General features: G+C 36.6%; 6 protein-coding genes and 1 pseudogene across 14 annotated transcripts; 4 read left to right on the plus strand and 3 right to left on the minus strand.

Annotated features, from left to right (window-relative positions):
• Window positions 1-3,323: 3,323 nt before the first annotated feature.
• LOC148863504 (uncharacterized) lies at window positions 3,324-6,096 on the minus strand. Its single transcript, XM_088980387.1, has 2 exons — window positions 5,420-6,096; window positions 3,324-4,721 (listed from the first exon to the last, which is right to left on the minus strand). Exons 1-2 carry the CDS (start codon window positions 5,630-5,632, stop codon window positions 3,489-3,491), a joined length of 1,446 nt encoding a protein of 481 aa, XP_088836513.1. The 5' UTR covers window positions 5,633-6,096; the 3' UTR covers window positions 3,324-3,488.
• Window positions 6,097-16,913: 10,817 nt separating this feature from the next.
• Window positions 16,914-27,575, minus strand: LOC148863505 (nuclear matrix constituent protein 1-like). 3 transcript variants are annotated; one of them, XM_088978650.1, is made up of 8 exons: window positions 26,906-27,575; window positions 23,119-23,328; window positions 20,837-21,090; window positions 20,468-20,738; window positions 20,294-20,377; window positions 18,062-20,187; window positions 17,609-17,825; window positions 16,914-17,505 (listed from the first exon to the last, which is right to left on the minus strand). In XM_088978650.1, exons 1-8 carry the CDS (start codon window positions 27,236-27,238, stop codon window positions 17,317-17,319), a joined length of 3,684 nt encoding a protein of 1,227 aa, XP_088834776.1. In that variant the 5' UTR covers window positions 27,239-27,575; the 3' UTR covers window positions 16,914-17,316. The 3 variants fall into 3 exon arrangements, with proteins under 3 accessions (XP_088834776.1, XP_088834774.1, XP_088834775.1); XM_088978648.1 differs by having other exon boundaries at window positions 16,914-17,508; XM_088978649.1 differs by having other exon boundaries at window positions 16,914-17,508; window positions 20,294-20,373; window positions 20,464-20,738.
• Window positions 27,576-29,705: 2,130 nt separating this feature from the next.
• On the plus strand, window positions 29,706-44,638 carry LOC148863506 (C3HC zinc finger-like protein). 2 transcript variants are annotated; one of them, XM_088979005.1, is made up of 8 exons: window positions 29,706-30,182; window positions 35,421-35,825; window positions 35,943-36,165; window positions 37,833-37,956; window positions 38,067-38,407; window positions 39,724-41,023; window positions 44,086-44,285; window positions 44,383-44,638. In XM_088979005.1, the coding sequence occupies exons 2-8, from the start codon at window positions 35,746-35,748 to the stop codon at window positions 44,464-44,466; spliced, it is 2,352 nt and encodes a 783-aa protein (XP_088835131.1). In that variant the 5' UTR covers window positions 29,706-30,182; window positions 35,421-35,745; the 3' UTR covers window positions 44,467-44,638. The 2 variants fall into 2 exon arrangements, with proteins under 2 accessions (XP_088835131.1, XP_088835130.1); XM_088979004.1 differs by lacking the exon at window positions 29,706-30,182 and having other exon boundaries at window positions 35,337-35,825.
• A 4,622-nt stretch (window positions 44,639-49,260) lies between these two features.
• On the minus strand, window positions 49,261-63,771 carry LOC148863507 (uncharacterized). Its single transcript, XM_088980316.1, has 4 exons — window positions 63,293-63,771; window positions 62,974-63,200; window positions 61,778-61,878; window positions 49,261-49,753 (listed from the first exon to the last, which is right to left on the minus strand). The coding sequence occupies exons 1-4, from the start codon at window positions 63,572-63,574 to the stop codon at window positions 49,665-49,667; spliced, it is 699 nt and encodes a 232-aa protein (XP_088836442.1). The 5' UTR covers window positions 63,575-63,771; the 3' UTR covers window positions 49,261-49,664.
• A 5,371-nt stretch (window positions 63,772-69,142) lies between these two features.
• LOC148863508 (protein decapping 5-like) lies at window positions 69,143-79,624 on the plus strand (annotated as a pseudogene). Its single transcript, XR_016110104.1, has 6 exons — window positions 69,143-69,459; window positions 73,088-73,188; window positions 75,595-75,663; window positions 75,764-76,747; window positions 78,853-79,030; window positions 79,117-79,624. The product of XR_016110104.1 is annotated as a protein decapping 5-like (transcript).
• Window positions 79,625-87,644: 8,020 nt separating this feature from the next.
• On the plus strand, window positions 87,645-97,407 carry LOC148863509 (alpha/beta-Hydrolases superfamily protein). 2 transcript variants are annotated; one of them, XM_088979007.1, is made up of 7 exons: window positions 87,645-87,935; window positions 90,906-90,927; window positions 94,848-94,974; window positions 95,643-95,733; window positions 95,893-95,982; window positions 96,183-96,283; window positions 97,140-97,407. In XM_088979007.1, the coding sequence occupies exons 1-7, from the start codon at window positions 87,788-87,790 to the stop codon at window positions 97,275-97,277; spliced, it is 717 nt and encodes a 238-aa protein (XP_088835133.1). In that variant the 5' UTR covers window positions 87,645-87,787; the 3' UTR covers window positions 97,278-97,407. The 2 variants fall into 2 exon arrangements, with proteins under 2 accessions (XP_088835133.1, XP_088835134.1); XM_088979008.1 differs by having other exon boundaries at window positions 94,848-94,950.
• Window positions 97,408-105,504: 8,097 nt separating this feature from the next.
• On the plus strand, window positions 105,505-109,172 carry LOC148863510 (uncharacterized). 4 transcript variants are annotated; one of them, XM_088979226.1, is made up of 6 exons: window positions 105,508-105,822; window positions 105,912-106,033; window positions 106,818-106,931; window positions 107,356-107,434; window positions 107,971-108,307; window positions 108,402-109,172. In XM_088979226.1, exons 1-4 carry the CDS (start codon window positions 105,607-105,609, stop codon window positions 107,405-107,407), a joined length of 504 nt encoding a protein of 167 aa, XP_088835352.1. In that variant the 5' UTR covers window positions 105,508-105,606; the 3' UTR covers window positions 107,408-107,434; window positions 107,971-108,307; window positions 108,402-109,172. The 4 variants fall into 4 exon arrangements, with proteins under 4 accessions (XP_088835349.1, XP_088835351.1, XP_088835352.1 ...); XM_088979223.1 differs by lacking the exon at window positions 107,356-107,434 and having other exon boundaries at window positions 105,505-105,822; window positions 106,773-106,931; XM_088979225.1 differs by lacking the exon at window positions 108,402-109,172 and having other exon boundaries at window positions 105,506-105,822; window positions 106,773-106,931; window positions 107,971-108,374.
• Window positions 109,173-117,068: the final 7,896 nt, after the last annotated feature.

The raw sequence follows: 117,068 nt of genomic DNA on the forward strand, positions 1-117,068 counted from the left end.
CTAGACCTTCATGTGCAACAATAGTATTTGCATGATTTAGAAACCCCGTACAAGAGCACTCTACCAAGGAAATATGGTCTTGTCCAATACCATCCATAATCTATATTCTAATAGCTCCGAAAAAACCTTATAAAGCACATTGCTTAGCCTAATAGGTTGGTATTGATGAACATACAAGGCTGGAAATCTTTAGAAATTAAGACAATATTGATTTAGAATTAACGGTTAGTGTGGGGCATTACTATTGGTTCCACATCCTGATACACAGGCATCACTTTCAATTAATCCCAAATTTGAATTGGTGAAAGGTGAAAAAAATGTGTGTTATGGTCACTTTGACGCAACCACACCTCCTGACTTTTTGCAACCAAAAAATAAGGGTCTATTTGGCTTGTAGATGGAATTAGAATCAGAATTGGAATCGGAATCAGAGTGGTGTATTCCCATAATCTGTTTGTTTCAGTTAAGAATAAAAATAGGAATTTGAATAAACTGGAATGAGATTTGATTCCCAAAAAAAAGGTAGGAAATGATCATTCTTACAAATGGGAAATGCCATCCCAACAAGAATAGAAATGGAATTTCGATTCCGTCCAACTAAACAATTGGAATAGGAATAACCCATTCCGATTCCAATTCCAAACCCCTATTCACGCAAATCAAATGGGGCCTAAATACATCATCGCTGTCCCTATCATTGTTTGCTTTGCAAATAACAGTTCTACTTCTACCCCCATGTCTCCATGCCAACCAGAAGACACCCTTTCTACCTAATGAGTTGACCATCTCAAAACAAGTGAAACCACCTTATTCAGTTATTTTAAAAGAAATTTCATAGTAAAAAAGAATAGTTTTTTGTATGTTGATTGGATTGGATTCTGGTAAAAAACGGATTATATTTTGTATGTTGATTTGAATTTAAATCAAATTAAATCTGATCATTTGAAGTCCTAATATTCTTGTAATAGAAATGCCAAGACACATTTAGCACTGGTCAGTTGCTATAGTGTTTGTTTGGACTTGAAAGAAGGGGAAATAAATACTTTTCCTACAAAATGGTATTCAATATGAAAATAAATCATTTTTTTATGTTAGATTTGATGTGTAAAAGAAGAGCTCTACCATCTTTGTCGGGTAGATGATTTACAAAAAATCAGAGACAACAAAATGTATAATAACAATTTTCAGGAAACCCCATTTCTTTTCTTTCATTTTACTCGACCAAATGCATCCATGATATAATAAATCTGAATTGGAAATTTGGTTTCCGTATCCATCTCAGCTCCACATTAACCCATTTTATTCGCATTTTTCCTTGTGAAGATGATCCCTTGCGGTCTTGGGTTCCATAAATTCTTTGTCCAAAAAAATAAGGTTTTTGAAATGTTATGTTTTGCTAGTGGCAGAGGGGTGCTTGTCTAAAACTTGCACTAGAAGAACGAATTTACTTTGGTTACATCCCCCCATAATGAGAGATCATCTCCCCTTTTCACATTATCTCCCATGTTAATGAAACCATGAATCTTAGTTAACTTATAGGTGTTCGCCATTTTGTTTGAGAGAGTTAGAGAGAGAAGGATTACATATGAGATTAATAGATATTAATTATAAAATTAAAGAATTATCAACCATGGTATATCATAAATTGTATAGATTAAAATAATAACCAATCGTGTTAAAAGCATCATTTAATCATTGGTTCATTTTTTTTTTTATAAATTTCTTGTAGTCTTTGCACCGTAGACTTGGCCCAAGAAGAAAAGCACAAAATAAAGCTGATGTTTGGAATGGATGCTATTTTCTTTAAAAAGTAGCACCAAATCTGAAATCCATTTTTTTCTCCCTGATATTTGGTCAAGTGTGGTTTTTTTCAGACCATGCATTGAAAATCGAGAAAGATATGGTCTAAAAAAAACACTTTTGATGTTTTCTCGTTTTTTTTTTTACTATCGATAGCAAAAGTATGCTAACATGGCATCGAAAAATACCTATATACAAGCAAAATCAATGGTATCAAATAGAAAAAGCATGCCAATGACAACCCAGTTTTTCTATTGCAGCCACACATCTCACAATTCAAAATGGCCACGTGTGATTGCAATTCAGGACGGATAAAAAATTATGAGTAGAGAATAGCGGGCAGGAAATCCGGTTTGTGCCAATGCAGTACCATTTTCTCATAAAACACCTCTCGAGGCCCAAATGACATTGGTTCCAAACAGCGCCAAAAATCACGAAATAAATTGAGAGACCTGGCCGACCACCAACTTTCCCTGGTTAAACCCCTTGAGTTGATGTAGGATGTAATGTGGGCAGGATCAAAGCAAGCAAAGATGCTCAGTAGGAAACAAAACAAATAAAGAAGGAAACATCATAAAGGCCAAAGAACATTCAATTCTATCTCCGTACCTCTTAAATGCCAGCCCTTAGCAGCAGCCAACCAAGCATGATGCATGGTTATCCCTTTTTTTTATTTATTTTCTTTTCCCTCTTTGACAGTTCCAAGAGCAAATAACCCAGATATAAGCTGACAGATCTGCCAATTCGTTTATCGGTTGCTACCTCATCATCACCTTGAAGCATTAACCAAGAGGGTTCATAAAAGTGCTGGAGTCTACGGATTTAAGGAAAAGCCAGAGTCTAGCCTGCCATTAGGTGTACTGTCACCCTTGAATACGAGTACAGCCTTGCCAGCTGCTTACTGATGAGTAATGACTCTACTCTACTCTCTCCACACCCTTCACTTTCTTCCTTTAATAAGATGCTTCCTCTGTTACTAATCAAAGATGGATAACATTTGGGAAAACATCAAAGACCCAGATCCCAATAACCCAAATTTAATTCATTCCTTCCCTTCGCAAAAGTTCCCATTAGTGTTGTCGGTTGACAGAGATTAGAATCAAAACAGGAACACGAAAAAAGACGAGACCGTTGTTTGAAGCATTATCTGGTTGGTTTGGGGCTTTGGGGGAACTGGAAGCAATGGGTTGTTGGGTCGGGCCTAGAGTTCCGACATGCTTGGCCTGTATGATCGTTTCAAACCCCAACAGAGTTTGCTTGGGTGGGCCCTGATCTTTCCTGATTTTTACATTCAGCCCAACCCCATTATATGATATAAAACTATGAATTTGATTTATATGATATACTGGGGTCTGGGAATGCTTCCCACTTATATTGGGTTGGGCTTTTGTTCCACCCGGCCCAATGTCTTAACTTGCTTGCTGGTTTGAATTTTGAAATAACAGAAAAAACTTGATTGCTTCCAGCATTCATTTATAAACGATGGACTATTGCAGAAGAGAACATAACAAAATGGAAGCTGAAGAGGAAATTGGTATAAGCTAATCCATTTCATGTTAGTAGGTAGACGAAAAACAATATTAAAAAAAAAAAAAACAAATAGTTTTTAAGGGAAAACAGAAGAGTTCAAGAGAACTATAGCTGTTTACCGAAAAAGAAAGAAAACTATAGCTGTACATTCATCTCTTCTATATGAATGTACTCAAGAGAAGAAACACAGGCACCATCTCTTTAACCAAAAAAACCCACCAACACCCACGAATAACACCACTTGAGAATCCCAAAGAAGCCACTAAATAGTAACTCTGGTTCATGTTCTCAATTCCCAACCCCAACTTGGTTCTCGGTCTTGCATCAGAAATGATGGCCTCCTGCTGACATGGTTTTACCCCAAAAGGAATACGACCTGTTGCCATCAACTCAACTGGATAGCAGAGATTTGGGTTGCTCCAAGCACCAAAACGTCTTCCCATCTTACCATAGAACCACTCAGAGAATTTAAGTTCTCCTGTCAGATTGTTTCTGTACAGATAGAGAGCACTAACACAAGGCATGGCTGAAAGCTTCGCAGGGATACTGCCTGAGAGATTGTTGTCGTTCAGACCAAGAAATCTTAGTCTCTTCAGTTCTGCCATTGTTTCTGGGATCTCTCCTGTCAAACCCGTGTTAGAGAGATCTAGAATGATCAAGCTTTGCATATTCTTCCACTCAAAACCCATTAGATCTCCACCTATCGGGTTGTTAGATAAGACCATCTCCTCTAACGAAATCATCTCTTTAAGTGACCGAGTCAACCCACCTGAAAATAAGTTGTTCCTAAGATCCAACAAAGTAAGATTCTTCAGGTTCCCCAGCTCACCTGGAAGCTTTTCCTCCAGGAGATTGTTGCTCAAGTCAAGCTTCAGGAGTGAAGTCAAACCTCCAAAAGTCAGTGGCAAAGGCCCAGATAGAGAATTCCTGCTTGAGTCAAAGATCAGCAGCTGAGTTAGCCCTCCCAAACTTGGCGGTATTTGACCAGAAAACCGGTTCCCGGAAACAACAAGTCTCCTCAAGCTATGCAGATTGCCAAGATTCATCGGTAATTTTCCAGTTAATCCATTTTCTAGGAGCACTAGAGATTGGAGCTTTGAAAGACTGCCGAGAATGGCTGGAATTTGTCCGATCAGACCTCGGTTTGATCGGAACTCCAAGGATTCTAGGCTTCCTGCTAGTCTCTCCCAGTTTTTAGTAGGGATGGACTTTGGGTGCTGGAGAGGAAAGACAAAGCAATTGAAGAAGGAAAGGGTCTTTAGATGCTTGAACTCAAATAGCTCCGGCCTGAATTCTGCATTATGGGTGCACTGTAATGAATTGTCGTGGACTGGCCCGATGTTTATGTCCGTGACATACCAGAACCCATCGATGAAATCACAAGAGACTCCCTGTAAACAAGTATATATAGTTATATACTGATTAAACTTGGTAAACCTTCCAAGGAAATCGATCTAGAGCCAAAACATTTTCTTTATTTTGAGATCCAATGTAGGAAACTCCAGAGTCCAGAGTATATAAAAGGTAATAACGAGACAGTAAAGGATGAACAGTGAGATATCATGCATATTAGTGCTTGAAAACTAGAGCCTTCTGCGACTGAAAGTGAAAAAAAAAAAAAGATATTACTCGACTAGTGAGAACATTACTTAAATAATAAAGGAAATATCAAATCAGTTTCCAACCAAATAACGGGTAAGAAATGCCGAACTAACGTCCTTTTTTTTTGGTAAGCAGACCAACTAATGTACTTGAAACTGCATTAACAAGTAAAAAAATAACTGAACTTTTGTATCATAAATGGATTTGTTGAGTATGAATTATCAAACAAATACGCTTAACAAATACTATAATCGACCTCTTTCTTTTACAATATTATAATATCTTACGTGTAGACAAGTTTCAGACTTTCAGAGCTAGAGGAAAGCTTTCAGAAAAAAAAAAATATATAGAAAACAAAGTTTATGAACAGTTGTATGACTTGATTATTACTTTTTAATTTCCATTTCCATTTGTTTTTCTTTTATTTTTGCTCGTATCTTTTCTTAGTTTTTCTTGGTCTTTTTGGTAGGGTGGGGTTCTGCAGCACCTGTATCGGGGTCCAGCCGCAAGGATCGGGATAGAGCTCCGAGCCATTCCACCACCTCCCCACGAAACCTTGAATAGCAGAATACAAAGCTTCTCGCTCTCTTTGCTCCATTGGAGCTATCGACATGTCCGCTTCGTCTGAACCTGAAACATCCAATAGTAGGAGAAGGAGAAGAAGAAAAACGGGTTCTATGTTGACGACGAACCTCTTCATGATTCAAGGCACAAAAAGAGAGCCCAAGAAGAGAAATGGACTAAGCTTGAATGCAGGTTAACTATCTCATCATGATTATTCCACAAGGGTCTGCTACAGTCTCTCATGAACAAAAAGAGAAGATCTTGGAGTCATGTTATATCCCCTTAAAGGTAAGGAAAGGAGATAACAACAAGAAACTGAAGATTTCATCATGACTGGTAAAAAGAATTCAACAGGATTTTCGCAACATACAACATAGGCGAGTGTCAATAAGCAAGAGAGAAACAGAACCCACCAAAGCAAATATAGAGATGTTGACAAGAAGGAAAATGGCTCCTGCTTAGATCCATGTTTCGACTAGTGAATAAATAAACAGAGAGAGTGTTAGATTAAAGAGCCAGAGAGATTGAAACGAAGAGGAGAATAATGAAGAGATGGGTTGTCTTTATCCATCCAAAAGAGATTGAAAATAAAGAAGAGACGGGATGCAGACGGGTATCCTTGCATTTATATGAAAAGCAGAAGTGGGATCAGAATTCAGACTAGGGAGAGAGTAGGGAAAGAGGACTCAATATCTATGAGGTCCTTTGCACTACGATCCCCTTTGCACTTAGAGCAAGCATGACACGCCTTTCAAGATGTAAAGAAATAATAGCAATAACAACAATAAGAGCAGAAATCAGAACAGTAGTAGAGATAAGCAAGGGAGAAAGCAATTGTGGGTTTTGTCCTTGTTAATTTATTGAAGGCTTTATTAATTCTTAGAGATGGTTAAGGCTTCGAGGGCTTAAGCTTTGTAGGGAGATCAGGAGTCAGTAATGGCGGTTAAAGGGGTGGGATTAGTTAGGGTTACGATCAGGAAATCAGGTTCTAGACTTGGAGGGGACCATTTCCATGCACGCATATGCATGCAAGACAAAGTTAGATTTTCTCTCTTCTTTCCTACTCTCTTTATTTCTGAGCTGGTAGATGCTTTTAATGGTTTGAACTTTGATGAATGAAGGACAAGAGTAACAAAGAAGCCAATGACGTTGGAGGATTTGAAACAGCTAGACAGGGTGAAATGGGTTTGGATTAAAATCCATTAGCATTAGGTCCAGCTCATTTATGTATTGGCCATAGAAGCTCATAACTTTTGTAGATTCAGAATCAGTTCTCGGGCTTCTCAACCGAATCAAATTTTGAATTCTAACATTATACACGTGTAGAAAGGTTTAGAAATTTGTAAAACAGGATTCATGTAGCTGACCCATATGGTTGGAATAAAGTTTTGATGATGATGATGACATATCATCACTTGCAAAAGGAGAAAAAAGAAAGAAAATTTTCAATAGAACCCATAGTGTAAACATCCAATAATGCATGTCTGAAATGGAGATTTCAACCATTTAGATTGGATTGAAGAACCAAGGCTGATAGCATCATGATGGACCAACCCTTTTTACCAATTATGTCTATAAATCTTACCAGTTCACCCTGCAACAACATATCTTGTAAGTTGTAACCCTGAACAATGAAATTTTGTCGTGACTGCTGGCTCATTTTGAAGGGTGAGCTCAGACAAAAGTCCAAAATGGGTTCCATAGGCATATTTATAAACAAAATACTAGGGTTTGGAGGAGTCCAAGACTTGTTTCACCTCTTCTATGTTCAATTTAGGTCCATATCAGAAGAAAGCACATGGGTCCAAACAATTCTCACTTTCTCAGTACCAAATGTGCCTCAACAGTGAATAAACCCAACACCCATGGACAAGGATGGGTTCAACGGCCTAGAAATTAGATTTAGGGAACATGTCATCTGTTACCACTGGGCACCACCGCCCAATCAACCACTCCTGTGTACTCTGATTACTGAATACAACAAAGACCCATTATCAAATCATGGCTAATCTGCAGACTTATTGTAGGATCCGATCCTTTATACCAGTACCCATTAGATCGATATCAACCCTACATAATTGAGAGAGAAAGGGGGATGAATGATGATGTAGAGGAGCAGAGCAAGGACCACCATTCACTAACAAGGTCAGTAGGAAGTGTAGGGTAATTAAGAAGGATTTTGGAGTCTTTGGAGTTTGGACCACTCTATCAATAAACTTGTATCTCCCATGAGCGAAGAACGCTAAAAGAGAGAGAGAAGCCGCCCTACTGTTTCTTCTTAGCAGACCTAATCAGCTGATAAGTCACTTTCTTTCATACTTTATTGCTTTTGCTTTGTGGGTAGTCTTTCGATCATGTGAAAATTACAATCTCATATAGGATCTGATGATCAGGGGTTATAGGATTTGAGTAGAACCTGTCAGATGGAAAGGCAGAAAGCCTCTGTGACCTTCCTTTAAACTAAAGATACCTGAAGGGGAGTATTAAAAACAGGGTCTATTCTTTCATGAAAGTTTGAAATTTACTAGAACAGACAAGTGATTTGGGTTTGGGGAAACCTTAAATAAGGTATATTCTTGAACTCTTGCTTTTGGTCCGTCATCATGCACCAATAAATATCAGGGCCCATTTCGATTCCAACTGTTTGATTGGGTGGAATTGGAATTCCATTCTCATTCATGGTGGAATAGCATTATCCAATTTGAATGAATAATCATTCCCTCCTCCCCTTAGAGAATGAGATCTCAGTCCAGCTTATTCCAATTTTGATTCCGACTCCTATCCAAACCAAACAGGATATGCAAATAGACCATTCTGATTCCGATTCCAAAGGATGTTGGTTCCAATTCCAAAAATGAATCAAACAGACACTTGGTAAAACTAGATTAGCAACTTCACTCATTCTAAATTATAGGGTCCTGTTTGTGTACCTTAGGCAAGACATGGCAACTAGACCTATTCATGGGCTGGGCTTGGACTTGACTTTTGTCAAAATTCTAATGGACCTGATCCGAAGCCCAAGCCCAAGATAGTGTAAAGTTGGGCCCAAAACCTGGCCCGTGAACAGGTCTAATGGCAACCGAATTTGGATTGTCTTTTGTTTATGGGGGTGTAGGAGTACCGTCAAACCAATGAATGAAGTGTTCCCTATGGGCTTGCTATGTGCCTTCTTTTGCATCATTCCATCTATTATCAACCCTAGGATGGATTTGGCGTGGAACTGTATTTCTCAATTTGGACGGCAATGCCCACGTACCAGCTAGTCTAACATGTTTAAGAATATAAATACTGAGCTAGGCTTGAAGTACTGGGCCCAGGCCCGGTATTAAAATATCTGGACCTGATGCAGGCCCGGGCTGGAAATGATCCCACTATCATGTACGCTATTCCTTTCAAACCTTATATTTTATATTATTTTATATATATTTATACTGTATATATTTACATTTATACTCTTTTCAAACTGAGCCAAGTAAAAGATCTACTGACAGATCATTTCAGATGGGCTTCCCACAGAGTGCTCCCCACAGCACTCACCCTCGTGAAGCGTACTCTGCTGTGGAGAGCCCATCCAAATTCCTAACAGGCTCGTCCCGACGATAATATTCACAATTCGACTCACAATCCAACTCACCACAATAAAGGTGCCAGTTGTCAGTGCCAAATCAATCATCCTCCACCAACTCACATCATTATTTAGTTATCCACCAGCTCAAATCTAGCTGCTCATTATCATTATTTTTTAGGGAAAGTCATTTAAGTTTTGGTTGGTCAAAGTTGTTCCGGTTTCACATCCTTCCGCTTCCACTCTTCCAGCAACTTAAGATTTTGTGTATTTTTAAACATATTGAAAATTTTCCTTTAAATTCAAAATATGCAATGTCTGTTGTACAATTATAATATATAATTATATATTATAATATATCAATCTTTTGAACCTTATAACACACTATTTAATGTAGGGGTGAGAAAAAAAAAAAAAAAAAACTGAAAATCGAATCAACCGAAACCGAACTGAAAAATCAGTTAATCGAATCAGTCGGTTCGGTGTTTTAAAAAACCAAAGGTATCGATTTGGTTTCGGTTAACTAATATAGAAAATCGGCGATTAACTAAACCAACCGGTATCATATATTTCTACATATTTTATATATTTATGTATATATATTATATATATTTAATATTTTTTATATATTATAAACTAATAAATATGTATTATATATATTTATAATATATGATATAGTATTTATTATTTAAAACATAATATTTTATATATATATAATTTTCTATTATATATTTATATATTTTTTTATAATATATATTGTAAAAATAAAATAAAAAAACTAAAAATTTGATGAACCAAACTGATCAACTAGTTAACCAATTGGTTTCGGTTACTGGTTTTCTAAAAACTGACTGTACCGATTCGATTAAAAAAAAGGCCCATGGTTCGATTAACCGAACCTGAGCACCCCTAATTTAAAGGGATTCAGAAGAATCCCTATCTTTAATCATTAAACCCCTCCTAAAATACTTTTCAATCTATGAGATGGATTCTATGATAAAAAACCTGAATTCACTGCTACCACATGACGCCACCCACACCTAGACACATGACACTTAAGGTTGAAATTTTCATTACGTATCGGATGATACATATTATATTTTTGAGGTTTCGGTATACCGTTCATTTTCATCATGCCGGAAGTATATCATGTCCATATCAATAATGTTTCGGTGCTGTATTGGTTGATACATAATGTATCAGTCGATACAATGCGATTTATTGTTGCGGAAAACGAAAATAAAAATAAAATTTCATTAGAAAGAGGGCTTTTGATTCCCCAAACTCTCTAGAAACCTTCATACCATTCCTAGATATTAAATCAAACCAAAATCCACCAAAACATCCATATATTTGCAAGATCCAACAAGTTTTTCAAGATTGTTAAAAAATGAGCGAAAATATGTATGTTTTTTCAATTTTTTTAGTCTCAGCCAATATTTTTGCGTTTTTTTTTTTTTAATTTGGATGCTTAGAAGCATATTTGTGTATGTTGATATGTTATTCTTGTGCAAAAAAAAATTCCTATTTATTTTGTTCTTATATGTAGATCTTTATGAATATTTGAAAAAATTTCATAATATTAAAAAGTCTGAAAAAAATGAAAATTTTAGATTTTTCTTGTAATCTACCTCTAAAAATTGATTATGTTGTAGATTTATGGATGATCTACCATGCTCATAGACATAGATCAATTAAAATTTCTTCTAAATAATTGATTTTTTTTTATTTTTTTTAATATTTGAAATTTTTTAATAATTAAAATTTCTTTAGACTAGAAGAAGTCGACTCGGGACTGGTCTTCGGAGAGGATCTCGATGGCTGTGAGTGAAAGTGATTTTGTCTTCCCTCCGCCCAGGTGGGAGCATGGTGTGTTTCAGTGAATTATCTTTAATCTATTCTTATTGTTGTTTGGATTTGAAATTAAGTTGCAAAAACTGAGAAACTTCATTAATCAGATCTACAGGGCAGTTTATAGTTCAAACTAAAGACGAGAGAGTGAGTGAGAGTTCGGTGATGTTGCTCTCTTTGGTGCTTGGCCCATCGAAGACTACCATAAGCTGTTACGCTTCATATCATACGAGTGTCAACCTTACCTATTACCTTCCATTAAATATTAGCTCAGTGTGGTAGTGAGAATTCATGAGAAAATAAACTCCACATCCACACCCGCCCGAGCGGCCCAGCTTTATTAATATTTAATTCGACCCACTTATTAAAAAACCAACCCAACTGTATTATATTCAATTCAAATTTACTATTTTTAAACACATGTTAATTAAGAAAATTAACGTTCCAACATGATATGATGCTGCACATATTCCTCTCTCAATCTCTCATATTCAATAAGAAATCCCTAGTTTTTCATATTTTCTCATGAATATATTTTAGATTCAAATTTTACCACCATAGCGACAAAGTTTAAAATAATAAAATCATTAAAAAATGATTGATCAAGTAAACAATAATTAAAATAAAAATTATTAATAAAATAACAACATTATTAAATATTTAATACATGGAATAACTTGATAAAAGGACTAAAATTGCTTAAATTTAATATGGCTATTTAAATTATAAGAAAATGATTGAATAATTAATGAAACAGTTAAATAATAAAGCATGAATAAATATTATATAAATGATTAAACAATTAGAAAATAATTAATTAAATGATTAATGAATGGATAAAAGCAATATATGAGACCATCTTAAAGAAAGAGTCATTATAAATACTTTATATGGTGTTGGTCTTTTATAAATAGGATGTTGATTACAAATTAAAACTAATTTAATTTTTTTTAAATTAAACAAGAAACTTAAATCGAATTTATCATATAAGCATAAGTTGTGAATCTCAAATGAAATAATAAATAGTGTAAGCCCATTACTCTAAACTATGGTAGGTCTTTTAAATCAAATAAAAACCTAACCTAAATTTCTAATATAGATGGTTTTTTTTTAATTTAAATAGTTCAAATCAATGGCCATATACTTAGTACGGGGGTCTCAGCATTTATTTAGCTAATAAAAGTAAATAAATTATTTACTTATCAATAAAATAAAGGCGAGTTAACATTGAGAGAAATATTTTAACAGACATTTATTCATTTATTTATTAAATTATTTATTTATTTAGAAATAATTTACTAACAAATTATTCTCTCCCTTTGAGCCCAATATTTAAGCAGGATTGTCAATGGGTCGAGTTCGACTCAACGGACCCGATGGACCCAAACTGATTGGGCCAGTTCTAGTTCCGAGAACTAGAACCAACATATTGATTTCGGGTCCTAATATAGTGTCCCAATTACTATCGATTTAGAATATATGTATATAATGTATAATATATTAAATAAATAAATAAATCATATATATATATAATATTTAATATATATTATACATAAATATTTATTTTTTTATTTATTATATATGGCTTTGTCTAGTCAAACCCGATTGTCTCGAGAACCAGTCGGTTCGGTTGGATCCAGATCCAGGTCCTCAACATATCATGTTGGGTCGGTTTTCCAACTAATTCTAACCCAGACCCGACTCGTTGACAGTCCTATATTTAGGGCTATCAATAGGTAGGTTTGAGCCCAATATATATGAGGGGGGAATGTAAGTTTATATCAATAGAACGTAAAGCTAAGTTTGAGCATGACGGACCATCGGGCCTAGATTTTGAGCCTAAGCCCGACCCCCATATAAAGCTTGTAATTGAGAAAAAAATTTGTATTCTTTATTTGACAACAAAAATGATTTATTTATATTAAATTGAATTAAAAAGTGAAAATTTTAAGTAGTTATTTATTATTTTATTTTATTAAATTAAATATATTATTATTCATATTTTTTATTTATTTAATTCAACATACACCCAATATTTAGGGTTGTCAATGGGTCGGGTTTGGTTCTACATAACTTGGACCAGTCATGTCCCAATAATAAATGAATAGTTATTTATTTTATTATAATAAATAATTGATTTATTTATTTTACAAAATTAAGTAAATTATTATCTATATATTTCTATTTATTTAATTTACTAAATTATTCAATTAGTTAATTTATTTTACTAACAAATTATTTCTCTTTCTCACCAAGCCTAATAATTTAGGGCTATCATTAGGTTAGGTCTTCTTTGGGTAGGGATGGAGCTAAGAATTTTTTGAGGGGGCTAAAATCTAAGTGGATTGGGGGGTAATTTAGGACTATCAAATATGTTAGGTTTGGGTTGGACAGGAGGAGAGCTAGAAATTTTTTATGAGAGGTGCCAATGGATTTGGGGGTAAGGAGAATAAATATGGATGGCCATTAGGGGGGGCAACCAAAAGTGGGGAGTGGGGGGAGTGGAAAAATATACATGATGATGGGGATTTGTTGGGCCATAGGGGGACCATGGCTCCTGGGATCCCCTTGTCTTCGCCCAAGGGTTGGGATTAAACATATTCATAAGTCACACTAAGCTTTGCCTTTATATCAACGGAACATATTCATTCCCAAGCCTGAGCATAACCGGACCATCAGGCCTAGATCTTGAGCCCATTCTCAACCCCCCATATAAAGCCCAAAGCCCAGCGAAGAAATTGAGAAAAAAAAGATTTGTATTCTTTATTTAACAACAAAAATGATTTATTTATTTATATTAAATTGACTTCAAAATTGAAAATTTTATTTATTTATTTATTATTTTATTAAATTAAATTAAATTAAATATATTATTATCCACAAATTTCTATTTATTTTAAGTAAATCATTTTTCCTAAAAACTATTAATTAAAAAATTTACTTGTTGCAAATTCATTTTTTCTTATACAATAATTTAGCTTTTGCAAGCCCTTGCAACACAAGGGCCCCTCCGCTAGTATATTCTTATAGCAAAACATGAGAACGGAAAAAACCAACGTGTGGTAGCCTATGGGTTTGGTATTTGGAATTACATAGTAAACAGCAGAGTATCGTGTTGAAGCTGGTGTAAATTACATTTATTGCCATTTAATCTCGGTTAGTCTTGTGTTTGTTTGGCATCGATGTCGTTGCTCCAAAAAACGGTGATACATCATTGCCACGTTGGAAAAAACGATGCTCCAAGAAATGTCAATATGTTTGGAACCGTTTTTTCATAAAAAACAGTGCTCCAAGTTATGCCTTAGAAATCGAAAAAGCGTGGTTTAGAACAATACCGAATCAACATTTTCTCATATTGAAGCTCGTTGCTACCAACGAGAACATGATGTAACAGTGATATGGACTTCTTATAATATGTAACCAATGCTGAAAACAAATATAAAGCATTGATTCCAAATAGAAAGTATTATTATTACTTCAAAAAATAATCTACCTGACAGTAACGTTTTCAAACAAAAAAATCTGAAAACGGTATTTCCAACCCACACATCACGATGTATCATCCATGCCAAACATATACCTTATTTCTCTCTCTACAAAAGGGTGCTGATAGCATCGATGCGACAATGCCAAACATATACCCTATCTCTCTCTCTCTCAAGGGAGAGACTGACACATGGCGCTCTCCATTCTCTCTCTTCTCTAAATCGGATAGTCTTTTTCCTTTCTCTCTCTCTCAATGTTTTCGGTCATCTCATAGCAAGAGGCTAGGGGAGAACGGAGAGACCGACGCGTGGCATTCTCCATTCACTCTTTCTTTCCCTTCCATTTATGCCCTCTCTATCCTCAAAGTTTTGTTATTTACAATTGTTCCATCCAATCTTTCTCCTGGTAATACAACACTAGCAAAGTAACCCGTGCTGAGCACCGGAGTGGCACTGCCTGCTGAAATTTTCTCGTTGCCTATCTCAAGGACTACAAGGAATAAGCGTCCCTGGACCCAACTCTAACATAAAACTGTTCCTACTTATCTATCTTAGCCGAAATGTTATTGGAGAACCAATTCCCATCCAAGAGGAGATTCTGAATGACAGAAAAAATTGTCAATGGACTGTAGAAGAGAACCCGTAAGCTGAGCTGGTTGTTTGAAATCCTTATCTGTCTAAGATTCTCAGAAATTGAATCAGTCTATGGACCCATGCAACCAGCTAAGACTTCTGGAGAGGTTGATTGACCCAAAAATCTAGGGGGCAATGGTGGAAGTAATTCCTACTCCTTACTCCTTGTGTGGTAGGAGATTCTTGTTTAATATCAGAAGAGGTGGTAATTTTGTTGGTGTTCCTGGTGGCGCTGGTAGTAGTAGTGTTCAATAACCTTTTTCCATGACCAGCAACACGAAGGAGCTTTAACTGCATCTCTAACATCAAACAATTCCACGAACTGTTTGGATGGCATCTCTCTTTCAATTCCTTCCACTTCCAGCCCCTAAATTATTACAAAATCATCAATAAGAAAGCTGTGAATTAAAAATAAATAAATAGATAAGCCATCCTATCACCATCAACCAATAACGAAAAAGATTCACTTTTGCTTTGCTTTTCCACTGAAAAAGATATATTAAAACATTCAGAGAAAGAGAACATTAAATCAATCAAAACCCAGAAAATTATATCATCAATATGTCAATTTCAAGTAAATACTAAGGGTAGATATTTGGTTATTCATTGGCAATTCATACCAAAAGCTTTGGAAATTTCTTTAAACTTGCTGAAATTTCTGAATCCAAGTTGAAGACCAACAGGATCCCTTGATTTTGTCCATCCGAACCAACAGTTGGTGTCGGCACAAACAACTCGGCCAGCAATGAGTCCATCGCAAGTGGAGGCATCGGAGCCACTGAATTCTCCGCATCAATCCATAAATTCTGATTCAACAACATATTGTAGTATTGTCATCCGTTGGCATAGAGCTCAGAAGCAATGCTCTCGTAACTGTGGCTGAAGGCAGTACAAGCAATGGTGGCAGTTGAAGTGGATTTACACACTGCTGGGTCTACTGTACACGAAGCTATCCTCCCATCATCATAGAAGGGCATCGCTTGGGTGGTAAATTTGTGGGTGAAGGCCGGCAACACGTTCTGATACTCCTTAACTGACACTAATTTGATAAAGTGGTAGAACTTTGAATGGGCAATAAGTACTAATAGATGAAAGATTAGGCAACACGTAATTAGATTGTTTAAGGCAAAAGTGAAAGATGAAATGGAGAAGATTCAATAAACATCTCCTCACACATGCCTCAAACGGTGTTCACAATACGAATATACAACGTGTGACCATCCACTACGTGCCTTCATTTGAGCAAAACTGGCACGGTTTAATCAAATTTATGTCGGACATGTAAAAATGACCACGTCGCCCAGACCCCAATCCTTCCCGTTTTAATATACATAATAGATCAAAAGAACATTAAACAAATCAAATAACAGCTCCGGCTTGATTTAGGCCCTGTTTGGTGCATTTTTTTGCAGACTATCAACTGTTTAAAAACCTAATAACCCATATTTTCATCTTTTTCTGTTTGATTGGAGAAATATCTATCTACCGAAAATCTACATTCCAATAAAAAAGACTAAGGTGCTATATTACTGTTTGGCAAGTCTTTTTACCACAAGACTAGTGAATTTTTATGTAATGATCTTGGTAGCTCAGATTGTTTGGTTGGAGGTGCATCTTTCTGAAGATGAAACGGGAAAAGACAAGAAGATTAATAGGAGGTGCATCTTTCGGCATGAAGATGAAACAGAGGAGATTAATACAGTACAGTAGAAATTAAGACAACAATACCTACGCTCAGATGAGTCAGATCAGGTAATTTATTAATATCATAAACTGAACCAACTTTAAGACAAATAAATGCTTCAAATGAAATTAAAGATTCGTTTTCCCAAAAAAAAAAAAAAAAAAAAAAAACTAAAAGAATCGACTCATCGAGAGATCACTGAACCCTGGAAAATAAATATGCTTCAAATAAAAAGAAAAAAAAAAGGTAAAATACAGTAGTTGTGACAAACAATTTAGGCAATGGACAAGGCAGGTTCCCAGTGTCAATGTTGTGGACTGGACCATGGTTACCATATCCAATCAACCAGGCGTGTCGTAAATAATAGAACAGCCCAATATCCTAAAGGAAACCAAAACAAGACAAAGAAAAATGAAAAAAAAAAAGAGACAATGAGAGTCCTATCATCCTACCCCAACTTGAAATGAAGATCTCTAGTTACAGTATATTCCAAATGTTAATACACATTACACCAGAGAGCGCTCTTAACAGCAAGCTCTAAAAACTTGATGCAGTCAAGACTCATCATCTCCGGTATTGCTAAAAATGCAAGTGGAATTTAATCATGTCGTGAAAAATTTCCATAGCTTCTTCCCGATTGACACTTCACCAGGATGCTCGGACTCGTCGCCATCCTCATCTTCCACCTCACCCTCATCTTCGCCGACTTCACTCGCATACTCTTCCTCATAACCATACTCAGTAGCCCCTTCTGTTATTCCGTTCACTTCACCATCAGTTGCTGCCTCAAACTGCTATTGAGAAAAAAAATAACAAAATAGGTACGAGTCAGCCAAGTCACAAGAGTGCAGATGTAAACACACACATATATAGAGAGAGAGAGAGAGAGATTACTCTGACAACCCTATCTGCTGAGAACTCATGAACTTCCACTATACTTTCTATTGTTGTCACCGGCACCACATGTGCATTTTGTCCATTCTCGCTAACTTGTGGAGGTGTAATAGCAGCTTCCGGTTTAGAAGCTTCTTCGCTAGTTGCATCAGTCACCTTCTTCGTTCCTTTCGTCAGATTGGATGTTTCTTGGGCTGCTGATACAGCTCTACCCGCACTAATCACCAAATTAGATGATGCAATGTTGAGAACAACCAACTATATACTGACTAAGGAAATACAGAGAATATTGGCAATGGCCAACTAGATGTGGAGTAACCAAAGTGATAATGACTAGGAAACATCAAAAAAAGAAAAAAAAAACGAATACTTCCAAAACAAATTCAAAAATATGGCAGAAGATTGACCATCATCAGCATAACTTGTATATGTAATACCAAAATAGATACTTACGCTCTATGCCGCCTTAGGTTGTACCGCTTTTCACCTGGTGTTTGCATGGCTGGTGCAACTATTTGCCGCCTCTTCCTCCGTCCACCTGTTGTAACACTATCAGAGTGCACTTCACTAACATTTGCATCCTGCTCACTCACAGTGGTTACAGAAACATGATCATGGTTACGCTTCCGCCCCATGCTTGCAACACCATAATCTCCTTGGCTTTCCTCATTAAGGTTGGAAATATCTTCGGTATTACCATTTGGCTGTGCATTACCATTTGGTTGTGCATTCTTATCCTCCTCTCGGTTTTCCCCAAGAATGGTCTTTGCATCCTCAACTGCCTTTACAGAATGTCTTCTTTGAGCAGGCTTGTGTTTCTTCACATATTTGCGCTTTCCACTCTTCAGCTCTGATTGTTGGGAATCTTCTGGAAATTCTTGTGCCATGTTATCCATGTTACTCTGTTCACCTACAGACAAAGTAGGTTCAGCTTGCAAGTCTCTGATGCCATTATCTGTCTGGATCTTCTGGGCATCAAAAGAATCACTAGGTACCACAAATGATGGTTCTGGTTCTGGTTCATCTTCAGTGACAACTAATCTTTTTGATGTCTCTTTTTCTACATTAACTTCTGGAACAAGAAATGGGGATTCCATATGCAGTCCTTGACCAGCAACTTGCTCATTCCTCTTGATCGGGGACAGGTTAAATATCCTCGATGTGCATTTCCGCAGCCAAGACATGCGTCCACCAGGAGGAGAAGCCAAAACTGACCCTCCAGGAGACACTTCAATTTTTGTCCTCTCAGCACTAGCACCACTACCTTGAATAGACTCCTTTAGATAATCTGTGGCCAGTCTTGGCAGAGGAAGTGCCTCTGCATCATCAATTTCATCAAGGGTCCAGAGATCAGAGAGAACAAATTCACTTGTTAATTCTCCACAGCTGTTGCAATTCTTGTGCTTCTCTACAAATGCAAGGAAGCGTTCCCTCTCCTTCATAAATTGTTCCCTCTGGTCCTTAAGCTTCCTGCTACAGATACCAAGTTCATCAATGTCTTTCTGCATTTCAATCTGGTATTCTTCAAGATGCTTTTTGTTTGCAGCAACTTCTTCTTTTTCTTTTTCGATTCTAAGCCTTTCCAACTTCAGTTCTTCCATTTCTCTTCGTGCCACTTCCTTTAGGAAATCAATATTATTCTGTTCTCTTTCCCTTTTCTCTTCAAATTCCCTTTCTCTTTCCTGCAGGTGTTTTTCCATTTCGTCCTGCCTTTTATGAAAATCAGCCTCAAGCTCCCTTTTCTGCAGCTCAAAGTCACGAAGCATTTTATCATGCTCACTCCGTGCTCTTTCAGAAATCACTAATCGCTCATGCTCCATGCTGGCAGCAAATGATTCTTTCTCCAGTTTGAGAGCTTCCTCCTTCCTCTGGATTGAATCCTGAATTGCCAGCCTTTCATTTTTCAATTTTTCCTCTTCAGAGGTTTTCAGCTTCTCCAGCCGTTCTCTCTCTTCATTCACCTCTTTTAGCTCTTCCATAACTTTAGTTCTCTTCTCATCCAACACTTCCCACTCTCTCTCAAAATGCTCCCTTTCCTGCTTCAGATCCTCAACTTCCTTCAAAAACAATTCCTTCTCAAACCTGTATTTATCCATCTCTTGCTTCAACTGTGATTGCTGCTGAACATGATCAGCCCTCTCATCTTCAGTTACTTTGAGCTTTTCCCTCTCTTCACATATCTTCAACTGCTGCTCCTCAATGTCAGCTCTTATCTTCTCAACTTCGGCCTTACTTATCTGCAAGTTTTCTCTATCAGAAAGCATTTGTTTCTTCTCCATCTCCAAGTCCTTCTCCCCTGCTTTTAGAGATTTCTCCCTTTCTTTCAAGGCTTTCAATTTTGACTCAAGGTCCTTCTCTTTCTCCTTGGATTTCTCCAACCTTTTTTCCAATGCCTGCTCCCACTTGCCAAGTTTTTCCTCTTTGTGGTTAATTTCGACTTCTTTCTGCTCCAATGCAACTACCTTGTTTTTCAACTCTTCATCCAGAGATCTCCTCTTTTGCTCCAATTCCAACTCAAACTCATGCTTTTTCTTCTCCAGAATGGAGTTGTGCTCATCAAGGAGCTTCTGGATCTCCATCTGCAGGGAAACAAATAGTGTGAAGTGTCAACCACAGCTAAAGAAGAAATTCGGAAATCTAATAACTCAAAACTGGTATAACAGTGTTATAGGGATAAGAACCCACTTTTTCTCTAGCAATTAGCTTCTCTTCAAGCATAAGCAATTCCTTCTCTTTCATCTCCAGGTTCTTTTTGACAGTATCAGCTTCCTGCACCAAAAGAAACAAAAGAAAAGTGTCAGATCCATGGGTATGGATTAACAAGAATTTTGGAGTATCTCAACAAGGACAGAAACATGCCTCCTCCTTCACAGCTAGATTTGCTAGTATGACATTTATGTCATCTTCTTTCTTTTTTAGAGTTACATTAGTAATCTCAATCTTCTTTTCAGCATCTTCGAGGTCTTTCTCTCTCTGCTTAAGAATCCTATCTTTTTCATTTGCCTTCTCCTCTCTCTGGTTCAGAATCCTCCGACCCTCACACAGCCTCTCTTCTCCCTCCTGCAGTTTCTGTTCCCACTCTCTCAAGTCCTCTCTTTGCTTAGACAAAGCTGTCTCCTGCACTTCTCGCCTAAGAAAAAAATGGACAGATTTTACAAGATAAAGATGGAAAATGATATTATCCAATGGATATGAAAAATAAATTGGTCTGGACATAATAGTGCATACTCTGCATTTAGGGACAGGCGCTCTCTTCGAAGGACACACTCACGAGCCTCCACCTCTTGCAACTTCCTTTCTATCTCTGAAATCTTTCTATTTGCCTCAGCACCCTTGGCCTCTGCAGCACGCAATTTTGCTTCTACCTCCAATGACTTATCCTCAATGTTCGCAACCAATGCATTTGCTTCAGACAACTTTGTATCAGATGTGAATTTAATTTCTGCATACTCTGCACGCATCTCGCGTAAAGCCTTCTCAAGCTGCAGGACCCCACATGTTCAGGAAACAAGGAGAGTGAATGACAACATAATAGTCTGGCAGAATGTCCATTTATATTTGTTATAAATGAACCAGATATCTTTTACCAGAACAGTGCACATAAGTGGTGGGTGTAGAGAAAGAGATAAGGAAACTAATAGAGAAACCTACAAATAGGAAGTTAAAAAATGCCTCAAGAGCATTATTATTATTCAAACTAAAGAAGAGTTATATATATATATATATATATATATATATATATATATATATCAAGTGTGGCTGCGAAATTGATTTGGAAAAGATGAGTGTTGCTGAGATGAAGATGATAAAATGCACAGGTGGAAATACTGGAAATGATAGAATGAGGAATTAACACATCAGCAACAACTTAAGAGTTGCCCAATGGGTGACAAGATGAGAGAATGTCAACTGAGATGGGTTGTCCATGTGCATAGCTGGTCAATGACTGGTGCAATCACTCAACCCTTTATAGAGTGCACAGCAAGACAGGATCATGTAACTCCAAATAGGAAAGCTTCTTTGAGTCGAGTTGAGTTTACACTAAGCACAACTAAATACTTAAAATAAACCCAGGGACCTCTCAAAATCCTGGCCAAAAGAAGTAGGGGTGTACAATCAGTCAGTTCAGTTTGGTTAGAACCGAGGACCCAACCGACTATTCGGTTTGACCATTTTCTCCAATTGAACCGAACTGACCCTAACTGAATTCAGTTCGGTTTTCAGTTCAGTTAGGCTCCAACTCCACATAAATGATAAACATTGATCAACAACTAATAAATAATTTATAATTAATAAGTGCTATTAATTAAAAGTTAAAATGGCCCCAAAACCTAATGGTTTTAATTAATTGACTATTATTATTAACTAAAAGTTAGAATGCCCCAAAGCCCAATGGTTTTAATAAATTAGCTATTATTAATTAAAAGCTATGCCCAAAGCCCTATGCCAATGGGGAATTGGCGAATTGGGTAATTTTCAAAAACAATTAATAATTAATGAGCAATTAATGATTAATCTAGGTTTTAATTAACAATTATTAATTTAAAAGTTATTCACAAACAATTAAAGCCCAATGGGAAATTGCCAAATTGGTCATTGGGAAATATAATAATTAATTAGCATAAAGTATTAAATAGATCACATTAAATATTTAATATACTTCATTAAATAAACACTAATTTGTTTTTGGTTCGGTTCAGTTGAAAATCTCAACCAAACCGAACCGAAACCAAAAACCGATTTTTTTAAAAACAAAAACTGAACAGAACCGATATCCGAATTACCCGAACCGTTCTTTATTCGGTTTGGTTCAGTTTGGATTTCAGTTTATCAACCGAATTTGAACACCCCTAAAAATAAGCCATAATCAATTCAACCATGTCATAAGTCGAGAAATAGAACTAATAAAGGCAACAGGATTGAAGGAAGAACCTCCAACCTTTATGCTTTTCTACCTTTTTAAATTTAGCAAATGTCATAGATAAGATATGATTGCTAAACTCCAAAATAATTACTCTAGAACCTCTACCATTCCTCTCATATATTATCGGTTCAAAAAATAGCTTTTTTACTTTTTGTCATTCACTCGGCTTTCATAAAATAGCAAAAAATGAAATAAATTTTCTCCCTTGTCACTGTTTTTCATCATTTCTTTCCCCTCCCAAAGTCTTCATCTTTGAAGAGAAGCTCCATTATTAATCCCAACCATGAGGCAACTCACCATATCTCCATGTCACCGCCTCCCCTAATCCCACCAAGTAAGGAAAAACAAATAACTAAATAAGCAAACAGCAATGCTCTACAAGATGGGAATTAGAGAAAATGTCAACCACAAGAAAACAAGATTAAATCCATGAACTCTCTTTGCCAAGGGGTTTTTTTTTATAGATTCTTTGCCAAGGGATATTTGAAAGTTATAAGTAACTATCCCAAAATCATTTAAAGCTGTAACATTCTTTAGACAAAGTAAAGTAACGAAAAAAGAAAACAATAGCAGGCAGATATCATACATCAGCCACACACTGCTTCTCAACACCCAAAGCCTTCTTCAAATTTTCTTCTCGCTTCTCTACTTCAGATAGTGCAATTAAGTGTGCTACTTGTTCACGCTTAATGATCTCCTGTGCTTCCAATAATGCTTGCCTGGTTTCTTCATATTTAGAAGTCCACTCCTTCTTCTCAATCAGAAGAAGTCCCATATTGTATTGGTATTCAAAAAGCTGCTCACAAAATGAGTTGGTCAGGCAAGAAGAGCATGCCAAATTTGAACTGAAAGAAAATACGAGGAAAATATGTTGAAAGCAGAAGGTAAATCAGCTCATGTATAAAGAAAAACATACACAATATGAATTCTATTGATGGAAAAGAACACCTTTAGATGAATACCAAATCAAGCCAAAAAAGCAAGTGCTACTATTAAATAATGACAATGGGAAATAGAGACTATTTTGATACACTATTTGGAAGTTTATAAAATTAACTTACTTCAAGAACAGATATAGCAATATAAATACATAAATAGCAACTATCCAGATGAGAAAATCATAATGGCTTGAAGGAGATATAGTCATTCAGCTTGATAAAACCATAATTATTATCATCAAATAAAAAGAGGGGCAATGTTATGCATATGTAATATTGAGTCAGTGTTTCAATCAATACTCGTCCACTTTGCAGTTAAATAACCTAGTTGTTGTTGTCATGACATTATTTAAAAATTAAGGATAAACCTGAACAAACACAAAACCTATCAGCTTCAGTGTTATCAATAAAACTTATAATTAATGGGTCTAGTAGACATGCCAAAACTTGGCAATCAGCAAGACATTTCTTGTAATATCCTGATGATACCCCAAGCTGAAGTCAACGACAAAATCCTGGCACTTGGCATTCTAAGACAAAGAGTAAACATTCCAGTCTCTTAATTCCTATGTTCTATATTTGTGAAGTATTTTTGTAAATAACATTTATTTATGATTCCCATGCTTTTTCAAGGTTGATAGCCAGTGTTGTATAGACACAGACACAAATCAGAATTCAATGCTTGTCCTGGAGCCTGACTCAGAAAGAAAAAAAGGGAGTTGCAGAGACATCTATAGACAAGTATAGTTGCATAAACTATTAAAATACTCTATATTTTAATGAACTTAACATTATAAACCAACAGAAAAAGCTTTTAAAAGATTATCTTTGCTACTTAATAACATTTTATGGGGAAACAACATTCAATGTGTACATTAACTATTCATTTATGTCAAATAAGCAATGAGAAAAAGGAAAAATGGCATATAGAAGTATCCCTCAAGAATCCATGGAGTTCTGGAGTCTGATGTGTTTCTAACGTATCCATTTAGGAGAGTCCACTCAACAATGTCAGTAGTTGGAAACCCTCAAGAATCATGTCAAATCCAATGCATGCATACAACCAGTAAGGTAGGAAGATGCTTGGTTGTGGCAATATGGTAGGTTATTAATATATTATTCCCCTGAAACAGCTGTTAGACAAATCCCTTGGTTGAAAGGAGAGTTATGCAAAAACCAAATTTTGATATTCAAATGTGTGATCCTTCACTAAAGATGCATTTGCTAATAATGACCATTAAATTTATTTTATCACATAAGAATTGAATAACTCCTTTCCTTGCCAGGCAGGCTAGGCAGCCTCTCTTTTGCCAATGTTGTGAAACCTGAGTACAGGTCAAACAGGAAAGGCAAACATATAGTTTTCCCTATTTTAACCAGTGTTTCACCTAGCCCAAACTATCAAAATAACCCAACATACGGATTTTTAATGCTGTCACATTTCCAATTTTTCGGGTTCAAATATCCAATTGAATCCAGTTCTCAAGACATTGTTTTCTTCAAATACCCGGTTAGACACAATAGGCAGCAGTTCAAACCAAATGAAGTAGCTGCTAACACTGACAGTCTGACACTTTGACTCAACTCAACTAAGCCTTGTCCCAACTATATGTATAGTTGGCTCAACAATATGGATCCTGTTCTGCAGTTCTACTCTTTTAATGTCAATAGATACCATTAGAAAACCAAGAAAAAAAAAGAGGCTGTACAGAAGACACCAATAGTCAAAAATTGGCCTCAAATTGTGCAACCATTACATGAAATAGAGCCTGTTTTATTGATCCATTTCTACTGTCAAAGAAAGAAACAGTCAACACCCTGGTACAAGTAATTCAACAATGGCCTGGGCATGCCCTTTCAAATGCAAATAATTCGATTACTTCAGTACTAGAAATGCATTAATATTGGTGCTGACCTCATCATATATCAGATGCAAGATACTAAACATTGTAATATACCTGACAACAACATAATTTGTAACTATGCCCACTGAGGTACTAACTTTTGATGCCGCTAATTAGTAACACTTCTTTTATAATCTTCACTCATTCTATTGCCAAACCCAAAACCCAAAAAAAAGGCAATCAATAGTAGAGAATCTATCAGGCTCCAAGATTTAAGTCAATATACCCTAGCTTTGGTCCTGCCGCCCAACCATATTTGTCACTTTTAAAACATATTTCGTTATAATACAGTGAACAATGCTCTGAAAATTGGAATTGTATCATAAATCATAGAGAAAATTGAATCGTGAATCGTATTGTAAATCGTAAGATTATTTCTATTTTTTACAAACTTGTCAAAATTTTAAATATAGATATGCTAAAAGGATAAATATATATGAAGAAGTGTTTTACCCTATTTTTAAGTCATATCTATCATATATGTACCTAAAATGATAAAATTTACCACTTAAACAATAGAAGTCTAAGATGATATAATCATGTTTGACTTGAAAAATAATCCACATACAATGGCTCTTTATCCAACATATGATAGAAAATAAACTCAACGTAAGGACTTCAATAAAATAAATCAATCAATTTTCAGTAAGGTCTTTAAAACAAGACACCCTTGACAAAACTAAATATAATCAAAAGAAAAAGACAAAGTAGAGAACTAATTCTTAATTGAATTGATTTGAATGATAATGAATCATAGGAATCATATAAATAGTAAGATTATGAATCAAACCATAGGATTTTTGCAGAAAAGAATTAAGACAAAAGATATTAAGATTTGAATTGAAACCCTTGGGATTCATGATTCAAATCATGAATTGTATCATAAATTGTAAGATTTTAACAACATTGACAATGAATCAAGAGACATGGAATGAGAAAAAAATATGGTTGTGGTCATATAGAAAAAAATTCATCCAAAAAAACTCACTGATGGTATCCACTTACTGATTGTCAAACCTATTTTATTTAAACATATCATGCCAGAAAGATTAAGGACTAAGGAAAAAACAAATAGTCCTACAAATTGAAATAGTTGGACAACTCCATCGAGTAACAGAACAGAAGAACCACATAGTAACCCTCTTCAAGAGACCAAAAGTCCAAATATTTTATTTACAACACTAAGATTGGTTTCTGTATTATTTTGACAATAGTGTAACACTGTCCATGAGAAACATATTGATTGTTGACTTGTGTATATTGAACTCGTTCATTTTCCATTAACAATTTGTTTGCATCACACTAATTCGGTTTTAATCGCTATAAACAGTTATGGAGTATAAGAAACACTTCAATAAAAAAAAACCACACCTTTCTAAAGTGCAAAACAAACTTTTCCACTTAAACATAAATAAAAGAAGAAAAATCAAATGCACTAAAAAACCCATCAGAGTTGAAGGAAAAAGGTGAAGAACATAAGACAACAGGAAGAACAAATGGCGGAGAAGAATGGAATATAAGAACACGGCACCTCATTTTCAAGCTTGGAGACCTTCTCGACAAACGCTAACCGGTCCTTCTTCTCGAGTAACGCCTCGTCCAACAACCCAGCCTCTTTAAACCGTTGCCAGTCCTCCTTGTCAGTACCACTTTCCAACCTTACCACCGCACTTCTCCCATTCTCACCTAGAGAACCCAGCGGAGGCGAGGGCCCTTCAAGAAAAGCAACACCTTTTCCCTTCGCAACACTTCCATCACCACCTCCACCGTTCCTAGGGTTTGAAACAGACGCACCACCATTTTTCTGTGCGTCACTCGGAGTAGGTGACCAGCCCGACCACACCTTCCTCTGCGGCGAGAACATCAGAGATTGCACTGCAATAAATCTTCCAGGAAACCCGTAGCCCCGGATCTCGGGTTCCACTTCATAAGCAAGAAATTGAAGACCAATTAGACCCTAACGGGCAAGAATTCGCTCGGTTATTTTAGCTCAAAAGTCCGAAACCCTAATTTCACGAATTAGAGAAAAATAGAACGAGCAAGAAACGGAGACCCCGATCGGACGTGAACGGAATTCCCAAATTCCGTCAAGTCGGAGTGCAGAAATCCGAAACTCACACAACCGAACTAACTCTCACGCTTTTTTCTGCGACCGCAGCCTTTTTGCTCCATGCTCTGCGCCGATCCTCTTTCTTTTTTATCTGTTGGAACTGGAATTCGATTTTTCCTTTTACGATGTTATCCTTCGTTTGGAACATTGGCTTCAGTATCATGGAGGGCATTTCAGTCACTTCACAGGAAGAACTTTCGGTACAGCACGTGCGCTTCGAATGTGGACTTTTGTTGACAAAAGTGCCCTTAGTCAAAGCGGATAGTGTTTTGTCCGTTGTTTTTCTTGCGTCATGATTGGATTTGGGTTTTGGGGGGCCTGGGGGAGGAGGAGAGAGAGGCGGCGGAGTACTGGTGGTGACAGTAAATAAGGGGGATTGTTAGGGATATTTTGGTAAAAGAAATGGCATACAGATCGAACTGGAATCTACAGTACTGAAATGCCACGGTGTAAGTGTTTATAGTGGGTGATTATTATTGCTTGCCATTAACGCCAGCGGAGTTTTGAGTTTTATTATTATTGAAGATAAGCCTTTAAATGACAACGCACAAGTTTTTGTTTCTATGGACTGTGGGCCCACACTTTCCATTTCCATACCATTCCTGGTCTCCCCCCGACGACTGACGATTGACGTGTCAAAGCTTCCTTGCTCTTTGCTACGAATTTACTACTTTACCCTTTTACGGGTGATCATGGGCCGGACCTAACACTTAGCCCCATTCGTGGTCTGAGCTGGGCCGGACTAGAAATGATCACCCTCAAATCCCAATGATGACGCAAGTTGAGCCAACAACTTTGTTTTGATGTTTTAAGTTTCAACATGAGATGAGATGAGGAGAGAGAGGCTCATTGAACCTACCGCCAATAGAATCTCTTGACCACATACAAAAAACGTAATTTTGGTTGTAAAGGCTCAATTACTTGTAGCTGGATCCAACTATTTTCCTGCTTCATTCATTTCATCCATTTGGGTAGCACAAACGTCGAGGTATAATATTATATTTGGCACTTTAGGAATCTTCAGGTTTTGCTTTTATATCTGATTATGGAAAGGCTTAATTCTGCTTATTTCTCATTCACTGCAAGTTTGCCATGAATGCAATAATAGTCTCCCCTGACCATTCTTGTGGTTTCATGGTTCGAAAGTTGAATGTGAATTTTGATTTATTTTTGTTTTATATTTAATCTAATTTAATTTAATTGTGAAAATTGAGACATAAAATAAGATGCTAAATGATGTGGCGCCCACTTTAGATGAGGGAGAATTGAGATTGGAGGAAGGTGGTGTAATTTTTTGCATTATTTTTTAATATAAATTTGGTATCACATTAGAGTACAAATTATATGCATAGTTGAACCGGACTCAAAATTTGTATTCCATTCAGATTTAATTTGCACCGCAAGAGCCCTTTGAGGATGTTTTTCACTAGTAATGCTTGGGTTAGGAGAGGTGTAAAATCAAATGAAACATGAAATCTTTAATGTGGACAAAGAAATTATCATGTGTGCTCTAGTCACGTGCAATTTGGTTAGAAGTATCTGGTTTGGCAGCAATTTAAGCTGTAGAGTGGAAAATGCGTCCTTTCAATAATTGGAGGGCCATAATAATTGTTAACTTGAAAATTAATTCGGTTGAAAAGAAAAGGACATTTTAATCCTTGCAAGTTGCAATTGCAACAACTCTTTCATCATCTGGAAAACAAGATTAAGGGTTTGATTACACTGGATAAACTTTTAACCAAATAACTGGTGTCATAAAGTGGTAACCGCTATTTATTAAAATTCATGGGGAATTTGATTGCTCAAAACGCTTCCGGTATCATGTTTTTCCAGTGCATAGTTTTTTTTCCTTATTTTAATGAATTTAACCCAATATTTATCCAAAAAAAATGATACTAATCCAAACAAAAGATTTGTCCTGCCTTCCATTCCATTGACAAATCAATTTGAAATTTGAAAATCGTAGTAAAGCAAATTTTAAAAGGGTAAAATTCTTAAACTATCCTTATGATTTAGTTAATTGACTAATTCTATCTTTATTGTTTACATATTGTCTTAAAGTATCCTTAAGTTTTATAATAATTGATTAATTACTCTTTTACCGTTAGAATTTCGTTACAATTCGCTCACATGCCACACCATGTGACTATTATACTTTCAAAAAAATGGCAGTAATACCCTTTCTCCAAAATAAGAGGAAAAAAAAAAACTAATGATTGTCAACGCTCTTTGTCTGCTTCTCTCAACCTGCAAACACAATCTCTGGTCTGGCCTAGGTCGAAGCTCAAAGCCATGGCAGAGGAAAAGAAGAGAAGGTCGATGAGGATGACCATATGAAAAAAGGAAAACGCTGGTGTCAATGGTTGTGGAGCTAGGCTGAGAGATCCATACGTCTAATACCAGGGGTGATTTTCTCTAGTTTTTGCTTAATTTTAATTTTTACCCGAATTGGTGGATCAAATTTGACAGAGATCGGAATTTGGACTGTTCTCCTCCGAGTTGACAGAGATCAAATTCTATCTAACCTGCAAATCTAATATCTATCAAAAAGACTGAACCTATAGGAGAAGAAGAAATACCTATATGAAGGAGAGTGATCAAATACAGTGTCTCGATACAAAAGAAATCATCATGGAGTGTATGGATTAAAGCCTCTTATGACTGATGAATCAAACCAGAGACGCAATGGAAAACCCAGGTAATGTTTTTTATTTATTTTTTCACGAAACAGAAAATTTACTGAAAAATCTCATTAGCTGTTGCATAACGACTACAGAGAACTTGGGATAGAATCGTCTGTCTTTCCACTCTGTCCGCCATTAGTGTCAAGTCTGATCCAAATTTGGATTGATCAGATTTGATAGAGATCATATTTGCAGAGTTGCAGACAAAGATCGCCATTTGAGGCGTTAACTTGTGGTGTTTCCTCAGCTTCCTCAAAATTTTCATCAGATATGTTTTATTTTGAAATTTTGAAAATAGTAGAGGGTAAATTTGGTATTTCATTATTTTTTTAGTGTTTATCGATGTACCAATTGTTACAAATAATAAGAATACTTTAAAACAATATATAAACAGTAAGAATAGAATTAGTTAATTAGTTAAACCATAGAGATAGTTGAAGAAATTTGTGTAGCTTAAAATGATCATAGATAGGAATTTTAATGAATGAGAAGGCCAAGAGTAACTTTGGCTCATCAAGCATAGATCATTAATGTTAAAGAATGTTTGAGCCCTTATTTTAAAGGAGTGTAACCGAGTTTGCTTGGAATTTGATTGCCTCTCATTGGTCAACATTGTTAAAGAGTGGTTCTCCAATGTGAATTGTTTTTTTTCTGCTGATAAGTTTCAAAAATAAAATAATGCCAACTAATTTGAAAACAAATTGATTCTTAAAACAATAAAAACATAAAACATGTTGTTGGTCATAAATGCAGCCTTTTGTTTTCAAAACTGAAACCAAAATTGTGTTCTTAAATTCCCAGTTTAAAGAATGTTTTTCATCTTATTTTAATTGAATATCATGTTCCAGAACTATATAACTTTATTATTGTTTTTTAATCAAAAAACATAAAACAAAATTGTTTTTCCTTTTCAAAATAAAAAAAAAAAAAGTATAGTTTAAGATTTTATTTTATTTTTTGCCTTTTTGATTGATGTACACTTCTAAAAACAAATGAAAACAAGAACATCTATATGGTAGAACATTCCCTAAAAGAATTCATTTTATTGCTTTAAGGTATTCTTCATATATGTCAAAATTTGGAAGGCTGGTTCAACTTTACCTAACACAAGGGAAATGGTGCTGCTCATGCAGTTCAAGCAAGTATTAACCTATTCATGGGCCAGGCTTGGGCTTGGATTTTGTCAAAATTCTAATGGGCCCAACCCAAAACCCGAACCCAATACAGTATAAAGTTGAGCCCAAAGCCCAGCCCATTAATAATTTCTAACAGCAAGAGGCTACGTAGAATCAGGGAAGGTCTTTTGGTGCCCCTAAGTTGGTTGGTGGAGCTCGTAGTGTCGAAATCTACCACAACTGATGACCATGCTGTCTACATTGAATAAACAAGCTAACTGTATTTTTATGGCCTTTGCATTGTGTTGGTGGAGGTCTTTGTTTCTTGTTTTTCCTTGTTTGTTTGTTTCTCTTTGTTTAGTTGACCCATTTAGTTCCCCACTTTGGTGTTTGTTTTGAATCTGTTGCTTGTGGTATCTTTTGTTGGTCCTAAGCTATTTGTTTTTTTTTTTTTCCTTTTTTTTCGTTTAATATATTTTTTACCAAAAACAATAAAAGAAATTTGATAACAGGATACATACAAAGATAGAGAGTGTATATTAACCAATGATATGTGTAGAAAGGCCGGAAATATGATTTTAAGGCTTTGTTTGTTATACAAATATGAACTACATAAAAATTTTGCACCCGATTCAGTTTTGTATGCATTCGTTTGTGACTTTGATTTGCATCCCTACCTGATACAAACTTGCACTTTTTGTTTCATTTAATGCACCAATTGGCAATAAGTTTTGTTGCAGAACTTTTTTCCACCATCTCCCTACCTCAATTCTATCGCATATAAAGGGGGGACTACATCATTTTGATTTGTATAAACAGGCACATATTTAATTATATATTTATGTATGTATGTTTTTATGTGTATATATCTATGGGCAAATCCAAATATTATGCATGCTATGCAGTATGCACATACCCAAATTCTTCCTAAAGCCACTTTATAAAACGAGCTTTCCTGAAATAGAACTTTTTATTGGTTGGTCACCAATTATGCAAAAAGACTGTTTGGAGCTTTTCACCAAACCATTTTTATTGACTTTTGACTTCTCCGACATGAAAAGAACAAAAAGCCCCACTGGACACTCCTAAATATAGCCTAAAATAGGCATCATGCATGTATTTTCTAGCATCTTTATATATTTTAGGGTAAAAGACTTAAACATACCCTAAGATTTCAAAAAATTATTAAAATATACCATAAGTTTTTAAGGTGGACTTAAGTATACCTTATAGGTTGACCCAACTAAACTTAAAAATACCCTGTGCTAAGGAAAGGTTAGCATGCATGTGACTTAAATGATCTCTTTAATATTTCAAAGACCCTATTTATGCCAATTGAAATGCTTCTAAGTTCAACATGGACATCTCTCTGTCTGCTTGGTTCTATTGGGCTTTTACATACAAGAACGTACCACTACTTGATACCTATTTGCTTTGCACTATAAAATCAGAGCTTCATTCAGCTATAGAATATAAAATAATACTAACAAATAACAATAGCTTTTCTACCACTAGGTTTTAACCCTTGAATGGTAAATCCTCTATGGATCTGTGACCATGCCAGCAATATCAAGGTGGGGACTTTGGGTAATTGGAATTATGACGTGTAGAAGTTGAAGAAGTCAGGTAGGCACAATGTTGTGAGCACATAGAAAAATTTTTTACACCTGCTTCTTAAAATACCCCAGTCTATCTTTGAAAAAGATTAAAAATCACTTTCAACAGTTGTCAGAATATTTATTACGTATATGCTTACTATATTGTGCCAATAAGACTAAGAGTACTAAAAACAAAGCAACTGCATAACACAAGACAAGGATGTGGGTTGGGGTACTCTCAATTAATTATTAATTCTTCCTACAAGGCATCAGGATCATACATCCACCATTCTGACTTCTTCCTTTATTCTTTCCGCATAAAACTTGAGATTTATGATGAAAATTGGAACCTGAACTCTTTTAACCGTCTCCCCGCTGATTGATAAGGGTCGTTGTTCGTTATACTTTTCTCGCCAACCAGCATGGGTTGTTATTTTAGAGAACACTTGATGTCTTTTGTTTTGGTTTTCTATTGCAATTAATTTTCCTGAAATATGTGAAAAAAATTCCCATACTAAATGTGTACTTGGTTGATGGTGGGTTTCATCTAATGTAACGACTTTTGAAAGAAAAATTCCCTTCTTTTTTTGACTCCAAATGTAGATGATTTGGAGTGGATGACTATATGTCTTTTTCAGTCTCAAAGAGTCATTCAACATAAAAGCTTAAGACGTTAAGTGAGGTCCTTGAATAAGTTTTATTCTCTAACACTTGGTGTGCCAATTCATAAGTTAAACCTGAACAATAGGTTTTGATTTTTCTCTTTGGTTTTTGTTTTATGGTTCTCTTTTGAAAATTTGAAAAACAATGAAAGGTAAAAGAGTTTATAATTGAAATTTAAAAACTTAAGGTGTGTTTTAAGTCAATTTATGAAACATGAGGGTATGTTTAAGTCTTTTACCCAATATATTATTATTTTTACTGTATTTCTAATATAGGATTATAAAGCCCACATAAAAAATGGAATGTAAAACACGTGCAGTAATACTTTCAACCTTAATTTCTAGCTTTTTTTTTGGTAACTAGCCTTGATTTGTACCTAGATTTCATCAAAAAGACCTTGAAACCCATGAATGTAAAATATGTAGGAGTATCATGACTTTATGGATTTGGATCATCCAAAACTAGAGGTGCTCATGGGATTCTTTTGAAACCAAACCAGTACCATCGGTTTTTTAAAAACTGCAAATCAAAACCAATCGCTTAACTGGTTGATCAGTTTGGTTTTTGACCGATTTGGTTCTGTGATTTCTTGATTTATTATATTGCAATATATATTATAAATAAATTTATAAATATATAATATAATGTATTATAAATATGTATATTATATTATACATGCTTTATTATAAATAGATAATTATATATATAATGCATATAGATCTCTATATATAATATATTAAAAATACATATAATATATAAATATATATACCAGTAAATTTGGTTAACTGTTTATTTTTTTCTTTTAGGTTGTGTTTGGTTTGAAGGAAAAAGTAGGGAAATGTAGGGAAACCTTTACAAGCATTGTATAGGTTTCCTTACCTTTTCCTTCCTTTCCCTACCTTTTCCTTTAAACCATAACCAAAAACTGAATTGGTACTACTAGCTTTTGAAAAATATTGAACTAAAACCGAATTGATCGACTTCAGCTTGGTTAACCAATTTTTTTTGTTTGATTTGGTTCTTCATTTCGATTTTTATTGGGCACCCTAGGCAAAATCCAAACCCAACCTTGGTCAAGGAATAAAAACCCTAACTCAACCTTGTACTTGAATAGACCTCACCCTAACCCGACCCTATATGGTTAGGTCAAGCTGGGTTTATCATTTTAACCAACTCATTGAGATCCATACTTAAAATGAATTTTGTCGCTTTTTTTTTTTAAGCTAGAAAATGTGCACATTCTTTGCACATAACAAATTTAGATGAGGATGGAATAATATGTGTCCATTTTTTTTCTATTTATTTGCATATAAAAATCATTATTGTTTGTCAAACTTACTTCAATTTGTTATGATGAATTATAGATGTAACCCAATGTTTATTTACAAAGTTTATATATTTTATCATATTTTTGTGTTTTTATCTTATTATTATTTAAATATGACATCATGAGTTCAACCCATTTGACTTGGATGGTTGAATTTCTTACCTGCTATGTGGATAGAAGAAGGTTTCATGTTTGGGTCAGTTTAAAAACATGGCTTTTATTTTGTTAAAAGTATTGGGCCAATTATCAAAATCTATTTGTGAAAAAATAATGATTAAATATATGTAGGGTATAATAATAGAGAACGACAGTTAAATGAGGTGAAAAATAGTAATTCAAAATGAGGGAATAAATTCTAAAATAAGAGTATTTTGGTTAAAAGAAGTTTCACTCCCTTTTTACCATAATAGTACATGTATGTATATATATATATATTAATTTTTAAATAAAAAAGGAAATGTAGATGGGAAGGCCCATAAGGTTTTGTGATGGGCCTCTGAACAAGGGAAAGATGTATGGTGGCTCATAAGGCCCGAATGGTGTATGTAGCCCAACTACTCATCTACTCATCAGCTTCATAGCTTGTCTAGCTCACGGTTAGAAGAAGCCCGAAACTGGGGCTAGCGGTGTTGGGCGGCACCTGCACGCCAGCTTTGTGTTCAAGGAACTCTTTGAGTCTCGACGGCTTGAGGACTAGGCTCACGCTCCCAAGTCCGAACCCTTCCGAGTATCAGCAAAAGGGAGTTCGTTCGTTATCGATATCCAGGGAGACAGAGACAGAGACAGAGACCGAGGTAGATAGACATGGTTTCAGTGGCAGGGTGAAGATTCCAGAATAAAAAGCTCAACTGCCGCGTTGGATCGTCCAGAAGCCATGGCTGAAGATTCAGAGAAGAGGTTCAATTCTATCATGGACAAGCTCTTCCGTGCTCCCAGACCCAGAAGTGCCCCCAGGTTCTTTTTTCTCACCTGGATGCGTACCCCTTTGGATCGTATAGATGATTCTAATCGTTTTTAGCAGCTGAAGATGCAACGTTTTTAATTAATCTTGTTTTGTTTCGATTTTGCTAGTTCACCTGAAATACAGTCTTCAAGGGGTAAAAAGGGCGGGAACTTTACATTAAGTACGTCGATGGCTGAACCAAGCTCGGGAAGGGACACCGTCGGAGGGCTGAATCGTTCCGCCGTCCAGGTTGGGTCGGCGCAGGCTCTGCTTTGCAGACCGTGGGATCGAGGGGATCTTATGAGGAGGTTAGCCACATTCAAGTCAATGACATGGTTCGGCAAGCCCAAGGTTCGGTTTTGGCATCACTCTCGCCCCTCTTCCCCTCTTTATCAACAATCTAAAAACATCATTATTTGTTTTAATTATTGTCAATGCTTTTATTTATCAGTCAGCTAGAAACGAGCTAAATAAACTACGCTATGATGCGTAAGCAATAGTTTGAGTTGTTTTTCCTACCCGACATTTGATCCAACTCCTGATTTGGTATTTTGGATTCCCTTCCTGTTTTTAGATCCACATGGGAAGAAAACTACAAACTTCAGCAATGATGAACAGCATATTTCAAATAAAAAACTATGGTTGAAGCTTTCTACCAGCATTGTAAATAGTGCTGGAAGTGTACACCTTGAGGCATGCTCCAGGCATGTAAAAAGGTGTAAACAAGCAGGCATCTGCCAAATGGGAAAAATTAGGGTACCATTTAATCATGTTCCCCTTTACATATTAACATAACATAAATGAGAAAAATCTGCCAAATGACAAATCCATCTCATTTAAGATAGAGAAAACAAGCAGACATCTTATGTTTTCTGGTTGCCTTAAAGCAAAAGAAGCTTCGAGTTGTAGCTGTAAAGGACAAGGCATAAGCTTTAGCTGTAAAGATGCTTCTTGCATTTATGTTTTTACATCTTAGTTCTCTCTACCCACCAGTATTTACCAAAAAAGGTTAGTAACCAGTAATACACGCTTCACCTGAAATTGTAAAAAATGCTTGCTGTTAATTGCTTTCAATGATTTACATTCATCTAAATATGAATTTGCACACTAGTTTATGTTAATCTTATGCAATTTATGTGAATTGTTAATTCTGAAATTGTGATTTGCAACTTTGCAAGTGATGTGCTGATAGCTCAGTATACATGATTATGATTGATGATACTTCAGTTTTATATTTATATGTAATGATCTTATTATTATAAACTGAAAACGTGAAAAATTTTAAATTCTCATATTTGTTTTTCCTTTTTTGGATATTTACCATATTTTTTATTTATCAATTAACAAATCTATGCCCAGGAGGCTTGAGCCTCTTGTATTCTGGTTTACACCTCACACATTAGGATAGTGGAATGCCTGCCTCCATCTTTTTAAAACATTGCTTTCTGCTATTATTCCATTCAACCTGCTTGAAATAAAGGCCTTATAATATAACTCAAAAGAAACTCAGATTGACCAAAAAATAGAATCATTAGAAATTTTGATATTGCCACTTCCAAGCAGTTTTATGAGGACTGATGCTTCCTTTCCTATTCTCTGTAGGTGTTGCTGTCTTTGTTCATGCAATGTGTTCGTTGATATTTATCATAGGGAACATTTTAGTATAGTGCTTGTAGTGACAGATTTAGCTGAAAATTATTCTGATTACGTTCATGGTCTCAGTGATTTAGATAATACATTAGCTGAAGATTTATATTATTTATTATTTATGGTGCCTGCTTTGGTTTATTGGTTGTGTGCTTTAGTTTGTAGTTCATTATGTAGGTATTTATAAGTCACCTGATCTGCTTTCTATACTTTTTAATATTAGTGGTGAAGAAGCCAAAATTTGGTATGGTGTATATAAATAACATTGTTAATGAACAATTTCATATTTCTTTTTTTCTCCATGGTTAAGTTGTGGTGCATTACTTTTATGTTATGAAACTGGAAATGATAGTGTCTTTCATCTTATTCAGGTAGTGAGTGCTGTAAACTGTTCCAGGAGAGGATGGATCAATGTAGAAACGGACATCATTGCTTGTGAGGCATGTGGAGCACGCCTCCTCTTCTCCACTCCTTCTTCTTGGACACAGCAGCAAGGTATGGTAATGCTACTTGCTATTGCAACCAATATGACTTGGTTTGGCAAACTGTCAGCAATATTCTAGTCCATTGACTTGATATGACAATTCCATAATGTGTTCTTTCAGTTGAAAAGGCAGCAACAGTATTCAGCTTAAAACTGGATAATGGGCACAAACTACTTTGTCCATGGATCAACAATGCTTGTGATGAAGCAGTAGCACAATTTCCACCAACAGCTGCTCCCGCTTTGGTTGATGGATACAGAAAGCGCTCTCGTGCACTTTTGGGACTTTCAGCTCTTCCTGTAATTTCATCTTCAGCTATTGATTCTATGAGGAGCCCTCAGTTGGAACACTTTCTGAAACAATCTCCACTGCTAGACTATGGCTTTGAATCTGCTGATGCTTCTACAACTGAGTACCTAGGCAATCAATTGGATACAGGGTCTTCCAACTTGTATTATCAGGTTTAATTCTACTAGCAGAAGCTGTATATGTCTCCCCAATCTATGTTTGCAATGTGGATAAATTCTATGGTCTATCAGATAGAGGACCCTCTGGATTGGCAATGTGTTCATTCCCCCTGTTCACATCAGCTTAATATGGAACCTTGTATAGGATTTTTCCCTACATTCTAAGTTTAAATTTTTAATTTTTTTATTTTAAAGTTAGCTATGAAAATGAGTTGAAAATGTAGCATGGTTTCTTGGGCCAGATTTTTTCTATAGGTATAGGATGTAGGAAGGAATATGGAGACTCCTCTTAAGCTCCAAACTAACTTGACCTGCCACATGAAAAGATTCCTGGGTTGTTTCGGGAATGAGTTTGCTAGTCAGGCCATTTAGTTAAGGAATCTAAACTATACAGGAAACTACACGGAAAATTAGTTTGGCACCGGACAGGAGTCTCTGAATTCCTCTCCTAATCATGGAAAAAATTTTAGCCCTACAGACCTTCCCACATGTTCTAGATAAGCTCTCTTTTTTGGGAATATATCATGTCAATGTTTTGCTGTTACTGATATTTCATGAGGTAAATTTTATAAGTGATTTTTATTAATGGACAAGAAAATTAATGTCCTCTCAGTGTCTGTTTGCAGTCATTAACATCCATTTAACCTGTTTGGCATGTAATGCAGTCAGGTCTGGAAGTTGCTAGATCTATTATTCCTGCAACTCCAAGCCCTGTAGTTGACAAAGTTAAGTTGATGATCAACTTTAACTAGTTACCTGTTTTGTGGAGAGGGCTTTTCATGATAGGTCATACAAGACCAAAAGAGATCCCTCAGATGATTTTCACTAGTTATCTAGTTACCCTTTTTTGTTTTCTTGGGGTTAAATAGCTTTCCTTTCTGGCTAGGATTAAGTAATCCTTCCTTCCATACTTCCTTGTCATTTTCTTCCATTTAAATCAATTTATAAATTAAGAAGTTTTAGATTCCTATATTTATAGAAAAAGACGTATCAAATTCCTATCCATCAAAGGAAAAAGCATAAATCCCTAATAAGTCAAAAAATGTTCCAAATCCTTGTTTCAGTTATACAGTTTCTTGTGCATGCTGTTGATAATTCTGTGTTGTATATCCCTTGTAAACATCAATAGTAACATTGCTGCATTTCTAGATTGCTTCATTTTGTATTTTTGTCTCAGTTTAAAGTGTTAATAATGTCTGCTGCTGATAATTTTTGCACACAATTCATTATTATTTTCCTCAATTAAACAGTTCCCAATTGTTTGTAACTGCACCTTCTAATTGCTAGCTGAAAGCTGAAGCATTTTGCAGGCTCAAAAGCTCATCAGTTTATGTGGATGGGAACCTCGTTTATTACCTTATGTGGTTGAATGCAAAGATCTAGCAAGTCAATCTGCAAAAGATGCTCAGCTTTCACAGTATTCTCCACAGATTGTTAATGGACATGGTTCTGGTATTGTTATCTATCCGCATTCCAGTGACGATGAGGTTACTCAGGTGGATAATGACCCCCCAACTCTTGGGCATCAATCTGATCCAGGTTCTGTTGTTCTAGATTGTGGGCTTTGTGGAGCCAGTGTTGGATTATGGGCCTTTGCTACTGTTCCACAGCCTTTGGAACTATTCAGATTTGTTGGATTTTCTGAGGTCAATGGTAAAAGTGTTTCAAATAATCCTGGTGAAAATGCAGTTAGCTATGCCTTGGGGAATCCAGTAGCTCACAATGCAGACAAGGAAAATCATGTTGATAATAGGGGGTGCACCAATGATACTGGCTGCAATGGTGCAACATCATCAAAAGAAAAATCACTGAAATTAAATTTGACAATTGCAAGGGGGCCTCCACCAACAAAACAGGACTACAGAGCAAGAGTTTCTTTGCCCATTATCAGCCGACATTTGAGAGCTGGATTATCTTCTAACTATGATGCTAGATGTCATATCTTGTCTACTACATCGTGCATGAATGAAGAAAATGTACAATTCCAGTCGCAGAAAAACAATTTTCCGCAGCAAGAAAAAGATGACGCTGACACTCGTAATGAACAAGGTATTCAGCCAGAAGGTATGGAGAGTTCAAAAAACAAAACAAATGATGGACATTCTCTTTCTAGAAATGATGGCCAGGTATCTTGTTTGAACCATAACTTGAGTGGAATGATAAACACAGTTGCATATGATCATGACATCTCTCCAGAAGATACCAGTATAGTAGGACTTCCTTCCGACAAGGCAATTGGTGCATGCAAAGACTCGGAAGATCAAAATGATACATTGCATGAAGATGCAGAAGATGCTAGAAATATGAATGCAGAAAAACAAGTTAGCCTTACCATTGAAGTTAAAGATTCAATTCCTGAAACAACTGAAGATGCTAATGGCCCAGATTGGAACAAGCAAATTAGTAAGAACAACTCATCTTTGATGATTGAAGCTGATTGTTGCAATCATCAAGAGGATAACACTCATGAATCTTTACATGCTGCATCTCATCTGGAAGCCAATGCAAATGAGGATTTGTCCAGTAAGATAAATCTGGGAAGGGGTTGTCCTGATTTCCATATCTCCATGGACCTAGCAGTTGACAAAGAGAAAGTAGAGGAAGCGAAAGGTAGGCTGCACTCTTCTGTCATTAACGAGTTGTTGTGGAATATGGGTTTGGTAAACCTATGTTTTTTTTTTTTTTTTTTTTAGTTTTGTTTTCATATTATCACATTTAATGACTTCGAGTGTGCTTTTATTGCCTTCGTTTAGTATTCTTGCTTTTTGTAAATCCTCAACTTGATTATATGCATGCCATAAGCCATCATTTCCCAAGATTATAACATATTCATACTTCTCTATTTTATTTTCTTTAGTGAAAACCGCAATTTCTAGACATTCTTGGAACAATGAATATATTCTTTTAGTTTAAACTCTCAAAATTTCTTATATTCCTTTGTTTCTTTTCTCAGTGGTGAGCATTTTCTTCTGGGTTTAATCCATAGATCTTCATGTGTATTTTTCCTTGCAAATATATCTTAATAAATTTATTCTGTTAAATAGCATGGTCTTGCATTTGATCTAGCAAGTGGTAATGCATATACACAGTGATGCAGCATTTGGTTAGAGAGTGACTACTCAGTAAAGTGAGTAATCATTAGAAGGACTAACCACATTAGCAATTATTCAATATGAAGGGAGATCTTGTGATTGAAGTATTGCTAAGGTTTTATAGTCTCCCTGGCTAGGGGTGTCATGGACAAGTTTTGCAAACCGAACCGGTCCTATCGGTTTTTCAATTTCTCCAAACCGAAACCGAACCAGTACCACCAGTTAACCGGTTTGTCGGTTTCGGTTGTTCGGTTTTTTATATTTATAATATATATTATATAAATATATGTATAATATTATACTATAAATAATAATGATATATAATATATGTATATATTTATATATATAATGCATATATATTTATATATAATATATAGAAAATATGTGACATATATTTAAGATATATATAAAATATACATATAAATATATATACCGGTCGGTTCGGTTAGCCGTCAGTTTTTTCTAGGGTAACCAAAAACTGAACCGGTCCTTCAGTTTTTCAAAAATACAAAACCGAACCGATTGGTTCAGTTAACCGCATTTTCCTGTTTGGTTTTCTTGGTTCGGTTCATTTTTTCGGTTTTTCGGTTTTTCATGGAGACCCCTATCCCCGGCAATGAAGGGTTTTGCTCAGTTAGAACTTCAATTACTCAACAATAGATCTTGCGCATTCTTGGTGTAGTCTCATTCAATTTAACATATCCCAGCATTTTAATGTATCTATCAAAAGTATGCTTCCAGGTTTAGTCTCATTCTTGGTGTAGTCCCAATTCAATTTAACACACACGCACTCAACAATTCAACAAAGCCTTATCCCCTTAGTCTAACTATAGCTTCCAGGTTTAGTAAATACATACATATATAGATATGTTTGGTTGAAGGTCCAAAATGTCCAGATTGGCACAGTTTCAAAGCATGTGGTTGGGATCCAGTAGACTGCTTGCAGTTATAGGTGCAGAGTTGGCTGTCTGCCTTCATGTCCCTCACTCGCACCTTTCTAGTACCATACTTTTTCCGTTGAAATTGGAATGCAGATTTCAGAGGTGGTTAAAGAATTTCCAGGGCATTAGAACAAATTCCCTTTTTCCTATGTAATTGGGATTTTGTTTACAAGCTTAAGGCCTATTCGAATGGCTTTGGTGTGATAAACACGTGTATGCAGAAATATACTCAGTGTTGCCTAGGCACTAGGCAGTTGACTTGCCTAGCATGGTTGCCATTAAGGCAATCATGGCACTTGGATATATTGCAGAAAAGATCTCAATATGTAGCTTTTTTATATTAAAAATATAATAAATTAAGATTGTAGTATGTAACATTATTAACATTTTAATAGGTAAATTTGCAGTAGTTTAGGTCTGGTGAGTTCTTTTTTTCCTTGGAGGGATAGGGAGAAGATAGAAATTAGAGAGATTGAAGTTAACATTATTTCCTTTAAAGGAGTTTTGGAGTTGTTTCTACCAGTTATATATGCAATTACTTGGTAATTAGATATATTTATTATGTAACAGATATTTCTAATTAGGGATGCAAACAGATCGGATTGGATTCGAATCAGGGTATATTCGAATCCGATCTGACACTGTTCATGTCGGATCCGATCAGATCTGATAGGACTCAATTTGAATTTGAATCCTATCGGTAAGTCGTATCTTCAGATTGGATCTGATCCGATCCAACTTGTTTTCTTTAAAAATTAATAAATTTCTAAAAGAAAAATAAAATATATTAATTTAAATAAAGTAAAAACAAATAATAAAAGTATTTTTTTTAATTATTCTCATCATATATATACATGGTTTTTTATAAAAAATAAATAATATAAAATATTTATAAATATATAATATATCGGATCGGATTGGGGGGGGGGGATCCGAATTCGACCAAATGGGGTCGGATTGGATCATGATCCGATTCATTTGCACCCCTATTTCTAATTTTGACAGCCATTCTTAGGTGCAATACACCTTGACATTGCCACAGAGACAAGGTGTGTTGCCTAATGCCTTGGGCCCTTTGATACACTGATTTATTGATGCGCAACTTTAGTAAATGCATTTTATGCAACTCTCACATTCACATTGGAACGTGCTTCTAGGATTAATGGTACATAGAAAATTAGAGAGAACTCTGCAGTTTTCTATTTTTCATTTTGATCTTTGACATGACTGAAGGTAAGTTTATTTATGTGAATAAAATTCTCATGTACAGTTTTCTAGTTTCATGCATGATATGAAGCACATATATAGTAATTTCTTCATTCGTTCCACTTAATTCTATTGATGAAGCCCTTGATTTTTCTTCCTCTATTAAAATCTGTTTGTTAGCCAACTTCAGACAAGGCTTAGATGGTGATGATGTACTTTAATCTGTCTTTTCTTCCTGATTTGTTTTTAAACTTCAATTGCTTTCATGATCACGAAATCCTGTATACTCTGGTTGTTATTTACATACTCTCATGTTAGTGCTCATCTTATAAACATTTGTGTATGCTCAAACTTTGGTCAGTCTTTTCGTTTTGCCAATTGCCATGACACGTTAGTTTTGCAAGTTTTTATAAGAGCATTCCTGTAATTGCAGGGAAGGATCAAAAGAAGGATGAACTTGACCAAACTATGAAGTTCGATCCAATCAAACAACACAGACATTTCTGCCCTTGGATATCCTCAACAGCCAATTCATTGCCTGGATGGAAGCAAGCACTTTATGCCTTAGATCGCAGGAAGGAGTGCTCTCATCCTTTACTAGCGGACTCTGCTTCATCTTCATCCATGTCTGAGGCATGTTAATTTATTACTGTCTTCATTCTATCTTTATATTCAAGAACAATTATTTCAAGTAGGGTTTCTCAGCTCTGCACTTTGACCTTTTCCACAGTTGGATGATCCCATTGCTTCAGTTCGAAAGCTTTTCATGTCTCCCTCCACGAAAAGGATGAAGCATACTCTTGAACCAAGCTAAAAGATCATCAAGCACTAGTAATGGAGTTTCTGTGGGATTTGAAGATTAAAATGAACATGTTTAACCAATGGAATCTTCATATAAAAAATGGCTCATGCATTCTGAGAGATGAAGCACCTCTACTGGTATGTAATAGAGAAATAACAAAATTAAGTACTTCTCTTTTGTTGCATTCTCATCTAGAAAAAGAGGGTTTGCAATATCCAACCTGAACATCTCTTAGACTTATTTGTCTTTGAGAATTGAAGGTTGGAGAACCAAATTTTGGGATATAGAATGATTGATGGAGTATTCACGGTTGTTGTACCAGAGCACTCAACCGCGTTGAACTGGACCCAAGTCAAGTTACTTGAAATGCCCTGAACAGTGTACGGTGTTTGCACGAGAGATCAGTGGATTTACATGAAACAATAAATCCGATCCCATTTGATCTCTCTCTCTCTCTCTCTCTCTCTCTCTCTCTCTCGCGCGCGCGCGCAACAAAAATGAATGTGAGAGTGTGGCATACTGGCACGCTAAAGAGGGGGTGAAGGAACAAATTTGTGACTTCCTACAACCGTAAAGAGGGAGAGCTTGTATTCTCTTGTGCTGTTTTTACCTATATCTTCTCAACCACGTCTATCCCGAACATGACTCTTCCTACAACCATTGATGAGCTCAAGGTTCTCATAGTTGCAATGAGATGGAACCCAGTTGTGATAAAACAGTTTACCTGTAATCCTTTCATAATTGAATTCAATGAATTTTTGTTATTGATTAAAAAAAAATGCCCAAGGGCGATGAGCAAAGGAATACCTAGCCCTGACTTCTCACCTAGATTACTGTGACGATCAAACCACGTAACGAAGAACCGACCAACTAAGCAGATATCTCGCTGAACAATCGCCTTACAGCTTCTAAGTTCCAACCACCTTTTTTGTTTAGCCATTTTAGTAAAATGTTTTGTCCATCAAACGTTCGTAATCTTTTCTCTCTGCATTATATAAAGCCAACCTAGTTATGTAACCTAAATATCGATTATTGAATATAATTTGGTATTTTGCGTCAAGGAATTTTTGGTCTCGCTCTAGAGCCATGGAGACGCCCCAAAATCCTTACCATCGTCTACATACACAGGCTAAGATCGCTGGTCTTGATCAGCTGCAAAGCCAAGAGGCTAAGCGTTATATGGCTGCTTCCGTGGTTCCATCTTCAACTGTTGCGATACAGCTTCTTGATGTTGCTAGTTATTCTCTGATCTGATGTTGAGAACCTCCTCCTCCGTTGGGGAATACCGGCCGCACCACATCCAGATCCAAAGAATCTCTGGAGTGATGGCAATCAAAAACTCTGTTCCATTTGGGTTATACCCACTTCTTCCTCGTCAATCTCCAGCTTCCCTTTGCGTGCGAGAAGCTTCAACTTTGGAGGCTGTCTCATGCCTAATCTTGGTCCCTGAACATTTCACACCCACCTTTTTCCATTCTCCGACGAGATTGTCAACGTCCAATCCATATCATCTAACTCCTCCATGTTGTAACTCCTTTTTCTGTAGCCAATACGAATCCCTGCTGCTCCACTTACTCGAAACCTAGCAGAGCCATTTGGAACATCTTCGTAGAAGCCAACGATAATTCGGCCAACTGGTGATTCCCCACTAATGGAGATACCAAGAAAGGCATTTCTTTGTCGGGTTTTGTCTTCGCAGCGGTTTGCTTTAGAACTCTCCTTTTGCTGGTCAGCTTTTTCAGGTTGAAGGATGAGCCAACGGCGACTGCTACTGCAAGTTTTGCGGGTTATGCCACATTTCTTCACAATTACGTGATATTTGGGAGTGTTTAAGTAAAAAATAAGTGTTTATTCAAATAATCATTTATTCAACTTTTTCAAGTGTTTATTTTTTTTTAAATTGGGCGCTTGTAGTTTTTTTCTCTAATAAGTACTTAAGTAAATAGGCCTTTTCAAAATATACCATTTGAAAGCACTTTTCAGAAAGCATTTTTACGAAATCGCTTTTATAAAAATATTTTTAAAAAAGTGCTTTTATAAAGTGATCTTATAAAAGTGTTTTCATAAAAGTTCTTCCGTAAAAATACTTTGATAAGAGTACTTTTATAGTCCTTTTGTAAAAGTACTTTCCTAACATAAAAGTGCTTTTGTAAAAGTACTTTTATAAAAATACTTTCATAAAAATGCTTTTATAAAAGTACTTTTATAAATGTGCTTTCATAAAAGTACTTATATAAAAATACCTTTATAGAAGTGATTTCGTAAAAGTGCTTTCATAAAAGTACTTTTATAAAATTCAACTGGGGATAATTTTATATGTGGTATTTTAAAGTTCAACTAGGGAATGATTTTAGAAAAAAAAAAATTGAATAAGCCTTTTAAAAAAAAAACCCTTATTTTTAAGCAATTAAAAAAACTAGAAATTTAGACTTAAAAATAAGCACTTATTTCAAGCTTATTTTCTAAATACCAATAAGTGCTTAATGACTCAAATAAGCATTTATTTTTAGCCTTAGAATAGCTTTGTGTGCAGCGGAGAGAGAGAGAGAGAGAGAGAGAGAGAGAGAGAGAGAGGAATGCTAGTAGACAACGAGTTGTTGGATGATATCGATACAGTTTTGATATGGGTGGTCCAAGCCCATAACTAGCCACATGGCTAATGGTGAGTGTCGGATTCGGGACTAAACTGACAATTGGATTGGCCCCTTCTGTGGAGATTAAGTTTGGCCAAAAATCAGCCTTAAATAAGATCTTTACTAGTGGTAGCAATTGGGCGGGTTGGGTTGGGTTGGGTTAGGTTTGGTTTTGGTTGAGCTTCAACTCAATCCATCTAACTCGCCAACCTATTAATGACCCAGTTATATAAAATTAAATGGGTTGGGTTCAACCCAAACCCACTTTAACCCAATCCAACCTACCAAAATCCATTAATCTTTATATTTATGGACTTAAAAAATTCTCTCTCTCTTAACAAATAAGTTGGTCATAGTTTGGTGGTAACTATAGTTACTATTTACATAAGTGGTGAATGTTCAAATCACATTACATGCATGTTATTTTTACAAGCGGCAAAGCCATTTGACTATGTTCGGATTTTGGGTTTAACCGAACCACTTAGGTTCAAACCGGTCAGACCATCTTGAACTATTTAATTGGATTATCTTCAAGCTAATCACATCAATGGTGGTTGAACCATTTAGATCTGGATCGGTCTAGTCGAATTGGACTGGACTGGTTCAGTCAATGGTGGATTGGCTTGGACCATACCATATTAGGTTTGTGCATGGGTTTGGGACCGAACCGACTGACTCGAAGTGGGTCAATATAAGTAAATTGGGTCGAACCGGATTTGGGTCGAGATGTGTAGATATTGGTCGTTCGGACTGTCCAAATTGGGCAAAGCATGCGGACACCAAACTATCCCGCTCAAAACCGTTTTGGATTCGAGGGTCGACCCAAATCGGCTTGTAATGGGTCGGATTGGGATATGTGGATACTAGCAGAACCGGATGACCCAGGTAGGTAGAGCAAGCAGTACTGAACCATCCCGCCCGAGTCTAATTCGGATTCAAGTCGACCTGGATCAGTATATGCTGGATCGGGTCACACCGCGTTGGACTGATCCGAACTCAGGTCAAATTGATTGGATTATGTTGGGTGAAGTGTGTTGATTTAAGACAAAACTAAATTTAGTTAATAATTAATAGAAAATTAATGTATTAATTATAAATTATTTAATTCAAATGAAAAAAATTAAAAAAAAAAAAAAGCTAAGGAATTAATATTTATGTTTGTAATGATTATCGACAACCCAATTCATTTAAAGCGGATTGAATGATAGATTGATCACAACCCGCTAAATAAGTGGAAAGGTTGGATGAGTTAGATGAAAATTTTGCCACCCCTAATCTTCACGACATTTTTTCAGCCTTGTGTCACCACTCACCACACCGACATTGAAAGGGTGCATTCTGTTTGCAATCAGAACATCTCCACCACAGAGGCTCGGGCCCTCTGCCCTCAGCCTGACTGAGTGCATAGTTTTCAAATTTGGTAACGTGAAATACCAGCAAGCAGCTGAGACATGGCTTGTAGAATCGATGCTTTTACTGGCAGCAGCAGATCCCTTCATCATCAGCAAGTCAATTGTGCAGGAGCTCTCAACAGTCACCCCCCCCCCCCGCCCCAACCCAGAGTATCACGGCCCGACCTAAGACAAAAGGGTTGCTGCCTGTCCAACGTAAAAAAAAAAGAGATTCAGTTATAGATGTTCCATGAACACGCAGAGTAAAACAATAAAACTGCTTCGTTGTAAGTCGGCCATCTTAATTGGTGGAACGTTAATATTGAATCAGAGATAAGAACAGATTCTAGGACTAGGATCACTTTGGCAGAGAAATCACTTCCATCTTGGGTTTCAATAGCGCTTGAATCATTGGAAACATCATCCAACTAGACCAATGCCATCATTACCGAAACGTGTTAAGATTGATTCATTTACATCTGAAATCTTTGTATCTAAATATACCACGCCACTTTTTCCATTTTATTCTTATAATGACTTATTAGATGATAACATTAGGGTTTATATAAAATGAAAGGTTAAAAACGAAATCATTTGGTTTCAGGTTATTCAATGGGCTAACTTCCAGTTGTGCATTAGGTAAAACAAGTAAAAGAAGTCGAATGGCCACAGGCCAACAAACCAAATCAATCCGAAGATGAGATGGATTGCTGAATATGTAAAAATTAGAGAAAATTCTCTACCGGCCAGCATCCTGTTCTTTGGGGCATTGGTTCCCAAACTTTAAAATTCGAAAATTCAGTATCAGCACTTTCAAAACCCAATTTAGTACACTCAAGTACAGGATACTAATCCAAAATTTTCCCTAGAGATTATTTCAGCAAACTTTCTATCTAAAACATGTTTCTCTCGGATGTTCCCGACAAGGATTTCATTTTATAGACTTGAACCAAATCTAAAATACATCTCTTTTCTTTCAAAGAAATGAAATAACAAAAAAAGAAAGATCATGGAAAGGCCTCAGAAAGAATTAATCAATGAATGTGTAGCAGGCAGCCAGGCACTACTTCATGCCTCCATTTTCACAATCATGTTTCCATATGTGAGTTTTATGATGTTCATTTATGGGCTTCCACAATTTCCGTCTTTATCTCTTTACCAGTGACTCATTTTCCACCGCATGCTCTCAGTAATAGCCAACACCTTTCAATTCCATTTGTGTCGGCGGTGTCACTTGTGTGGCATCACCATCATTACTGAGAAACACAATACGCCCTGCAACATATTAATGCCAATGAGTAACACTCGAACAAATTATTTCTACCATACAATCTGCCCTCTCAATCAATTTCAAAGCCCACTTTTATTAAAAAAAATGCTATAGAAAAATAACACTTTTCTTAAATTATAGCAATATGTTTACATTGTTCGCAGATATAAACATAATATGCATGAACTATCAATGCAAGGGCATTTACTCCGACATCTATGATCTTTTTTCTATCAAAAAGATGAGCATGAAAACGATACTGAAACATGCAACTCAGACCCAATTTTCCCTACAATGTAAGGAAGGTACATCCAAATTTCATTGACACTAACCACACCCAGATCAAGTATTGATCAAAACCATGTCAAACTGCAAAATAATTGGTTATCTATATTTAAGGCAACTACATTAAGGAAAGCAATTATTCTAGATTACCAAATCACCCAGGCATTCACCCCCTGGGTGAATTGGTTTAACCTTTTACTTATAGCATGTCCAGGTTTTTTTAGAGGCCACAAGAAAGTGTTATGATTATGTGAGCTCACCGTTCCACATGTTAGGCTATCTTTGTATTTCTTGATATCCCTAGTAAGGTAGTGGATCCTAGAGGTAGTCTTCATTTTATCATATGATAGTGGGTGGTTCATGTACTATACTTGGGGTAGCAACAAAAAGCATGCACTCACTAGGTAATTTTGTCTTTCATTTGATTGACAGAATATCTATGTTTTATTAGATGGTAGAGAGAGAGAGAGAGAGAGAGAGGAAGAAGAAGAAGAAGAAGTTGTAATCACCTAGCCATGCATTCGCAGGGTGATTTGGTTAAATTTGATTATTGGCATGTTCATGACTTATTGGAAGGTCACAAGAAAGTGTTGTAACCATGTGAACTCATCGAAATCAAATCACCCAGGCATGCTCTCACTGGGTGATTTGGTATTTCTTTTGATTGATAGCATGTTAATGTTGTATTGGAAGGCTACAAGAAAGTATTGTGACCATGTGAACACATCACAACACATATTGAGCTACCTTGGCATTTCTTGTTTGTCATAGCAAGGTAGTAGACCTTAAAGGTGGTCTCTATTTTTTTCATATGTTAAATGGGCTATTTTTGTATTATTTGAGGTAGGAAAAGAGCATGCACTCATGAGGCCACTTGATTTTTCTTTCAATTGTTAGCATGTCTGTTTTATTGTAGAGTTGCAACTTGCAACAAAGTGTTATGACCAATGTGAACTCGTAGAAAAGAAATCACCTAAGCATGTGTTTTTTTTTTATCAATAACACTTTCATTAAATCATCAGTAAATCATCAATAAAGAATTTACAAGAGGAAGACAAACACACTTACTTATCTTCCAAGAGCCACATGAAAGGAAAAAAGAAAAGAGGACACTAAAGTTACAGCTTAGCCCAAAACAGTGAATCCCTTTCTGCCCCTTGTTTAGCTAAACCGTCAGCTAGGGAATTAGCCGATCTTTTAACCCAACATGTCTTAACTTCCATCTCCCGCACCAGCCACTTGAATTTCCTCCTCTCATTACCGTACTTCCATAAACCATTTTGATCTTTAGTCAGCCACCCTATCACCACCTCTGAATCCCCTTCAATTATGAGTTTCTTGATGTTCAACTCCTCAGCTTTCCAGACTCCTTCCAAACTGCAAAGATCTCAGCTCTAAGGGAGTCACCCACTCCAATTGGGCCTGAGAACATGGCAGAGATGACCCAATTTTCGTCCCTAAAAACATCCTCAATCCCCGATTGTCCCAGATTTCCCCTACTACACCCATCAAAGTTTAATTTCAATAATCCACCAGGTGGGGGAGTCCAAACCACATTCATTTCTGACTTGGTCTCAGATCTGCTGCAACTCTCTAGGTTTCTGAGAATATCCTGGAGTTTCTTTCTTCCCACTTCCTCAACATGTCATCCACAATGTAATCTATGAATAGTTCCAAAGATTTCAGCCACTGTACCACCCTAATATATATGATAGCCCTCAGATCTGCTGCTCCTCTCTGGGTTTCTGAGAATACCCTGGAGTTTCTTTCTTCCCACTATGTCCAACATACTGCAGCCCTTAGTCCTCTCCACATTATCCTTCCCCTTTTTATCCGCCACCTGAAGAAGGAAGGGGAGAAAAGGCCTTGTAAATCTGATGGGGGATTCCAGCTGCATCCAAATAAGGAGTAAGCCCAATCCCAAATTGACCTTGCAAAGTGGCAAGACACCAGTAGGTGAAAACCAGTCTCCCCATCCGCTTTGCACAGAACACACCATTGAGGTGACAAGCAAGTATTGGGTCTCTTCTTTTGGAGTAGATCACCAGTGTTGATTCTTTCCAGATAGGCTTCCCAACAAAAACTACCAACCCTAGGAGGTATTGCTCTGCACCAAACATCACCAACAGGGAAAGGGGGGAAGGTAGGACTGGTGGACTGACTTAAGACTTTGAAGAACGAAGCACAAGAGATGTCACTGGGGGTAGGTGTCCAAATTCTAGAATCCGCCCTAGTGGGGTCTAAGACAACGTTATCAAGAAGAGCAATAAGGCTTGAAATACTGTCGAGGTCTGAGTCCCTCAAATCCCTTCTTAGACCCAAGTTCCACCCAATCCCAGAAGTGGAAGAGGACAGGGTGGTGAATGACGAGATCGGCTCATTTTTCAAATCAGAAAGAGCAAACAAAGAAGGAAATTGATCCTTTAAAGGGGCACTCCCCACCCAGGTTTGTTCCCAAAATTTTATGGAGTTACCGCAATTCAAGTCATACTTGATATTAGGGGAGAAAACTGGTAGCAAGTCATGAATGGCTTTCCAAGGAGAATTGCTTGTAGTCCTAGCTCTGATTCCAGCGTCCCATCCATTGTGCTCCAGCCCATGTATACTTGCCACTATTCTAGCCCATAGCTTCTCCTTCTCCATAGGGAACCTCCACAACCACTTCCCCAACAGAGTCATATTCCTTCTCCTAATACTCCCAAGCCCCAAGCCACCACAAGACTTACTCCTACATACTATCCCCCAGCTAACTCTATGATCCATCTTCTCCTCTCCCGGCTCCCACAGGAAATCTCTCATTAGCTTCTCTAATCTGTTAGCAACCTTCACTGGGATTTTAAACACTAACAGGAAAAAGATGGGTAAATTAGCAAGCGTGGCCTTAATTAATGTAATTCTCCCACCGAGAGAGAGGTAGTTCTTTTTTCCAAGATACCAGTCTTTTTTCAAACCTTTCCACCACCGGGTTCCAAAAGCTCTCTCTCATGGGATTATCACCTAATGGCAACCCTAAGTAATTCAAAGGCCACCCCGAAACTTCACACCCTAGCACTTCAGCACTCTCCCTGATCTCTCCCTCCTCCAAATTCACCCCCACTACACAGCTTTTCCCAAGGTTAATCTTCAAGTTAGACATTTGCTCAAACAGTTGTATCACCAACTTCAAGTTTCTGATAAAGCTCACATTACCGCCTTCACAAAACAGAATCGTGTCATCAACAAACTGTAGGTGAGCGAGGGGGGTTTCCACCCTCCCAACTCTCCAGCCTCTAATGAGCCCCCTAGAATCTGCTCTGTGAATCAGTTTCCCCAAAACCTCCGCAATTAGAATGAACAAGAAATGAGATAGGGGGTCTCCTTGTCTTATACCCCTACTGGCTGGAAGAAGTCTACCACTGCCCCATTCACTAGCACTGAATAATGACAACTCCGGACACAGCCCATGATCCAATTACACCATCTAACCCCAAACCCAAATTTAGTCAGAACTTTCCTCAAGAAGTCCCAGTCCACCAAGTCATAAGCCTTTTCCAAGTCCAACTTACAGACTACTCCCTTCTTATCCCTCTTAAGGTTCTCCACACTCTCATTAACAATTAAGATCTTATCAGTAATTTGTCTTCCACTCACAAAGGCTCCTTGGTAGTGTGCAATGATATCTGGCAGTACCTTCTTTAGCCTCAAAGACAACACTTTTGCAATGAACTTGTACAAGCTATTAACCAAGCTAATTGGCCTAAAATCCTTCGGGTGGGTGCATCTTTCTTTTTTGGAAAGATTGACAATTCCTCTCCTGAAAAACTCCTCAAACACCCACAAGAGATCATCTTTCAAGATATCCCAACAGTCCTGATAAAAAGCCATTGTGAACCCGTCCGGCCCTAGAGCTTTTGTTCTATCCATAGAAAACACAACCTCCTTGATCTCTTCTAGATTAAAGCTTCTTTCCAACCTTCTCCTATTCTCCACCCCTACATCTGGCCAGTCCAAACCTTCTACCCACACCCTTCTACTCACAGGCCTTCTTAGAATAGATTTGAAGTGCTCCACACAGGCCCTGGCAATCTCCTCTTGTTGTACTAACTCAACTCCATCTACTACCAATTTGGAGATAAAGTTCTTCCTTCTCCTGCCATCTGCTAGAGAATGGAAATACCTAGTGTTCCTGTCTCCCTCTTGCAACCACTTACACCGAGATTTTTGCCTCCAACTAGTTTCCTCCTTGTGCAGGCATTCCTCTAGTTGTCTTCTCAAAGCTCTTCTGAGATCATTGTCTTCCTTTCCAAATTATCCCCTTTCTTCTATATAGTCAAGGCTTTCAATCTTATCCATCAGATCTCCCTTTCTTTCTTCTATCCTCCCGAACTCTATCAAATTCCACTCCTTGATTCTTGCTTTCAAGAATTGTAGTTTCTTATGGAATCTCATCCCTCCCATTCCACCAGTGGGTTACAGTCATGCCACCACTCCCTCACTTTGTTAGTAAACCCTGGGTGAAGTAACCACATATTTTCAAATCTAAAGGGGGTAGGACCTCCACACCTTCTTTCCTCCTTACATAACACTATGGGCCAGTGATCTGAGGTCACCCTTGGGAGAGCTGTAGAAGCCAAGGTTCCCCAATGTTCTTCCCAATCCAAAGAGAACAGGAATCTATCAAGCTTAGAGCAAATGGGTCTAGATTGGAGATTTGACCACGTAAATGTCTTATGGGCTATGGAAATCTCTTTGAGCTCAAAGGCATCCACAAAACTGTTAAACTTCCTCATGCTTTTTGTCACCCTCTGATTAACCTTATTGGACTCCTCCGAGAATTTAATCGCATTGAAATCCCCACCCATGCACCAAGGTCCGTCCCACAACCCTCTAACATCAGCCAATTCCTCCCACAACTCCTCTCTCTCTCTAGTCACTTGGTCCGTAAACATTTATGAGCACCCACAAATAGTTATCCTCTTGCTGCTTAAACTTCATAGACATTGAGTACTTTCCGATCAACTCCCTACGGAAGCACCCCACGAGGGAGCAGCCACCCAGCTAATTCCCCTGGCTTTCCATACACTCCTTGCCCAATTATCATTAAACTCCATTCTCTTGAATTCTTGCAGCAGCACAATGTGTGGGTCACACCGTCTTATTACCTTTTTTATTGTCGCTCTCTTTCTTGCACTCCCAATTCCCCTCACATTCCAACTAAGAATCTTCATTCCGCTTCATTTTACACCCCTTGCCACCTACCACTACTATCCCCTTTCCTTCTATCTCCTTTTACCTCGAGCCTCTTGTCTCCTTCTACATCTCTCTTCAATCTCTCTACTTCACTCAATCTCCTCTTCTTTATTCTAATCTTCTCCTTCCTCTTCTATAAGCCTTCTTTCAATACATTCAAATCTTCCAGCCTGCAGCCCAACTTCCCTACAAATTCTGCTATCATGTCTTCTCTCACCGAGTCCACCAACCCTACCCTTCCTACAGAATCTCCTCCAACTCTGTCCACATGCCCTTCTTCCTCTCCTCTGGTCCCACCTCTTTTTTTCCTCTCCATCCTCCCTCCCTTTCCTATTACCTCCCTCCTTCCTTGCTCTCCCCCCGTAGTCCTCTCCATCTCTACCCTCATTCCTTTCCCTCCTCTCCACTATCCCCTCCCCTCTTCCTTCCTCCCCTTCCCTCCTCCAGATCAGCTTTCCTTCCACTTCCTTGAACACTCTTTCAATGATTTCCCATACTTTTTCACTCCTATACCTTCCTTCTGACACCTTCCCACAATCCTTCCTTCCCCTCTCCCCCTCCTTGGAGAGCCCGTCTGCTGGCTCAGCTACATATTCATGGGCTACAGAACATGGAACAGGAATGGAATCTGGAACCAAAGACACAGGAGACACATTAGTAACACAAACCGAAATCACTTGGTTACCTGGGACTGATGGACAAGCTAGAAGAGGACTACTCCCCGCCTCCCTCTCTTGTTCCAGAGGTTGGTAAACGTCTCTCCTTGAGTTGGTTGGGAAGTACTTCCATCCTTTGGTCACCCTGGTGATCTTTCCATTCTACCGCTGGTTCACCCCTAGATGGTGTGTTCCTGCTCTACTTCCGGTTCTCCCGATCTACCCCTTCTGATAATCCTTGCACACTCTGTGGTCTTGGGACTAAGTTGAGCCGCTTACAATCTTCACCCTGGAATAAACTTGCAATATTCCACCCATCCATGTCACCTCCAGCACAACTGCCTTCGTCATTTACATTGGCCACGCTAGTACCATCAACAGAAAAGTCCTCTAATTCTTCATCACCTTCACTGCACTGCACCCAGCCTTCATTCTTCTCTTCGTTCTCTTCAGTTCTTCCCCTAGCGTATCTTGGCTTCGGCCTCTCTGAGGGGCGTCGTAGGGGGCTAAGCTCCTTCAGCCTTCGTCGCGAAACCCACTGCAGATCAGGCTTCTTCTCCACTTCCCGGCGCTTCGCGTGTTCCTACCCCTATCTCACGACTGGGGACGATGATAGACCGTTGACCTCGTCTATCAAAGTCATGTCCCCAGTCACGTGGTTCACTAAAGGCTCACGTGCCTTTTAAAAAACTGGGTCGGGCCCGCTGACCCATTTGGGCCTTTTATCGCACCCAAAACATTCCGCATGGGCTTTGGCCCGTTCCTAAACCACCGCGACCTCACGTGATTTTTAAAAGGGTCACACGCGTACAACCCCTGGCTCGGTTTGGTTTTAACCGGTCTAGTTTCAATTCTTCCCTGGACCAGCCCCTTTTCCTTGTTCAAAAAAGGCGGATTGGCACCAATTACGACCTGTGCAAAAGACCTGCCACCCTCCAGACTTTTCGCTGCTCCCACACGCCTAAATCCCATCCCCTGAATGCTACCCTTTTGTTTCTCCAGTCTTTGTTTTTCCATTTTAGTGAAAGTTATATTCTTGTTTGAATCATCCAATACTTTCTTGCCACACAGTTCTTCTTCTTCAACCTTCTCATCTCCCTCCCTACGAGCCTCTTTCTAGAACACTGATTCAATGGATGAAGCCAGCCATACTGAGTAACAGAACCCTTCAACTAGCACCTCTATCTTCCAAGGAATCTCCTCAGGTTTTACAGCATTCAATAAAATGGAAGCTGAACAAAGGTCTCCCAAAAGGCACCTCCTAATGATCCTCCACACATCAAAGCAATGGCTTCAGCAACTTCTTGCTTCCACAAGTTAAAGGGAAGTCCTAAGATGCACACCAGTACTCCATCTTCAACAAAGAAATCTTTGGAGTTTGATCCCGGACACCATCTTGATACTGTGAGATTTCCAAGATCAGCTTGGATATTTAATGCCTCAACTTCTACTCTATTCTCAAGCAGATCCAACACAGCCTTGTCCCTCTCAAAGGGTGTTAAAATAAATGTGCTCTTCAACTTTAAACTTGTTGTTAACTGATCTGTAACTTTCCTCCAGTCTAGTATATGAGCTGAGGCTTTAACTATCAGCTTACTTTCCCAATCTCCTCTCTGTAAGTTTACTCCCATTCTGTATTTGCCTGCCCCAGCTGTCACTAAAAAAGTCTCTTGCTTATTATTGCTCACCAGACTAGTAGAACTGTTTATCTTCCTTTTTACTATTACTTCTCTTTTAGCACCCAAGCGTTGCAGCAGTTCACATAAGACCCCATGAACTGCCTTCCAGCCCCGACTTTTCCTTCCTTCTGGGAGGTAGACCATCTGCTTTCTATCCTTGCCAAAAAAATTCTGTCAAAGAAATAAAATAACCTTTAAGGTTTCTCTTACACTCTACAACAGACCTTCTTCCAGTTTCTGAGAGAAACTCTTTCCAACTATTTTGTTTGCCTTTGTTACTTGCACCTTCTACAAACTCCTTGAACCCTTCAATCACCCCCAAACCTTCTAACAGCACCATCCCTCTCTTTGCTTCCCTGATTTTCAAGCTCAGCTGACCATTTAATCTCAGCTCCTCAAATAGAAGCTCCTTAGTTTCAATTTTCAAAGCTTTTCTCCAACGGCCTACCTCCACAAACTCCCCCATCTCTCCTCTCATCACATCCTTCTCTCTCTCTTCTTCTTCTTTTCCTCCTCCTCCTTTTTTCTATCTCTCTCTTCTTCTTCTTTTCCTCCTCCTTTTTTCTGTCTCTCTCTTCTTCACTCCAGCATCACATCCTTAGTTGAAAGAACTTTTAACTCAGCACTCATCATATGTCTTCTTTATTTAAAGAGGACAAGGAGGAGATCGTAGCAACAGTAATGGAGAGACAAGGTAGAGGTCAAACTTATAATTCTCAAGGAAGGGGTTTCATACCAACATCCCCTAAGCATGTGTTCAATGATTTGGTTTTTCATTTGATTGATAGCATGCTTGTGTTTTATTGGAGGGTTGCATAAAAGTGTTGTAATTGTGTAAACTCACCGTTCAGCATGTCAGGCTACCTTGGCCTTTCTAAGTTATCATAATAAGGTACCACCCTCAAGGCAATCTTTATTTTTTCATATGTTAGTGGGTTATTAATATGTCATTTAGGGTGGTAAGAGCAGGATGTACTCACCGAATAATATGGTTTTTTATTTGATTAATAGCATGTTTGTGTTTTATTAGAGAGTGGCAAGCAAGTTTGAAACAAAATCACCTAAGCAAACACTCACTAGGTGATTTGGTTATTCATCTGGTTGATAGCATTTCATGTTTTATTGGAGGCTCAAAAGAAAGTGTTGTGATCATGTGAATACATTTCTCCACAAATTAATCTATCTTTCTATTTCCCGATTGTCAAAGTAAAGGAGTGGTCCCTAGAGGTATACTTTTCAAGGCATCAAGGTGAGGTTAGGCGACAGGAGCTAGGCAATGGCCTTTTTTATTTATAGCATGCTTGTGTTGAACTAACCATTCAACGTGATAGGCTACCTTGATATTTCTAAATTGTCATAGTAAGATAGTAGACCCTAGAGGCAATCTCATTTTTTTCATATGTTAGCAAGTTGTTGGTGTGACCAAATTAAGTAAAATTCTCCTGGTTTTTTTTTAAGATAAATAAAGAAGAAAATTTTATTAACTTTAAAAAAAGATTACAAGAGAATCTAGTGACCAGGAGCCACCACAACAAAACAAAAAACAAAACATATCATCTCAGCTTTTCAAATAAATTACATCAAGTAATATTCGTTGAGTGCCAAAAATTCAAGCTGAAATCTTCACTTTTTAAGCCTTCAAATTTTGGAAGAATCAGCACCCAAATCCATCAGCTTTGCCCTATTGACTGCACCTAACCTTTCCTTACTCTTCATCTTTCCTTGAAAAATTCTTATGTTTCTTTCTTTCCACACTTCTCAACAAACCACAAATGGGACACAGCTCCATAAGATCATTGCCTTAATTTAATGTCTCCGTTGAACACCGACCAATGCTCAAAAATCCCCTTTGATACACTAGAAGACCCACCTTCCAATTTAAAGAGATGAAAAAAATAGCCCTATACGCCTTTTAAGAAACTACAGCTCACCAACAAATGTAATATGTTTTCTTCCACAGAAAGAGACATCATGCATCTGTTTGTCATGTGAAAACCTCTTTTCTTCAGCTTATCTTTTTGAGAAACTACAGCTCACCTCTTTACTTTGGCTTATCTTGAGTAAGAATGATGTTCATTGCCACCAAACACAAGAAAGTTTCCACTCTCGGAGGGATTGAATTCCCTCAAACAACTTTGCTTGAATTACATCCCACCTGATTTCTTGCCAATGCTTTGTAAAGACCTAACTGAGTATTTTCTATTCATGCACTCCTTCCACCACTTGGCATCTGCACCAATCCCCACCTCTTGTAACTTAGCTAATAGCACCATGCATTCCTCCATTTCCCAATCCAACAAAGGTCTTCTTTAAGTAGGGGTGCAACTTTTCTGGGTTAGGGTTGGGATTTTGTCAAAATTTCAATAGGCCCAACCTGAAGCCCGAGCCCGAAACAGTGTAAACTGTTAACTCGGGCCAACCCGACTTGCACCCCTATCTATAAGTAGGACACCAGACCACCATCCCCTGCCTTGCCTCATTAAATTGAGAGATCGTCAACCCCTTCCTGCTCAAACTATACAACCTTGCGCAGAAACCATAAAGCTTACCCACCTCTAACCATTCATCCTCCCAAAATCTGAAACATGACTCATTCCTCACCCTCCATAACATGAAAAGCTGCGACAAGGAGTGGTATCTCATAATTCACTTCCCTTGAGTCCCACCCAAAATTCACCATACCATATTTGCATGCCACCACCTTCCTCCACATAGCCTCCCTCTCCCTCTCCCTCCCAAACTTCCAAACCCATTTGCCCAATAAAGCTTTGTCAAAAGTTCCAACCCCCCTTATTCCCAAACCCGCTTCTTTCCTTTCCCTACAAACCCAATTACACTTATCAAATGAAATCTCTTTTTGTTCCACCTTTTCCACAAGAATTTCTTTGAAGCCTCTCAATTTCTTCTACCATAGATGTCAAAGCCTTGAGGATATGCAAATAATATATCAGTAAATTTGGATATTACACTTTTTATGACTGTGATCCTTCCCGCAAAAGACATACTTCCTATCCCAGCCCGCCAACCTTTGTTCTATTCTATCCAATACTGGTTGCCAAGCAGATGAAGCTACCGCCCTTACCCCAATTGAAAGTCACAAATATGTGAAAGGGAACTCATCAATCAAGCATCCCAACATAACAGCACACTTCTTTTCATTTTATGGTTATCTCTTCTATATTAGACTTCAATTTCTCACCCCAGCAGAATAAAGAAAACTAGAGATTCATATGTCCCACAAATATGAGTGTGACTGAGGGCTTTGTTCGGGAAGGTTGATTTAACTAGCCAGTGAATTCAGATGGGACTTCTTTTTGATTGGTAGATATGAAAAGAATAGAAGATATATACAGAATAGTTTATACAAACAGTGCCCAATACTCCTACAATCTTTGATCTTCCCTATAATGAGTGCCCAATACAAATATGAGTGTGACTGAGGGCTTTGTTCGGGAAGGTTGATTTAACCAGCCAGTGAATTCAGATGGGACTTCTTTTTGATTGGTAGATATGAAAAGAATAGAAGATATATACAGAATAGTTTATACAAACAGTGCCCGATACTCCTACAATCTTCGCTCTTCCCTATAATCAGCCCATTTTTTCAAATTTCTCTGCATCACTTTACCCTTCTGAACAGAATGGTGAAAGAGGACTCATGTAGCCGACCCCATATAGTTGGGATAAGGCTTGGATGATGATCACTTTACCCTCCTGTTCCCTATCAATAGTTCCCCCAAAACAATTTGGTTCTACTGCTGCCCTGTCTTGCTAGGGTATCAGCCGCACTGCTGATCTTCATGTCCAATCTACCATGGTATTCAGCTCCCTTGCTGAATTTCGATGGGACTTCATTTGTAATAGAGATCATGACCTTTCAATCAGTCCTTCATTATAGGAAGCTCGGAAATTTACTGATTAGGGCCATAGTGGGCTGAGAAAGGACAGATATTGATCCAAGACTACAACTATAACAGCTTGAAATAAACAACATTAACAAAATGCTCAGGAGCTTTGAAATTCCAGAAGAGAAATATGTAGAGTTCAAAAAAGCAATAGCAAAAACAACTGACTATGAAGATTACATCAATCCATATGTTGGACAGGTATCTTAGAGCATTAAATTTATACAAGTTTGATAAAAGAATAAGCAAAAGCAGGAATATGGTGGCATAGTTACCATCTCGACGAACTGCAATTTCTCTTATGCGCCTAACAAGACCAGTCATTGAATCACTAAAGATTTTTGTCTCCAAGTTCCCCTCGACATATAGCATTGACCTACAGCCCATACATAATAAAAGAGCAACAAAAGAATCAACTGAAGTCCTTAAAGATGATAACCAGCATTAGGAACAAATCTAACATAGCATAAATGTCAATTATGGTTTGAAAGCCTATTTCAAGGGAAAGGTTAATAATTGGAGCAAAATCATATATACAGAGAACAAATCTATATAAGTAGGATGCATATGTTATGCATTGTCAAGGTCTTGCACTTCCAAAACTCTAGTTAGACTTAGACAACTGACTCACAACACATGAACTTTGTGTACTCTTTTCAAAAACATTTAAAACATCGTGTAGAATTAGAAGTATGGTTCAATAAGACAGTTAAAAGACCAGTTAAGATGAGGGTGTTGAGGTGGATGTGTGGTAAGTAAGACTAGAAAGGAGGGAATTATAAATAAGTGCATTAGAGAGGACTAAGGGGTAGGCCTAATTTGTGACAAGGTGAGGGGAAATCAATTACAGTGGTTTGGAGTGGCAAAGAATGATTTAAGGATTAACAAACTGACAGAAAACATGACTCGTGATAGGGATAATGGCAATGCAGGGGTTGTGTAGCCAACCTCAAATAGCTGGAACTAAGGCTGACTTGAGTTGGAATTCCGTAGAAATTAAGGCCTATTGAGTTGAGTTGGGATTTGAAACACAATAGAATTGACCGGATCGGAGAGAAGCATAGGTGGTCAATTACCTTCTCTGCAAAATTATGCACTACTCATTATTTTTTACTAGGACTTCCAGTGAAGTTCATAACCCATGAGCATGAGATACAAGATAATGAACTGTTCTTCATATAATAATAACTTTTCTACTAGGACCTTATGCATTGCCAATCTAACGTTTTAGCTGAAAATGGAAGAAAACAGCCTAGACAACCAAATTATTTTGTGCACACGGTTGAGCAAGTAAATTGACAACGTAGACCACCACTATGCATTATTTAAGTGAAGCAACAGCACCTCGAACATCAATTGAAGAAATGATTACAATAAACCTCAATCAACTAAAAGCGATTGTCAAACTTAACTCAACCATAACCGCAACTAAGATATAGTTGGAAGTGAAACTAAAAGAACCAAATCTCACCCGGGTTTGACGTTCTTCAAGGCGAGTCCACCCAATCTCTCCGGGTAGACAGCAACTCTGTGCCATTGAACAGCACATCGATCAGCGTATTCCCTCGGCTGTTCGTTCTCGAACGGCTTCCGGTTGTTCCGGATTCCTCCCGTCCCCAAAGAAAACAGGGTAACGAGCCGACCGCTCTTCAACTGCTTCTGAACCGGACTCTGCCCAACCTGTCCAATCAAAATCGCCTGGAAAGAAAACACCGTCAGTAAATTTATAACAGAGAAAGAGAGCCTAAATTAACGAGAGCAAAACCCTAAACGCATCCACGTGAATGTACCTTGTAAACCCCGACATCGATACCGTTTTCAAGGGGCCTCTGGTAGATGGGCCTTCGTTGGTTCGAGTTCGTAGACGACGACGGTGACGAGGAGGAGGAGGAGGTGGTGGTGGTGGTGGAAGAGGAGGAGTTTCTATCAAATCCGAGCCTGGAATCATCTGAATCAGATTCATCGTTGGATGTAATATTTGTGCAGAAACTCAACGAAACATGAGCGGGTCTTGCGGTGGATAATAAAGAACGAGACAGCCTTCTCGATAGGGAAGTCATGGCGGACGCCATTGAAGGCTGAAGCTGGATTAGAGCTAGTTGCTCTCTCGCTCACGCTCGCTCGCTCGTTCTCACTTCTGTCTTAAACCCTTAATCAGCAAAACCCTTGTGCGGAACGAAGGAGAGAGCACACTCCCGCCGGACCAAAAAAAGAGTGGAAAACCAATACTGATTTGGGTCAAGAATGAGTTACAGGCTTACAGCTAGTCGGGGTCGGGTCTCCGATTTGAACAATTTACACTGCATCGGCCCGGTGTTTCAGGCCGGGCCCATTCAAAATTTAACAAATCCTTAGCCCAAGTTGCAACCTATTTTTCCAATTCCAGGCTTCCAGCTGAGAATGGGTCGACTTCAAATCAACGTATACGATCCGGTCCGACCAGTAACTGTGGGACCGGAACTATTTCGGTTGAACTGTCAATGGGTCAGGCCTGGTTCGAAACGGCGAACCATTTAAAAATCGATTATTTATCACTTTTTTATTGGTAGACTATTTATCGATTCGATAACTCCCAAAAAACCTATGATATAGCAACTTAAAAATTCTACCTTAATCAAAATAATGATAGCAAAATGGTGAAATATTTATATGTTGATAAAACAAGTATTTGTAACCAAAAGTTATCTTATATGGTGGCTATGAAATTTACTCTTTTTATTCTATATATGCTTTAAACTTAAGTGTTTATATCAGTTTATTCTCTCTCCTCCTCTTATTACTTCTAAGGAGATTGAATAGGGTTGGGGGTTATGGGTTCGGCCGGGGGTGGGTTATCCCCGTTGTGTAATTCCACGAAAAAAAAAAGAAATTGTGGCCTTTTTTCGAATTTTTAAAAATACAAAAATAAATATCATCTAATTAAATTCATCCGCAATCAATTCAGTTTAATCACAAAAACATAAATATCTTTTTGACACCACACATCAGTCCATGCATCACATGAATGATAACAAAAACTAGAAGAAAACCAAGCGATCCTTACGCACTATCAATTACACAAAAAACATGAATATCATGAATGATAACATAAATCAATCCGAGTCTGGATCATTAAAATTAGTCCTAATCCAATTATAATTGGGATATAAAACTCTGAACTAGAACTAATATAATTAGTTCGGTCAATTTATAGCCAATGGCAATCTTTGGCAATGGCTTTTCCTCTTGCACCTATGCATGTGTGTGTGAAGTTCGCTCTAGCACATCTATGCTAGTATGGGGACCGGATCTAATAGGTACATCAAATTAAGCATGTTAAATGAGCATTTAATAAATATTTTGACAACTTTCAAAAGTTAGTATTAATCTTTTTCAAGGGTGGGGTGAGGGTATTCTAAGGGACAGGTGTCAAAAAAAATTCAAATGCTCATTGAATGTGCTTACAACTTCGTGCCTATTTCAACTGAGCTCATTAGTATGAATTTCCCTCTTGCATATGTGAACCTAAACCTCCCTCACCCCTCTCAATTTGGGAGGCTTTTTCTTTTTTTTTTTTTTTTTTTTTTTGCATTTGTTGATGATGGGTTTGTGAAAGAGTTTGGTGTTAGTCCCTATTTCTTGATTGGCAAAACTTTTACATTTGGATTTATGCATTGTTGAGCACACATTGTTTGGGTGGCATTGGGAATTTAAAAAAATGATGACTCCTTAAAAAGAGGTAGAAGATCTCCTCTTGTACCTACGTCTGTTATGAAGTGGATTTTGGATTTGTCAAGGACAAGGGTTTTCCTTGGCAATTTTTTTTCTCTAAGACCATTGGTTTGGTTAGGGTAGTTAGGTTTTTTCAATGTTTTTATTGGCTTTGTGTTGGTTCCGGGGTCTTCGTTGGTTATATGGTATTTGTTGGAGGCTTGTTGACCTTTGTTCTCTAGGCTTAGTTTGGAAAGACTATAAATACAAATTTGTATAGTGCAAAATCTCATATTTTGTATTATTTTGTATGTATTTGCACTGTACATATTTGTATTTGTATTCTTTCCAAATTGAGCCCTAGTGTTTGTTCAACTTTTTGACGATGGTTGCAAAGACCTTGCTCGATTATACTTGTTTGGTTGTTGCATCATTGGGTTCTTGTTTGTTTGTTTGTTTTGGTTTAAGTCTTGAGTTTGTTGGTGTGTCTTTGAGTTTGTTGGTGTGTTGTTAATCTGCTCCTTGTATCATGTATCATGTGCATTTTCAATGAAGATTAAACTTTGGCTTAAAATAAATGATGGCAATGTTTTTAAAACTGGACCAGACAGCAACCGTTATGGGGTCCGATTCTTAGGTCAAATGGTTCAACCATTTGGTCCAAACAGATGGCCCGCTCTAACATAAAAAATAAAAGATTTTTAAAAGGTCAAAAAATCGTTGTTTGAATCGATGGTTTGATAGCCTGGGTCAATGGTTCACTAACCAAATCAACGGTTTTTGGCCAAAAACAATTTTAGGGTAAAACAGTGACCAATTCCCGGTTTTCTAGTCCAACCATCCGATCCGATCCGATTTTGAAAACCATGAATGATAGTATCATGTAGCAGGTCATTTACAGTGAAATTACATAGGTTATAAACTCACAATGGCACATCAATATATTTGGTTGGTTGCCCGGAGGCCGAACCATTTTTTCCTTTGGAGCGCAGGTTACCAATTTGACTAGCTAGGTCGAACGGTTCAGATCGTGCCATCAATATATACTGGCTATATATATATATATATATATATATATATATGTGTGTGTGTGTGTGTGTGTGTGTCTGTGTGTACATATGTGTATAAATATATATTTTAGCAATAAATAATGTATAAATATATTTTAGATATGTTATATGTATTATTGTATATTTAATTTATGCTTTTTAATTTAGTTCTTAATTTTTTTATTTATAAAAATTATTAAAAAATACAATTTGAGGCCAAAAAAGGATTTTATTTTTTCACAAAAATAGTGGGGCAATGCACCTATGATGCCTTGGGACGCATAGATCTCGAAAAGTTACAAAAAAATCACCCCAATTGAATATTGGAGTGCAGGGCATGAAGTATGGTTGCATTCCAGTCATCATTGTGAAATGACCCTCCCAGTTTTTCATCCACAGCTCGATACTGTGGATGTACTGCATTGCTCGTAAAATTGGTGGCTGTTAATCCCAATAGGGACCACCAAGGGCTCAACTGTCAAAACAGGCATAGTCAAAGTGGGCAGGGGAGGAAGGTTGAGTCATGGGGCAGCTATAATGCATAATAACTTTAGGGGGACGGTGATCTGCCCGATTATGATAGATGAGTTCTATACTTGTTGCACAGGTTGGTTCTGCCCCTAGTTGTAATGCTATCAACCTGCATGTTGTCAGTGTTGTTAACGTTGGCGTTGCTCGAATATGCCATTGCAAATTATTCTGTGGATTGGTGATAGCTTAGATTTGGTGTAGCGGTTCCCACATACGACGCCAATTGATGTTGCACGATCTGGTAGCTCCCTGTTGGATGACAACTTGATTGTCGAGCTGGTGAGATCCTTTGGTCAAACTGCAAGGAAACAATATTAGAGTACCCGGATTGCTTTACTCGAGATGGGCACTCCGATGCTTAAGTCAACGAAGAGTATCTGGATGCTTAGAAAGCGATAATGCAAGAGAGCTGTGAAATGCTAAATCGCAAGTACCTTCTCTGACCAAAGGAATGCCTTTGGTGGTTTCATTCTCGTTCTCGTGGTCGTGGGCTTCACATAGCGTGTTTGAGATCACTGGTCCATCTCGTTCAGATGTGGTTTCATGCTTGGAGACGGCCTCCATGTAAAGCGATAGAGTTATTCGATTACCTTTGAAGCAGGTGTGATGGAAGTTAGTTCTTTCAACGTTGCACCATTACCCTGGAGAAGTCAGCGATGATAACCCACTCGTGAAGGAGGTCGCGTATCACGTCGTGTAGGTTGCCAGTTGGGTATCAGTCAGGTCGGCGGAAGCATGTCACTTCTTATGCCAATCTAACCCTTTTTGGGGTGTTCGCAAGTCGACTTGCTGAGGTGGGGTTGAGGCAGTTAAAGCATGTGTAGTGTGTCTGAAGTGCTTCCGAAGTCATTGCCTATATGGCACTGAGGTATCGTATGACAGTTCTAGGGTGTCCCGTGTCACGATGTCACTAAAGAGCCAAATCACCCCTCATTCGAATGAAATGTGAACAAGGAAATAAATAGACATACTCTTATAGGCCTTGAAAAATGGAGATATGAGTTGAAGAGGAAGAGAGATCTTGCAAGTTTGGAACTTTGAGATTTAGGTAGTGCTTGGTAAAATTGACTTGTGATGTCTAAGAGAGCAAAACATATCTAATGTGTTTTCATGGTTTGAATAGTCAAAGTTTGTTATTTTACTCTAAATGCAAAATTGCCTAAATATTTGGCTATAATAGTAGTAGTAGTAATATTTGGATATGCAATTTGAATTATTACTTTTCATCTTATTCAATTCATTTTCATTAAGTCTTATATTTAAGGTATTAAGTATGTTAATAAATTCAATCAATTAGATATATATCCTATATTTGTAAAGAATAGAACTTGTTTTTTTTAATCGACAATACTGTTATTTTCATCACGTAAGCAATCACATAGGTCAAATAGGTAAATCCATGGTGTTATAGTCAAATAATAAAATAAAATATTTTTAAAATATAAATAAATAAAATTTCATAAAAGAATGTAGAAAAACTGGAAACATCTCAAATATTTGACCTAATTGTTTATATTAATGAAAAATAAAAAGTGTAAAAAAAAGTGGGCACATCTCTCTAATTGTTTATATTAATCACGTTAAAGGAAATAAACATAATAATGAAAAATCATTTTTATTGATGAAGGAAATAAAATACAAAATTTAAAACTGACAAAAAAATATGGAATTATTTTCTTGTTCAGTGGCAAATAAACAATTCATCATTTTTGGGTCATATGTGGAAAACCTTAATGTCATAATTAAAAATAAAAATAAAAAAATAAACATACAAAAAATTATAACAAATGCTTTCTTGTAAAAAAACACATAGGCACATTTGTAATATCATATTCATTATTTCAAATAAAATAATTATAATAAATAAAAAATATTTTTATACACAAAAATATAAAAAAACTGAAAACATATTATTATTATCATCATCATCTTAATTTAAGATTAACATATACAAAGCACATTTAAATTTGCTAATAAAGATAAAAGCGTTAAAACATGAGTATTAACCCTGCATGAACATGACATAATAAAACACCAAGAGATAGATATTAAATACTAAAAATATAGTAAATCAATAAACCGACTAAATATTACGATTGATTAGTGATTATCCCCCCCCTCCCCCCCCCCCCCCCCCCCAACAAAAAAAAAAAAAAAAACAAAAAACAAAATATTACGATGAAATCCGAATTTTCTCTGATATTTCCCCCCCCCCCCCCCCCCCCCCCCCCCCCACAAAAAAAAAAAAAAAACAAAAAACAAAATATTACGATGAAATCCGAATCCCCCGAAATTTCGTCCCCCATAAATCCACCCCAAAATTTCGGGATTTCGTATTTAAAAGCCAAAATCATGTTTGTGTACAAACAAGAGTTCGCATGTAGTTTTCTTGACATACTGTATAACAACAAATACGAAATACACTGAGCAAAACAAAGGGGAAAAGAAAAAAAAAGGGAAGGAAAACGCCAGGGTTCTCTCTATTCTCTACAAAGAATTGCTCTCTGTACTCTGCCTTGTATCTGCTTCTACTGCTAAAATCATGGCAGCAGAGGCATCAAGATCTGGTGGGTCAGCCGATTCCTACATCGGCAGCCTGATTAGCTTGACATCGAAGAGCGAAATCCGTTACGAAGGTGTTCTCTACAACATTAACACTGAAGAATCCAGCATCGGATTGAGAAACGGTACCCTTCTGATTTATGGGGTGTTTGCTTGTCTCTTTTTTTCTGTAGCCACTATTGTGCAGTTTTGCGTTCCGGGGCTTTAATTTTATTGGTTCTGGGGTCGTCTTTCTTTCGTAATCTGAAGCGGGACCTTTTTTTTTTTCCCGGGTTTGTTTACCACAAGATAGATTGAAGTTGCTTTTAGGGGATTTTGTTTATTTTTATCTTCTGTGTTGTTTTGGTTTTATTTCTGGAAATTCTTTATGGATTTAGTGTGCTTTGAATAATTATCTCCTCTCTTGAATAAACATATGTAGATGAAGAGTAAAAAAGAAAATATTTTGAACCATTGTTTACTACTACTGCTGCTTTTTTGGTACTTGGTGGAGATTGCAGTCACTTTCTGAGCGTTTTTCAATGTGTGCTTCGCTAAGATGGAACGAAGACTTTTAGTAGCGCCTACATGTTTCTATCTATGTTCTACACACCCATACATGCTGAGGCTTTATACTAAAACCGATTCTATTTTGGGTATAATATTGAAGTTTGGTTTTTTAGTCCTTTTTGATTACCTGTTTTTTTGATAGATTCCTTTTTGATTACCATTATCCTATGTAGTGGAAGCTACTGCTCTATGGTCGGATCATATCACAATAGAGTTGCTTAGGTCTGCTTTGCATATGTGCAATGTGCAATGCAAGTTGGCATATTTGTTTTGTATATTTTTTTTATATATGTTTGGTTCATCATGCCTCTGTCATGTCTAGAACTCTCAACTTGATATTTGTTCTTGACATTCTGATCAAGGAAATTTTATTTGGCAATTTTACATCTCATTGGAATGCACATTGGTGCTTCAAAGAGCATGATGCTAGTGGTAGGTGGAATAGAAAGTTGGGAATTAAATTGGTTTATGGTAGTTGGCAAAGAATCATGGCACAGTTTCAGTCTTCTTGAAAACATGAAAAAAATTCTAAACTTGTTTCTAGAAGTTTTTATCATTGTTTGGTGAAAAATAAAAAATAAAAAAAGCGTTCCTTTTTCACATACTTTCTTTTCTAAATCTTCAAAAATTTTATGAATTCAAATGCAACTTTTTCAAGAATGACATGTCATTGGATCAGGTTTGGACATGGAATATATTGATCTGAGTTGAAATTTTTGAATTCAGTTAAACCGTGATCCAATTAAAATTTGTTATTTTTGTAGAACAAGGGCATCCTGGGTTATCTTTTGTAATTCACAGGAGGCTAAATCCAATGCAAAGACTCTTACTTTGACCTGCTGAATTGGTTTGTACTTTTGAAGTAGCATGGTTATCCATTTAATCAGACCAATGTGTCTTAATTGTGACTTCCGAGCTGGACAATAATCTGAGATACAGTAATAAGAGCCACTGGGAAAGTTGTCAAACTAGAAGCTAAGAATGCTAGTAAGGAATTTTTTTAAAAGCCTTTTCTGTGGACTTCTGTATGAGGACCTTGCTAATGGTTCCACATCAGTTTAAGAGAAGCACATTTTATTGAATAGGCATTTTAGGTAAGCTTGTTGAAAGATCCTTCTTATTTGTTATTTTTGGTAAGTAAAATATTGTTGTATTCATTAAACATAAAAATCCTGTATATCTATCCAGTTCCAGTATATGAGATCATTTGTGTAAAATTATGCCATACATAAAAAAAGATGGTCTGTGATTATATGCTACCATTAAATCCCATAACCTGGGAGCTGGAGCCCTCTAAAATCTGAAATAAAAAGGGACAAGAATAAAATATTTTTTGATGGTAATATTCTAGAAGATATTTTCTGTTGATAACTATACTGGTTTTGCTCCCTGAATGTTAGCCAACTTGTTGGAAAAGGGAAGCAGTTCCTAAGAATGTGGGCAACTTATTAATCTCCTGAAAGACCATTCAGGGATCAAGCTGGAAAATTGCCCCTGCTGGCACAACAGATGCTAAATGCACCTAAGTAATGTGGACAGACTATTGAAAGTGCAGGAGCAAATGTGAGACTGTCTTTCTACTCCGTTCACACAAAGCACAGTCATTTTGGAGGTAAAGATTTTAGAAGATAAGGTGATACCCACACTCCCCACCACACACACATGTACAAAAGAGATATATGGAAGGAAAAAGGTAAGCTGTCATATGAAGAAGATGGGCTCGCATTACCTGTGAGGCTGTGACTATGGCTGCAGATTTGCAGAACAATTCAGCGACCCCGTGAAATGCGAACACACCAGTGTTTGCAATAAATTCAACGCATCACATCTGCGACCTTGGTCGTAGGTAATTTTTTCTCAAAGAAGATTGTCTTACGTTTGGGTGCAAATTCTCCCATTAAACCTATGCTCCCATGAGCTTTCCTTGCCTCTTTAAGAGCAAGGGCAAAAGATTCTGCAGAGACAGTACATCTTGGGTCTGCGTACCATACCCATTTTTCTTGATATTGATGGAATAATCTAGCTAAAGCTTGTAAGAAAGATCAATGAAGAATCAACCCCCAAGGCATCAACATTCCTTTTTAATCTTGGAACTCTAACCACATTGCTAAATGGTTGTTTATTGCAACTAGCCAACTAATAATCACTAATTAGTAAATAGTAATATCCATTACAGTTGGAAAAGATTGGAATGGGAGAGCTGTATACCATGCCACACATCATGTAAAAATTATGCTTTAATCCAATCTCTTTTCTTACCTTGAAAATTAAGAGATTTTTTGTTGTCTTCTTACAGTTTCTTATTCCTTTCCACACATTATCCATTAGACCAAACAATTTCTTGAGAACTGAATAAAAAAATGTTAGACCTGTGTTTCATTGCCATAGGTTTTACCAGGAAACAATGAACTTTATGTGTCTAGTTGTGTGGGACAGTTGAAGACCATGCCAAAACTTGGTGCCCAGATTGATACTTCTTTTAGCATATTGGTGATTCATCAAGCTGAAGTCAACATAAAACTTTGGCAAATAGCTGTCATTAACACGATATCATGAAAAAGGATGCACCCAATAAGGAATCCACATTTTAATAATGAGAAAGGACATATCTACTCAAGGTTGGTTATGCAATTGTTATTTCCAAATACCATAGGGTCAAGGTTGGTTCTGGATCTGTCTATTTTCTCATTTGATAGGTTCTGGCTTCTGGGTATACTCAGTCCAGTCCGGACTTGACTCATTGACAGCTGCTCTAAGTATTAGCTCATACTTTTTGATTTAACAAACTAGATATCTTCTTAATTATTATGGGGTTTGTGTTAAGCCATTCTTGAAATTAGTAGTTATGCCATTTTTGTGCCTAATTGGAAAGCCGTTAGGTTTAGGGGTTTTAATGGAACATGCAATTTTTGATAATGATAAGGCTAACTCCTAACAATCATAAGGCTACTACAATTATGGAATCTAACATTAATAGGGAAAGTAAGCATATTAATATATGCCATTTTTAAGATGATTATATGTTTCTTGTATTTTTTGTTACTTGCTATGCCCATATGTTTTAAGAGGATAAAGTTCACATTGTTGCAGTGTTGCTCTTCTGTCAGTAGTTTTCTTCTTGTTTTTACTTTATTTTCACATGATGTTAAATATCTTACTACTAATATGAAATTTGGTTCTGATTGGTCCCTTCTGTCTTGACAGTAAGGTCATTTGGAACTGAAGGACGAAAAAAGGATGGCCCACAAGTCCCTCCAAGTGATAAAGTTTATGAGTACATTTTATTCCGTGGAAGTGACATCAAGGTACAAGACACATACATGCATGTTATGTTCCACATATGGAATTATGGATTGACTCATTGACTGGTATTGCATTTTTTTTTTGCGATTATAGAACCAATGTAATCTGTTTCAGAAGTGTCCAGTTATTTTTTTATTTTTATTTATTGAAATTTAATGACTGCAAAGAACTGAAGCTCTCAGCAAGTATGCATCTGAAATCCACCGAACTCAATCAATATAGTAGATAGCCCCTAGCAACTACTATTGTTCCTAAATGGCTTGAAAAAGGGATATTTTGGAAGTAAAACATGACTATATCTGGATTAAATTTGTTGTTTGTGTATTTCAGCATATAGTTCTTTCTGTTACCGGCTAACAATTTCATCGAAAGAGAAAACTGGTCAAGAGAAACATTTAATAGTCAAATGTGATTATGTCTAGGTTTATTGTCTTTGTTATTTTTTTAATCAATAACTGAATTTATTAAAGATTAGAAACAGATACAAGAAAGCATGGGGAGAGGTAAGCTCTCTTAACCCTCCCAAAGTAAGGGTTCAATTACAACATAGCCCAAAATAAACTTTCCCTTCCCACTCCTTTATTGTCCGTGTTCTTTGAAACATATCTTTTTCTATAATTACAAATGATACTTCAGTAAGAAACGTTTGTTGGTATGTTCCATTTCCCATCACTGTTAATTTATGCATCTGCATCTTTTATTTTTAAATGGAAATATGGAGGAAACTGCAAATGAATTTTTTGTCCTTCCTTTGATCTCTATTAAGCTAAGAAACGTTTTGCATTAGTGTCCTAAAGTGGCTCCTTTGGGGATCTAGTCCCAGTTTGGTTTGAGATATTCTAAATTTCTAATATGCTAAGATAGAATGGAAGTCATGGCATTATGAATAGCCTGAATAATTAAGTTGGGGAATCCCATGAAAATTTCCATGGCTTGCTGTTATTATGATATTCTATGAATACTAGTATTCAAACCAAAGTCTCTTTAAATGGCAAACTTTTGATGGTTCACTTCTCATCTTCAGAGGCAGTGGTGTCGAATTGTTCCCCTATATGTCCTTAATCTAATTAATTTGTTCCACGGGTGAATGGCTATGGAGATGCATTACAACCTTATCCTTTTTATCAACTTGAACCTGTATCTCCTGATGCCAGCTTATTTAGATATTTGATTTATCCCTTTTTATTCTTTTGTCAAGGTATGCATTGAGGAAAATCATATCTTGATCTAAACGCTGTTTCACTATCCCTGATGCTCAAACAAGTTGCACTTTCTTCTTACTGTCAGAATGTCTAAAATTTGAAACTCTTTTTTTTTTTTTGTTTGATTGGAAACAGTAACTTTCATTAATTCTTTAAGAAACATAGTACAAACTGTCACCTTCAAAAACAAGGTGACCCCTCATCAAATTACAAACAGGCCTAAAAAAGGTTCTGCCTACTAACACCTTGCTTTGCTAAAGTATCGGCCATTGCATCGACTGATCTCCTAGTCCATTTAAATCTGACTTCAAGCTCCCTTATTAGTTGCATAATCTCCCTTACATGTTGTCTAAGGGGCTATGCACCTAAGCTGTTTGTTTGCATCCAACCTATTACCAGTTTCAAATCTCCCTCCACTTCTAACTGCTGAAAATCCAGCTGTTTAGCCAGCTTGAGCCCCTGTAGGAGTGCCAGAACTTCTGCTCTAAGAGAGTCCCCCAATCCTATCGGTGCAGAATAAAGGGCCAGGACTTTTCCTTCCCCATCTCTAAAGACACCCCCATTCCAGAGGGGCCTGGGTTACCCAGAGAACTGCCATCAAAGTTTAGCTTAACAGCCTCAGATAACGGGGGCGACCAGTCCTCTTGGATAGCTAAAGAGGGGCAGGAAGAAACTGCTACTGTGTTCCACCCTCTAATTAAGTCGTCTACAGAGAAGTCCTTGAACAGGTCCAGTGATTTTAGCCAATGTATAACCTTGATGGTGATCCCTTCTATGACTTCATGTGCTGATTTTTCTTTTCCTTGAAAGATTCTGTTATTTCTCTCTTCCCACACTGCCCAAATAACTGCTGCCCTCATTGCTCTCCACATTACCCTTCCTCTTTTCTTTGACTGACAGAAAAAGCTAGAATTAAAAATGTGAAACTCTTGGACACTGCTATTCTTTTTCTGGCAGTCAGTTTCATCTCAAACCCTTGTTGGTAGTGCATGCATTCCATTAAAGGATTCTTAAAAAGAAACTGCGGTAGCAAGCAGGGTGCAATTATCTTCTTGACTATCCTTTGCTTAAACGAATTTCCTTGACTTCTTCAATTAGGAATGCTAGCTTAACTTGCATAGCAAATAAATGCTGTTTTTTTCCTGTTTAACTACCATTTTTACTGATGGCATGTGATAGGGACTGAAAATTTCCATATGGTTGCAGGATTTACAAGTTAAATCTTCTCCACCTGTTCAGAGTACACAACCTATAAATGATCCTGCTATTATACAGGTTCAATAGAAGTAGATGATTTTTTTCCTCATGTGATGTTTCAGATGACTCAAATCATGTCGATATATTCATTAATATTTTTTTGGAATTTATTCTGCAGTCTCATTTTCCTTATCCAGCATCTATTTCAACAAGCATGCCTTCTGCTGGTAGTGGGTCTGTGACGGATCTTAGTTCCCACACAACACAGGTCGGTCTTCCCAGGTCAACATTCCAAGGTGGTCTGCCTTTATATCAACCTGGAGGGAGTTTGGCATCATGGGGGTCTTCACCTGCTCCTCCAAGTGCAAATGGTAGTGGGTTAGCTATGCCTATGTATTGGCAAGGATTTTATGGACCTTCAAGTGGGCTTCCCCATATGCAACAGCAACCTTTGCTAAGACCTCCACCTGGCTTGTCAATGCCTCCTTCCCTGCAGCAACCAATGCCATATCCTGGATTAAACACTCCATTACCAACAGGAGCTTCAAATTTGCCTGAACTCCCTCCTCCTTTGCTTCCACCGGTTGGTTCTGGCTCTGTGAATTTAAACTCCACTACTTTGCCATCATCTCTGCCTCCTGCCCAGTCTGCTGCCATAGCTTCTGAAGCAGCATCAAGTCTGACGTCAAATAAAGCTCCTTCACCTGCTCTTCCTACATTAAATCTGAATGCTAGCTTGCCGTTGGTTTCTCCTTTGACTACTTCTAGTTTGGATATAAATGCCATTGTACCACCGAACTCCAACAAGCCTAAGGCCGCTCCCGGCCCAACCTTGCCATATCAAACTATTTCTCAGTCTGTTTCCTCTGTTGTTGGGATATCCAGTTCAAGTCACTCTGAAACATCAACACCTTCTCTGGTAACCCCAGGTCAACTGCTGCATCCTGGCCCAACTGCAATTTCTTCATCTCAGTCTTCACAAGTGACACAAAAAGATGTAGAGGTGGTTCAAGTATCATTATCAGAACCACCACCACCAACTCTGGCTGCAGCTTCAGCTCCAGTTCCAGCATCAGCATCAACACCAGTGCCAGCCCCAGTCCAGGCCCCAGCAGAAATTCAGGAACCAATATTGCCGCTACCTTCACCATCTGATCAAAAGGTGTTACTCTCACATCTGTCTTTTTTTTGGGGGAAACTCCATTTGTTATCTAATGTGGAATCTTTTTTGGATCAGAAAATCTGTTTCAGATAATTATTCTTTAATATTTCTTGCAAGGTTCAAAATTTCACAACGTATCGGGCCGTATCAGCTGATACGTATCATTCCAACAAGAGCCTGATATGTGGAACGTGTAGAAATCATCTGTTCCGTTTCTTTTTGTATGAATCACACCAATACAGGCCCGTATTGGGCTGTTTCAGCTCTGTATCGGCTGATACGGGCCTGAAACAGTCTGATACAGCTTGGTACACTTGATTTTTTTCCGGGTGTGCCCTTCATTCATTAATCTCTTTAATTACTTCTATATTTAATTCTAACTTTCTTTCATTAATTAATCAATTACTCATACTTATAAATTTAAATTTGAATTTTAGCGCCTAATTTGAATTATCTTATTAACTCTGCTAATTAATGGTCCTGTCTCATTAATTTCGTTTTGTTAGTATAAAAACTATAGACCTTAAACAATGGCAAGATTCATACCTTAGTCACTAGGTTTTAACAATAGTAAGTCACCACTAGGCCATGCCCATTTGTTTGTTATGGTCGTATGCATTATTATTTTTAAGTAAATTTTCTCTTTTCTTAATGGATATTTATTAATAAATGCTAGAATTAATTATTAAAATTTATATACTAATAAATATTAAGATAAATTGATGTACACACATAACATTTATATTGGTTATTTGAAAATTGATTTATGCACATTCATATTTTATTATTTTTTTGTTTTCTCACATTTTATTTATTCCATCATTTTTCAGTGGTTATTAATTGTAATTGTGTACAATCGTTTAATTGAATTAAATGATTGTAAATATGGTTTTTTTACATCTTAAATGACTTATTTACAATCATTTAAAACTTGTAATTATTGTTAGTAATATATTTTTTAGGATATATTTGAATTTCCTAACATATTTATGCGTATCTTAATTTTTTGTCTGTATCTATGCGTATCCAAAGCGTATCCCTATACGCTTCTTAAAATTGTTTTTCCGATACTTTGAACCTTGATTTCTTGTGCTTGCCAGGGTTAACTGAGGGATCTTTTAGTTTTCTTAAGAATGAATCTTTCATGCTCGTTTGACCATATTTGAACAAATTAAGTTATCTCTCTCTCTAAGAAGCATTGGCAAATTAACTGATCATTGGAATTTTATGCCTAATAGTTGAAAAGGTAAGGAAGGAAATAGTTGAAAAGATAAGGAAGGAGCAAGTCATAAAGACTTGCGACAGGCTTCAAGGTAAAAGGAAAACCTGGTGTCTCTATCCTCATGTGTCTTCTTTTCTTGAGGAGTGGGGAAAATGCAACTCATCTTCTATTAAATTGCCTCTATGCAACTCAGGTGTGGAATTATTTTACTTCCTGCCTTGGTAGTGTGCGGGCAGCTCCAGCTAAAGTTATGGAGTGTTTGACAACAGATTGTATTGTCACATAAACAGGGAGGAAGATTCTATAAGAGTTGCAGTGAGTCTTAGTGCCTATGGGGGGAAAGAAATGCAAGGTTTTCTGAGGAAAAAAGGTATGCAGGTGGACACTTTCATTAAACTCAAAGTGATGAGGGGTAATGGTTTGCGATGAGTTCAAAGGAGTATCAGTGAATGGGTTATAAAGAGATTGGAATGGTATTGCTTCTTATCAAAGGAATAAATCACAATGAAGGGAGCAATGGGAAGCATTTCATGTATTTCTGTTTGGCAGAAGATGTGTCTTATCACTCCTTCAAGCCCATAAAATGAATTGGATATATGTGCTAACATATTTTTAATACATTTTAGATTTTAGATTCTTGTGCATTCTTTATCTTGCTATTAACCTTTTTTATTTTGTAATGAGAAATAATTTCATGTATGAACTACTTCTGTATTTGAATCACTTGCATCATTCACATCCATGTTGTTGGAGGAAACTGTAATTGCTTCTGCAATAACCAAAAAAAAAATTGTTTCTGCAATTTCCATATTTCATCATATCTTAAAAAAATCTTTCGTGCTTATGAGAAATCTGAAATATGCCTTTATTTCTCTCATTGTAGCATAATGGTAACCCAAGAACTTGGCTCGCAAGTAGGGGGCGTGAAAGAGGAAGAGGAAATGGGGTAACCTGTTTATTGTAAGGATGACTTTTTTGATTCTCTTTCTTGCAATGCACTTGATCGAGGGGCACGAAATGGAAGGACCAAGTTCTCAGAGCAGATGAAAATAGATACCGAGGTAATGTGCAGTTTTGTTTTATCGTCAGTCTTTAACCATTCAAAGTTTGGGTTTTTTGTTCATTGGGTTCCTTGTTTGGTCTGCAGACTTTTGGTGCTTTTACAAGGCATCGTGGTGGCCGTGGTGGTCGTGGTGGTCGAGGCCGGGGTTCTTACCATGGAAGAGGTTATGGTTATGTTGGAAGGGGCCGGGGCCATGTTATCTCAAGTCATGCCACCTAATTGTGGATTGTCATGCAACGCTGTATGTCACTGCAAAACTTTAGAATTTGATTTGTTTTGTCATCGCCCACGGGGGATCCTAGGTAGTGACCATTGAAGTAGATGACCAATGGAGGGCTATGTTTGTAATGTTGTTTCCCTGCTTATTTTCTAAGGAGTGATTTCCATAGGAAGGCGAGATAAGCATATACCTTAGGATACCGTTTATATGAACATGCTCTTAAAATTATGTTCTGCATTTTTTTTTTTTTGCTTTTTATGTTTGTCTTGAATCTTGTCTTCAATTAGGAACAATCCCTCTGGGGCTGATCGAATAAAGTTTGACTTACAAATTAACATAATAAATTAGCACGACATCAAATCATTTGATCAAGTTTATTGTATCATTATTCTCTAAAGTGTTGTACTTTTACTTCAGTACGTATAATACTCTGATGCTTTTACTTCTGTACAAAGTAAAATTCTATCCAAACATAACCTTAATTGTATTATTATTCTCCAAAGTGCTGTGCTTAAATCTTATTACAGGGTTGTCATGCTTCAGTTGTTTCTCTTTGTGCTTTTCCAAGTTTGAAAAGAATGAAATTATTCACCAGCAGAAGCGGACCAGTAGGACGTGCTCTACTACTTCCACCTTTAAATCAAGGTAGGGGTTTTATGGGAACAAGAGGGAAATTCTTGTGGGTTCCTATTCCACAGCCTTCTGTCATGTCTAGGGCTTCTTTTTTTCCACCATCAGCCAGGTCCCAATCGAACCTATGTAAAAGGTTGGCTAGAGCAATCTCTACCATAACCATGCCAAATTTGATCCCCGGGCATATCCTTCTTCCTGCTTCAAAAGGAATTAAACTGAAAATGGCGCCCCATGAAATTGATGGAACTATCGGTAAATCTCTCTGGCCAGAACAACTCTGGACTTGTCCACGATTTTGGGTCTCTTCCAATTGCCCATGAATTGATCAAGATCCTTGTTCCTTTAGGAATGTGATAACCATGCAGTTCAATGGCTGCTGTTGATTCATGAGGAAGCAGCAAATGGAAGAAGAGGATGGAGTCTCATGGTTTCTTTCTTTACAGAATGCAAGTACTCCATCTGTCGAAGGTCTTCCTCCACTCTCGGTTTCTCTCCCACTACTCTTTCTTCTTACCTCAAACTGTGCTCTCTTCATCACTGTTGGGTTCTTGATGAGCTCTGCCATTGCCCATTCCAAAGTTGTCCCCGTAGTGTCTGTTCCAGCATTAAACATGTTCTGCAATTAAAAAAAAGGGATTCTAGCACAAAGAGGTAATTTTGACCTCCATTAGCAACAAAAGGTAGCTCTTTTGTAAAATATCATAGACAAGGCATCTTTTGCAAGGTAATATCACAAAAGGGCAGTAAAACATCAGGTGCATCCGCTGTATGGGAAATGCCTTTGATGCATTTTTTATGACAAAACTGCCCCTCTTCCTCTTTTTTCGCAAAATGTATCGAAAACCTCATTGTTCTTCCTAAAGAAATGAAAAACTATAAAAAATGTTAGTCCTCTCTCCAAAATTGAAGATAAACCCTATTATAGCCTTCATTCTTCGTATGAAACCTGTTCATCTTTTTGTTGCTAATAAACTCTGGCAGCTTCTATCCAAGAGCTTCTTCCCAAGAAGCTCCTGACGGTGAATTTTTGGGCGTTAGCCTTGCTCATGACGTAAAAACTTGCCCGGTTTTTGTTGCTCGTGGCATCAGCCTTGGCCACGCGAAGGCCGGTTATGCTGCCGTAACAGCCAAGAAAGTATAGCATTACGCGACCGACGTCACTGCGCAGGGCTCGCTCGCTCGCCAGGTAGAGGTCTCCTCCTGGTAATCTGATTTCGCTGGAGGAGACATAGACGATGAGGGTGATGTATCCTACTGGTCTCCTCCATTCCTTGATGCAGGCAAGGCTTGCTTCCAGCGCCATCTCCAGTACTGGTCTCCTCTATTTCGAGCCTTTGCTTGATCGTTGGTGAGCCCTCTATTATCAGTTCTGGGTACTTGTCTAAGATCTCCTTGGAGCAGAAGCCACCGCCTGAGAGATGGTCTTGTTATTACTAGACCGATCTGCGGCCACCACAACACCAGCTCGTAAAGCTGCATTGGGTGATTGAAAAATGTTCCGATTTGCAACAGAGACCCATGTCGGGAAGCCATGAAAGCAACAGGCGATTACCACCTTGATCAATGAACAGAGCAAAATATATTTCCTAATTTCTAACAGTCCAGAAGGTTTTTAACGGAGAGGGTAATTTTGTCTTGTATGATATAAATTCAAGGTATATGTCATACGGTGAATACACGTCATATATCAGTGCCCCTATTTGAAATTTTTATCAAAAAGATGCCTTAAAATTAGATCATACCTTTGAATGACATTAAGAGTGAAAAGTTACTTCTATCGATTATAACCCCTTAAAAAAAAAAGAAGATTCCCGATTGGTACCGGTACTTTGGGCCTTGTGTTAATTTGGTCTTAAATTTTAAAATATAACGAAACGGTTCAGTATCTGAATTTTCAAAACGTCTCAATCTAGTACCTACTGTTAGTTAGTTGTCAATTAGCTATTAAATGTCTTTAAAAAAGATATAAATGCTCTTTGAGTGTTATCTAATTTTCTTTATCAACCATCCAAATATTGACAAAAAATTAAGGTAAAATTTCCGATTTATACCCTGTACTTTGGGCCTAGTGCCACTTTGGTCCCTGAATTTTAAAATGCGACAAACGCCTGTTTCCAGGAGTTTCTGACCCCCAATTTTTTTAAATAATAAAAAACATCTTATAAGCTTTCCAAAAAACCAAACTTCAAAAAAAAAATAACTAAAAATAAGTATGTATTGGTTGTTTCTAAGTACTGATACGATACGATCGAAATGCGTATCGTATTGATACTTTTAACCTTGGTTTCCTTGCCTCTTGCTTTGGAAAAAAAAATTTACTAGGGATCCATTTATGAGGATTTGAAATGAAACTAAAGTTTCACACTTCATGATCTTATCCAATCCACTTCTACCAGAACTCTATCATCCATAATCTCTATTCTATCATATGCATTTTCCATATCCAATTTAACATCCATGATCTCTTTATTTGCTTTTGATTTTTTTTTTCATATGGAAAAATATCTTATGACCAATTAAGATAAATATCACCTATGCATCTTCGTTATGTTGTGTTTGGTTTGAAGGAAACTTTCCCTACTTTTTCCTTCAAACCAAACAGCCTATAAAGGAGGGCACTGTGGTTTGGTGAGGTGGTTTTGACCAATTTAAATTTCAGTCTATTTGTTAGAATTTTGGTAATAATCTTGGACATTGTGTTGCATAAATTAATAGGCTTGAATTTATTAGGTTTATTAGGGTGGTTAACTTGGGAATAAGGGATATGAATATGAGATTCATGTTCCTTAGGATCTTCTCTTCCACCAAAAAAGAGTTTCATCATACTTTATCATTTTCTCCACTATATTCTAAAATTTTTGGAAGAACATATTTGAGAAACCATTCAGACCTAGGGCCTTCCTTGGCTCCATTTGAAATAGACTAATAGAGCTATAATTATCTCATCCTTTAGCACCTCTGTTTCTAGGTCCCTAATATTAGGGTTTGCAATATTTGACACGATATATGAACATGACTTAAATGACACAAAGTTAGTGGGCTTGGTTTAATAATCGCGTTTGTGTCAAAATCGTGACTACCCATTTAACGTGATTAATAAACGTGTCAATTTCATGTTTCTAGGTCCCCATTATGATAGGTGATGATGACTTTGAAATTTTTTTAATGAATTTGTTTAGGTAATGGATAATTAATGTTTATTTTACTATTTAAATCTATTTATTTTTTAATTTAAACATGTTAATCATATTGATTTTGTTTTATTTCAGGCGATACGTACGTATTATTCAATATAAAATAAAACAAATTAATCATGTCAATTCAGATTTACAAAGGTCATGTAATGTTCACTTATAATATACAGCTCATGTTCATGTTAAAAATTTGACACAATTAAATACTTGACTTAGAATTCCATAAAAACAAAATATATAATTTCATTAATCCGATTTTTTCCATATCCAAATATTAGAGGCTTCTGTTTACCAAAGAAAATGTGCGAGGCTTCCAAGTTCCATTTGAGAGCTACATGCTCAATATGTACTCATTTTTTGTACATACATCACTTGGTGGGACCCACTAAATGGTGGATATTGATCATTTGTCTCATTTTAATGTAGGGTTGATAATAAACTTTGCAATTTTCATTTATACGTTTCAAATGTTGGGTGCACACCCAATTGCTTGTTTTGAGCTTTGAACAGTCATATGATTCATATCTTCGTTTCTCCGATATTGAGACGAGTTGTCCAGATCTCCTGAGTTCAAATCTCCGTCCTACAAGGCGTCCCACAGTACATCCTGGCTGTGTATTGGAAACATCTTCTAATGATAATATTATTTTTGGGAATGTAATTTATGTCATCATCGGAAAATATTTCCAATGCACCGCGGGATGTGAGGTGGGATATTATGGGGCGACCCCTTGTGGGGTGGAGATGTGAAAACATAGGTTTCATATAAATATGCTGACATGGCATGTTTATCTATCATCCCGCTCCTTTCCATGGAGGATTGAGGATTTGGCCGTTTAGGTAGCTATAAATTTTTTTTATTTATTACAAAAAGGTTAATTATTTATATATACCATTTACATTTGAGAAACTATTTGTATATACTCTCAATTTTTAAAAACAAACTAAATGTGACTTGTTGACTGACCCCACACAATACAAATAGAACTTAGGCTATGTTTGGAACTACGTATATCTCGTCTGGGATTTGGTCATGCTTGGTTGGGTGTGGACAGGACTAGTCTTTTCCACACACCAATATAGCGTGGGCAGGTCCCGTCCATACCCAAATTTCTCATCCACGATAAAATCTTGTGGTTGGGGACCGTCCATACTTGATTTTTGATCCCCTACTTCACACTTTCCTTGAAAGGCTACTCTATTGTTTGTTTTATATTTTAATATTTTTGTTAATAAATACTAATTATTTTACTTATTTTTTTTATTTTAATGTTTTATCAATAAAATTATATTTTAAATATTTTAAATATATTTTTAAAAAATTTAATTATTTTACTATTATTTTTATAAAAAATTAATATTTCTTGGTTAATATTAATTCATTGATGCATTTTTCAATATGTTTATCATATAAAATGCAAAAATTAGATATTTATGATTAACTGTATAGATCAAGGTTTTCGAACCACCATTGACTCGGACAGCCAGACCGTTCAGCTCGGGAACCATCCAAGCAAGTGGTTCCATTCTACCCCAAACCCGGTTTTTGGCAAAAAACTATTGAAAAAGTCAACAACCCGTTGACACAGGCAATCAAACCATCGACCCGTTCAATGGTGTTTTACCATTTTTTATTTTTAATTATTTTTTTTAATTTGTTTGTTAGAATGTGTCGTCTGTTCGAATCAGACGGTCAGACTATCGACCCGAAAATCGGTGGCCAGAACGGTTCCATTTTTGGGTCGTTTTTTAAAATGTTGGTGTAGATCATTCAAAAATGTATATGAGATTCATGGAATCAAAAACACCACTGTGGATGTGGATTTGTCTAATCCACACAATTTATCCACAGTTCAAAACAGTTGTAGACTGTGGTGTGGTGTAGATTGGTCCCTGCCATAGGGTGTGGTGTGGACTAGTCTACACCCACCAATTTCTCACCCACACTATAAAACACACCCTTAGTAAATGAATCATTTAGGCTACACTTGGATGTGATGTAAATTTTACATCGGTTCGGTTTTGTATGCGTTTGGAAAGAGGGTGTAATTATTATCGACGTAAAACTACACTCCACTTTAGTTTTGCGTGCGTTTGGATGGATTGTAGTTTTATGTCGATAAATCTATGTAAAACCTCATTGGCTCTAAAGTTTGGAAAGGGGGTGTAATTATTATCAATGTACACCAACAATCTGGTTCAGTCTTATGTGCATTTGGATGGAGTGTAGTTTTACATCGATACTCTTCCACCTATCACTATTTTAAAAAAAGCAACGATTATTTTCTAGTTCAGTATAAAATGTCATGAGTGTATTTTTACACTGATGATATTTTACACTAATTTCAAACGCAACCTTAGGACCATTAACAACTCACTTCAAATGCTTTTATAATATCAATTTTGCCCATATCCAAAATCTTGAAATTTCCAACTGAAATCCTTATTTAATTAAACAAGAAGATAAACCTAGTTTTAAGTACGAGAACATGAGAAGCAATGGGTGGATAACCATATGTTTTGTCATTGAAACCTTCTTAATCTTTTCTCATTTTCATATCTTCCAATTTTTTTGTCTACCAGAGCCCAACCTGGCTTCCTTGATTCTCGTTCCCAAGTTAAACCCCTTATCTCAGTGGAGGTGCCAAAAATATCACGACTTTTTGAAAGTTTAGGGTTTTTGGAGGAGACACTTTGAATACTGAAATTTTAGGCTTTTCAAAGGGGAATGGGATCTGCTCCTCACATGGGGGTGCCTTACATGCACATCCACTGTGCATTGGGAACATCTTATGTGAATACTAATTTATAAGTACAAGAGATGTTTCCAATGCATGGTATGATATGCGTGTGAGGCGCCCTGTGTGAGGAGCAGATCCGGTTTCTTTTCGAGGAGATATTAATTTGGGGGGTTTGAGTTATGAGATTTCTTTTTGGGGATTTTTCGCACACATGTGTCTTTGTCCAATGCACATGTCACCGGAATACAAATTGGGTATAAAATATTGTGCTTCAAACATTTGGGGATTCTTTAAGACACGTGTTTCTCTCTAATCAAATTCAGGTCGAGTACATTTGGGGGGTGTTCTTTTTTGGATTTTGGGAGGGGAAAGTTGGTCAATGGGATTTTAGTTCTCATTGACCAAGAATCCCATGTTTATTTTTCATATTTATGTGGGGATCAGGGAAAATTTATTTTCCTGGGTATCGCTTATCTACCCATCTCCTAGGTGGGTACATAATTTATTTTCCTGGGTATCGCTTAAATGGGACAAAAATGTCACTTTTAATAATGGATTTTTATGGCTAAAATGGTAATTATCTTATTTACCTAAGAAATAAAAGAACATGGGTAAATGCATTTACACGAATAAGTATTTCCCAAGAAAAAACTTACCCAAATAATTGCATTTACCCAGGTAAATAACTTACTGAAAAGTAAACGGGCCTTTAGGTTTTACATAAGACAATTTTAATCTTGTGAATTCCGGTCTATGCATTTGGGGATTTTTCAAAAACACATATCACAAACGGCCAAACTATGTATATATTATAGTGGTGTGGTGCTTGCAACATGGAAGAAAGAACGGAAAGAGAAAAATAAAGAAAATTGCATGTTTTGGAGATTTATTGAATAGCTAAAGTCATTTTTGTCTTTTATATTTTATTTAGATATACATTTTATATATCTATATATATTATATAAATAATTTCCCAAATATACAAGGTATACAAACCGTCAAGCATGAAAATTGAGGTAATTTGCATAAGATTGTCTAGGTCGGGTCCATGTAGAACTGAAACCGACCTGACAAGAAATATTAAGGATTCAAAGCAAAACCAAAGCTGATTACGTCTATAATTTTTAGGCCCAGAACGGAATTGATTGATTCTCAAGACAACCAGGCTGACCCTATATATATATATATATATATATATATATATATATATATATATATATATATGCCGGGTCTGATCCAGTTCAATAAATTGGGACAAAATATCATGATCGGAATCAAAACAATCGTTCGGTCCATCGGGTCTGACTTGATCCATTGATAGCCCTCAATTTGCATTATTCGTGGCGTCAGCCGACCCATTGACAGCACTAGTGTTGACTTTTTCTAGGGAAAGCAGGTGAGGTGATATTAGATTTCGCATCAGCGCCCCCACAATGCCCTACGGAACATCCCGACCTTATATTGGAAATATCTCTATGATAGTACGAAAAATGATGAAATATCATCGGAAGATGTTACCAGTACAAGGTCGAGATGTGCTAAAGGCACTGTGGACTGCTGATGTGAATTCGCGATGTCTAGCATCATTCGTGGCGTCAACCTGACTCGTCGGACCATTTATAAAGCGTTTGCTAGCCTGTGCTGTCCACACGATTTTTCTGGTTGCTTTTTAGCCACGTGTCACACGGATAGGGTGAGCTGTGGGCTGCGGACGTTAGATCCCCTTGTGGGACCAACGTATATTGAGATGACGTGGCGCCTACAGACGACTTGGAGCACGAGATGATTGGGCGGATGGGTCGCTTTCTTTCTTCCTTTCTTATTGGATGGCTTATGAATAATGCAGTATGCAGGTGAGGTAGTAGATATACAACTATACAGGTCCAAAAAGACGCGGATACGATTCCCGCAACACCAAGCTTTGGTTCTCTCTCTTGTTGTGTTGATTGGATTCTTGGTGAAGAAAGATGTCAGGTCCTCAGTGCTGTGATAATCCACCCACCCTTTGCTCAAGCTGCGGGGAAGGGTCCGTTCTGGAACTAGGAGGCCTCAAGGCTTACGTTGCTGGCTCCCAAGATTCTAAACGTGGAGTCCTTCTCGTATCTGATATATTTGGTGACTACCCTCTTATCTTTAATTTGTATTTACTCTTACAGTGCTGTTACATTCCAATTGATCATGGATTCACGCTTGAGGTGTTTTTCCAATAAGTGGGGCTCCTGCTTGCTTTTCGTCTTTTTTCCTTTTTTTTTTCTTCTATTTTTGTTTGCTTTAGTGTTTGGTAGAGAGTTTAATTTGGCTGAGTTTTGAAGATATTATGCATTGCACTCTTCACATCGTTGATGAAGTTAGGAAATGAAATTCCCAAGGTTGTATTTGTTTCAACCTAAAATGGATGAAAATTATATATGCTGTAACTTTTGAGTATTTTCGCCTCTTTTATGGTTAAAGCCTTATGTTCTTGTCGTTTACATCAAAACAAGTTAAAAGGGGTGGAAGGCAAAGTTTTCCCTGCAAAAGAGGTGAAACCAATAGCTGAAAATATTTCAGTCTGAAAATTTTTCATCCCAGGGATAAACGAATGCAGCTCGAATAAATTCTTCTTCTTTTTCTTCTTTATTTTATTGGTAATGTGATGACAGAATGGGCAGGGAGAGGTTTTAAACAAATTGGCATTCATTGATCAACCTTGTCTTTATTAGTTATCATCACCACCATTATGCTCGCCTTTAGTTATCATATTCCTTTCCATCAATCTTTTGTTTTTTTCGGGAAAAAAAGTAAAATATTCATTGTAAAAGATTGTAAATGAGAGGATGCATCAGGGTTCCATCCTTAAAAGGTAGAGCTCAAGCTATGGCTGTACAGAATGATCCTTTCCGGACCCTTCCCCTCCTAGCTAAGCTATCAACCACTAAATGTAAGTGGGAGATAAAGGAGTTCATATTATCTCAGATCTCATTAAGTGCCAATTCTCTATGGACTTGAACTAGCTTTTCATTTTTATCTGATTACATTCAGCGAGTCTATATGAACTAAGGTTATGTTTGGCTTGACAGGAAATAAGAGAGAATCAGAAAGTTGAGGGAAAGGTCTTAAGGAAGTCTCGTGGTCTTAGATTCTCAGTGATTCTTGACCAGATTAGCAGAGCCACGACCTTGGACCCAGTTAAGGACTGTAGGCTGAGTATACAATTAGGTCACTGAAATACCAGAAGGATCCTTCTGGGTCGGACCGGACTGCTTGAAGAGCTTCTGTTGAGGAGAGGAACCAGGCCATTGACTAGGGATGAGGGAACGATTGAAGGAGGGCTGTGAGGGGAAGATTGGAGAATTTCCACTAGATTCCCTTGGATGGAGCAGAGTGAGATACCTTTAAATTACTTGGTTGCTAACATCCAAGAACTGAACATGAAAGGAGTCTAACTTGGAAGCACTTAGAAAGATGCTACTTTACCTTTAAAAAGTCCCAATTGTTTCTTTCCCTCCAAACGAAACTCATCAGGAGATAGAATGCATTAAAGCCTTTGGTTAGAGCTTTCCTCAGATCTAAGGTCTACTCATCTCCATTAAACAAGTATATCCATTTTTCATGCTGCCAAGGGCCACCCATTCAAAACAAATCAGGCCAAACAAAAAAGACCAAAGACTCATTATTATTTTACCATGCAGCAACATGACTCCTTGTCTTTCAAACATGATAATGCATGCTTGGAAGAAATGAGAAAAGCTGCAGGTTGGTTTATTCTTTTTTAGCAATAGGCCATATGTGTTGTTCTTGCCATTTGCTGCTTCACCACATGAACAAGAATAATTTAAGGGGATATAAGGAAGCAAAATCCTTAAAGCCCAAAACACTTCAGTAGTTGGTTTTGAAATAAGGACTTTTAGAACAGGTCCACAGCACTTCTTTTTCACATTCCAACCCTAACAATTAAACGTGAGAAGCTGATATTCAATTTAAACTTGTTGTGAAGAGAACAAAAAATAGCAAAGAAAATACAAGAAGAACCAGAGAATACACAGATTTACGTGGTTCAGTGTATTGATCTTATGTCCACAGGATCCTTGCAGAATTTTTACTATTTCTTTGTCAACAGTTACAACCTAGCAAGAATGCTAGTGTTATATCATTGAACAAAGGTTTCTTTTCAGTACCCTAATCTGGTTACAGTTGAAATCGAAGTGTTCCCAAAGTCCCCTGTAGGACATTACATGGACAAATTTTGCAGTGTCTAGGGCAGGGGCTCCAAGAGACACCCCCTGCTGGTGTTGTTTCCTCTTCCTTCCTAATACACAGAAAGTTTCATCAGAATTTTAAAGTGATTAGATAGAATTCCATATTTTATTGTAGATACACTTAGAATCCAAAAAATGATTTACTCGTAAAATTATCAGCAGTATCATGGTACTGGATTGTAGAGTAGGGGGAGAGAGGAAAATGTAGAGGAGAAGAGGTTTTCTTGATCTCAGCGTTCCAAGGTAGGCATTGGAGGTGTAGGTTCCAAGATTGGCCACTGTCATCCATAGACCAATAACCAGAAATAATGGCATCCTTCCAGAAATGAACCTGGAAAATATGAGGAAAAGAACTCATAAATTGCTTGCCCCACCAAACTTCAGTTCAGAATTTTCTTCTAAAGGCCTTTACCAACCTTAATCAAAATAATGGGTAAGCTCTGGTTGTTGTCATGCTTATTCTTTAGCAGAACCTCATGTTTTTAGATGTTTCCATGAACTGGTTGCAGTTATATTCTATTCCCATGCTTAGTTTATAAGCCTCTATTTGGGGATTATGCCATCAATGATAGGATATATATATATATATATATTGGTAAGTGACAATGATAGGATATTAGCTATGGTATTTTGGTTTTATATGTCCTAATGATCATTATTGATTTTTTTTTTTTTTGGTTTAAGATTGTATTTCTTTTCCATAGTAAAAAGCGATTTTAGATTGAATTGGAAATTAGCTATAAAAGGGTGATTTTGGTGTCATAAAAATGAGTACTTGTACTGTTTGTGACTTGTCTTTCTCTTGGTTATTATCGTTAGTCTTACACGGATGTTACCACCTTTTCAGGATATGAAGCACCAAACTTGAGGTACGTGAAATTTTTTTTCTGCTATTAGAACTTAGTGATGTTTTTCCTATTAATTCCAAGGCATTAAAAGCTGAATTTTACCTTGCATCCATCTTCTTGTGCAGCATTAAAATATTAAATTGTTGTTAGTCTATTTGCTCCATGGTAAGAATGGTAGCTTCCTGGGTTATGCTATTGAAACATATTGGTACAGTTAAGACTTAAGAGGAAAAGTAAAAGGGGTTTGCTTCAGTATTTTATTATCAGAACCTTTTGGTACAAATTTATATACCAAGTTTTCAAAGTGTTGGATATAAGGAGACAATCATTGAGAATATATATATATATTTGGTAGCTTGCTTCGACTGTCATAATTGTTCTTTTCATGTGCAATTCAACAGGGCCCCTTTTAACCACCATTATATATATATATTTGGTAGCTTGCTTTGATTGTCATAATTGTTCTTTTCACGTGCAATTCAACAAGGCCCCTTTTAACCACCATTATATTGGTTTCAGTTGTGAACTGTGCTGTTACAAGTTCTACAAGCGATGGTGATTAAGTTCCAATCTGACATCAGAGAAGCATCTGTCTTCTGAGGGCTCATGATTGAGTCAAATCATTTCCATTTTATCATTAAGCATGTCCTTGCCCAACCCAGTTTATGACTGACTATTAGGTTCCATTCTGACAGTAGAGAAGCATCTCCTCTTCGGACTTCTGAGGGTTCATAGTTGAGTCAAAGTCTTTCCATTTTATTGTTAGCTATTTTCTTGCCTAAGTTGTTTCTTTAGCACCAGTAGATGGCAGTGGTTGTTCTGTTTCAAATTTCTATCTATAATTACTGAACAGGATAGAATAGCAGAACAGGATTCATGTAGTTGACCCCATATAGTTGGGACAAGGCTTAGATGATAGTGATGAATATAAGTTTTTATATGACAAAATATACTAAAATAGAAGAAGAAGAAGAAAAAAAGAAAGAATATAAAATGGATTAAAGATTTATTAGCAGCAAAGGATGTATAGAAATCCATATTTACACAATGAATTGATTTAGCCAACAACAAAAGGATAAGAATTCATCCATTCAATGTTTTGACATGACAAAGCAAGCAAAAGAAGAGCCAGAGATTAGAAAAAGGGGTTTGATGGTTGTCCTGTTTATAAAATATGTCAAGTTAAATATACTGATAGAGAGGTTATTCAGCAACGTTCCTTCCCCCACACCAGACATAAAGGTACCATAAAGTATTTTTTTTTTATTGTAAAAAAAATTAATGGTACCTTTGGTAATAAAGAAAATACTTTCAATGGATGCTCTTTAGGATATTGTTCTATATTCAATTGGCATCTGGAATTTTGTAAGGGTTAGATCTTATCGCTTTTACAGGGCTTAAGGTTGTCTGTCACATATTATTGCTACTCTCTGTAGGTGTAAGGTATTTTTCAAATGGTTAAAAGATAGATAACTAAGGATAGAAAGGGCCTATGGTTGCTTCAAGAGTTTATTAGGAAAGACAGATTGGTAGCATCATGGATGAACATCTTGTTCAAATAGGTCTACAGATCACTCAAATCAATTTCTGAGATTTATTAGGGGTTTGACCTTTGTGCGGCTAATTGTAGGGTTTTTTCTTTTTCTTTTTTTTGTTTGTAGAAGTGAAAATGGATGGCTGTACATGGGGTGAAACTTCCCTAAGAGAACTTTTAAGAAATGTAATTACAATAAGAGGGAATTGGTTGAGATATTGTGTGCCTTTGCCCAAGAGAATTTTTGCTAAGATTCTCTGTAGTCTGTAGAATTTTTGCTAGGATGTAAAAGCACTGCTGTTCTTCTCCATCCAAATTGTCCAAAATGCTGCTTCAGGTATCATATTCCAAATAATTCTTCCATTAGCCGAGAGGCCCTTCAACTCTCCAGCTGTGTAGGAAGTTCAAGACTGTATTAGGAAAGACCCAACATAGGTGCAGGTTAGCCAAAAGATGGTTCCAAATGATTTTTCTGAGTGGGAAGTGCAGAGAAAGGTGGTCTACAGTCTCCTGAGAAGCATTTCAAAGAGGACAGTTGGGGGAGTTCATGGGAATACCTTGCTTAGCTTATCTTTGGTGAGGCATTTGCCCTGGGATACAGTCCAAACGCCAAACTAGGAATGCAACTTTTGAAGGCACTTTCTGTGCCCAAACAACCTTATGAGGGAAAGTGTGTCTATTCAAACTGAGGTGCTGCATCATGAATTTAGCTCAGTAGGTTCCCTTCTTATCCCCTTTCCAAATTCTGCTGTCCTCTTCTGTGTCGATAGGCTGAAATTGCTGCAGATGGAGGAGCACATCTTATAGATTTTCAATCTCCCAGTCAAACAGGTTTCTTCTGAAAACTGTTGCCTCTTTGTTTGTGGCTGCATTAAAGAGGCTAGGGTAGATTTCATCAAGGGCCTATCTCCACAGCACAAGTACAACCAAAATCTTAGATGTCAGCCATTGCCCAGCTTTGTGACAATGCCTTCTAGGAATTCAATCTCCAATGCCCCTTATTAAGAAGCACTGTGTTCAAGTTCATTACCCAATAGATGCCAAGCCACCCATTTTCTTGGTGAAGCAGATTTTTGCCCAATCAACAAGGTGGATTTTCTTATCATATTTCCACCCTTTCCAGAGGAAATCTGTTTGGATCTTTTCCAGACTACTTCCACATTTAATCTACAAATATGCCGGTTCAACTCTTTGTATTCTTCATTAATTTTTTTTTATGGGCAACAAAACAATTTTATTAATCAGGAAATAAAAGCTTTATAAAGCTGGCATCCCAGAGTAGTGGTGCTTTTTGCACTCTTCATTACCAATTTCAATAATATCTCACCAATAAAAAATTGGATTTAAGGGGTTGAGTTTTACGTTGCTTTCAGATTGTTGGTGGTTTTAACCTATCTTTTATTTTATTTTCATCTCTTCCATTGTTTTCCATAGTTCGCCTTCAAATCACGTAAATGATGTTAATTTTGAACTTGTAAAAATTATGAATACAGATTTATAATTTACTGAACATTGTATAAAAGCTTGACTTTATGAACTTATGGTGTATTTAGTCAAGGTTCATGGTGAAGGCTTATTCCATTATTCAAAGTTTCGTAAACAACACATACAGCGTTATGTATATGAAAGCTAGTATTCTAAGTAGAGATATGTTCTAAACCATGGGGGAAATCAACAGCAGTAAAGCGATATGGTTGTCTACTTACACTTCTGTTTTCAGAGTGCTTCTGAATTCCTGATCCTGTTCTTCTAAGTAAATAAGGTTTGTGACAGAAAAAGTGAAAGGATAGATATGAGAACAAGTTCCCAAAGTACCTAAGATGATGCTCTCCCCAAACATATTTCTATGACAACTCAACTAGTAACCTTGAGATCTTTGGTATTTTCGGTGGTGCCACAAATTTAGACATAACATGATAATAGAAATGTTTTCCTAGTAGATAGCGTATACTGATTCTTGTCTTCCTGCTCATGTTTTGAGAAAGATGGAACTCATGCTTTTTCATTGATAAATTTATAATGCTGGAGGAGTCAAATGTATTGGTGTTACTTTATCATTGCACTTGATTTTTATCTTTTTAATTCTATTATCATCCAATATGTTCTTCCTCTAGTAAACTTTGTTAATTGTTATGGGAAAAAAAGAATGGAGATTGAGTTGCTGGTACCATCATTAGATTTAATGTTCTGTTAGAAAGATCTTGTAGTTGGGAAGCTTGTATTGGATTATTGGTTCTAAACTGAAGGCACTGGGGACACCATTTATATAGACCTCAAAGCTTAATGTTGATGTGAATTTGTTACTTATTTAACCAATCTTCATTCCGTGAGCATGAAGCATTTTTATTGCCTGGCATGTGAAAAAAATGTGTTGGGAAACTAATGTGAACAACATTCAACTGTGAAGGAAGCTTGCAGATAAAATCGCAGCTGCTGGGTTCTATGTGGTAGTTCCTGACTTCCTTTATGGAGATCCCTATGTACCTGATAATGCTGAAAGGCCTTTACAAGTCTGGATAAAATCTCATGGACCAGTTAGCTTCTTGACCATCTTGGATATTGATATAAACTTGAATTTTGTTGCTTAATTTAATTTTTGGAAAGCAGAAATCATTTTCTTATAATTAATATCATTTCCTTTGGATTGCATACGTGTATTCTGATAATAAATGTAATATTATTGTAAGAGAAGCTATAATGATGCATCTGGCTAAATAAAATCCATTCGAAAGAAATCATGTAATATTCTTGTCCAACTTGTGCTTTACCTCTTGGTGAGCCACGTTGTGTAATCCATTGCACTTGGGCCAATTTATTTTTCTGTTGTATTTAATAATACTATATGCTCAATTTTTTTTTGTAACCATCTAAGTTGTATTTCTAGAGTTGATGGAAATTTCTAATTTATGGTATGCTGATCTTTTCATGACTATGGACTTTTTCGTAGTCATTGTCCCTAGACCTAACAGATCTATTTCTTTTGGTTGTATGTGAATGGTGGTGCTACCTTGCATAATGTACAACAAACTATATCATAATTGTCTCTTTTATTTGCTTCCAAGTACCATTTTTCATGTCATTTCATGTTTTAGTTTACTAGTTTTGCATGGCTGTTGTATTACCATTTAAATGGTGTTTGTCAAGATCTTTAACTACAGAAGCATGCTAATAAGTTACCAACACTATTGTATGTTTCCTTTAGGACAAAGCATTTGAAGATGCAAAACCTGTTATTGATGCTCTAAAAGTTAAAGGCATAACTGCAATTGGAGCTGCAGGATTTTGCTGGGGTGGTAAGATATCTTTTCGGCTTTTCAGCTTTTGGTTAGTGATATTTGGAACGTTTTTTGTTGCACATGCATATGCATGTATATTGGTAGGTGGGGGAGATTGGCCTACTAATTTACTCATACTGTCTCTCATTAGTTGTCCACTTTTTAAATTCTTCTCAGCGAAAGTGGTTGTGCAACTAGCAAGGTTTGATCAGATTCAAGCTGCAGTGCTTTTACATCCTTCATTTGTCACGGTTGATGATATCAAGGGTATGAATTTTCGTAGCCAAAGACTTTCAGATTATATGTTGCTTATTACATATTATTTCATCTAATTTCTGCCTTCTGGTTGCATCCCATGGTTTTAGAATGATCCACTAACTAATCTTTATTGGTTTACTGATGAAGAAAATAAATTATTATTCATTTAGATCTAATTAATAGTATGATTTTCTTGTTTTCCTTTTCAGAGGTTAAGGTTCCCATTGCTGTGCTTGGAGCTGAGATTGATAAGATGTCTCCACCGGAACTCTTGAAACAGTTTGAGGAGGTTTTATCTTCTAAATCTGAGGTGAGGGATTTCCAGAGCTGTACAATTAAGAAGTTATCAATGTCTATTCTTCTACATTAATTCCTGGAATTTGTGTAACCCAATGGAAACATGACCCAGAAATTAAAAGAAATTTATCCAAGAAAGGTGAAAAAAAGAAATGCAGTTATATCAGTTGTTCCTTAGGTTTAGTTTGGGAAGAGTGCAAATACAAATATATGCAGTGCAAATACAAGGATTCAAAATACCATATATAAGGTTTTGCACTGTACATATTAGTATTTGTATTCTTCCCAAACTAAGCCTTAAGTAGATTCTATTCTTTGATCGTTTCTCATAGATGTGGTGGAAAAGTATCTGGATGCACAATTCTTCTTGGGTACTTGACAAGGCTTTGCTGATGAACTTGCAAATGTTGGTCCATGATTCTTTGTACAACCCCACTTGTGACAGAGGATCCTTTTCTCATGCTACTTTCTTACCTCTTTAGAGGTAAATATTGGTTGGCATTCTCTTTGTGCCCTCCATTCAACATATTAGTTTAATAAATCTGAAAGACCATCACATCACAAAATTCCACATTCAAACTAGTATCCAAAGTGGGGCTCGAAATAGGTTTTGAAGAGTAATGAAATCTAGACAAAAAAAAAAAAAGTGGTCCATGTGCACAGACAATCTAGAATTCGCATGGATGTGTACATGGACATTGACATAAATGCTTTTGTTTTCTGAAGGCCATAAGTAAATTAGGGTTTAATTATCCTATCTACTATATGTTCTTCAAGGACCCCAGTTTCATGTTTTTGAATTTCTGCCCCAGAAAAGAACTGAGGCATGCTGTTTTCAATTACTAACAAAGGTTGGTGGTTTTCCTCAGGTTGATGGTTTTGTGAAGATTTTTCCTGGGGTTGCACATGGATGGACAGTTAGGTACAGTGCTGAAGACAAGGCAGTCGTGAAGTCTGCTGAGAAGGCTCATCGGGACATGCTGGAGTGGTTTACCAAATATTGTTGAGAAAGAAGATGCTGGACCATATTGTGGAAACACATTAGACCATTTAAAATTGCTTTACGGTATTGTTAAGAAGGGGAAAACAAAAGATACTCACTGTGTTTGGTGTCCAATGTTATAGTTGATTAGCTTATTTGTTTTTTTTTTTTTTCAATCATTGAAAGCCAAATTGATAGATGGGATAGGACCACCCCTCTGACGGCTCCATATTACTGGGACCAACATTGGGTAGCCAAACTGCTCTTAGTTGAAGGTTTTCCTACCTTTTCCTTCCTTTCCTTATATTTTCCTTCAAACCAAGCATAGCCTTAAGGTTTGACTTTCCGGCATCATAGTTTTACCCTAAATCTTGTTCTTTTTTTTCCCTGTAAATGTGAGAAAAAGGTAATTAACATCAATATCCTTTAATGATTTGTAAGAAGAAAGCCAGACAAGGAATCACCAATTAATACCTAGGTAAAAAAATGGGTAAATTGTTGAAACTTTCTCCCCTGAAGATTTGAACAGTTGCTGAAACTTCTCATAAAGTTTGTTAATTGCAATTACCTCTCTTGAACTTTCTCACACAATTGCAATTAAATGCCCTTTATTAAATTTTTTTGTTAAGAGGCATGAAAATGTCCAAAATACCCATACAATTATTATTGATGTTAGTTTCTATAAAAAAACAATACAAACTTTATGGAAAACAAACAAAGTTTAAAGTTGCAATTTTATCTCAGTGATTGATATGAAGGGAAATTTTGGGAAATAAAGTCAACACTGGAAAAGAGAATGGATGGATTGAGGGGGGTAGCAAACTAGCAATTGATATGAAGAAAAAAATTAAAAAATAAATATGTTCAAACTTCAAAGGTAACTGCATGGTATTTTGGTCATTTTCATGCCTCTTTTTAGAGAATTCTAAGAGAAGGGGGTTTACTTGCAACTGTGCCAGAAAGTTCATGGGAGGTGATTATAATTAACAAATTTTAGGGGAGGTTTCAGCAATTTACCCCCAAAAAGTGATAATTTGCTTAACCAATCCCAAATAATAAATATAATACTATCTTAATTTGAAGTCAGACATTGTACTTGTGTTTGTTTCAACAGAATTATTTTAAATTTTAAATATACTTCTACAATTTTTATGATGCAAATTTTGTTTTGCTTGCCATTTGCATCAAAAGAAATGAGAAAGGGTGCAAATATTCAGTCCAAAAAAGTTTTAAACCCATTTTAACAAATGCAGCCAATATTAGTCTACTCCGATATGTAAATATTTCTGGTTTTTCTGGATTCTCAACCAGATATTTATTGGATTAGGGTAACTTAAATTTAGGCTATGTTTGTGTGAAGGAAAAAGTAGGGAAAGGAAGAGAAATGTAGGGGAATCTTCACAAATCTTGTATAAGTTTCCTTACCCTTTCCTTCCTTTCCCTACCTTTTCCTTCAAACCAAACATAGCCTTAAGGTTAATTAGTGTGCTTTGGGATTGGCAACTTTAAAATTTGACCTTAACCCAATAATACAGTTTTTTTTTTTTCTCATCTCTACAATCTACTTGTTAAAACATCTAAACAATTTGGGGTATCTTCACTAATGGTCCAATATGGTTGATTCGCTAGTCATGGTTTTTAACTTTTTAATGTTGAAGTCACAAAAAAGGGTCCAAAAATATCTAATTTTCATTTTTTTTTTAAATATACTGTTTTGGGTTGCATTGGAAAAAGGAAAAGAAATCTAAGAAAGTGACTTTTCTTAGTTAAACCAAAAGAGAAGACATAGTTAACACAAGATAGAAAAGTAAGTTTTCTTTTTGACCAGTTTTGTTTTCTTTTAGAAAAATAAGAGAAACTAGAGGTAAAGAATGCAGATTGGAATGTGATAGAAAGCCAAAGTAGCCCTACTTTCTTATAAAAAAAGGGGTTCCACAAATATAAGGAATGTTTTTGGGAAAACAGTTGACACTATGGTTGTAATTTGTAATGAAAATGAGAGAATAAATAAAGTAAAAATATAAAGATAAAATAAAAACTTTGACTAATCAAACCCCATGAATTGTGATGAAAATCCACCTCATTTGTTACAATTTTTATGATGTTGGTTGATTGGATATAAATTTTGACGGTATAATGTCTTTCAGGCATCATAGTCGAACGACTCGAACCCTTTCTAAAGTATTCATTGAACTTGTTACTGTTGGATGTGATACAGCAATGATCAACACAACTCATTAAGCACCGTGTCATTGGCCTCACTTGTAGATAAGGTGGGCCTGCTCCATCTTAGAAGTTAACGTCTTTGTCTGCTACTGGGTAGCTGGAGTAAGGCCCATTTACGCCCCTCCATGTTGTATTGTTTTCATGGTTTCTACCTCAATGTCAACGTACAATTAGCCCAGTAATTTGTAGTATCGTATCTTCTGAAAGTTGTGTGTGATTTTCTGATGGTTACATGCAAAAGAAAGGTGAATGAATGATTTTCTCGATAAATGACATTCAATAGGAAAAGAAAAGGAAAATCAGATTCCCAATTTTGAGGGCGTTTCACTTGAATTGGAAAACAAGCCTCAATAATTGAGAAATGCGAGGATTGCAAGATGTAAACTGAGAGGACCAATCTCTCTGTTTGGAAAATGACTTGAGGAAACTTGGAAGGAATGTCGTTTTCTCATAATTAGTGCTTCTTTCTTTTTGGAAAATATATGTTTTTAAAATTCATTTTGTGTGTGTAGTTTAGGGGGTTAAAAAATTAAAATGATCCTCACCCAACACAAGTAGGGATGGCAATTTTCCTCATTTCCCCGATCCCCATAGGGATCCACCCCGAATGAGGCGGGGATGGGGATGGGGAAATTTTCATCCCCGTTATCAGGGACGGGGAGAGCACTCCCCGCCCCGCGGGGACCCCAATCTCCGCTTGTAGAATTCCCACTAATATATATGCATATATGTATGTATACATTATGTATGTACACATACGCCTATATATTAATGTTTTAAAAATATGGTTGAATATGTTTGAATCTTTTTTAATAGATTGCAAATTTTAATTATTTTATTTTTATTTTTTAAATAAAATAAAAAACAAAAACAAAATTATTAACATTAAAAAAAATTACGGGGAATGGGGATTTTCGCAAGGACGGGGATGGGGAGAGACTCCCCGTCCCCGCCCCGCTCCGCCCCACCCGCAAACACAAGTGTGAATGGCAACATAAATCCTGTTCATTCATTATGCTCTCTATAAGGCTATAATTATTAGTAAAAAGAGAAAATCTATGATACTGGAAAGACATGGTATTAAAATAATTTTGACCAATCAAAACACCCTGATGAATTGTGATGAATACCATGCAATTAATCATCTCTTTTATGATACCAGTTGATTGGATGTAAGTTTTTCTGGTATCATGTCTTTTTAGTATCATAGTTGATTAAAATTAAAGGTCCATTTGGTTCATAGTCGGAATCGAAATAGGAGTTGATCCATTCCCACAGTCTGTTTGATTCAGACAGGAATGAGAATGGGAATTAAAATCGACAGGAATGACCATTCCCTCAAATAGGAGAATACCATTCCGGCAGAAATGACCATTCCCTCAAATAGGAGAATACCATTCCAGCAGGAATGGGAATGAGATTCCGATTCCTGACCCCTATTCCTGCAAGCCAAACGGATCCTAAGTTAATTTCTTCAAATGTATTTCTTTTGGCCTTTGTAGTGCAGTACAAATGATTTGTACTGGTGTGAATGCATAAGAATGCAAATAAGCTGGTGTTTAAATTTCTTACTTTGTTTCAGGTTTGACCTTGTTTTGTTTGTCAGATAAGAGTAAAATAATGCAATATCCACTTTATATGAAAGATAATGAGGGTAAGAGGAAGGATTTTCATTTGGGAGGAGTAAACATCATGCTACTTCAATTCTCTCTCTTATAAAGTTTTTTTTCTTTTTCCTTTTTTGTTTTTTGATAATCCTTTCACATAATGTTGAATCACAATATCACATCATTCCAATCTCAGAATGATGTGATATTGTGATCCAACAGGGTTATCAAAAAGAAAAAAAAGATAAAGATAAAGATAAACTTTTATATGAGAGAGAATTGAAGTAGCATGAAGATGGTGCAAAATTTGCACCAGCTTTTGGGATGCAAGGTTTGCATTGTCCATGGATGTAAATTTAATAAAATTGAAAATTTTGCATCAGATAGGAGAGCATTTATGGTTACAAGAAAACATGCAAATCTGAAGCAGGTGAAAATTTATATCTCCTTTGGATTTGTACTTCAAAGAAATGGAGCCTTGAGAAGTACTAGGACACTGTTTGAAATAATCTAAAAAAATTATCCAAAATCTGTATTTAAGGCTCAATTTGGAAGGAGTATAAATACAAATATATAGAGTATAAAACCTTATATTTTGTATTATTTTTTATATATTTGTACTGTACATCTGTATATATTTGTATTTGTACTCTTTTCAAACTGAGCCTAAACAGGGTAATACTTCTATAAAATATTCCCAAAACAAATTTAATATGTATATAAGGCTGTGTTTGGTTGCAGTTCAAATCTTGATCTAGTACAAAATTTGTACGTGCTCAATTTTGCTTTTGGTTGTTTGTAAATTTGCATCCTTACCTGATACAAAATTTTGTAATTTCTTTTGCATTTACTGTACAAAATTTGCACCATCTTCTTCCCACCTGGGCACCTCAATTCTTTCTCAGATAAAGTGGGGACCACATCATCTTGCATCCTACCTTATTCCAGGACAAATAACCAACCTCCTATCTCTATTCTATTTCATTTAAAGTGGAGGTCACTTTATTTTATTTTATATTATACTTCTCACAAACAAATAGTACAAAATCAAATCTGAACAAAAGTAAACCAAAATGCCTTTTGCACTCTCCTGCATTTACATCAGTTCAAATGAAGTTTATATCGCAACCAAACGCAGCCTAAAGCCCAATCTATAAACCTCATCCAACTAAACATGTGGGGATTGGTTACATGAATCCTATTTCACCAATCTGATCAATCAAGGTTCATATCCTTTGACCAATTGTGAACTCTTAGATCATCTTCTACCTAAAAGTAACTTTTGAAAAGAAAATTAAGATTAAATTCTGAAAATTCAGGTTAAATAAATAAATCCAACCTGTTCTTTTCATTTGTCCCAATGGTCCCAATGAGTGAAACCATGTAGGAAGGATTTACCCTGAACTTGAGCATAAACTTGAGAAAATCTGGCAACATTTGAAACCATGTAGGAAGGATCTACCCTAAACTTGAGCATAAACTTCTTGTCAAACTGTGAGGTGTTTCATTACACGTGTGTAAACACCCACACCAATGCATAAAAGACTGTATGTGTAATCAACCCACATTTGCTATGACGGTGTCACTAGCCCTGCACTGAAACAATTAAATCAAAACCTTAGGCCTACTTTGAAGTGAATTCTTGGTGGGGCCATTGCAGTACATCTAAGGCTATGATTTTCTGTTTTAGTCTTGCGCTACAACAGTATCATAGCAAAAGTGAACTCATGTAATAGAACACTTGTATCAGATTCATGTAATAGCACAAACAAATTCAGCAGATCTAATCACCTAGATTCCAATTAGACTCCTAGATTTCCACCTAGGTTAGTAACATATGTATATGTGGTCATGTGGCATTCAATTTAGCGGGTCAAGAGTTATCAACTGTATTTCTGTCGCAACCAATTCCTCAAACGAAAACATTCAATAGATCCTGACCCTACATCTTTAAGAAAGTTCTTGTTTCTACCTTCTTGATCCTGCAATTCACAGTTGTTCAGAGGATTTGAGTTGAGGTACTGTTTCCCTCTTTCATTTGCTACTGTTCCAACCCATGAAGCTTGGGCCTTCCGAGCCCACTCTTCATTCAATATACCTCCATGTGGATCCGAAGGTGACCTCACTGTCAATCAACTCCTCCCTCACCAAGGAAGTTTCTCAAGTACCATTGAAAGAGTAACGTCAAAAAATAGATGCAGTTGTGACTTGCCAATATTGGACCCTGTTCTTTATTGCACTGTTCTTGGATGGACTCATCATCCCAAATTTTATTACACAACTCTGATGAGGATATTGTCTATACTGAATATACGGGTAAGACTTTGAGTGGTCCAGTCCAATTCAGGTCCTGCTTCTAAAAGCTAAAATGGGTTCGGAAGTGGATTCAGATCCTAGCTAGAACTTGTAGTTGGGTGAATCTTATCTTGTGTATTTGCACATTCGGATCAGATTACACTGGTACCCATCACTGCTTCGTATTTTTATTGGATTTATGTTCTTGGACCTGGGTCAAGGGAAAAAAAATTACAGAAAGCAAACTATTCCCCCTTTTTTGTCCTCTATGAAATGAGATTCTTTAATTATTTTTCTACGATTTTCCTGATAAAAGAAAAACCTACTAGGGTGAGTAAGAAAATTGAAAAACCGAACAAAGAATTCGATTAACCAAACCGGTCTATTCAGTTTCAGTTAACCAAAATAGAAATCGACAATTAATCGAACCAACTGGTATACATATATCTATATATATATTATTATATTATATTTTCTATACATTATAAATTAATAAATATGCATTATATATAATGTAATATATTATTCATTATTTAAAATATAATAGTTTATATATATTTATAGTGTTTTATTATATATTTATATATTATTTATAATATTATAAATAATAAAAATTGATGAACCGACAAACCAAATCAATGATTTATAGAACTAGTCAACCGGTTAACTGATGATTTCAGTTACTGATTTTCCAAAAAGTGATAACCTTGGTTCGATTTCAAAAATAAGCCCATAGATCGATTAAACACCCCTAATTCTTCCAACATATAAGAATAGCATTGTAGCCATTACAAAAGTATCTTACATACAATTGGAATATTTTGGGTGGGAACACTGGATTGTATTAGTACAACTACAATGTGCCAGATTGTACTAGTACAATTATAAATCGACATAATGGTTTGCATTGTTTTTAATACGAGTCAATTTAAAATGATACCAAATGTATTATATAAATGTATTAACTTGTTTGTTCCAGCATTGATCTGAAATCAAACCTCGCAATGAACACTTTGAGAAATAAATGAGTAGAGGGAAGTTATTAATGGTGCTAATACCAGAAAGATGCATGGTAGAGGATGTATTATTAAATATAGGGCTGCAAAATCGGAATCTAGTGATATCCAAATTTGATTCGTTTATATTCAAATTCGAATAAGATGTTATTCATCATATTTAAATTGAACTTGGACTGCAATCGGTATTGAATAGTATTAAAAAATTAAACAAAAAGTGATTAAAGTATTATATATCATTAATAAAATTAATTAAACTTCACTTTAATATTGTATTTCTTTAATAAAATGAATAAAAAACAACTTGTATAAAACTTAAACTTATAATAATTTAACAGAGTTACAACATTTAAGCCAATTTTATTGATACATAAAATAAAATACAAAATTTAAATATTTATGAAGTTAAATTGAGTTGAACAGAATCGAATATAATTAAATTGAATTTGAATTACCCTTGACAGGGATCGAATTTTCGATTCTTCACAGTCGGATACTGTTTGCAGCCACAAGGAGAATATTGTACATTTTTAATTTTAATATGCTATTTTATCAACACTGAAAATCTGAACCGGGGTTAAAATTGCTTGAAAATTGGAAGCTTTAAGTGCCAGAACAACAAGAACGACAGACCAACCGACCACAAAGGTCCAAAAGGACACGCTGACATGCTCCCCGCGGTCTAGGCTGTAGAGTCTCGCTGTTTCCGGAGGAAAAAAATTTACAAACGCCGCGACAGCCACTGATTCGTCCAACTGTAATTATAATCAAACTTGGTTCTCCGCCATAAACGTGGCGTACAATTCTCCGTTCTGCCAGTACCATCACCGCACGAATTATTGCTCAACACTGTTCTATCTTAAATTCTAAACAACTAGATCGGACGGTGCAGGGTGCCTGATTGATGTTTGTTTGATTATACAATCTAAACTCTAAGCGTAACAGCATAACGCGTTGCAACATGACTCTCTCTACGAATCCCCAACTTAGCCACGTGGATCGATATAATTAATCTTTACACTTTAATTTGCCAGGTGGCAAGAGTCCAGTGCAAATGTATTGCGGTAAGTAGTTGTCCCTTTATAATGTCCTTCATAATTCCAAGATAAATCAACGGAATCTCATTACCTCAGTGTACCTCAAAATTTACCATCCAGAAATAAATGAGAATGAGAATTTCCGAACCCTAAGAAGTCTGCTGAAGTCGTAAATGGGAAAAATAGTTGTGGTGGTGGAAGATGTAGACGCGGCACGAACAGCTCTCCGATGGGCGCTCCAGAACTTGCTTCGCTACGGCGACATCATTATACTTCTTCACGTCTTCACTCCCACGAGATCGAAAAGCAAGAAGAAACGGAGAGTCCTGAGATTGAGAGGCTTTCAATTGGCTCTTTCCTTCAACGACATCTGCAACACCGTCCTCGATGTATTCCGTCGTCTTTGATACTTTTCTCCTTTCTTCTTTCTTGTTAGTTTGACGACGTCGTAGTATCTCGTTGACTCAACAATTTGCAGGCAAAGGTGGAGATCGTCGTACGTGAAGGTGATTTAGAGGGCCGGACGATCGTGTCGACGGTTAGGGAGGTTGGAGCTTCGGCCTTGGTCATCGGACTCCATGACCAGAGTTTTCTGTACAGGTAAGTCAATCTGAAACTTGTTGAGTGCCACTGCCACATTCTAGAGTCTCTGGTATTCAATCTTCTTTGAAGAGTTAAAGCACATCTACTCTAGGGATTTTAGACCCTTTTCAGATTACAGGAGTACGCTTTCGATTCTAATTGCCAAGCAGACCCTAAACTACAGTCGGATTGATTGGTTCATTATTGCTTCCTGAACCTCAATCCTCAAGTCAATTTTGGTGGGTTTTTACATTTTTCTAGCTTCTTCTTCAGAAGTGTTAGGATATTTTCAAGGTACCATGCTTCCCTCGTCAGCTTGATCAGATGAGCTTATTTGATGGAACGATACCAGAAGAGGCTATAGCCTGTAGAGGCTGTGGACGACTGTCGATGGTCAAAAGAAAATGGCTCCACTTATCTGGACTGTCTCTATTCGTTCTCAGTGGGACCCACAAATTCGACCACCTCGGTCCACTCTGCTCCAGTTTGATAAAGATGCATGTTGTTTGGTTTCCAGAGTCGGAAAGTAAAAAAAAAGGGTGTGATTTGGGTTGGGCACATCCCTTTTTGAAAAATCCGACAGATCCTTAATAAAAGGATAAAAACACCCGCCGTTGGTTAAGGCAAAAAGTCAAAATATGAGGGTATTTTGGTCTTTTAAACTTAGGTTTTGACTATACAAGCCCAAGCCCGAGGGCTAATTTGTTCCTCTCACACTCTCTGTCTCAAAGTAGAATCCTTTTTACATTTTGTCCAGGATGGCAATGGCCCAAGGCAACATAACAAACAACCTCAATTGCAGAATTCTTGCTATTCAACAACCATTATCATCTACGCCGACGACGACAAAACGGCCGACAGCAGCAGACAGTTCGACGGGTTTGGAGTTCTCACAGATTGAAATTGGTAGATTGTGGTAAACTTCCTCCTCCCCACAGGACTCATAAAGACTTTCATAGTTGTAATTTTGTAAAGAAGGAATCCGGAATAATTTTACTAACCTGGGACTAGGGATGCCATTGGGTCAGGGTGGTAAATCTGCAGTCACCGTCACCGACCTTTTCCTGTTTGGGTCGGGTCAGCCTTGATTGGGTTGGGTAGCTTGACTGAATATAAGTGTACTTGTGGGACTGGTTGGGGTGGGTTTACTATTTCCTCTTTATTTGATCGGGTCCATATTGGGGTTCAGGTTGAGCAAAGCCCATACCGAACCCGATACGTCGACATCCCTACCTGAACAGTGACACCGACTTAAAGGACCTGGTTAGTTTAATGGTTTCGTATTTCAACAAGATGACATGATCACATGGGCTGATTAGACTTACCCAATTTTCCTACAGGTCTATAGGTACATCTAGAACTGTCAATGGGTCGAATTATCAGATCGATTAAACAGATTATGGCAGTTTTGGTTATATGGTTTGTGTTCCAGTTTACAATTAATTGGATTGAGATTGGTTCTTTGTTATTTCGAACCGATTAGGACCTAAAGGTTTCTTTTTTTTTTTTAAACAGTAAATTTAATAGACAGTATATAAAATAATTTTATTAAGAACATTTCTTTTATTAACATATAAACGGTTTACTATTTATGGTCATTTTAGGTTATATTAACAAAAATGAAATTCCAATTTGTTATCTTGATAGGTAATTATGGATGCCAACCCAATTAACCCGAGTGATAATTGGTTCTGTTTTGGGTTTATTTTATAAAAGCAGATTAATAATTATTTTGGGATTGGTGTTCCGAACCAGACCCGACTCATTGACAGCCCTAATGACAGCAATTCTCTAATAAAGTTACAGCCCATAGAGCACAAAAGAATATTGGGTTAATCTGGTTTTTAATATTACTGATCAAAATAAAAAAGAAAAAGAAAAACTATGCTTTAATTTCATTCTCTCCTTGGTTAATGCTTGTTCATTTTAATTTATTTAATGCAATTTACTTACAGTGTCCCTCCTCAAGTCCCCCAGAAGATTCCATACCGAATCCTTCCAAGCCCATTTCACATAATATGGAGAAGATCAAGGAGAAAAAAGGAAAGCACATGAAAGTATATACAGGAAGCTCTAAACCATCCAATCACATACCAAACCATTGTTGTTAATGGTATTCTTGGGTTGGGCCTGGCTCGGGCCCCTAACAGTACAGAGTAGAAGAAGAACAAATCCTTGCGATGAAACAAAGTGGGGTGGGTGTTGACATCACAGTGCCGTCTGCGCTTGCGAAGTTGTTTGTTGAAGATCCGGCCATGTCACTTTCTTTGTACATACGTGAATACTACTGAGGTGCCTTTTTTTGTGCTTTACAGATATCTATGCTGAATGACCGAGTGGCCTTCTTTCCTTGGCTTTATTGCTTTTCGTTTCCTTTTCTTACTAGGTGAGGTCGGTCCATTGAGCAGAAGACTAAGACAAAATGACATGTTCCACTTACCACCACTCTTGGAAATAGAACTGAGATGAGCGAGGCCGCTTTTCAAACAACTCTGATACTTTGAAGAGTGGACGTTTGAAATTGAATAAAATATATACACGAGGAGTCTCAGGTTTATAATTCAAACAAAGGTATTTGGCTTGATAGACTATTGGTTCGAGTTTTGAATGGTCAGGTTTTGTGGCTTGTGTACTGTCCTCCCACAGAAATATTCCACTGCTCAGCCGTTTAGCTTAGGTGCAGCTTCTAATTTTCAACTTGGTTTATTTCTGGTTGTTGTGGTTTGGTTTGACTTACAGCTTTCTTGTGATGCTTGTTGTTTCATTGAGGTTGTCTTGAAGTTTAGTTCTGTCCAACCATCACTACTGCAACTCTACTATTTTAGATTGAAAATTCTCTCTCTCTCTCACACACACATCAGTACGTAGGGGTGTGTTATTATCTCCTAGAACATCTACTTTTGACCAGTAAGTAGAGGTTTGCCCCACTTAATTAGAACTAGATGTGCTCAGAATCAGATCATTTCCTTTATCTCAGCCCAGAATTTAACGAAATGGTTGGAAGTTGGGAGTTGGGGCCCTGGATATTTATGAATTATATATATAGTTGATGTATTGATAACTGAAATATCTTTTTTCGTGTGTACTTGTAATCTTCTTTACCCATTGTAACTTCTAGCATTAAAGTCTTTAAATGCAGGAATTTTCATCCTATATATATTTAGATTGTGTTGGGATATGCTTCATGATCTGTATTTTTATAGCCCAAAAGAACAAACTCCAATTGCGCTTAAAAGTGTTTGGTCAGATTATAATATTTTTAAAAAACAATTTTTACAAGAAACTCAAGACACTTTTTTGGTTCCCACATATAAAAAATAAAAGCTTATCCAAACAAAGTCTTATTATTGATTAAACAGATTTCAAGGATGGGGTATTCTGGTATAAGAACATTGTAACGTTAATATATCTTTTTCATTTTTCCCGATGCTTATTTGGATATTAGCAAAGAAGGTAAACCACTTAGGGCCATACTGTAAAGTTTGGGAAGAGTAATATTTACAGTGGAAAACCTAGTATTTTGTATATCTAAGCCTTGTATTTGCACTATACATATTTGTATTTATACTCTTTCTAAACTGAGCCTTAAAATTCTAAGTGGTAATGTCTTCAACATTTTGCACGTAGCACCAATAACAGTGTGCTACTCTCGAGTAGATCTGTTCATGGGCTGGGCTTAGGGCTCAGCTTCTCACTATTTGGGCATGGGCTTTGGGACGGGCCATTCAAATTTTGGCAAAAACCAAGCCTGAGTCCAATCCATGAACAGGTCTACTCTCTGAGCCTCAATATTTGTGATCCACTTGAAAATTAACTTTTGTAAACAAATATTAAGAGGGAAATTTTGTTATATTATTATACCCCTTTTTACTTCTTAGGGAAAAGAGTTAATCTATATCTATATATATAACAAGATGGTTCACACCAGCATGCCTCTCATTGCTCCATTACCTTCACCGTGCATTCTCCTTGTCTCTCCCTCCTCTCCCCTTTTCACCACTCCCATGCATTAAGCCATGTCACCATTCCCAACCCAACTACCTAAAAATAATTCTGGAATTTCTCTCGTATGATATCTCCTTTAAGTCATTAGGAAACATATCATGTTACTCCATTCCCCATTCAATTCCTAAAATCTCTCCCCCATTCCATATTCACACTCTCTCATTTAAAATATTCATATTGATTAATAAATAGATAAATACAGGTAATGTTTAATAAAACCCATATTCAATGAGTTTTAAATAGTGTTATTACTAAAAATTAATAAATACAGTTAGTAAAATACCAAAAATTAAATATTCTTATTAGTACGGTTAGTAAAATACCAAAAATTATAAATATTGTTATTAATTAACTCATCATGACTTTTTAAAGTATTTTGGATAAATACTTTTATATTCATGTTAATTAACAATATTTTATAGAAATTGAAAACTCTTTAACTAATTCCTATAAAATTGAGAATTATATTTAATAATTATCAAAAAGTATAAAATTTTAGTCATTACTATTATTATAGTTAATAACCGAATGCAGGTGAGGGAATAAAATATTATAATGTTGGAAAACAAAATTATTAATTAACTTATACTATAAAATAAAAGATAAATTAGTGTAATTTTGTTAGTAAACTACTTAATAAAAATTTAAAATAATTTTCAATAAATCTCCATAATTATACAAATGTAATAAAATTTTCAAAAATTTTCATAAAACTACATTATCAAAAAATAACATTTTGGAAATTAAAAGATATAATATTGTACTTTTGGAAAATTTGAAAGATTATTTAAAATGTATTAAATAATTATTGAAATTTATTGGAATATTTTGAAAATTTTAGGAAATTTTATTACATTTGATAGATTTTGGAAAAATGTTCAAAATTGTGTAATTTTCATTGTAAATTATTAAAGATAAATGAGTATGGGAAAGGGAAACTGTAATTTAAACCAATAATTAAACAAATTATTAAGATAAATTAGTATAATATTGGAAAAAATAAATTATTGATTAGTTTATATTAGAAAATATAAGATAAATTAGTATAATTCTATAAGTAAACCATTTAAAAATAAAATAAATTATTTAATAACAATTTAAAAATAAATTTGAATAAATTTTAAAAATTACACAAATATAATAAATTTTCCAAAATTTTAATGAAATTACATTTTTGAAAATTAATTACAATTTAGTGTACTTTTAGAAATTTACCATGTGGCTATATACTTTTTTTCTCATTTTTATCATCAAATTGAATATTGGGTTGACGGGGAGTGGGTGCCTTGCCTTGAACCAGCCCGACACTAAGGACAAGGTGGGGAAAGTTCGAGGATTCTCCATCCTTAATGAGGAGTGGGTGTCTTGCCTTAAACTCGCCTAACACTGGGGACGAGGTGGGGAAATTTGAGGATTCCCCATTCCTAACGAGGAGTGGTTCCTTGCCCTGAACCCGCTTAACACTGGGAACAGGGTGGGGATGGGGTAGAGTGTTTTGACTTATGGTCTACGAGGCGGGGGTAGGGATGAGGTGCCTTGTCCCGAACCCGTCCCGTTGCTATTCCTACAGAATTGTTAATTATTAGTGAAATTAATAAAAATGTTAGCTTTTGTAATTATTTTTATTTATTTAAAGTCAATCAAAATTCCATTTAAAAATAATGAAAATAATAAATGATGAGGGTGGTTTTTCCTTCCAGTGATATCATGACACATGGCACCTAGAACTATCTCATAACACCTCAGTGCTATGTAAGCATTGATTTCAGAAACACTCCAGGCACACCTCGCCTACCTTAGCTATCCCAACACCACCTCAACAGGGCCGACTTGCGGACATCTCAGCAAGGTCGAGTTGGCGTAAGAGGTGACCTATTTCTGTCAACCTAACTAAGACCCGATTGGCGGTTTGCAAGATGTGGTAGTTGACCTCCTCTGCGAGTAGGTTATTGTCTACAAATCCTCCGGGATCACATCACTACATTGACGGAGCTAACTCCCGCCCTACTTGCTTCGAAGGCAATCAGATCTATCGCCTTACGCGGAATCAGCCTTTGAGCGTGAAACCACCTCCGAACGAGGCGGGTTCATGATCTCAAACATGCTACATGAAGCCCACGATGCATCCCATTGATTAGAAAAGGTACACGCGATTTAGCACTCAACTCTCTTGCTCTTTCGCTTTCAAGCATTCTTAAACTCTTTGCTAACTTAAGAATCGAAGTGCCCACCCTGGGTACTCTGACCATTGTTTCCTTGCAGCTTGGTTAGCCAACCTATTGAGTCTGTCATCCGAGTTGTCCTCTAGCAGAGAGTTACTAAATCATACACCATTAATAACAATTATTAAAATTACTACAAATGATTAATAAAATTAAACTTATTAAAAATATTTGTTCATAAAATTAACAATAATAATTTTTTGTAAACCAACATTAAATGAAAAATACAATTTTTAAAATTTTAAATATTAACAACAATTTTAAATATTTTTATTTAACTAACAATAAATTTTGATTATTAATTTATCAATTAATTAATAGTAAATAAAATTATTCAATCTTTCAGATTTTCCCGTACATTGCATGGGTCCCCGCTATTTTAAAATAAAATTGAAATATCATGCTATATTGCATGATGAATTATGTAGATCGATGTGAGTCTTGAATCAAAATACATGTTTACCTACTTTTCATTGGTTCACATTTACAAGTTGCACCTACGATCACCTAACTTTAATAACGTTAAAGATGTCAACTATTATATTTCACGATGTAAATTTTGCACCATAGATTTTGCCAAACTCTCAATATGAAACTTTGGTGGGTTGTTTCTCACCAAAAATAGAGATTGGATCGTGATCCGATCTGAGACATCGTGTAAACGGTTAAAGCATGCAAAGATGCTTCACGCTGTTAGTTAACCAAAACCAGACGTTGTTTAATTCTCCTCTCCTCTCCCTTGAGTGTCACAGACGAGACACTCGTTCTCTTCTCCCTCTCTCCCCCATCCACCCTGTGGCGACTTAATATCCATTACCGCTGGCGACAAACAACCATCATCAGCAAACGGATCAACCTTAGGTATTATCTACTTTGCATCTCTTCTTCTTCCATGAAAACTAACACTGATCATTTTAGATGGCCGCCATCCACCTAGAGGCGACTTAACAACCATTATTGCCGGCGATAAACAACCATCACTAGCGGTGGTGAATAAGCAGCTCCTTCAATCATCGGTTGTGGAACACCCATTTTGATGTAAATTCTACTCCCCCAACAGTAAGGCTAGTTGGACTCCATTAGAAGCACACACACAAGTCCACCACTGACGGTTAGGCCTACATTGGAAATCGAGAAGGAGTTTCTGAACATTACATCTGAGCCTGCTCACAGAAACAGGACCATTCTCACCATAGGACAACGATTGAGGACATGGAGCCCAGAACAGACACCTGCAACCATGAATTTGCAATGGCCATCAACAACACTACAGCTTGGAGAAGAAAACCTGCTTTCCGAGTGTCCATCTTCAAAATCCAGATGAGAAACTTGTGATCAAACTCCAGGAATTTTTTGCCAATAAATCCAACCAATTATTTAAACAAAACCTGAAAGTTGCAATAGTTATCTGAAACTCTGACCAACATTACAACCCGAATAAGAATCTACCACTTCTGACATCCAATTTCAGGCCCAAATGGGAAAGTCTTCTATATTGAACGACTCTTTACAAAGAAACATAACAAGATAACTAAAAAACAAAACATAGCAGAAATTATGTTCAAAAGGAATATATGTCCTGACTTTTGAAATTCCTCTTCTTGTTTTGTGATGCTGCATGATTTGGGCACTCCTAGCTAGCTGTGACCTGGCTTTTGACTGGAACGAACGGCACCTGAGAGGAAGGAGAAAGTGAAGGGTTCTCGGGGAGTCGTCCCGGTGGGAACACTCCGATGGCTAAGTTAGAACTGAAGGAAACCTCAAAGAGAGCAGTGAGTAAGAGTACTCAAAGTGATTAAGCTTCAATACCTCTTTTCTGTGTGGGTTTGGGTTCTTTTATGTTGGAATCAAGTCATACCTGGAAACCGTCATCGCCCTTGTCGTTACTACCAGGGTAGGTGTGGCAGGCGCAGGTTGCCGCCACAAACTGCCATTGCCAGGTATGGGCTTGATAGATGTGCCATGCCTTCTAGAGGAGGCAAATAGAACGCCGCCTGGCGAGGGATCAGAGCCCTGCCACTGGGTTCGGTAGGTACGGATGTCAGACAGGGTTCCCCACAGCCTACCGAGCTACTGCGCACCGGATTGTCTGGGGCAGGTTTGTCCTTGTACTGAGGTGCCGAGGTGCCTACATTGGGGGGAGGGAGGACGATGCTGCCCCGAGGTGCAGTCAGGACACTTAACCACGAGCCAGGGTGCTCCCCTTTCGGGAAGGGAGAGGTCGGGCCCCTAGGAGAGCTCGGGACCTTCCCTACTTGGTGTAAGTCAAAATTGGCTAGGCGTCAGTCCCCGGCGAGTTGCTCAACTCGTCGAGTGGCCAGCGTTGGACTCGGCGTTTTTCTCCCATCGAGTTGCGGTCGTGTTGTCAGGCTGAGTTGTACGCTGGGCCAGGTCAAATACACGTGTCCCCGAGCTACAAGGTCGGGCCAAATCACCCTTCATCATTCTGTTTTCTGATGTTGGAAGAAAAACCACTAAAGACAAAGACAAGGAAATTCCATGTTTGAACAACAGTGAAGGACTAGAAGTCAGACCTGAGTGCTACTTAGACAAATCATAAGATCAAAATGCCAAATACTCCATCCAAAAGAAGCTTATGTGATATCAAACTCCCCCGATGCTCTTCTTCTACAAGACCCATACAAAAAAAAAAAAAAAAAACCCTTCTTGCTTCTGGGTAACAACTCTAAACAGAACTTCAAAAATGAGTTCCAGGAATGCAATCTACAACTTTGCAACTTTGATGGAAGAAGCAAACCCAGGATCAGATTCTACTGATTCTACCTTTAAAGCTTCATCTTCTATAACCATATAATGAAATAGCTTACAGATTTTTTTTAATCTCTCTTTTCTCTTACTAAAGTTGTAAAGTTGGTAGAGAGAGGAGAGATATTGCATAAACAAGCGAGTAGTGAAAAACTAAAAAGCGGATGGGTGAAGGTGGGTTATAGAAACGAGTTTGGCTTCAGTCCAAGCACCCTCAGTTAGGTGATGGTAGCCATCCACCTTGTGGCGACTTAACAACCATAACCACCGGTAATGGTTGTTTGTCGCTGGTGGTAATGAATGTTAAGTCACCGCCAAGTGGATGGGGGGGAGAGAAAGGGAGAAGAGAACGAGTGTCTCATCAATGACATTCAAGGGAGAGATGAGTAGAATAGAACGATATCTCATTTTGGTTAACTAATGGCGTGAAGCATCTTAGTTTTGGTTAATTAACGCCGTTAACTAACGGCATGAAGCATCCTCCAATTGCGCGAACGATGCCCTGAGGGTGCCTGGACTGAAGGCAAACAGGGTTTTAGGGTAGTATAAGGAATGAAATAGGAACTAAGTGAAACATAGAATTACCGAAATAACCTCCGACCAAAGTATCTGCAAGGTGAGCGAATCTAGTCAAGATGTCTCATCATAGAGACCGGATCTACTCTCACACCTAGCGCCTCACACGCACATCCTATGGAAACATCTCCCGTACTTATTAGTTATTACTAGTAATTAAGCACGTGCGTTTGCACGTATGAATTTTTTTTCATATTAATTACTTGAGTTTTAGATATATCATAGATAGAAATTGAAAATTAATAAAAGTAACAATATGGTTAAAAATAAACTAAAAAAGTTGTACTAAATGTGAAGTTGCAAAAAAATTAAATTACAATAACAATTACTACTATTACTACTACTAAATTTTGTATTCCATTTCTGTCTTAAATAAAAATAATTTTTATTTAATATGATGATTATATAACATTAGAAATGTTCCAAAATGTCTTTGACAAAACTCTATAACTTTTATCTTTTGTGTTCTATCTTTTTTCTTAAATATTTATTATTCAATTATGACATTATGAATTTTTTTAAAAAGTTGAATTATTGACCCACCATTTAAATAAGAAAATAGTTTTTTTCTATCGGATCAATTTTAAATTATATATTTCATCTACATTATATACATAATTTTTACTTATCACACTTAATTTTTGTTTGACACAATTAATATATAATTTTTTATATATTATTTTGATTACTTGTACTTTTTTACTATTTTTTAAATATATATTATTTAGTTACTATATTACCGATTAATCCATTGGACCTAAACCACTAACCCATGACCCAAAAAGGAAAATAGTTTGATTTTTAGGTTGACATTAAATTTTGTAATACATTTCCATCATTGATAAAATTATATCTTATGTATAAAATTTATTTTTGTTTAATATAATGAATGTATAATATTATATATATATATGTATATATCCAAAATTTTATTTTTATAAATATATAACATTATATCTTATGTATAATATTTAGTTTTGTGATTCTTTGCACTATCTATTTTTATAAATTTTATTACTTGACTATACCATAATTTCATTTGTAGGTTGATTTTAATTTTTCCATTCCATTTTCATCATTTACAAAAATACTTTTTACATTTCATACTTATTTTTGTTTAGTATAGTGATTATATAATATTAATGACATGCCCAATTCTTTTGTATTATATATTTTATATATTTTAAATTTTTATTATTTAATTATGGTATTATTTATTATTGGGTTTGACCCCAAATATTTTAATTGCTTACTCACCACCGAGAGGGAATAAAATAATTTTTTTAATTATTTTTAAAATATTTATTTTTATAGTATTAAAGTTAATGTTGTGGATTTAATTAGTACAATTTAGTGATGAGAAAAATATATCTTATACATAGGATTTAATAAGAGAATATACCTTAGATATGAGATTTAATAAGAGATAGTAGGAAAATAGCTTTACTTCTAATTTGTTTTAAATTTTACATTTTATTTCCATC

The sequence above is a fragment of the Nelumbo lutea genome, chromosome 3 (genome assembly GCF_056320005.1).
Source record: "Nelumbo lutea isolate HS-2025 chromosome 3, American lotus-T2T, whole genome shotgun sequence".
Classification (NCBI taxonomy): Eukaryota; Viridiplantae; Streptophyta; class Magnoliopsida; order Proteales; family Nelumbonaceae; genus Nelumbo; species Nelumbo lutea.

What these genes read in the sequence shown, in the direction of transcription:
- LOC148863509 (XM_088979007.1), top strand. Translation starts at nt 87,788, where the DNA reads ATGTCAGGTCCTCAGTGCTGTGATAATCCACCCACCCTTTGCTCAAGC. An exon ending in GGATAAAATCTCATGGACCA is followed by an intron (nt 94,975 to 95,642) that starts GTTAGCTTCTTG and finishes TGTTTCCTTTAG; the next exon opens with GACAAAGCATTTGAAGATGC. An exon ending in TGCAGGATTTTGCTGGGGTG is followed by an intron (nt 95,734 to 95,892) that starts GTAAGATATCTT and finishes AATTCTTCTCAG; the next exon opens with CGAAAGTGGTTGTGCAACTA.
- LOC148863504 (XM_088980387.1), bottom strand. Translation starts at nt 5,632, where the DNA reads ATGAAGAGGTTCGTCGTCAACATAGAACCCGTTTTTCTTCTTCTCCTT. An exon ending in GCGGCTGGACCCCGATACAG is followed by an intron (nt 4,722 to 5,419) that starts GTGCTGCAGAAC and finishes ACTTGTTTACAG; the next exon opens with GGAGTCTCTTGTGATTTCAT.
- LOC148863510 (XM_088979223.1), top strand. Translation starts at nt 105,607, where the DNA reads ATGGGAAAAATAGTTGTGGTGGTGGAAGATGTAGACGCGGCACGAACA. An exon ending in TCTGCAACACCGTCCTCGAT is followed by an intron (nt 105,823 to 105,911) that starts GTATTCCGTCGT and finishes AACAATTTGCAG; the next exon opens with GCAAAGGTGGAGATCGTCGT. An exon ending in ATTGAAATTGGTAGATTGTG is followed by an intron (nt 106,932 to 107,970) that starts GTAAACTTCCTC and finishes ATTTACTTACAG; the next exon opens with TGTCCCTCCTCAAGTCCCCC.
- LOC148863507 (XM_088980316.1), bottom strand. Translation starts at nt 63,574, where the DNA reads ATGGCGTCCGCCATGACTTCCCTATCGAGAAGGCTGTCTCGTTCTTTA. An exon ending in TCGATGTCGGGGTTTACAAG is followed by an intron (nt 63,201 to 63,292) that starts GTACATTCACGT and finishes TTTTCTTTCCAG; the next exon opens with GCGATTTTGATTGGACAGGT. An exon ending in AATTGCAGTTCGTCGAGATG is followed by an intron (nt 49,754 to 61,777) that starts GTAACTATGCCA and finishes AATATGTTGCAG; the next exon opens with GGCGTATTGTGTTTCTCAGT.
- LOC148863505 (XM_088978648.1), bottom strand. Translation starts at nt 27,238, where the DNA reads ATGTTCTCGCCGCAGAGGAAGGTGTGGTCGGGCTGGTCACCTACTCCG. An exon ending in AACCTAAGGCGGCATAGAGC is followed by an intron (nt 17,826 to 18,061) that starts GTAAGTATCTAT and finishes TTTGGTGATTAG; the next exon opens with TGCGGGTAGAGCTGTATCAG. An exon ending in CAGCAGATAGGGTTGTCAGA is followed by an intron (nt 17,509 to 17,608) that starts GTAATCTCTCTC and finishes TTTTCTCAATAG; the next exon opens with CAGTTTGAGGCAGCAACTGA.
- LOC148863506 (XM_088979005.1), top strand. Translation starts at nt 35,746, where the DNA reads ATGGCTGAAGATTCAGAGAAGAGGTTCAATTCTATCATGGACAAGCTC. An exon ending in CATGGTTCGGCAAGCCCAAG is followed by an intron (nt 36,166 to 37,832) that starts GTTCGGTTTTGG and finishes CATCTTATTCAG; the next exon opens with GTAGTGAGTGCTGTAAACTG. An exon ending in CATCTTCATCCATGTCTGAG is followed by an intron (nt 44,286 to 44,382) that starts GCATGTTAATTT and finishes CCTTTTCCACAG; the next exon opens with TTGGATGATCCCATTGCTTC.